The 108,986-nt window shown below is 28.2% G+C and overlaps 3 protein-coding genes across 3 annotated transcripts; 1 reads left to right on the forward strand and 2 right to left on the reverse strand.

Annotated features, from left to right (window-relative positions):
- The first annotated feature begins 5,162 nt into the window (after window positions 1-5,162).
- On the forward strand, window positions 5,163-73,326 carry LOC101234482 (BLOC-3 complex member HPS1). Its single transcript, XM_065792972.1, has 8 exons — window positions 5,163-5,537; window positions 22,962-23,601; window positions 35,461-35,576; window positions 40,373-40,534; window positions 51,878-51,990; window positions 67,683-67,937; window positions 68,031-68,318; window positions 72,975-73,326. The coding sequence occupies exons 1-8, from the start codon at window positions 5,295-5,297 to the stop codon at window positions 73,132-73,134; spliced, it is 1,977 nt and encodes a 658-aa protein (XP_065649044.1). The 5' UTR covers window positions 5,163-5,294; the 3' UTR covers window positions 73,135-73,326.
- A 4,457-nt stretch (window positions 73,327-77,783) lies between these two features.
- LOC136078629 (uncharacterized) lies at window positions 77,784-78,976 on the reverse strand. The gene is made up of 2 exons (XM_065794412.1): window positions 78,769-78,976; window positions 77,784-78,649 (listed from the first exon to the last, which is right to left on the reverse strand). Exons 1-2 carry the CDS (start codon window positions 78,974-78,976, stop codon window positions 77,784-77,786), a joined length of 1,074 nt encoding a protein of 357 aa, XP_065650484.1.
- Window positions 78,977-93,552: 14,576 nt separating this feature from the next.
- On the reverse strand, window positions 93,553-95,007 carry LOC100208353 (cathepsin Z). The gene is made up of 4 exons (XM_065792973.1): window positions 94,788-95,007; window positions 94,458-94,693; window positions 94,167-94,367; window positions 93,553-94,045 (listed from the first exon to the last, which is right to left on the reverse strand). Exons 1-4 carry the CDS (start codon window positions 94,907-94,909, stop codon window positions 93,699-93,701), a joined length of 906 nt encoding a protein of 301 aa, XP_065649045.1. The 5' UTR covers window positions 94,910-95,007; the 3' UTR covers window positions 93,553-93,698.
- Between the last annotated feature and the right edge of the window lie 13,979 nt (window positions 95,008-108,986).

Below are 108,986 nucleotides of genomic sequence, written 5' to 3' on the forward strand. Positions count from 1 at the left end.
ACTGGTTGTTAGTGGCAAACCGAGCAACTTTTTATTTATTGGTATTTAATTTATGCGAACAAAGAATTCTTAAATAATGGCAAAATAATATAAACAACCGAAGCGTCTGTTATAATAGTTTTGCAGGAGATATATCAATATAATTATAAAGATATTTATAAGTGTTTGTTTGACATAAGTTATAAACCCAATTACAATATAATACATTTGTGTTGGTTATTTTAAAAAAAATATGCTACTTTTAAAAGCATTTGGAATGAATTATGTAATATATATTTCATTTTGCGCTGTGCTAACAACAAAAAGTATTTATCTTAATAAATTACTGAAGCCATAATAGCTATTTCTATCGACTTGGTGTTCAAAGATATAGTTATTTTTATAACAATTAAGTTACTTTTAAATTATTGTTATGAAAATAAAAGAAACCAAATGTCAATTAAAATTTACTACTGATATAAAAACGAAACGAGTATGAAAATGAAAGTAACTTATTTATAAAGTTTACCGCCTCTGTTTTTTAATTGTTTACGCATTCTGAATGGAATAAGTTATTTTTTTAAGTGGCCGAATAAGTCCCAAGCGTTTCAAAAAATGATACTAAATACCAAAAACAGTTTTTTGAATGGGGCTAAAAGTTATGATTATTTATGCAAAAACAACTTTAGTAGAAAAATTAACACTACCATAGTTTATCTGAACCTAACGTGGCATTATTGTTAAACTTACTCATTTAGGTGTGGTTTTGAAAATAATTACTTCAATTTTCATAAAAAAATGGTTTTTCATGGATAATTTTCCCAAATCATGTCTGATTATAAATGTCAAGTTACATTCATCGAAAACAAACACCAATACGTGCTTTTATGAAAAAATCAAATCCATAGAATTAGGCGAGCCCCAAGGCACTTTATGTTGAAAACTACATCTTTTCTACATAAAACTACGCTTGACGACTTGATATAGCCGCATAACTTTTACCAGATTATAATAGTGATTAAAATAATCTTTCCATACATACCAAATATGTTATACTTTTTGATGAAAAAACTTACAAAAATAGTAATTAAAAAAACTTATATTTTTGTTTGGAAAAACGTGTACCATGCCTTAGCTGCATTGAGAAGTCTAAAGATATGGTTTAAGCAGAAGATAAGAGAAGTAATTACTTTATAAAAACCACTTATGAAGATTGAATGACAATTACGTAAAAAAGTTTGAATGATAATTACATTTGATATTAGTGCTATTTACAAATATAATAAGTTAAGAAAAAACAAAGAAAAATTTATTTTTATTAACCTAACTTTTCCATCAAAAAAAGTTCAGCAAAAAATAAAATAAAAAGAAAAATGATGTTATATGGGCATAAAAAAAGATATCATAAAAGAAATAAAATACAAAAAAACTTTTTTTTTTAATTATCTTGCAAGCACAAGAATATTTATTTAGACAATTTCTCACAGCAATCAATAAAAAAAATAATTACCAAATTTTTTAAAGAAAATTAAAAAAAAAAAAAAAATGATCATTTAAATATTCTAAAATGAGTAAAAAAATCTGTACATGAGCTATGTCATCTCTCATGCAATGAAAAACTAGAATCTTTGAAACAACAAAGTATACGAGGAGATCTCATGCAAATGTACAAATTATGATATAGAGAAAATAACTTGTATGCATCCTCAACATTTGTACCCTTTAAATTTTTCAGGTCTATCTTTAAATATTCAAGGTAAGAAACATTGTTTATTTACGATAAGAAATATTTAAATCGAAATGGTAAGGTTTTTTTTACTAATGGCACAGTTAAGTTCTGGAACAAATTACCAATTAAAACAGTGGAAGTTAAAAATCTCAACTTACTTACACGGAAAAAACACATACTGAAATTTTTTAGTCCCTGTGTAATAAAGTAAACTTATGATATAATATTTCACAACCAGGAGGTAATCCACTGATAAAGGTGGTAGCCCTCCTATCAAGATCAAATGGCTCTTGGATTAAACCAAAAAAAGAGGGTAAAGGAACTAATGCTTTTGCAATTAACCAAGTCAAAACAGAGTAAATGGAGAGAATTGACAATATGGAATAAATTGTCATTGATGAAGAAGTTATAATCAATGATTTGAAATTGAAACTTGAAATACTTGAGAATAAAAAAGTTTGTTTAAATGACACTAATAGTAAGTATTCAAAATACAGCGACCTGGAAGCAGCCTTAGCTAAGCTGGGATCCCAAACTAACACAGCACTCGTTAGTATCTGCAAATGATAAAGCAACTAAAAACAAAGCTAAAAAAGCTATATTTGTTGGCATGTTCCCTTCAGATACCTCAGACCAACGAGTTGCCAACGAGTCCATAATTACTGAAAAAGTGAAAGTAATAATATCATGTTTAACGCCAAAATTGTATGGACTCGTAGAATAAAGCCCAAATTCAGTTCAACCAACGATGTAACAAACGACTCTAATGTCAGAAACAGCCGAAACTCAATTATTGTGGAACTTGAAAGTGTAGAATCAAAAAATATGGTATTAGCAGCAGCATCCAATCTTTTCAAAACTGAACACAATAATGTTTTTTTTAGACCTGATTCAACAATTGCGGAACAAGCTGAGTTTAATAAGCTTAACTTTGAAAGGAAAACGGCAAACAGCAATCTTGAAAAACATGGTAATCTTGATAACCCATTTCGATTTGTCATCCACAGTGACAGGGTCCGCTACATCGATGTATCTAAGACCCTTGAAATCAACGGCCGTTCAATACATCCATTTGCTGAATAGCAAAAACCCCATATTGCACACTCAAAACTAATCAATACGCAATAACATCAACTATACTACAAAACCATCTACATCAGCCCAAAACTGTCCAAACAGCCATAGACTACTTTTATAAGCCAGGAAATCAATTTAAATCAATTATACTGTTACTACACAAATGCTTGATCACTGAGCAAAAAAATTTTCTGCTTGAAGCCACAACACAAACTTTTAAATATAATGTTGTTTATAAATGAAACTTGGGCTAATATAAACAGTTCAATACACTTGCATGGCTATAAACTATACTGCAGTAACAGGGAAGGTTGCAGAGGTGGTGTTGCAATCTATGTAAATGACAAAATAAAATCGTTTGAAGTTAATATGCACCAATTAAACTGTAAAGCTGTTGAACAAGTAAGCTGTACTGTAAAATTAAGTGAAAAGAACATTTTGCTTGGGTGTATTTATAGACTTCCTCGTAAACACAATGATGATTCTTTTACCTGCTTAAACCTTGAACAAGCACTTTTAGCATCATTAGTTTCGGCGTCGGATGTTTCAATTTTAATAGGTTAACATGAATTGAAGGTGTAGCATGTACATCGGAAGGCACCACTTTTTAACAGCTGCGGCTTGTGGGTCTACTATGTAATAGTTATATAAAAAATCAAAAAACAATTACAAAAAATTTATGACTTTTCTATCGACTTTGTACATTAAAGTATATATACTATACAACTTCAATGAAAAACGGCTAGAGCATACAGGTGTTTCTGTCCACTACTATGGGGTACAGGTGTTTATGTCCACTACTAGATCAATAGCAATTCTGCATCTTTTTTAAAGTTAGAAAAGAACTGTATAATTAAATAATTTATTTCATTGATTTACTATAGTAAAACAATCAAGTAAATTAAATTTGTTATGGTAAAAATAAGTTAAATTTACTATATTAAAAATAAACTAAATTTACTTTAGTAAATCAATCAAACAAATTATATCTTTTAAGTATTTATACAATTCTTTTTCAAATTTAAAAAAGGTGAAGAATTGTGATTGGTCTAGTAGTGGACAGAAACACCTGTACGCTCTTGCGGTTTTTCATTGAAGTTGTATAATTTGGTATAATTTTTAAAAGCAGTATATAGAAACATTCTTAAAACAACATTGACATTAGAGAATGTTGATTTAAGTTTTATTATTGAATAACCAAAAATAAATCCAGGTGGTTTAGTTTTCTGGTTTCACCGGTACCAATTTTAATCGAAGTGGTAACCAAAAAGTTGAAATGCAGAAATTTGGAAAATAAATGCTTGTATCGCTTAGGCAGTTTATAAAACTTTCGGGCGCGCAATATGATTGCAACAAAATCCAAAATTAAAAGACGGAATTTAAAACTACACAGAAGTAGAACTTAAACTTGCTTTTGCCTTTTAAATTCAGCTAAAAGTCCTCTCCCAGTGAAGTCTGATTCCTCAATAAACACCATTTTGTCTTGTTGGCGTTTGCGCGTTTTTTTTTTGTTTGTTTCGAGTCAACAGAGTACTCGTGAGTGCCCACTAATATCATAGCTTCTTTTTCAAATTTTTTAAAACTTGATATAACCTTCTGCCCGAAAAAAGACAGAGAATATACAGTTCATTCGCCACTTCAAATTCAACAGCTTGAAGCATTTTGTTCAATTTGTTGAACCTTTTATAATTGTGAGTCGGATGAAAATCATGAACGATGTTTCCAGCTAATTCCATTTTTTAAAAAATCTTACTTAAATAATTATACTACATAAACAATGCAGTATACGTATTTTATTTCTTTGACATGCATACAAAAAAGTTTATTGTTATGTTTTTATATTTTGTTTTTTCATTCAAGAAAAAATAGATTCAAAATATAAAAATAGAATATTCTGCTTTTTTATTTTAATTATTATAACTTATAAAAAAGTTTTTTTTTTAAGTTAATTAAAAAATAATAATTTCTTGTTGGCTGGCCTCTCCAAAAACCCTGGCCCTGCAGCGGTTGCCTGCGCTGGACATGTCAAAGAAACGCCTGCAAGTGTGTGTGTAAGTTTTTCGATTTCTGTGAATACCTTCTTGGAGGTATAACAATAAATTTATAATTGATATCCAGTGTTCGAATAAAGTTCTAGGCATATTTCACGTCATCGGAAATAAAGGAGGTGTGAACTTCCTAGATAAATGTTCTGCCGCTCTGCTTTGCGACCTAGAAGACCTTTAGGTCTTTAGACTTAGATCTTTAGGTCTTCTAGGGCACCAACAACAAACTGTTAAAAAAGCACCCTTATATACATAAAGATCTTTACATCATTTTGCATGCTTTTTGTTCTTTTATAGATAAATTATCTATGTTAGAGGTGTATCACTGCTTATCTTTTACTCTTGATTGCGTAATTAAGTCACGTGCTCCGTTTAATTGAAATAAATAAAATAGTGAAAGTAGAGAAAGATTTAGGTTGAAGTAGATAGTTTTAATTTAAAATCAATTAAAATTCAATTATCCAATGAAGTCCCTTGCTGTTTTCAGTGGTTTTCCGGATTTATTATACTTATGGACTGATGAAGGTTTCAGAGAACACCTTTATAACACGTTTTTGAAAAGTAAGCTTGATGAAGTATATGATATAAATAGCTTTGCACAACAACTTTACAGTCCTTTAGTTACGTCTAATAACTACATGAAACAATTTGATAGTGGATATCGTAGAATAACTTGTGAAAATGGACTTTTGTTTGTGATGAAACAAGTAAGAAATACCTTAGCTCAAATTAGTTTTACTTATATTTACATATATTAAAGCTTATATTCTAGAGTATATTATTAGAAATATAAATGTTTATATTAAAATATTTAATAACCGCACATGAATTTATGTGGTGCATTAGATAAACAAATATTTAATATTTTACTTTCATTTTTTGTCAATTTTGCATCAAAAGTGATACAAATAAAATTATAAGGTAATCATTTAACAAGTGACATTTAGGAAAAACTACATAAACAATAATGATGATAAACTGAACAGGGTTCCTAAAACTAAAGCAAGGTAGAGACAAGACATGAATCAAAAAGCCAAAAGAAGTGGTTTGGATTGTCTGAAAACTGAAAAGACAAAAAGACTTCCTGGTTAAAAGGTTAAGAATAACAAAAATCATGTTTCTAATAACTTCATCATTATACTTTTTAACCATATGCTACCACAGTTACTAAACCTACAAAATTCTCATTATGGCTTTATGGAAAGCTTTTGATATGTCTTAACATTCAACAGGTTTATCATTCAATGTTGACAGTGTCTGTTTTTAAGGTTATTATTTAATATGATGTAGCACTCAGTACAGTTGGTGTTATGTACCAGGGTCCTCAAGAGATTAGAGCCTATAAATATTAGAGTTCTATTTTTTTACAGCTTTATTTATAATAACAACATTTTTTGTTGTACTTGAATTATGCAATAGGAAATATAAAGTCTGACATTGCAAAACATATTTTTTTAGCACTGAGATCTGATTTTTGCCAAGGAAAATCCCCATGTTTTAATAAAGTTAATCTTATTCCTTAGGATTTTTTGAAAGGTTGTATAGAAAAGCACAATAAGGAAGGGAACCCAAATAGGACTCATCTCGAACATTTTTTTTCCAGGGCCCTGATTGTATTAATTTATCAAATTTGTTATTTTGTTATGTAACAGAACACAAAGAGGCAAGTTGAATAATTTATTAGCTTTAGATTTTTTTGAATGACAATTATTTTATAAATAAAAGATCATTATTAGTTGCAAAGTCACAATTACAAATTAAAGAAATAATAATAATAAAAAAGTTTAACACAATTTAATTCATTTTCATAAATGTTGAGAAAATAAAGAAATTATTTTATATTAAATATTAAAATAAGATGTAATGTTGAATTTAATTATTTAATATTAGAAGAAAAAAAACTTTCCATAATATATTTACATAATAACATTTCTACATTGTTTTTGTTAATTGAATTTTTCAACTAAAATTGTCTTAAATCTTAAACTTGTCTTAAAATTTTTGAATGTTTATTTTGTTTCGATTATTTTATTTTTTAATGTTAAATAAATAAATTTAATAAATAGATTTTTATAAATCTATTTATTAAATTTATTTATTTAATAAATTTAAAAAATAGATTTTTTATTTTCATAATTTTTTTATTAACATAATTTCTTTCTTTTCTTTACATTTGTATAAATGAATTAAAATTTGTTAATTTTTTTATCATTATTTTTATTGCGGCTTTGCAAATAATAAAGATTTTTTACTTTTAAAAAGTTAAACAAAAATAAAAAATATTACAAACAAAAAATATTACTTACTGCAAAAAAAAACACGAAAAATTAATAACTTTTATCAGCACTTTTTTTTGTGACAAACATTTAAGTTTCTGAGTACCATTTATACAAAAATATATACCGTTGTTTTTTCACTTGCCTTAAGGCAAAAAAGTTAAATGAACTCTTTATGAATATTGTTGACAAGAAATTTATTTTTTTGTAAAAATAGAAAAAGAGGAAGAAAAATTGAGTGCAAAAATCTAATTTTTTAAATTTAAATAACATATTTAATCAAAATTCTTTCTAAATTATAAAGAAATTTCTATTCCACTTTTTTTTATTTTACCATTGCGCTTTCACTTTATTTTTTACTTTGGCTTTATGACAAAAAAGTTAAACATATGCTTTATAAACATTTTTAATGCAGTTTTATAATATCTTCACAAGGAATTTATATAACTTTTTTCAATCAAAATTTTTTCTAGATTATAAGGATATTTCTGTTTTCATTTTTTTTATATTGCACGATCTGTTAATCATATAAAGCTGATATAACTATTATTTAATATTTTTTCTAAACTTCCAACTTCCACTTCTAACGCGATAAGACGTGTTTTTGAGGAGAAAAAATTTATAAATTTTTAATATTATAGTATTAAAAGCTGACTTTGAGGCTCTAGAAAAAAGAGTATCAGCTTTAGAAAAACCAATCAAAGACGACCAGTTAACTGAAAAAAACCAAAAAATAAAAGAATTAATAAAAAAGTTAGAAGATAAAAATTGTAATTATGAAAAAGGTAACGAAGAACTTTGGACTGATGTTGTAAAAGGTAAACAGAAGAGAAAATCAATAAATCAACTCAACCTGATTAATGCAGTAGCCAAAGAATCAAAAGAATGTAATTATTTTTGGTTTAGCAGCATCTACGAATAAAAATAAAGATAATGCATTTGACAAGGATAAAAAAAATGTGATAACTATTTTTAACAAAATTGATACAAATGTTAATATAGAACACATTATCAAGTTAAAAACAAGGAACGAAAATCAACCACCTTTTATCGTTGTCTTAAAAGATAAACATGAAAGAAATAAAGTTTTAAAGTCTTCAAAAGTATTAAAAGACGATGACTTGTTCTCGAAAGTATTCATAAATCCTGATCTTACAGAAGCAGAAAGACATAAAGCAAAACTCTTAAAAGAAGAATGTCACCGAATGAACACTGAAAGAAAACAAAGAAATGAAAATAATTATTATTTCAGAATCAGATATGATCGAGTAGTGAAAATCACTGTATAGCAATTACCAAAAAACTATAAGATTAACAAAATCGAATATCATAAATCAACGGACAAGAACAAAAAAACCATCAATGAAATAATTAAAAAAATAAATTACGTGTCAAAATCAATTGAGTCAATGAACATATTATCTGAAAATACAAAAAATCTAACAATTAATAATAACGACGTAACAGAAAATTTTTTATCATGTTGGTATACAAATGCTACATCATTAAATTGTAAATACAATGAATTTATTGCTGAAATAGTCACATCTTACTCACAGATACTTTTTATTAGTGAAACATGGTTTAATGAAAAGTCATTAAGTAATGTTCCCGGTTATAATATATTTTGCAAAGATCGAGTAGGTAAACACGAAGGGGGAGTATGCATATAAATCAAAGAAAATATTAAATCTGTTACAGTTTCTGATAAAATGTTAAATGATGACGACTTAGAGCAAGTTTGGACATCACTGCATATTGGCAATGAAAAGATACTTTGCGGATGCATTTATAGACCAGGCACAATTGACTATGAATCTAATCTGAAAATAATAAATTCAATTAAACGAAGTTACAATCTATTGATAAAAAGTAAGTATTCCGGCCTATTGGTATGTGGAGATTTTAACTACTTTTCGATTAAATGGAATAAAGAAAACATTGGCAAACTTATTAATAATTCAGATATTTCTGCTAAAGAGTTCTTAAAATGTTTAAATGATTGTTTTATAACACAAAACGTAATTAAACCAACTTTTCAAATTAATGAATTTAAATCAAATAATGTTCTTGACCTAATATTAACAGAGTCAAACAAAAGAATAGTTGATTTGAATCATTTTGATAATTTGGGTGCACTTAGTCTTAGTCACGGTCACGGTTTTTGTATTGCTTTAGAAATAATTAAAAAAAAACGAAAACAGTAAAAAAAAATATAACTCTGTACAAATACGGCAATTATGATGGCTTTTCCGATATGCTAAATAGCTACGACTGGCATCTTGAATTCAAAAATTTAGATGCTAATGTTTCATACAACAAATTTGTCGATATTTACAATAAAGGTCTTATATATTTCATTCCAACAATTGCAAAGAGAGTTGTTAAAACAAAAGCGCCTTGGATGAACTCTTACTTAAAAAAGTTAATTAGAAAGAAAAGAAACCTCTGGAGAAAATGTTTACATAATCGTTTTTTAAACAAAGGAAATGTATTAGAATACAAATCAATTAGAAATAAAGTAAAAAAAGAAAGTAAGAACCAAATTAAATTATATAAAACAACCATCGCCTTAAACGTCAAAAATAACCCAAAAGCAATTTATGCATATATAAACAAAAAATCAAAAGTTAAGGAAGGAATTAACGCATTAAATGTAAACGGCAAACTTGAAACAAGTTCTTTATCAATAGCGCATTCCTTAAATAACTATTTTAGCTCCGTTTTCACCAATGAAATTAGTGACAATATGCCATTCTTTAAAAATAGGACAAACATTATTTGTGATGACCCTACATTTTTACCGGACAAAGTTTATATAATCCTGAAGTCACTAAATCCAAATAAATGTACAGGAGTAGATGGAGTTCACCCATTTCCTTTAAAGTGTTGCGCAGATGCGTTCTCACTTCCTTTATCACTTATTTTTAATAAATCGTATGACACTAGAATAATTCAATAGATGTGGTTAAATGCTAATATAACACCATTATTTAAAAGTGTAGATAAATCGGAACCATCAAGTTATCGACCAGTATCACTTACTTCAGTTATAAGTAAAGTAATGGAACGTATCTTAAAAGCTACATTTATGTCGCACTTAGAAAATAACAATCTCTTGACTAAGGAACAACATGGATTTTCTAAAAAAAAAAACTGTTGTACAAACCTTATAGAATTTATGGATCTAATAACTCAAGCAATGGAAGATAATTTACCAGTAGATATCATTTTCCTAGATATGAAAAAAGCTTTCGATTCCGTGCCTCACAACAGATTGTGTCTTAAACTAAAAAATTATGGATTTAACAAAAAAGCAGTTAGATGGTGCAAAAATTTCGTAAGTAACAGAGTGCAACGTGTCGTCTGCAACGGCGGATTTTCAAATTGGTCTCCAGTTACAAGTGGAGTACCGCAAGGGTCTGTCTTGGGTCCGTTTATGTTTATTGTTTATATAAACGACTTACCGAATGAGTTATCAACGAACTGTAAAATGTATGCTGATGATATTAAACTAATTAACATAATTAGATCATCTTCTGATATAGATAAGACTCAAACAGATCTAAAAAAATTTATGACATGGTCACAATTATGGCTATTAAAATTTAATGTCAGCAAATGTAAACGCATGCATATAGGTAGCAAAAATACTAGGCATATATACACAATGTATGATTCAGTGCTAAATAGAGTTGAATTACCAGAAACAAAAACTGAAAAAGATTTAGGAATTATAATTTCAAACGACTTAAAATGGTCCAGTCAAGTTAATTATGCGTCTGGTAAAGCTAATAAAATGTTAGGAATTATAAAACATTCATTTTAAAACTTAGACATAAACGCATCTAAATTATTGTACACCTCTCTTGTAAGACCGCATCTAGACTACGCAAATTCAGTGTGGTGTCCTTACTTAGAACAAGATAAAAAAAAATTGAATCGATACAACGTAAAGCAACACGTACAAAATGTCTTCAAGGGAAAAACTATGAAAGTAGACTAACCTACTTTAAATTAACGACTCTTGAAAAAAGACGCAAATGTAATGACTTAATCCAACTTTTCAAAATAGTAAAAAAAATAGATAACTTAACATTGGAATACCCACCAGATTTAATAACTTTAAATACGAGAGGTCACAACATGAGGTTTCATAGACAATTAATTAAAAATCCAAAGAGGTACTATTTCTTAACAAACCGTGTCATTAACAGCTGGAATAATTTAGATCAAAACATTGTAGATTCTAAAACACTATATCAATTTAAATCAAAGTTGGACTTATTTTTAACATAAATTGGCTGTTAAAGCCTAGATTACCTAGGCTCCGTACATTGTCATTGTACATGTACACAGTTATTATTAAATAAATAAATAAACTGTTATTTTTGCACAAAATAAAACTTATAAATATAAACAAGAACATTGCTAAAGCAGGCTTGGTCGGGAAGCGACTTTTATTGATCGATTATAAAAACAAAATTTTTAATTTTATTTTTTAAATTATAAAAAGTTAAGTAAGTTTTAATAAAAAGTATAATAAATAATTATACAAATAATAATATAGATTAATTTTTTATTCTTTAAATGTAAGTCAAAATATTTCAGAACTTAATTTTATATGATTAAATATATATATATATATATATATATATATATATATATATATATATATATATATATATATATATATATATATATATATATATATTTAATATATAGATATATTTTATTTATACCTGTTGTAAAAATTATCATTAGATGAATTCATATTCAAAAAATCAGTTAAATTTTAACTATATTTCATTATCCAATGTCATTAAATCTAAATAGTTTACGGAAATTAAGACTTGTCTGCCATGTATTAAAACTTTATGTACATTTGCAGGCATCGGATACCAAGGATATTTTGACATATAATGTTTTGCCGTATCAAAACAATATTTTTCAAATTTATCTAAATTAATTTGATACTGGGAAGAAATGCATATAAGAATAGTTTTAAATTTTTTTATTAATTCTTTATCCACGTTAGTTATTTCGGAAAATTTTTTAACATTTTCAAATGCTCGGTGTGCAGAATTGCCGTCGTTAGTACTTCCAAAACCACCAACTTTTGGTTTATCCACGTGAAGGTGTACATTTTTAAAGAACCGTTGTTGTATTTCTTTTTTTCTACATAAAAGAATTTTCTTTTTACTAGTACCTCGAATTTGCCATTTACATAAATCATATCTGTATGATATATGGACGATGCATTCAAAAAATTGTATCCAAGCATGCAGTGGACTAATGCCATACTGTAAAGTATTAGGTTTAGGCTTAAATAATTCTGCGGTTTTGAATTCCTGCACTTTAACAAAATCATTGGGAGTAGCTCCACATATCGGACAAGCTTGGTTTGATTTTGTTCCAGTTAATATATTTAAAATTTTGCCATCAATTAGCGTCATAAATAAAGTAAAGCTGATTTGAATTTTTTTATTAGAGAAATAAATTGTTATTGGCTCTAGCTTATTTATTTACCCGTCAATATCTTGTTTTTCTTTTAAAATGTGTTCTGTGGATTCCTTTATGTATTCCACTTTTAAAGGTCTAGAAAACCGCACAGATTGAGGAGTGCGATTGTTCCATAAGATGTTATTAGTTTCTGAGTTCAAACGAAGTGGTACAACAGTTATCACAAATAAATTTGAATCAGAATGACAACCAGCTGTATCAAATTTTTGTTTATAGGCAGAATGACCAGAACTGCCATCAAAACCATAACTAAATATCATATTGGCTATAATTTCGTTAGTATTAATGGATTCCATGTGCTGAAAAATCACTTCTTATTGTAGTTGTACAATACGTTTCACTGTATGCTCTAACAAATTCTTTAATGGTACTTGTGCAATGATATTGGAAATTGATATACCATTTGGTCTACATGCTGATTTATATTTCCAGATCTCTTTGTAATCTGGATACATTTTACAATTTTTGATAACAGCTTCTTGTCTAATGTTTTGATACTGTTGTTTACTTAAATTAGAATCCAAAATTAATTCTAATACTTCTTCGGCTGTATAACGTACTGCTTCTTTATTGGGTGAAAATATAGTTTTTTTAATTTTAGTTGGCTGAGATGGGCTTGTGTTCAATTCTTTTCGAATTAATGCTAAATCATGTTTCTTTTGCTGATTTGCAGCCATACTTGCTGCTTGTAATATAAGAGATGTTTCATGCGAGTTATCCCGGCATAACTCTGATGCTTCCAATCTCTTGGCCCGATCCGATTTTTCGGTATATGATAACCTTGGTTGTCCAGAAGATGTTGATGGAATTGATTGACTTGAAGATGTTGATGGAATTGCATCATCAGTAAATGTAATTTCTCTTTTTAATCAATGTGAATTTTTACTTTTAAATCGGCATATTGTTCTTTGGCAATCTGACCATTTTTGTTTAAAAGAATTGCACAAACTACATTTTCTTTTGAATATCATTGCTAATAACTACTGTTTCATCACTTCCAATTATTTGAATGACATGCTCAAAAACATTTGACTTTTTCTCATTTATATCTTCCTTTTCCAGGCATTCATTAAATAAATCCTCGTATTTGAAAAGGAACATCACTGCAAAAAAACAGATATATTTTTAATTGGGGCAACTAGGGGCAAGTTTTGAAAATTGGAATATATTCCTGAACATTACCAAAATTTAATCGTGTAAAAATATTTTTAGGAAATACAGAGACATTACCAAAATTTAATCGTGTAAAAATATTTTTAGGAAATACATTTTTCAAAACTTTGATTTGACTTTTTTTAAAAGTCAAATCAAAGTTTTGAAAAATGTCAAGGAAGAAAAAATTCTATACACACACTTATTTCTTTTATATAATCAATATAATAATGCAGTATTTTAATTTAATTAAATATTTAAAAAAAGTATATACCTGTATAAAAATAATTTTCTTTACAGCAATCAAAAATGTTATTTATTTCAAAAGTTATGCTTTATTAAACTGACAGCTCACTTTACGCTCACTGCAAACTAAGCTGAGATTAAAAATATCCACAATTTGAGTGCATATTAAAAACAAACTAGGCAAATAATTTAAAAATAGACCACATTTATTATCACTTTGGTGGGTTTACTTTAAGGTACCAAAATAAAAAACTTTTTTAGAACTTAAAAAAATTGGGTTTTTGCCAAAAAATTGGGTCTCAAAAACCATAGTGCAGCAGTTTTGTGAAGTAAAATATATTTTACCTTTTTAGTTTAACCATTTAAGTTTGATTAATGATAATTTGATGCAATAAAAATGTGCTTCTAGTTTGCAAAAGACAAAATATAATCAAAATTTACTTAAAATGTAATATGCTTTTTATATATTAATTTATAATATATGTTATAGTTAAATAAACTGATGGATTTAGGTAAAATATAAAGTTATTAATTGCACACATAGTGTGCAGTTTGTAAACTGGTCATTATAGACTGCTATTTCAGGGGTCTGTTGCATTGTGGATTTTTTTTCAACATTATAAAGACACTGCTAAAATAAAAGGTTGTTATAATGTTTTTATAGTAACGCAACAATTTAATTATTTCTTGTGATTATCTTACTTAAGGAGAATTGTTTTAAATATTTTTAACTTATATTATATATTACAAACTATGCAAAGCATGAAATGGTTATAAAAAAATATTTACTTTTTTATTTATTATATAATTCAACCACCCTTAGTTTTATTAGAATCTTGTTGAAATAAAACATAAATACTTAAATAAATAATTATATTATATGCTTTGATAAATTGAAGAACGTTGGTTTCTTTACTAAACGGTCATTAATAGTAAGTTGTTACTTTTTATAAAAATATCTCTTAATTTTATCAAAAAAAAGTTATATAAGAGAGAAGTTTAGAAATAATTTATTCTAAATGTAATTTATTTTGTTTTAGTTGAGTTTTTTTTATTCTTTAAGAATTCATTTATCTTTTTAGTTAATTTTTTTAAAAGTTGTCTCCCGTCAAGTTTTTTTTGCGCTTTTTAAAATGTTTTAAAAGCATCTAAAAAGCCGGGGCCATGTTGTTGCAACTAAATATTATATGTGTGGTCAGATATAGAGTGTGATTGTACCTGCTTCCTGACCAAGCCTGCTAGATAAATAATAATAATAATAATATATTAAATACTGTTGAGATTTAATGCTATGTTAAATCTTTAACAGACAAAACAAGAAATTTAAATATACTGGATTAAGTCTATTTTAGCTTTAAATTAGTATTAGTATTAGTATATATTTACTGCAAGGAGATAACTCCTGGAGCAGAGCATGAATATAAGCCCTGCTAGTCATAGTGTAAGTAGGTAATTGCATTGTACATTTTATGTAATAATTAAGTTTTTAAAATCTTAAAACCTATTGTAAAGGGTTCTAAAAAGATTTACCGAAGTTTGTAAAACAACATTATTTGGAAGATTGTTCCAAGGATTTGCTACTCTGTTAGTGAAAAATTTATGGCATATTTCACAATTATTTGTTATTTCTCGACGTAAGCGTTATGATGACCGTACTTAGGTTCTGCTGTCAATGGTTTAACATGCCAGTTAATTTTATTTTCAATTTTAAAATGTTAAATGCAATCAAAACGTTGTTAAAGTGTCTAAATTAAGGAGATGCAAGCGATCTTCATAGCAGATTTTTTTAGACTGAGGTACTTTTGCAGCTCTTTTTTAAATATGTTCAATGCGTTTTACTGCTAATTTTGAATAATTATTACACAATGGAGTCACAAATTCTAAATGCAGTCTGATATAAATTGTGTATAATTTCTTCCATAGTTTTTTGTCTCTGTTGATGAATGAATTTTTCATCCATCCTAAGATGTTATTAGGTTTTGATGCAATTTTAGAAGCGTGTGTATCCCACTTGCCATTCAACGTATTCATAATGCAGAGATCATGCTTGTTTTCATATTTCAAAATGTTTATGATAGTTGAAGTTGCAGCATTAAACATGTAATTATTTTGGAGGTTGTTTTTACCCATATTCATCACTTTACATTTTTTGTAGTTCAGCTTCATGTACTATTTTTCAGACCATTCAGTGATAGCATTTAAATCAAGCTGTAGCTTGTCTGAATCTGAAGCATCTTTAATTGGAGCAATAATTTTGCAGTCATCCACATACAACTTACAAGTGAAGTAATTAATAACTGACAGTAAATAGTTTATATAAATGATGAACAAAAGTGGACCCAAAACTCTGCCCTGAGGTACACCACTAGTTATGTCTGCCCAGCTGGATTCACACTCAGTAAGAACAACTCTCTGCTTTCGATTAGCAAGAAAGTCACCAATCCAGCTAAACAGTTTTCCAGAAATCCCAAGTGCTTTTAGTTGCGGCACAGTGTCAAAAGACTTGGCAAAGTCAAGAAAAATTAAATCAACACATTGATTATATGCCAAGGATGAAGAAATAATATCCATGGACTCCAAAAGTTCGGTAACACAGAATTTATTCCTAACAAATCCGTGTTGTTGTTCTGCATAAGACCACTTGGGTCGTTGTATAAATGATTTAAAATTGTGTCTCCGATGATTTTTCCAAGACTTTGCACGGTACAGACGTGAGTGAAACTGGATGGTAGTTTTTTTAGGATTTAAATGACTTCTGGTTTTGTGCGAGGGCGTGGCATTAACAATTTTCCAAGCATTGGGGATGAAACCTTCTTGGAGTGAACTTTGAAATATTTTGTCAGAAGGTATGCTATTGTACTGGCACATTCTAAGAACCCATGGGTGCACACTGTCTACAGCTGGAGCTTTATATAGGTCAAGCTTAGGATCTAAATAAACCTTGGCCTCTGAAACTAAACTGGTGGTTTTATTCTTAAATTCCAGCAATTGAAAAACAAGATCTTCATTAACAAAAAAAAACAACAAAAAAAAGCATTGTTTAAATCCTGCGTTGATTTGCTTTTTTATTTTTTGCTTCAAGTTTACATAGCTAAATAGCAGTTTCTTGAAATTCTTATGAACTTTAGTATTTTCATAGTTTCTTAAGCATTATTTTGTTCACTTTTTAAACAGATTGCGAACTTGCTTATATTTATCAAGAACGGTATAATACGAGATCTGGTTTGCAGGACAAAAATCCATAAATGTTTTTTTTTGCAATAAGGTTACGCAGCTAATCATTCATTCAGAGTGGTTAAATTTTACGCAATAATTTCTTATTATGAGGTATCCATTTCTGGCACAAATGATTATACTCAATGAGAAAGATTTTGTAACATTGTGATGTAATTTTAATAATAATAGTTTAAATAATAAAATAAAATAATAAATAATAATAATTTTAAAAAGTGTAAAATATTTTTGTTTGTTATCAGCTCTTTTTTATTCATTTTTTTCGTGTTCATTTTTATCTCAAAAATAGGTTCTTTTACCTAAAACATCCAAAATGGTTATATTTATTTTGTTTCTATATAGGTTATTTTGTTTCCAAATGTTTTTGAGGATATTTATATACAATAATTAGCCACGTAATCTTTGTAGTAACATGTGGAGGAAGTGTTTGTTTAATAGTGAAAGGTAAAAAGAAAAATGAAGAAAAAATAAATAAAAAACATTTTGGTAATGAAAGTTTACAAAATAAGTAAATAAACAAGAATAAAGGATTTAAATAAAAAATAAAAAACAAGAAAAAAAACCCGAAACAAATAAAAACAGCGTTGAAAGAAAAAAGTCTTTGAAAATGGAAAATAATAAAAAAGAACTAAAAATTTTTTTACCACCAAAATTTTCTACCACAATATTTTATGGAAAGAATCTAAGAAACTAATCTATGTAATGCGTAATATAGGTTTTAACATTGTATGTAGTAGTGTATGTATACATTTTTTTAAATTTAAGTTTGCCTTTATTTTGCTTTTTTATATTTTTCTGGAAAAAATATTTTTCTCCCACTCTATTCTTCTGAACTTATGTGATCAAATTTTTTGTTTTCTCTTACATTTTTTTCTCACTCATCTTATCTCATCCGTTCATTCTCTCTTTTTTTTCGTTTTTCTTAGCATTACTCCTTTATATTTTAGTTCTAATTCCAACTTATTTAATACTATTGTTCCTATTACTTAATTTTTTATTACTTGTATTAAGGTAGTTTACTTTCTTTATTATTTTCTTGTTTTAATATTTTTTTATTTTGTTTATTTTATTAAGGTATCATTCCATTGACTAGTTTTTAACTATATGAGTGACACTGAACCTAACTTTGTAAATTATAATTAAATTTGTAATTTTTGATTTTATGGTTAAATAAATGGGTTAAAAAAAAAAAATACATTCTTAGAAATAAACAAAGCATCCCAATCAACTTTTTTTTATACCAAGATTCAGATTTTTGAAGTCTGCTAGTTTATGGTTCAAGTTTGACTGCACAAAAAGAGGTCTTTTTATTGTTTTGGTAGTAGCTAGATGCCATTCAATAGAGAGGTGGTATTGGTCGGAGGTATTGCAAAGTGGAGATTGAGGCTCGATATTGTATAAGCGATTAGATTTTTCGGCAAGTATTAAGTCTAAAAAAATTTTATATTTGCTGCTTGAGTTGCAGAATGATGGAAAATTAATCGCTTGAAAAATATAGTGATCTTCAAGAATATGCATAAATTGATGTCTTTTTGTCAACAACAGCTGCGGCACGTTTTCGTTGTTGTCAACAAAGACGAAAACAATTGTTTTAATAAACTTTTTGATGAATCCATAAATTTAATAGTTAAAAACATAACAAAGTTATATTTTTGTTATACTATGTAAACTTTCTAATAAAGTTTGTTTACGCTAAGCTAAACGCTTTCAAATAATGTTTTAAAATTCCATTAAATAAATATCATAGAATATTAAAAAAAACTTTTATTTATTTCAAAATATTTTTTTAATGATAAATGTAATTTTTTTTAAACAATTTGTATTCTTAATTTTATATACAATGACAACAGCGAAGGTGTTTCAATCAACTTTTTTTTTAAATACTTTTTGATAAATTAATTAAATTTAGTTTTTTATTAAAATGATAATTAAATGTAAAAAATTTTTTCATTTAAAAGAGTTCACCTATTATAAAAGCACCTATTATAAAAGCATTTGAAAAGATCAAAGTTTTGTAGTCGCGTTGCTTTGAAAAGGTTATAACTTTATTATAATACATAACCTTTAAGTAAAATTCTCCTAATATTAGGAGGATTTTTAAAAATCTTATAGTTTTTTTTTTAATTTTTTAATTAAAATTATTTATATTATTATTTTTTTATTTGTTTATGTATTCTTTTTATATTGATATATGAAAATATGCAAATGAAAAAAAAATAGTCATATCAATATTTTTATTTAGACAATAAAAAATATATATATATATATATATATATATATTTGTTATTCTCCTAATATAAAAAGAAAAATCAGCTAGAAACACGTCAAACCTATGCTCCGAGTTATTCAACCTCAACATAATTACAAAAGATAATTAAAAATAATTTTCTATTAGAGTTTAATTTTTCAGATTTATATTAGCTGATTTTTTTTTAGAGCTATAGGTGTTAATTTTTTTTTAATTTCTCTTTTGTTAAAATTTCTTTCTTTTTTATATAGTTTAGCCTGTTTATAATTTTCTAACCTTTTTTAAAAAAAAAAAAAAAATAGATAATTAACAAAGTCGCTTTTTTTAGCGCTTTTTTAATTATCTAAAAAGCCGTGGTCAAGCTTTTTAAAAAATGTTATGTTAGAATTATCAATACTATTTATAACAGATGGATTTAACTTTTTATCGAAAAATAATTTAATTTTAGTGTCAATTATTTTTGGTGGATATTAGTTATTTTTAAAACAATTTATAGATTTTTTATGTCCTTATCAAATCCAAGCCATGTGTTGTTGATTTTACATGTTCCACTAATCAAACAACATATAAGCAGAGATGTAGGGCACCTCTAGACTCATATTTAACTGTCTTAGTGTTGGTATTGGTCTTGAAGCCTAAAGTCTTGGTCTTAGTCTTGGTCTTGAAAGCCTAGAGTATTGGTCTTGGTCTCGGACCTCTACTGTCCTTTACTTTCTTGATTCTTACAAAAAATATCAACTCAATAAATGGATTAGTTATTTTTAACAAGCCATAGATTGCCGCAACTTCCCGCTTTTAATGAGAGTTCGTCACATTGGTTTGACAAAGTTCTAAACTGAAATTTTTTATGTTAGGAGAATTTTAATTTCTGGTGAACTTTGCAAAAGATAAGACTCAACAGAAGAAAATTTATTTCAAAGACCATGAATATTAGTGATTGATTAAGAGAACAGCTATTGATGGAATCGGTCTCTCTGAAAGCTACAGCAGATTTCAGAAAACCTAACTACCAGTTGGCCTCAGAACCATAAAAACAGAGACACAAGCAAAACCCATGCAATCAGTTAAGAAGATCTAGCATTCAACATTCTAAACTGGAAACAATGTATTATAAATACATTTATGCCAGCCTAATATATAAAGAAGGTATGTGAATCTGGTCAACAGATTGAACCAGTTACCAGTTTATTATCAATATATATATATATATATATATATATATATATATATATATATATATATATATATATATATATATATATATATATACATATATATATATATATATATATATATATATATATACATATATATATATATATATATATATATATACATATATATATATAAATGCATATATATATATACATATATATATGTATATATATACAAATATATATATTCAAACACGCATGTTTCATTTTTCATATTTTAGAGGATGTTTAAAGTTCCGTATTAAAGCATACAGATTAGCAATAAAAAATTTATCAGAAGCTATAAAACTAAATTCCTCCTGCTCTTTAGCTTTTTACAATAGAGCAGTGTGCTTCCATGCTAAAAAGTTTTATTTTGCGGTTGGCAATTTTAAACACATAATATAAAATAGTTTATGATTGAATTATTGTAATAATCAATTTTTATTTGACTTAATTATAAGTTTTTTATTTTTTATTTATTAGGCATTAAAAGATTACAGTATTGTTGTTTTGTCAAATTGCAAATACAGTAAAAAGGTTATTAAATAAAAAAGATGTTGCATAATACTTTTATTATTTTTATTATTTCTAACTTTGCAGTTCGTGATAATTTTGTTTTGAAATTCGATGTTTATCTCTGGATGCTATGCTGTAAGGGTGTGCATGCTAGTTGATTAATTTTATTTTTTGAGAAGCAATATACTGTTGTATAAGATAGCCTTTTTTTTTGTTTGTCCTCAAGAGTAGTTTACCTCATCATTTTTTTTAAGCTTTAGGGATATTAGTTGTGTTGTGCAGTATAAATTTTAAAAAGAATATTTTGCTTTGTTTGCTGCTATGTTGTACTGTTAAGCATATTCTGCATTCTTTGGGGTTTAAATTTCAAGATCCCTTTCAGAATTAGCCACTTCTCTATTGACTGTGTTGTCTTTCTTGATTTTATCAAATAAGTAATTGTATTTCATTATTCCAGAGTTAACATGCATAAATTTACATTTTTTTTACATTTAATTTCATTTGCCAGGTTTGATACTATTTAACAAACTCAACCAATATCAGATAACTTGTTCTGTCTTCATTATTTTTGAAAACTTTACGAAAAGTATCAACTCAATGAATGGACTAGTTATTAATAACAAACCGTAGATCACTGCTCTCAATGAGAGTTTGTCATGTTGGTTTGACAAGGTTCGAACTAAAATTTTTATGTTAGGAGAATTTAGAAAAAAAATCTTTTAAGTTTTTTACCCCTATCATGTGTGAGCATGAGTTTTATTGTGTTGGACTTCTTAGAACCTAAGTCTTGATCCCTCATCTTGTAAAAACTTTCAAAGTCTTGATCCCTCATCTTGTAAAAACTTTTAAAGTCTTGATCTTGGTCTTGGTTTGATTTTTTGATGTCTTGGTCTTAAAGCATTAAGTTTTTTTCTTGGTCTTGAGCCCAAATGTCTTGGTCTTGGCCTTTACTGCTTGACTACATCTCTGCATATGAGACTAATTATATAACAATAGGGAACAAAACTAGAAAATTTTTGTAAAAGATCTGTATATGTTTTATTGTGATAAACTAATGTGGAAAGCCAAACAGACTTATTGACACAAACATCTAAAAATGCAATTTGATTATCTTGCTTTTTTTCCATTGTAAAATTTAAGTTTTCATGTTGTTTATTAAGATGTTTAAAAAACTCCTGAGCTTCAAACTCTGAATTTAAAATAGCGATTATATCATCCTCATAAATTTTATAGAAAATCGGTGTGGAGGAAGAGCAGCTAAAAAAATTTAGTCATATCTTTAATTTTTAAAACTTGTCTAATTGTAATTCAATTTCAACTAACATAAATTAAACATAAAAGTAAAAAAAGCAGTTCACATTAAATGAGAAAATCCATCACTTAATAAACAAACTTTCCATTATGACATATACCTATCTATTTAATTGAATGACAGTTTATTTTATTTTGATTATATTGATTGGTTATTTATTGAATCATTTTGTAATTATTTTATTGGTTTATTATGTATATTTTTTGTCTGTTAATATTTCTCTGTAAAGTCTTCTGATTTTTGTTATTTATTCCAGAGTTTTTTATTCTAAAAATAATCTTTAAAAAATGTAATATAAAATTACAAAACATGTCAAGATTTAAAAATATCGTGTTATTTTTATAAGTATTTTCTTATTATATGCTATTACATCATTCAACGTAAATATATATTTTGTATAATTATCTTATACTTAAATATTTGTTTAGGTTACTGGTTTGTTTATTATTGCTATATGTGGTGATGGGGAAGAAAGTGAGTTGTTATTACAGAGGAAGATTTCCACATTTACTTATCTTTTAAATGCATTTTATGGCCCTTGTATATCTGAACAACTTAAACCATCAAATGCTGATATGATGGAAAAGACATGGAAATTTTGGGATGGAATACTCAAAACCTGGAAGATTTTATGTCAACAAGAGCATACATTTCTTGTTGAATCAGTTGAAATGCTTAATGTTAATCAGTATATAAGGAAATCATCAAGTGATTTGCTTTCTGAAGTTTGCCTGAGAGCCAATCATGATGGAAATGTTACACATTTGTTTCTTTTTGTAAATAATAAACTTCTTTCTACCTACTCTGGAAAAAGTGAAAAAGAACTTCATGCCAGTGATATTTTAACTTTAATTTTGTATGCTAAATATTATTTTCGCTATAGAGATGATACTTTATTATATAGTATTTATCGTACACCCACTCAACTCATTGAGAATTATGTTTCTCAAGTTGAAGATAAAGAACTTTTCCAAACAATAAACAAGTTAAATGATATAAATTTTATAACAAATCTTGATAAGGATGAATTATGTTTTTTTCCAGTCAGTAATGATGGAAAACAATCAGGTATTTTTCATTTGGTAAGTTCTCATTCTTTTTTCTCAATTTTTTGCATTAGTAATTACTTAAGAAAAATGTAAAATTCTCACAAAGTTAACATATCAAACATTTTCAAAAAAAAAATTTTTGTTTGAAATTAAATTTAATAATTATTTTAATATTAGTGATTTTTACTCACAAATTTACAACGTAACTCATTTTGAAAAAAAAAAGGCCTATTAAAATAAATAAAGTAATGTTATGTAAATAATTTTTTTTAATTCTAGTTTATTTACCAAAATCATATTTCATAACAAAAAACATTGTCATTTAAAAAAATCACAAGTATATATGTTCTTGTAACATCTAGCTTATTCATTGTGTCCACACTTTACAGCGCTGGACCTAAAATAACTGGTTAAAACATATTTTTGAAATTTTATAGTTAAGATCTAATAAATTCATAAACCAAGTAACATTTTCTACAACTTTTTACAATAGAATTACAAAGCTTTTCACAATAGAATTACAAAGCTTTTCATAATAGAATTACAAAGCTTTTCACAATTGAATTACAAAGCTTTTCACAATAGAATTACAAAGCTTTCCACAATGAAATTACAAAGACTGCATAATCCTTTTAATCTGACGTTTTACTACTGACGTTTTACTGAAACATTACTCTTTAGAAATGTTAATAAAAGTGAACAATGTAAAATACTGTAACAGTATGCAGCAAAATATTAGTTTTCTGAAAAAATCAACACATATTAAAATACTAAATAGTTGATGGATTCAATAATACTTCACATGTATAACATAAACCATAAAAAAATTGCCATAAAAAATTTTAAAAGCTTCATATTCCTCAAATTTTATCATCTTAAATCCATTATTTTATATCCATCATTGTCTTATATCCATCATCATCCTATATCCATTATCAGCGCTGGACTGGCAACACATTTAGATCCGGGAAGTATTGGTGATAGGCCCACCAATTAAAGTTTAAGTAAAAAAATTTAAAAAGTTGCATTAGTAATTTATAAACATTTATTAAAATAATAAAATTTTATTTTTAATAATTTAAATTTTATTTTTAATAGTTGCAACAAAAACTAAGCAATTAAAATTAATTAAACAAATATTTCACTTTTTTTCTCTCATTACAGTTCCTGGCCACAATATGTTCACCTACAATTTTTGTGTATTTTTACAAGGGTTTTTTAAAAGTATAATAAAGTTACAACTGTAATATTAGTTATATTTTACTGATAAAACATGCTTTCTTAATAATAAAATATTATTTTATAGCTAGCTGACTGGACCCGTAAAAAAATAGGTCTTTGTAAGTCTTTTCCACATCAACCATTTCTATACTTTTTCCTTATATATATCCTAGCTTTACCAAATCTACCATTTCTATACTTATCAATTCCACATCGATCATTTCTATACATTTTTATTATTTACTTTAATACTTTTTATGTAAATTAATTGATTCTGAAAAATTGCTTTAAAAGCGAAAAAATTGACATGCACCCTTTTCCACATATCAAGAGCTTATAAAAGAATAATAATTAGGTTTTTCTCCTAAATGCATATCATTGATAGCTCAGTGGTTAAGTGCGCTGTTATTAGTGTCATGGGGGGGGGGGGTTAAGACCTTCCTTTAACATGATAAATTTTGAAATTTTTTCAATCTTGCTTATATATTTATAGCAAAAAAAAAAAAAAATATATATATATATATATATATAGCAAAAAAGATTTCTAATTGTTAAAATAAAGTTTGAAGTTTTTTCATTTTACAAAGACCTATTTTTTCACTTACAAAGACCTATTTTTTTACGGGTCCAGTCAGCTAGCTATAAAATAATATTTTATTATTAAGAAAGCATGTTTTATCAGTAAAATATAACTAATATTACAGTTGTAACTTTATTATACTTTTAAAAAACCCTTGTAAAAATACACAAAAATTGTAGGTGAACATATTGTGGCCAGGAACTGTAATGAGAGAAAAAAAGTGAAATATTTGTTTAATTATTTTTAATTGCTTAGTTTTTGTTGCAACTATTAAAAATAAAAATTAAAATAAAGTTTGAAGTTTTTTCATTTTATAGATTTATACACGATTGTTCCATATACTGCCTGCAAACTCAACATATGCTAAAGACATTTACACTTACAGACGTTTGTATGTAACGCTATACAAATGGCAGAACCAAGAAGATCTTTGACCATTAAAAACTATAGACGTGGCCTTAGTTATAAAATGCTAATCTAAAAGTTAAGCCAAAAATATTTTGCACAGTGACGTCAGTCTGTGGCAAAAAAACTTTTATACTTCAAGTTTGCTTTTATCTTTTTTAATTAGTTTTAATTATCTTGCATACAATTGCACAAAAAGATATAAAACTGGTACAGATATATCATTTCACCGATAAGAGTTTGTATTTATTACAATAGTTATAAATAATTAAAAGTAATTACTATATTTTGTTTTTATTAGAATATATCCCATTATATGTGATATATTATAATATATCCCATATAAATATATTCTATATATTTTTAATAAAAGGAATTTTCCTTAAAATTTTAAACAAAATTTTATTTCTATTTAGTTTTTTGCAAAAAAACTAACTAGAAATAAAATGTCGTCACATACGCAAAAAAATTTTGGCTTCAAAGATTTACAAAAAAGCCTTGTCTATCATATTTAATGATCTAAGAAGAAGATAACGTAATTTTAGCAATCAGAAATTATCAAGAGAGGGGAAGTTTCAAATTTTCTACTTGGAGAGGCAATCTGTTTTGTGTTTTTTCAATCTTGTCAGTTTTTTTAAATATGATAACATAAATAAAAAAATTCAAAACAAAACAGGTTGAGCAAAAAAGACTTAATTATTAGAAGACGTAATTATTAGAAAAGTTTTTTTATATTACACATGATCCTGTATAAAATGTTGTATAAGTGGATTTTTTACATTAGAATATAACATATTTATATATACTGTTTATATATATGCGCAACTTTATTCCTATGCAATAAAGCTTATTTAGAGAACCCGCTTGAAATGTGTTGATTAATTGCAGTGGGTATAATAGTTTATAAAATGGTTTATTTTATAATTACATGCATAGATTTGATTAATCAGAGGTTTAATGCGCTGTCATCGGTGCCATTTTTAACATAAGTATCTCAATTTTTTTTAAGTTTTTAACATAAGTATCTCAAATATGACGCATATGCAACAAATTTCTCCAGGTGTTTTGATGCTTTTAGAATTTTTAGCTTTTTAAAAATGTTATTGTTAATAATATCTTTACATATGTTATGTATATAATATTTATAAAACTTCAAAAGTGTTTTAATTTGTAATTTAAAAAAATTTAAAAAGAGTTTAAAAAAGTTGTTATGTAGGATTTTTGTTCAGAAGCTCTGCCAGCTAACCACTCTGCCAGGCTGGCATGTCGACTAATGAAAATTTTATAACTATATAATAAATAAAAGAGTTTATAAAACAGAAATAAATGCCATAGATCAAAAATAAGGAGATGTTGCTGCAATGCAATTTTTAAGTGAAAGTAAAATTGTAAAACTTGATATATGTTTTAATATGATTTAACATTACATAATTTGAAGTTTTCTTAAGTTAGATATTTGCATACACTTTCGTTCATGTTTTCTTATAAAATAAATGCTGTGACTCTTTCTCACCATTACTTTGGTTGCAATGATTGCCAAGGGTTCCATGTCAAACACACTCAAAAGGGCACTACTAACACTACTAAGTTTGGCAATAATATATAAGATCAATTTACACACAATTTAACAAACAATTGCTTTTTTTGATAGTAAGTCATAAAAAAATATCAATATTTCTCATTCCTCCTTTTAACAAAATGACTTAAGCTAATTGGTCTGGCATACTTTTAAAACAGTTTATTGCTGCTGTCTTAATTTTTCATTGTGGTGTCAATGATAGAGTAATTTTTCAATCAAATCCCATTTGTTTGTTGAAAATTTAGAAGGTATTTCCTTTTTGAGAATGTTCCACAAGTTCTCAATTGGATTCAGGTCAGGAGAGTTCCCTGGCCAGTTTAAATGGGGTTTATTTTTTGTTTTAAGAAAGTTTGTGATGCTTTTAGCTTAATGACGTGGAGTACTATCATGCATAAACATAAATGTATTGTCGTTTGGAAACCATTCTTGCATTTAGGGGAGAACTTGGCTCTCCAGAACTTCTTGATACTGCTTTTGGTTCATCATCCCATTGACAATATATAGTCTTCCTGTGCCTCTAACACTGATAATTTACTACACCATAACTTTAGTTGGATGTTTAATAGTTTGTACAGTGCAATATAGATGATATTTTTGGTTTGGTCTTCTTTGGACAAAGGTGGCTTTGTCTAACAAGATCTCAAAAGTTGATTTGTCTGAAAAACACACCTGAAAAAATCGACAGTGTGGTTGTAAATAAGTTGTCAACATTTAAACGCTTTTTCAACAATATTTCATTTAAAATTGATAAACTTACATGTTCCCAATATTCAACAGTCATATGCTTATGATTTTTTGCCCATTGCAATCTCTTTTTTATCATTGCTGGAGTTAAAGCGTGTACACGAAATAAATGTAGAAAAACAACTAAAAAAAAGTACTCCTCAATTTTTATTTCAAACCAAGTAATAATTTTAATACAATAATATAAGAAAATCAAATATTGAAAAAAAAAATTAATTATTCCTGTGAAAATCTAATAAAATTTCAAGCTTTTACTTTAGTGGTATCCATAAGCTTGCGCACAGAATAAGAATCAAAACTATTTGATGCTTTTTTAAATGATATATTAATATCTTTAATGTTTCTGCAAAGCTTTTTTGTTTTTTTCATTTTCTTTTAATAATAGTCCAGTACTTTTCAATAAATCTCAATTTTGGGCAGTTTGGAGGATTTTCTGTTTTATTTCGCATTATTCTTTTTATACCATTCCATGACTAGTTTACATTAATGAATTAAAGCTAAATCAGGCCAGAACACAGGTCTGTTATTGTGTGATTTAATGAGAGGTAAAAGGCATTTTTGTAAACATTCTTTAACATATATTTGACCAGAAAGTATGGACTGAGAAATATAAGGTGCTGATTTTTTGCCACAACTGCAAATAACTTGCCGAATCAAAGCTTTTTTAGCGAAATTGTCATGTTTTGTGTATTTAAATTTCTTATCTGCTTTTCCTCTATATTTGGCAATGTAATAAACAGCACCAGGAACTTGTTGATGATCGTACTTGATATAAGTTTCATCGTCGTCAATAATACAGAAATTTTTAGAAATAAAATTGTCAAACAACTTTCTGTCGCGGGTTCTTGCACTTTTTTGTTGAGTCTCAGAGCGGTTGGGCACTTTTTGTGCTTTGAAAGAATGAATACCATGTTTGTTTGTAACTAAATGGTTCTTGCACTTTTTTGTTGAGTTTCAGAATGGTTTGGCACTTTTTGTGCTTTGAAAGAATGAAAACCATGTTTGTTTCTAACTTTTGCAACAAAACTATGAGAAAATCCATATATTTTTGCGCGTTCCCTTAGTGAAAGGCTAGGGTTATTCTTAAAACTGTTAACCAGTTTTCTAACTAGTTTTATATCTTTAAAACCTTCCTTTCTTCCACCACCAGATTTGCGTTTGATCCATTTTTTTTGAGAAAAACGTTGAATAACACGACTAACGATATATCGATGTATTAGCAACTATTTTGCTATCGAATTGTAGCTACTATTATGATTTTGTAAATATTTGTGCATAATTTTTTCTCTTACGTCTTCTTTATCATTTTTAAAACTAATTTCAAATTAAATCCAAAAACTAGCATATTTTTTTGAAACCACAACAAGTTGTAAACAAAATACAAAACAATTAAAAAGATTTTAATATAACCACTGAAAAAAAACAACGTGCTTATTCTTTCACATTTATTTCGTGTACATGCTTTAGCCTCTTTGTGTGATTTTAAACCATCTTCAGCCAGCCGTCTCCTCACCGTACGCTCCGAAACTTGTATTCCAGATACTTGAACAAGTTTTGTCAGGAAGAAGGATGAGTTTTTTCTATTTTCCTGACAAATATCTCTCATAATTCTGTCTGTCCTGCGAGTGGTTTTTCTGTTTTGACCCACTAGGCAATTTCCTTTTTGGAAAAAAGAGTGATGTCATTTTCCATTTTGTGTTTAATTTTATTGACAAAAGATTGCAAAACTTTACGTATTTATTATGCAATTATATGTTGCTAATGCTCTGAATGCTATAAAATATTTATTTTACCTATTACTCAAAAAATGTTAATAAAATTGTACTATATATTAATTTCCACTATTTATTGTAAATTTATAAAATATATTCAAAATAATAAAACACTTTTCACTTGAAAAAAACTTTTTAAATATTAAGAAAATGTATGTGACAGATCAGCCAGGTTCTTTTTAAAATTGACAAAAATTCACATTGCTGACTTAAAACACCTAACTTCAAATTGGTCATGGTTATAAAGAAATTTTCTTTTCTATTTTATTTAATAGACGTCAGTATTGTATAATGAGTTACTAATTATAATATACCTTAAAATTACTTTAAATAACTTTGAATACAAAATATGTGGAAAAACTGAGGCAATCATAGTATTTTTGGCCAGGGACTTTATATCACTTACTCTATTATTGTCAAAGTTATTTAAAATATCTTTTTTACGCACCATGAGCATAAATGCTTCCAAATGTATTTGATTTTTTTTTTAGTTGATTTAAAATGTATTTTAACTTTGAAAAATATCTCTCACAAGATACTTGTGTTGATGATAAAGCAATAACAAATTAAATATAAGTTTGAGTATGCTAGTGTATCCAGATGAAATTTTTGCAATTTTGATCTTATTGTATTAATCTCTTTATCATCTTCTTCATCACAAAACCATTCAATTTTTTCCATACTTTGATTATTTAAGTTATATTTAAGTAATGAAGGTTGAATGGAATTTCAAAAACCTAGTTAAATTTTTATTTGTCGATTTAAGAAAGTTGGTAATAGTCTCTACAATCTCTTCATCGCTGTGTTCTTTTCTTGATAGTCTGTTTGATTTTTATTTCTTCAAAAGAAACTTCTTCTCGCACTCTACTGCTTGGTCTTCTTGTTCTATATCTGGATTGTCTCCAGTTCCCTCCTAATCAATTAATAATGATATGTTATGTGATTGTGACTAGAGTTGCAAAAAAACGCGTTTTTTTCCTCTTGCGTTTTCTTGGTTTTTTTGACTTTTTAAACAAGTTTTTTATTTTTCTTGGTAAATAATTTGGAAGAGTTTTTGTTTTATTCTGTTTATTTATAGTATATGATCATTATAACCACAAATACAATGTATAAATTTAAAGTTAATGTTTTAATAAAAAACTTAAATGAACTATTTATTAAGTATATTTATTAGGCAATTTGATATTAAGTTAGTTATAAATCTAGGTATTTTGAATGAGAATGTTTATTTGTCATGTTTTACTTCTTTAATATTTTTGTACTGCCTAAATATTACTCTCATATACAGAAACTAAACTTGTCCTAGGACAAAATAACCATTTTTATAGTTCAAATATACTAATATACTATATCATGCTTATTTAATATCAGACTTCAAATCTTTAAAGAAATAGATTATCCTAATATTTTTTATGTAATAAATTGGTCTTACATGTTTGTTACATATGTTGAATTATTGCCAGTAACCCCTTATAAAAAAGGTTCTAACTTTATTTAATTTACATGAAATTCTAATATTTTTGAATAATCACTATGTTTTATTATTATCAATTGGTTATTAATTTAGTGCTAAGTAGTGTAGCAGTGTGTAGTGTAGTATATACACAATTAAAAAAGTATAAATATTTAAGCAAAAAAGTCAATAATTTAGTAATTTTAACATGTATTTAAACTATAAAAGATATTCTAATTGAATGTGCTTTCTGAGTCCAAATCTTCCTGCCCTTGACTACCTTCATCTAATGATTCATAAACAAAGTCACTGTCACTTTCTATATTAACACTTTCTATATTATTTATGGGTTGAGTTATTCCAACTGCAGTCCAAATAAAGGGTTTTGAAAATATGCCACCCTTTGATTGGTAATCAGCCAAGTCAAACATCATAGTTTCTTTGTTTACTTCAGGCATACTTGCAGCAATGTTGTGTATTACATGCATCAATCTGTTAAAAGATTTTTCTTTCAATAATTTTGCAATTACTCTATTATTTTGAATAGTAGTTTCAAATTTGAAAATAGTATTTAAATTAATTCAAATTTTTTTAAAAATTTTACTTTTAATGTCCAAGGCTAAAATGTATTTAGTTTTAAGAATCATATATGAATTTTGTGTAGTAAATACCTTTTGTTCGCCAGTCGAGACTCTGCCTTGAAATTTGGGATCTAGTATATTGGCAGCCAAGAGAATTTCTGTTAAACAAAGTTATTTTCTTATCTTGAAGATCTTTTTGGCTTCTTCCTTTTTTGAGAATGGGCTAAATGTTAAGTCCACAACAGTAGATAACATGGGAGTATTTGATTCAGTTTTCTTTATTGCGTCAGCTATTGGTGACAGCAATTTGAAAAAACCTTCAACCCTGTCCCAAATAACATCTGATAGAAGAATATTTTTTGTTGCTGAATTAAGTCCGCTGTTTTCGGAGATAGCCAATGTTTTTAATGGTTGCTTATTTTTCTGTATGCTATCAGTGCATTTTCTGCATGCTACAGTTGATCCCCACCTTTAAATAAAACATTAAGAAATTACGATAACTTTAATAAATTTAGAGTAAAGTAATTTACTAAATGAAATCTATTTTTATGAATGTATAATAAAATTAGTTACATAGTTCAATTTTTTTTTTCATGTGCAGTATATTTATACTTTTAATTGTATTACCTAGCTTGTACTGGTAGTTTTAAGGAAATGCATGTTACTACACCAGCTGACTTTTTTTGTATATCTCTAAATGCTGCAACAGATAAATGAGAATTTTTTATCTCTTTAACAATATCAGTTGCTTGTGATATCAAAATACTTAAAGTTGCCAATTTAAAAAAATCTGTGAACAGCAAATTTAAACCATGTGAAATGCATCCATAACAATGAAGATGGGGATAACAATCTTTTAGACGAGTCCACGCATTTTTCATATTTGCAGCATTGTCAGTCACAATGCCCAAAACTTTGTTAGGATTTATTTCTTCTAAAACTTTCTTTATTTCATTTGCCATATATTCACCAGAATGGTTCAATGTTCTACAAAACAGTTTAGGATATATTATATATACTGTACTATATAAACATTATAAATCTATTTACTGATATACTATTTCTGCATACTGAAATGGTTTTCAGTGTTATTTATTATAAGTTTAGTATCAAAGTTAATTATAAAATAGTATGCATATTTTAAAAGTCTACGAGTCTGTTAAGTAAATCCATTGTATACAGGCAATGTCTTCCACAAATTGGGTGATGAAGAAGGCAATATCATTACAAAGTTAATGATAGCTTTATTTCTGTAAAGAAGAAACAGCATATAAACAAATATGATTTGTTTATCAACTAAATAATATAGCCTCAATTGCATCAACTAATATTTTAATAAATTGTTACTGTACCTTAAATTGCACCATCCATCACACATAAATCCAAGATAATTTGCAGTTGTTACCATTTCATTAACATTTGCTGAAATCCTTGAAAATTCATTATCTAATAATACATTTGGCACTTCATGTCTTGACGGAAGCTTGTAAGCAAGACGTAACTTGTTCAACAAGATTTTCCAATAGGTATTTTCTACTATAATGGAGTGGCGATCTGCTAGCATATATTGCTCTGCCTAGGTGTGTATCAATCAATTCCTGCAAAAGATAATTTCGTACTGGTACATCAGTCAATCATTAATAAGCTAGTTGCCATATCAGTTAATTCTTCATATAAATCTTAAAATTATAAAAATACAAAACACACTTTTTCAGTTTTTGTCATGCTATCAAACATAGAACTTAGTGTTTTACTTCTACAAATTAATTCAGAAAAGGATGTTCCAAAAGAATCTGATCATGGATTTTTTGTTTTTAGTTCAGCATCTGCAAGAGAGTCTTGCTGTTTTTGACTATGACCTGATTTATTTGCATATAGACTTTTTACTTCATCAGGACATTTTTGACATTTTTCAATATGCTTAGTCATTCAAGTTCTTTTTTTAGACATAATGTCGAAGCAAAAGGAACATTTAACTTTTTCTTTTTTGCTAATTTGGTTCATAGGTATAAATAAATTGACAACTACGGTTTTATTTCTCCCCCCTGTATATCCTACTTTACTCATTTTTATAATTAAAATTTACTATGTTAAGCAAAATATCTAAAGTTTAGATATAATTAAATAGAGAACAATTTATTATTAAAAAGAGCTTTTAAAACTGTATATAACTTTTTATTTGCATCTCGCAACTTATAAGTACAGTAAATTAATAATAATAATGTGTATATATATATATATATATATATATATATATATATATATATATATATATATATATATGTATCAAATAGTAAATAAAATTAAGTAAATGTAGTTAAGTATAATAAATTTGGATAAGAAGTGTTTATTGTGTCAAGATAAGAAGTGTCTTTATTTAGTGTGTCAATATATAACAATAAAGTCAATAATAATATTTGTAAAATTAACAATACGTTTTACGTCTTGTATTTGAATAACTATTTGAACAAAAAACATAAGCATTTAATAAACGTATTTACTGTTATTTTCATTTTAAAATTTTTATTTAAATATTAGCAAATATGTTCATTTAACTTTTACTAAAGGTTGATAATTTTAAAAGTGATTTTAAGACCTTTTAAATTAAATATAATTAAAGAAGAGATGATAATTAATGGTAAACATAACATTTTAAAAACGTTATATTTTTTTGACTAAAAAATAGATATTTTTAAAAATATCTAATATTTTTTTAATCATCAAGTATAATTTAAAAAATTACGTTTAATAAGTTACATTTACTATGGGTTATTTTAAACAGATCTTAATTAAACTTTTATTAAGTTATTGTAATGTTTATTTGTAAGTTATTGTTATTTTTATTATTTTAAAAATGAAAAAGAATATGCTATAGAAACTTTCTGAAAAAGTTTATGTTTTGTTATTTCGTTTTCCTCACGTAAACTAAAATAGCAAGCTAAAGAGCAAAAGTTCATTCATTCAAAAATTAAATTTGCGCGATAGTTAATAAGACTAAATTTTTTTAATTTTGTTCATTTATTATCAAAAGCAGTTTGCTCTTAATTGCCAAAAAACAAAAGTTAACTTTACTCTGAATGGGTATTTTAAAATTGCTCTTTCTTAACGTAATGACATTCATTTTTTTTAAACTAACGTTCAGCTAGTAACCAAAGTTACGCCATGTAATCACGTAAAAAAGCAGTTTCTTTTTAATTCATTTTATTGACCTGAAGAAAAAAATGAGGTAGTTAAAACTCACTGAAAAATATTTATATACTACTGCATTAAAAACTGAGATTTTTTTTAATTTTTAATAAAAAAGCAAAAGAAAAATTAAAAGAGTCCATCACCTTCTTATATCCATGATTTTCTTATATTTGTCATCTTCTTTTTGTCAATTTTACCATGTTTCTTCATTTTATTTATTTTTTGAACCGGTTATTTAAGTTTGAATGAAATTGTTTTAAATAAATAGTTAAAGTTATTAATATTAGTTGTTATATTGATCCTGTAAAAATAAACAAAATGATCTTGCAAATAAATTAATATTGTTTTTTTTAGAAGATTCAAGTTTGGCACAACAGCTTTTATTTTTACAAACAGATTGTCACTATTCACCTTACAGCGCACACTACATTTTGCTTGATAAAAAAATTGTATTGGTTATCGTATCAAAGGTGTGCAATTTTTTATTTCAGCTTTTGATCTTGTATAATATAAATTTCTTATGTATTAAAAATACATGTGAAAAGACAAAAATATACTTTAAAATAATCTCACATGATTACTCACTAGCAGCATTTAATTAGTTTAAAAAAAAAAAATTGCTTCTAAATGAAATAATAAAAATAAAAAAAATAAAATGATTTACTTAAATTCTAAAAATAAAAATAAAAACGACAAAGTGGATCGTTTTTTTTAATTCTAAACAAAACAATTATTATAAAAATATCAACAGAAAAAAAGTTATATTTAAGTTACAAATAATAAGTTAGAATAAAAATGACAAAAAAATAAAAAAAAAAGTTTTATTTAAATTCTAAATAAAATAATTTGTATATAAAAGTGTTATCACAATTTTTCATTAAAGTGTTTAGATTTTGCTGTGTTGGCAAAGCCAGTGAGTGTGTTTTCATGCACACTTTGACAACTGTTATGCTTGATTGCTCCTCAACCAGCAATCAAGAGTGACTTTAAAATTATCAACCGATTGTGCCCTTACGACTTAATTTGGAAGTGAATTCCACAGATTCGCAATTCTATTGAAAAATAAATGTTTTCTTGATAGAAGTCTGGCAAGTTCTTTGTAATATTTAAAACAGTTACCTCTCAAGTTATTATTTATAAATGAAAAACTTTTGTTGATTTCTATATTTTCAATGCCATGAACAAATTTAAATAATTTTATCAGGTCAAGTGATTTTGATTCCAGCAGTTGAACACTATTAATAAAAAAGGGACTCTTTTTGTTACTTGAACCATAATGCATGAAAACACATTTACATTAAAACTTAAAAATCAATCTTGGTTCATTTAAAGGCTCTTTTTGTTACTTGAACCATAATGCATGAAAACACATTTACGTTAAATCTTAAAAATCAATCTTGGTCCATTTAAAGGCTCTATTTAAGTCATTTTAAATTTCTCTCTCACACACACCAGAATCCACACTTGCTAAAATCTTAGTATCATCTGCATATAACTTTGTGATGTTTCTCATTATCATAGGTAAGTCGTTAATACAAATAACAAAAAGGATAGGACCAAAAACTGAACCTTGCGGCACACCACTTAAAATGTAGACCAAGTTAGATATAATTTCACCATTAACTGTTCTTTGTCGTCTATTTGTTAGGAATGATTCAATCTATTTCAAAACAAGACCAGTGGTTCCATATGCTTTTAACTTTAATATCAGTCTTTTATGCACAACAGTATCAAAGGCTTTTGCAAAATCTGGCAAAGCAACATCAACATCGGCAGTTGACTAGTAACTAAAGATTCCTTAAAAATTAATGTAAGTGGTAGAGCAATTTTTAAGCAGTGCCGGATGAAGATTATCTGGACCACATGCTTTGTTTTAATCAAGTTTCTGAAGTCAATTTAAAATTTTTGTATGTTATTTCTTCAGGAAATTATTATATGTTATTTCTTCAGGAGAAAGATCAGTAAATCTGCTAGTGCAATTTTGTACTCCTGATTCAAATAATGGTATTTCACCTTGGTCTCCAATAACAAAAACATCCTAAAGCATTTATTTAAAATATTTCCAATTGATCTTGAGATAATTCTCTATCAGGTTTTATCAAAGTCTGTATTGACTCTTTTACATTTAACTGATTGTTAATGTATTTATAGAGCAATTTGGGATTTTTCTTAGATTTCAATACTAAATCTCTTTTGTAAGCAAGACAGGCATTTTTCACTTCTGATTTTACAAGACAACGTAATTTTTTGTAATCATTACCCAAATTCATATCTTTCCATTTACCAGCACAGTTTGTATAATGTAGATTCTTTTTTTTTCTGATAAGATCTTTTTATTCTTTATTTATCCACAGAGTTGCTTTATTTTTAAGAAGTGAAACATTAACAATTGGAATGAATAAATTGCCACGCTGGTATAATAAATCAACTCATCATACATCTCCTGGACCTGTTTATTCTCAAATAAATTGACCCAGTCAACATTTGAAATGAATTATGATATTTTATCAAGTTTTGCTTTTTTAGAAAAGAATTTACATATCTGCATATCTGACTTTTGGAAGCACTTAGTTTATTTTTTAAATGCCCCTTGTCAATATTTCATAGCACGAATTTTGTTTCTACTGCACACACGTTGCCAGATTCAGTAGTAAAAACTGCATCTAGCGTATTTGATGCAACTTCATTTGACATTTGAAATGTAGGAACATGTTGATATAGAAATGTTTCGTTTAAGCAATTTAGGAATTTTTGCTCAATCTTATTATTGTTTTTGCTTGAAGATGCAGTATCATTAGACCAACAGGTTAACAAAAAATTTAAATCTCTCATTATCAAAACATCTTTAAATCCTCTCTAATCAACAAATTTTATTTTTTCTTAAAAAAACTAAATCAAAATCATCCATATCAATAAAATCACTTGGCCTATACAGATAACCAATTATGTATTTTTCTTTACCGAAATATATGACAATCCATACTTGTTCAATTTTGCTTGAATCAAAGCAACCTTCACTAATTTCATATGAATCAATCGAATTATCAACATAAAGACATACACCGCCTCCTCTTCTACCATTGCATCAGTCTTTTCTGTAAAGATTATATCCATTTGTGTTAACAACTGAAAAACTTTTAAACCAAGTTTCACTAACACCAATAAGATTCAGACAATTAGTATAAATAACTGTTGCAAATTCATCAAATTTATTTTCTAGATGTTGCATTAAGGTACATGCAATTCAAAGTTTCTTTAGGACCCAAAGGTTTAATATGATTCAAAAACATTGAACTGTTTTGGAATTGTACTTAATTAGAAAGACTTTTTAAGTCTTTGCACTTGATTCCCATGGATGCCATATTGAAAGGGGGAATCTGGTGCCAATTCAGAATTTAATTTGTTCCTCTCCCTCTTTAATTTAAAGTCCATTTGTCTCCCGGCATTCTTTAAATCAAGGCTAATATGTACAGAATTATAAGTGTTGCTATTTTCTAATTTTTTTGCTGCTAACAAAACTGGATTTCTGATACTTAAATCAGAAAGTTCAATAAGAATTTTAATTGTCTCATATAAACAGGCTTAACATCGTCTTTTTCTATTATTGACAAAATATTGTTCATTTTCTACTGATCTTCACTTTCATCATCAACTTTCTGTTCTTTCAATAAAAGATTTGCTGATTCTGGAACACCGTAAGCAATGATATTTTTCTTTCTTCTCTCTCTTTCATTCATTTTGTTGGTTGTTGCATTTGCGACAATTAACTGATGAGAAGACTTTTTTTTTTTTTTTTTGACTACCTTTTGTTACTATTTCAACCCAGTCATTGTTGATATTTGAAGTTTTCAAGGACATGGCATTACCTAAATTACTTTTCATCTGGTTTATTTCCATCAAATTTTCTGTTTCATTATTTTCTAACTTCGAAACTCTTTCAGAAAGTGAAAACCAAAAAATGAAATTTTTCCACACCATTCATACAATATTTTAGCTCCTGCTGAATGATTGATTACCTTGTCCTAAATTGGGCCAATTTTCTTGACGTAGAAAGTCCATCTCCATGATTGAGTTTCTTTGGTTTTAGTTAAGGAGGGTTTTCACCTTGAATAACAGTGGTTACCTCCTTTTTATAATTTTTATTCTTTTATGCTATTATTCTAATTACACAGGGACTTATTACACTATATTACTGAACATTTTTAACAAAATTTTTTAGTAGCCTATTTAAAAAAAAAATTTTAAGTTTTTTAATAGATTTTTTCAAACAGAGCAATCATTATGTTCATCATCTCTCGTAATTCGTCTTAATGTTGAAAATTGGGCAATATAAAGAAAACAATTTTAGGCAAGCATCAAGTATTGTAAAAAACATTTAAAAAAGAAACTATGGTATTTTTTTATTTAATTTCTTCCGTCACTACAAAATTTATTAATCGAATAATATATTTTACAAATATGTAGAAATTTATTTCCTGATTTTCCTATTCATACATAATCTATCTTTACATAAACAAAAAAAATCAATGACGTCATGTACTTAAACTCTGAGGAATAAAACGCGTTTGAATAAATTATTAAGTCTGTAGATTGCAGCGTATATTATGCTGACCTTTTGGGCTACAACAAAACCGAGAAGGTGAGCTTTAACTGAAATAAAAAAGTTAGTTATTCTTGGTTTTTATTCTTTTATTTTAATCGAAAAAATTTAGCCCAAACATTTTTTTTATCATTCTCTTTAATATGAACACAATGTCTCAGAGGTTTGGGATCCCTTTAATGAATAAAATTCTAAATGAAAGCATCTTGAATAAATTAAACTTTGTTAAAACAAGTATTAAATCAAAACCAACAAGTGTTAAATCAAAAATTTTCCAAAATAAAGTCTAGTTGGGATGATGAATCACAAGATATGTTATGTTTTTAATCCTATTATGTTTAAAATCCTATTTTATTAACCTAATAAAATAATTGACTATTGACAAAAAATTTTAATGATTGATAATGTAATTGATTATGACGAACAACTTACTGAAATGTATGTCACTATGACTAATGACTAACTGAAATTGACTATAGCTAAAAAAGTAATTGTGGTATTACCGGTATTAGTAAAATGTACTGGTATTAGTATTTCCATTTTTTTTCAACATATTTTTTTCCTTTTATAAATAGTTATAACTATAAAGAGCATATCTGTTTTATTAAAAGTTTTTTTTAATCAATTTTTTGTTTTGTGATATATATTTATTTCTACTGTTTTTAGAGTTTATTTTTTGAGTTAGCTCCCTTGGTGCAATCTTTATTAGAAAAGTTATATGTTATTTTGGAAAACAAGGATATTGATGTATCATCAAGGTGTCTTTCTTTTGAAGAATCCAAAAAATATGTTGTCAAGATTTCTAACTTTTTGAGTAAATATGTTCAGGTATTTTTTATTTTATTTGATGAATTTAAATACAAAATGTTGTTAATACAATGTATCAAAGAGAAATGTAGTTATAATGTTTTGGGTATGATCATGATCTGAGTCAAGATTTAAATTTATAGCTATCATTTTGCAGTTATTTTATGTTGGTATACCAAGACATCGAATAATCAACTTTTTTATGCCTAATAAAAATTGAGTTTTTTGGTTTTTGAAAGGCAGGTAGAGATAAAAATACTTGTTTTAAATATGTTGAAAATTACTTGGCAAAAAAAAGCCTAGAATCTCTTTCTATTATAAGTAAAAAAAGTTCTTTTAACTTTGCTTACACATATATTACTCAGTTCAGCTTCTATATATATATATATATATATATATATATATATATATATATATATATATATATATATATATATATCAAGCTTTTCCTGGAAGTGCAAGCGGTCGCACGCCTTGTTTGTCTACGCTTAAAGTAAGTTTTTAGACAACTTGACCACTTTTTTATATTGTAATATTATATTTATATATTTTATATTTTAAGAATTTGCAGCAAAATAAAGCTATAAGAAACTAGAGAGAATAAAACAGCAATACGAAGAAGAAAAAAAATACTAAAAACTATACGAAATAAAAAGTCTAAATAAAATAATCTAAAAAAATGAAATATTAAAAGAAGAAAATTGTTGTGAAAAAATTGCTGTGGTCAGTTTGTTTAAAAAAATTACTTAAAACAGGGATGAACAAGGCATTAAACCGCACGCACTTTCCAGGAAAACTTGATAGGAATATACATATTATATTATATATTAAATATTATATATTAGGCCTTGTCTTAAATTGTTATGCAGTTCGCAATTTAGGCATATGTTAATTAATAATGTTATGCAATGTTATGTTAATAATAATGTTATGCAATTATGTTCAATATAAGCGCTACTTACAAATGAAACAAATTCAGATAAAATTAAAAACAAAGAAAATTCTATCTATATTTCGATTTTATTTAAAAATATTACTAAGTAATGTTTAATGATAAAATATTACTTTAAAAAAAAATTAGCTTTTTTTACTACAGTTCTTTTTTAATTTTTTTACTAAAAATTAAATTCCTTGTTTGAAGTGTACTTTAAACTTTTTTTAAACATACATTACATTTTTTCATAAGGCTAGTGAAAACACAGCTATATATATTTTTAATTGGTACTTAGAAACCTAAAATATTTGCTGGTGAAGTAATTAAATACAGTTTTTAATTTTGCAATAAGTTGTATTTTTTATTTGTTACTCACTAACTTTTAAAAAAATAAAAAAACATAGTTGCAAAGCCCCTATTACAAATTTAGGAAACAAAAAAATAAAAAAATGAACATATTTTAATTTATTTATAAGAATATCAAGAAAAGAAAGAAATTAATTTTTTGTTCTGTACCTCAGAAGTCAAAGGTCGGTTGTCGCATTTTAGAAATTGTTCAGGAGAGAGGAAATAGTAAAATAATTAGTCTTTATTGGCTTATTCTTGATGGTTAAATTTATGTAATTTTTTTCGTGTTTTATTTAATTTGTTTTAAGGCACATGAAATATAATTTTGTCAAAAAAAAGTTATACAGTTTCTGCACAACAGACGTTTTTCCTTTGAACATTATGGGGATTCCAGACCTTTTATATTGACCTAACTTTGTTTCACATTGTCGTAGGACAACAGTCTTTATACCTCTGTGTAGATAATAAAAAAACTAAAAAGGTCTCATACATAACTCATTTTAACAAAAAACTGGACAACCGACCTTTGTCTTTTTAATTTATTATATTGCAGTAATTTAAATGAAGCAAAAAAAAAAAAATATTTTTTTTGTTTAAAACAAAGCCTGACAAATATATATATATATATATATATATATATATATATATATATATATATATATATATATATATATATATATATATATATATATATATATATGTATATATATATATATATATTATATATATATATATATATATATATATATATATATATATATATATATATATATATATATATATATATATATATATATATATATATATATATATATAGTTTGTTGCATTTGGGAGGAACAGAAGGAAAAAAGTGATTCTTACGCCAACACATACGTCACTTTTAATTACTTTTGACTTTCGTCCAACATTTGCGTGTTGTCAGAAAGTTAAAACCATTAATTTAATTACAAATTAACCGTTTTTTAAAAAACCCACAAAAACGCAAATTTAATTGACCAGAATGTTTTTAAAAACATTCTGAATGTTTTTAACAATGTAAACAATGTTTTTATTTTTATTTTTTTTAATAAAATGTTTTTATTTTTAATTTTTTTAATAAAATGTTTTTATTTTTATTTTTTTTACTGTAAATCATGTAAATCAGGGGAGTGTTGCTGCATCGACTATCTTATAGCCTGACTCGCTAGGGAGTGCTGCTACATCGACTGACAAATAGCCTGACTCGCAACAGAGTGCTGCTATATCGACTGACAAATAGCCTGACTTGCAAAGGAGTGCTGCTACATCTACTATCTTTTAGCCTGACCCGCAAGGGAGTGCTGCTACATTGGCTGAGGGTTTGGTTGGGCAGGCAGTCTATCAATTAATAAAAAAAAAATTCCGGTCTTGCATTTTAATTTTTACTTTTTGTCAACAAAATATGGAAAAAACTTTCTGTCAACATATAAGAGTTCTATATATATATATATATATATATAAAATTTGCGTTTTTGCGGGGTTTTTTTTGCGGTTGTAATTAAATTAATGGTTTTTACTTTTTGACAACACGCAAATGTTGCACGAAAGTCAAAAGTAATTAAAAGTGACATATTTGTTGGCATAAGAATCATTTTTTTCCTTCCATACTCCCAAATGCAACAAACTATATATATATATATATATATATATATATATATATATATATATATATATATATATATATATATATATATATATATATATATATATATATATATATATATATATATATATATATATATATTATATATATATATATATATGTATGTATATATATATTCCTATAGTTTAACATCTAAACTTACCCATTGTGGTGAAAAAAGACTCTTTATGTTAAAGAAGATAAAATTAAGTACAATTTATGTAAAAACCATTAAATTTAATTGAGGAAACTAATTGAATTTTTTAAAAAAAACTGCAAAAGTAAAAATAATAGACAAGAATGATTTATAAACATACATAATGTTTTTAAAAAAATATTTATTCCTTTTTTTTTTTTTAATTTATTTGCATTTAAATAAAAATACAAAAAGGTGATGCAGGTAGTTTCAGAATATCTCTTATGTAACACCAAGTTTAAAACAGTAAACAGTGTTTCTGAATATTGTATGTTTTTAAATTCGATTTAAGTAGAGGCAATGAAGAAGAATGCACCATATAATTAGGTAAAGAATTCCACATCTTAATAACTCTTTCACAGAAAAAAAATCTCCTCATATCATTGATGTATCTGTTATGTGATGTTAATTTTTGGGTATGATATCTAGTTGGGTAATGAGTAGGAGCGAGAGTAAAAAACTCAGAAAAAGGCAAATCAACCAAGTTGTGCATAATTTTAAAAGTCGTATCGTAGGTGAAAGCATTTTTTGGTAGATATTTTGAGTTGACAATTGTTTGACCATTGTGAAATTCTCTTTAAAGTTTTGACAAGGTTGATAATATTTTCGTCTTTTCTCGCTTGGTACAACTTGCTATCGTCTGCAAAATGCTTGATTCCACAATCCCCCTCAATACACAAGGTTATATTGTTTATAAAAATTAAAAATAAAATGGGTCCCAAAACAGTTCCTTGAAGTATTCCACTTTTTACATGAATGTTGTTTGAGTATGAATCATTGATACAAACACGTTGAGAAAGATTTGTCAAGAAGTTTGTAACCCAATTTAGCAACTTATACTTGATACCGTAACAATGCAGTTTAAATAGTAACTTAGGGTGAGGTGCAGTATCGAAGGCTTTTTCAAAGTCTATATAGATGATATCAACTATCTTTTTATTATTAACAGCAGTGGTCCACTCATTTAATGTTGTCAACATCTGTGTACATGTGGATCTACGCTTTAAGAAACCGCATTGATGCGCAGAAATTAAATTATTCAGGAGTAAATAACTTGTAACGCTTTCAGCAATTATTGGTTCCATAATTTTACAAACAATACATGTCATGGAAATAGGTCCATAATTTGTGGGTAACGACGGGTTTCCTTTTTTAAATATCGGACATATTATTGCAGTTTTCCAGATCCTAGGTATAACAATTTTGGACATTGACATTTCAAACAGAATAGAAAAGGAATAGCAATAACATTTGCAATTGACTGCAAAAATATGGCAGGATATCCATCAGGGAATTTGGAAGATTTGGATGGAAGCTTTTGTAGATAAGAAACAACAGAATTGTAAGGATACATAATATTATTTAAAGAATTTTTGTGTTTTGGTAAATCTAAGACTGGTGCAATACCATTGTCAGTAACAAACACATAGCCAAAAAAATTGTTCAAAAGTTGCGATTTTTCACAATCATCTGTAATAAGAGAACCATCAGTTTGAAGTAATGGCGCAACAGAGTTACAGCATTTGGATTTTTTGTTTACGAAAGAGTAAAACTTAGTGATATTGGATTTGACAACTAAATCTTTCTCTTTGGAAATGCAATTTTTTTAAACTTCTGCATTATACAAATGAGAGTAGTTCTTGAATTTAACATGGATTACGAAAAGATGGATTACCTGTTCTTTTGTAATCTCTATAGAGAATACGTTTTTTGGAGGCTAATTTTCGGATGGCTAGAGGTTGGATATTGTTTTTTCTATTAAAAGTTAACGGTACATGCAATGAAATAGATGAACTTAAAAAATTACAGATAGTTTGCCAGAAAGTTTCAACATCCTGATTTTGTTTGGCTAGTAAATACCAGTTTACATTTTGTAAGTCAGTATTTATAGAGTTGTAATCAGCTTTGAAAAAATTATAATTGGTTGTTTTTTTATATGGTATATATTTCTCCAAAATACAATTGAAAATAATCATGCAGTGGTCGCAGGTACTTGTGAATGGGGCAATAGTTTCTATATTAAAAATGTTTTTAGAGTTGTTGGTTAGTATCAGATTTAGAAGGTTGTTAAGTCTCGTATTGTTGGATAAAAGTTGTGTTAAAGCATTTGCGGAACATATTTCTACAAAAAGGTCATGAGATGAGTCACCGAAACTAGTTGGGATTGACCAGTTTATAAGTGGCAAATTAAAGTCACCGGCTATGATGCATGTAGAATCGCAAGCAGCGGTAATTTTATAAATTATTTTGTACAAAGCTTTAGTGTTTGAAATACTGATGGCTGCACATGGAGGGTGATAAATACATGCAATTCGTATTTTTTACTCAATGGATGAGACAAACACGTCAACACATGTAATTTCAGTATTTAGTAGTTCCATTGGAATATTAAGATGCGTTTGAAGTGAGTGGATATTATTGCACACTAATATAAGTGAACCCCACCTTAACTGTTTTGATCATATCAAAATACTGTGAAATTATTGCCATTCAACAATAATGAATCAGGTGTATTTTTATTTAACCAAGTTTTGGTAATAAGTATGATATCAAAATTGCTGTTTTCAAGGAGATTGTGTAGGTATTGTAATTTATTGTTAATTGATCTAGCAATGAAGTAAGCACACCTAGTGGTTTTGAAAGGATGTTGTTTAACTTTTGTTTTGTTGTTATTGTTAGCATGGTTTATATGGAGTTTAGGATTAATGTGGCAGTTGCATTTACTGGTGTTATTATTACTTTTTTAAATTCTGTTTGGTAAGCTTTGAGACATCGATTTTAATGATGGTGTTGCTTCTAATGTAATATCTGAGTGTATTATTTTTATTTTGTTTCTTGTTTACATGCATCAACTGAAAAATTGGTAGAACATGCAAGAAGTGTTGCTACATCAACTGACTAATAGGTAGAACATTCAAGGAGTGTTGCTACATCGATAAGGGTTTGGTTTGGGCAGGCAGTCTATCAATTTAAGTAACAGTAAAAGGATAAGAATTTGCTGAATGATAAGTCAAGCAAGAATGAGTGTTAGATTTAATCAGAGATTTGTAGAGGTAAAGAATGGTATCTGGAGTAAGAAAATGGCAAACACAATAAAGAGAAATAACCTTGCTAAGATGCTAACTTACAATCAATTGTATATACGGTTTCCATGATAGGTCATATGAATAGAACCACTTTAGATGTAAGTTTGTCAAGAAGATCATTGATGTAGATAAGAAACAAAACAGGACTAACGATAGAACCTTAAGGTACCCCAAAAGTTACTGGAAATTGAGAATGGATGACTTTTATAAATCAGTGAGAAATAAATGATTTGATAATCTCAAAAATTTTACTAAATACACCATATGAAACAAGCTTATGGAGAAGCGTGCCAAACTTTATCAAAAGCTTTAGTTATGTCAAGAACAATAGATCTTGCCTCCATGTCTATATCTAATGAACGAAAAAATATTTTAGTCTCATCAGTTAGCAAGTCAGCCATAGAATGAGAAGATCAAAAACTCTATCAATTGTCTGACAGAAAGTTATAACTCAATATGGGAAATTGAATAAAGACTCAAACACTTTGCTAATAACAGATAGAAGACCAATTGGACTATAGTTGTAAGGGTCAGAATGTTCTCCAAAGTCTTTAAAAATTGGAACCATAAATGCCATTTTCCAGCAGGCAGGAAAACAAGATTCAGTCAAACACTTATTAAATAGTTTAGAGAGAATTGAAGAGTTTTCTGGAGAACACTTTTGTAAGACTATGCTAGAAACATCATTTTTAATTAAAAATATTTTTATTCAGACCTATTTTTAGTTTGAAAATAATCATTTAATATTGGCCGCTAAAACTTTGATTTGTGTCCTATTTTAAAATGCTTTTAGTTCGTATAAAAGTAAAAAAATAATTTTGATGTATATTATTCTAACCAAATCAGAGTTTTAAGGTTGAAAGAGTTGTAATATGCTCTGTAATTTTAACAATTACAGAGCATATTACAATTTGAAATGGGCTGTGCAAGCCATTAATCAAAACATTTATATTTTAAATAAAAACTTTGTTTTACTTCTAAATTAACTGGTATAAACAAAGTATTTTGCTTTAAGGATAGTCAATAAAGTTTGTGCTCTCATAAGGAGAGGGATTCTGCAAATAGTATGCCTAAATATATGTGGAGTGGGAGGTAGGCCTTATATAAAAGTATGTATGCACAAGTAAAAATTCATGTTTTTTTTTCAAAACTATAACATTTATTTCTTTAAAGGGTATAAAAAAGTTATTTAAGAAACATACATACTATTTAGGGTAGGGGTTCTCATTAGCAACAGGGAAAAATTGTTCCGAATTTCTAAAATCTTGAGAACTTTTAGGTGTTTGAGCACTCAATATGTGTCCATTTTGATTGTAAAAAATATTTCTGATAGTTGTAAATTGTAAAATGTAAAGTACTAATAGTGTCATGTTGCGCATGGATGGTGTCCCTATTCGTACTTTTAGTGTGCATTGTTGGGGCCACATTTTAAGCCCTTTGTTACAGCTTAGGGCTTATTAATAGTAATGAGACAATTGCTTGGACCATTAGATAGTGTGCTGAGTACTATCTGTGCTTTGAATCAATTTCTTTGAAAAATCCAAAAATGTCTAAAGTACCAAAAACTGTAAAGCACAAAAAACCATCAAGTCATGAATATTAGAGAATGATTGATTTAAAGAACGTTGTCATCAAGCTCTTTAAACCAATCATTCTCTAATATTCATCGTCTACGAAGATCACCAGGCCTACTTGCTCTTTGTGAGACTAATTTGATGGTTATCTTTCTTTAATTTGTAAAGACTCCAATAGTCACATGCTTCACCTGGGCATTTAAACTCATAAGAATTCACCCATTTGTTGAGAAACTAAGTTAGAATCCACAGACTATTTTTTTATGTGCTTTCGTTTAGCACCACTTCACTCTATCACATTTCTCTTTGTTCAATATTGCTCTCCTTCATCTCAAGACTGCACTCTTTGTTATTTCTGATCAAATTGACCAAGCCCTTTCTTTTTATCCTTCAGCTAATATTGTTGTTGTTGGTGACTTTATTTCTCATCACACTAAATGGGTTGTTCTAGTGTCAGTGACTCTGCTGCCATTAAAGTCCACAACTTTTGCTTTTCTCAATCTCTAAGACAAGTAGTCAAATTTCCAGACAATCCAAATCGTTTGCCCTCTCTACTTGACTTATGTTTTGTTTTTGATCCTAGTCAGTGCTCACTTTCTCCACATTCACACTTCACCCTCTGATCGCAGTTTGATCTCTCTAAAACTATTATCTCATTCTACTTCGTCATCAGAATCCCCCTATTGTTGTACCTCTTACCTTAAAGCTGAGTGGGACCCTTTCCGTGATTTTCTTTATAATGACCCTTGGTAAGAAATCTTTCCTCCTCCGCTGAAAAATGGGCTTCTAATGTAACTTCTTGGATTCAGGCTAGCATGGAATCCTTTTATTCCCTCTCAATGATTTCAAGTCAAGCCTCACTCTTCTCCATGGTTTTCCTCTCATTGAATTGCTGCAAATAATAACGCCTCTCTTACATAATTCAGATTTTCATCAATCTCATCTCTTGATTCCAATAATCACATCCTACCTGATATAATGGACAAACAGGTTCTTATACAGCTTGTTGTCCGGACAAAATATCACTTGCAAAAGTGTTCTCCAGAGCTGTCATTTATACTTTTATAACAATTTAAAAAGTGTTTATCAGAGTCTTGTTTTCCAGCTTACTAGAAAGCAGCATCTATTATCCCTACTTTCAAAAATCGTGGAAAGTGATTTCACTTATCTAACTACCATCCCATTAGTCTTCTTCCTATCATAAGCAAGTTTTTTAATAAACTAATGCTTAATTTTTCATTTTAAATATGATAATTTACTTGCTGATCATTGATATGGATTTCAATCTTCTTGTTCTACTGCTGATGCGTTAATGGTAATAACTGATAGACTTTATTATGCATTAGATAGACATCTATCTAATGCACAATAAGAGAGACTAAGGTTTGACATTTCTAAAGCCTTTGATAAGGTTTGGCATGCTGGTCTTCTCCATAAGCTCTCTTCTAAGGGTGAATCAAATAATATTTTTAAGATTATTGAATTCTTCCTTAACAATCATAGTATAAAAGTTGTCCTCAATGGACAGCGCTCTTCTTCATTTCCTGTAACTTTAGGGATTCCTCAAGGTTCTATCCTTGGCCTTATAATTTTTTAAATTTACATTAACAATCTCCAGAAATTCTCCCATCTAAGGTGGCATTGTTTGCTGATGATATACCATTTATTCTTGTCTTGATAAGAAGCCAACTTTTTCCAGCAAATTGTTATCACAATAATCTAGATCTTTCTATATTTTCTTAATGTTTATGTACCTGATGAGTCATTTACCCTTTGCATTTTAGGATTAACTTTTACTTCTGATCTTTTTTTGAAACCATATGTCAAATCCATTGTAAAATTAGCATCTGCTAAGGTTGCATCTCTTTATTGTGCTCGCCACTTTCTTACTCCGGATTTTATTCTTTATTTCTATAAATCTCTAATCTGTCTTTGTATGGAATACTGTTACCATGTCTGGGGTGGATCTTCCAATGATGCCCTTTCTTTTTTAGACAAGGTGTAAAAATGCATTGTAAACATAGTTGGACCTGCTCTTGCCTCCAACCATTGTCACATTGCCCAAATGTTGCTTCTCTTTCTCTTTCATATAAATACTATAATGGGTGCTGTTCTGAATAGCTACTGTCTCTTGTGCCATCTACAAAAATTCATTCTTGTGTTACTCGTCATTCAATTAAGTATCATCCTTTTACTGTGACTGTTAGTAAGTGCTCCACAAACTCTCTTTTGTCTAGTTTTTTTCTGCAGACATCAGTTCTTTGGAATTCGCTACCATCATCTTGTTTTTCTGAATCATATAATTTGCAATCTCTCAAGTTGTCTGTTAATTGTTTTCTTTTACTGTTAAGTTTATTAACTTCATCTTTTCTCTTCTAAATCTAATAGTGGTTTTTTGTAGCCTTGTTGGATGTGAATATATTTGAAAAAAAACTATTCTATTATTTAAAAAACAATAAATGTTTACAATATTAAATTTAGGTGCAAAAGAGTTGAAGAAATTTTAAGGTTATTCTTGAAAAAAGTAGCAAAGACTTGCTAGAAAAGAAAGACAATAAGGAAAATAGTGTGAAAAAGTGTAAATTGACATTTGATTTTAGTGTTTCAATCATAGCAATTACTTGTGTTTTTATTATGATAACGCTGCCTTTTATTTGTTTTTGCAATCATGAAGTTTAATAAGTGGACATTGATGGTGTTTCACGAGTCGTCAATAATCAAGGATAAGAAAATTAAATTATACCTTTATTTAATGCTGGAGTTGTAGAACATCAAATTTAGAAAATATACTTCTAAATCTAAATTCCAGTTTATCTTAGAATCAAATAAATGCATAGAATTCACAAATTCATAGCAATTTTCTGCAAAAGAAGCATTGTTATGAGGAAAATATTTTTAGAATTTTTTAATCTAATAATAATTGCTAATCTAATAAAAACAGCAGTTCCCCAAACAAGTTTAAAATAAAATTTCCCCAATCAACCATTTTAAAATTTAAATTAATTTTTTTGTTTTGCTGATATTTGTTTTTAACTTTTTAGTTCTATCTTTAAAATAAACAAGCTTGTTGTTTAATAATTTTAATAATATGATTTTTTTTTTTAATTTTTTGCATAAATTATTTGCATGTAAAGTTGAAATCAATGCTAAAACTTGCTTAAATATATATAATATAAAATTATATAAAATATAAAAAATAATTATAAAATGTTTATATAATTTCTTTTTGTTTAATTTAATTCTATTACAAACTAATACGATTTGATGAGATAAATGAAATAATACAATTGGGTAAAACAAATAAATAATTACAGTTTGTTGAAATAAATGAATGAATTCAATTTGGTGGGATAAATGAATGAAGACAATTTAGCAAGATAAATGAATGAAAGAAACTTGTATCTTAATATTGTATTCAGATTGAAATGATAATAAACTGGTCCAGATGCCAGAAGTGAATATTTGTTACTGGTGAAGGGAATTTTTTTACAATTGATTAGTATGATATATTATGTTAATATATTAATAAAATTTTTGTAAATGTTTTGTTTAACATATTTTTTTAGCATCAACCAAAATCATTGAAGAATTCATTGCGCAAGTTTGTTATCAAATGGAAACATCTTGAAGAAGTTTTTAATGAATATCTAAATAACACAAAAGGAGATTTAACAACAAAGTAAAAGTTTGTATATTTTAGTAGTTAACAACCATCTGAAGTCACATACAATATTATACAAAAGTCATATCACATACAATATTATACAAAAGTCATATCACATACAATATTACACAAAAGTTTTATCACATACAATATTATTCAAAAGTCTTATCACATACAACATTATACAAAGATCTTATCACATACAATATTATACAAAAGTCTTATCACAGGTTTGGACAGGAATGCCATGCAATTGAATGCTTTTGCTGACCACACAAATGTTGTTTTTTTTTGACAACTTGACCACAACTGTTGAGATGTTTTCATGATTTAAACATTTCAGAAATGCACTGAAAAAAAAAAGCTAAACTAAACTAAAACTAGGATATAAATTAAAAAAATAAAAAATAAAAAACTAAAGAAAAAAGAAAACAATTTCTTATGAAAAAGAAAATATATAAGCACTAAAATAAAAATAAAAAACTTTTTGTTTTTAATTGCGTTTGAAATAAATTATTTTGAAACTTATTTTTTTAAACGCTTTATTAAAGTTATGCAAAACGCTTTTAAATTAGTAACAAATTACTTCTAATGAATGATTAATAAAATGAATAAATTTTTAATAATTTTATTTAAATTATTAAAAAGTGTTGTATATAATATTTTTAAATTGTATAAACATTTATTTTTTCAAAAAATTTGCCAAAAAAAAATTGTTTAAAAAAATAAGGTAGTCTTTTTAAAATAGTAATTTTTGATCATTTCATGCTCTGATTAGTAAGTCAAGTTTAAAAAAGGTTTTAAACTTTTTTATTTGTAAAAATAGAAAAAAAATAAAAAAAATTATTCCATTATTATGGGAAGATTTAATTGTTCATTTTTGTTGCCAGACTTTGCCTGTAAATTTTGAAATAATTCAGTGGCAGCTAGATTGCTGAATCACCGATCTAAAGTTATCAGAATCCAGCCTGCAGCCTTGTTATGGCAAAATTAACTACGAAAAGGAAGCGGAACAGCTTCACAATACCCACAAAAATAATATTTTGTGCGTGGGTTTTTTAATTTTGTTTCAGATTAGTTTTTAAAAGAGGAAATTAAAGAAGTAGTGGTTTATTCTTTAAATGTGTTTACAGAAACAATTTCAAACAACTTTAAATGTGTTTACAGGGAAACTAGTGTAGTAATTAAATATCAGATACGATTAGTTTTTGTAGTTTATTTAAATTGTAATTTCAGGAAATACTTTAAACTATTTTCACTTAAAAAAATTGTTTGAACATTTTTTCAGAGGTAACATAAGTTTTACTTTATATATTTGGTATTATTTTTTTAGTATAATAGATTTTCTTCTTTTATGTCTTAAATTTTGATCTTAAATTTCTGAAAACGCACGTCATTTACGATATCATTGCAGATCATATCTCCCAAAAATTTCAGTATTATCAAATATCAAGTAATGATAAAATCCAGGGATAAATATGTGTAAATGAAAAATTAATTTACTTTTAATGAACAAATATCTCTAGAGTTTGCAATTTAAGCTAGTAATGCAGTGCTTAGAAATTGTTTTTTTCTTCGTGTTTTTTTGTCGTTGTTTTATGTTTTTTGTCGTATCACACTTTAGCGAATCACCTCTCTCCTATTTGATAATTGGTGCACTTTTCATATACATTCCCCACCTATATCAGTCACATGTTATTTGAACAGCCCCTAACAGAGTTAATAAAAATCAAATCGCATTTGATTTACTTTTTGCATGTCAATTTATCTCATGCATTGCCAATACCATTAAAGAAAAAATTTCTAAAATCGTTATCGAGAAAAACTTTTTCTCCATTCTCTCTGATGGTTCTCAAGCTAGGAAAACAAAATACAAGAAAGAGTTGATTCTTGTGCATATAGTCAGTATCCCTACTTACCTTGTAGTATCTTTACTAGAGATAAACAATATTGGTGGTATGGACTCTAATGCCTTTAAAAAGGCCATTGACATTTTTAATGCATTAGGAAACATTCCCACAAATGCATACCAAAGCAAACTTGTCAGTGCTAATTCAGATGAAGCTAGCGTCAATTTCCGTATATATTATGGGGTTTTAACTCATATGAAAAACAAAAGAAATTAATTTGTAAAAATTCACTGCGTGAACCATCGTTTGAAATTAGCAATTAAAGGTGGTGTAAAAGTTATTGTTCAGTTTAGAGATTACAAACAATTTTATTTATTTTGTATTATATACTAATATATTATATTATTACTATAATCCATTTATTTTGCGATTCAGGCAAATTACAAGTGGCAGTTAAAAAAGCAGCCAAGCCACCTAATATTACATTCAAGACATTGCCTAAAATGTCAGGAACGCGTCAATCACAGAAAACATGGTTTTACAAGGTTCATAACTGCCTTCACTTATTAAGGGTTTTGATAATGTTACTACTGATTGTGACACTAAAACTGAACTGTGTGCTAAGCTTTATGGGATATCTAAACGGTTGCACGATTACAGACTTTTATGCATGGAGTTATTTGGATGTCTTAGAGAAGTTGAGTCCATTATCATTAGTTTTCAAAGAAAAAAATGCTTATTTTATATGAGGTAAAACCAGCAATGGATCTAACTAAGGCTAGCTCAATTGAGTTGAGTAATGAATCTTATTGATTCATATTTACTAAAGTTTAGAATCAATGACAAGGATGGTTCAACCACTCTTGTTTCGTATGATTTAAAATAATACAAAATATTGTGCAATCCAAGTAAGAAAATCTGCAAGTCAACATCGTTTTACCATTGATTGATGATAGATTTAGCTCTTTTTCAAACAAAGTTTGTTAGATCCCCAAATTTGGATGGAAGATAGTAGATATGGCGATGACAGCATATCTTTATTAATGTGTGCATTTAAAATTCCTCTTGAAGCTACGGGATTAAGTTAAAATGGTTCTCTTTGAATGGAATGCATCTAAAGTAATAAAAAAGCAGATTATAAAGTCACAACAGCGCAGAAATTTTTTTTAATCATAGAAAAATGTTCCCTAACCTGCTTCTTCTTATTGAAATAGTAATGTTCATGTCATGCATGTCATGTAGAATGAATTTTCATGTTTAAAGATGAACTACAAGACAATGGAAGGTCCAGTATTAATAGTCAGGAATGATCCTAATTTTAGTGTACAAGAACGAGATGAGATTTTAATTAGTGCTGTCAATATATCTAAATAAACGCAGAGGGGTCTGCCTCGAATCGATGGATAGGGCTGATGCTTTAATTGAAACAAATAATAATACTGACAAAAACCTCAGTACCAACGCGAGTTCCAGTACCATTGAAAGCTCCAATAAAGATCATAGTTTAACATCCGAATTGAACTATTACCATTTTATATTTATACTACTTTTTGTTTACGTTTTTTGCACCTAAGAAATAACTATATATTAGAATATAATAACTGAATAGTTCCTATTGAAGACGCAATCGTAGATGTCGTCTTCATTTATCAAATCATCATAGAAAATGTTATATTAATAAAAAAATGTTGCATAATTTTTTTGATAAATTAAATAAAATGCACCTGCAATTTAAATAAAATAAACTGCCAACATACAACTTAATTTAATTTTAGTTTGAGCATTACAAGCAATATGTTACTTTATTAATAAGTGTTTCACATAACAAATTTAAAAATTATTATAAAAGATTTAATCTTATTCACTCCTATCATAATTGAAAAAAAAAAAAAAAAAATATTTCAAATAATAAATTATTTGTTTAAAAGATTAATTATAAAAATTAATTGTAAGAACATTACAAAATGCTTCAAAACTTTTCCATTAATCAACAAAATACATGCTCCTTTAAGTATTTAAAGCCTTCGAGTAAAATAAAAACAGAAAAGATCAATGATTAAAAGTTATTTACAACATACTTTTTTGTATTGCATTTCAGTTAAAACATTAAAACAACCATGGTCAAATTGTAAAGAAAAAAAACTATTAGTGTGGTTAGTTACAGAGTGCAATAGAAAGCCATTCCTGTCCAAGCCTGTTATCGCATATAGTATTATACAAAAGTCTTATCACATACAATATTATACAAAAGCTTTATCACATACAGTATTATACAAAAGTCTTATCGCATACAATATACTAAAGTCTTATCACATATAATATTATATAAAAGTTATCACATAGGGTAGACCGGGGATAGTTCCAACAAAATTTAAAAAACCACTTATCTCCTACAACTTTGATATTTTTTTAGATCTTATTGACATATTAAACCAAAATTGGTTTATATAAAACTTAGTTGTTCCTCAGTAGTGAAACAAAAATAAAAATAAAAAATGACCTGCACTGTTGCAACTTGACCTGCACCAGGGCAAGTTGCAACAGTGAACGGAGTAAGTTGCAACACAATACTTAAAAAGTATAAGCCTTGCAGAGTCCAAAGAAAAACTACAAATTAATCTCTAATTGCTATTTGGCGACAAAAATTGTAAAAATAGTTCAAAGAAAGTTGTATTTTCATTGAGCTGCAATACCTGACTTTTTTAGTAAATTGATAATTATATTCGACTTCAAAAACTGAAGCAGTTAAACAAAAAGAATTATTATTTTAACTCCAAAGTGTTTCTGAAAAAAAAAAGTATTTTCTCAGTCAATAAACATTAAGTTTGTTTAGAAAAATGCAAGAGAAATTTTTAAGATATTTAAGTTCTGTTTTTAGAAAATAGAACACAACATTTTATTTAAAAAAAATTAGAATGCAAAATAATAAAACAAGTGTTGAATAAGTTTTCATAAAAACAAACTAAAGTCAAACTTTGATAACAACAAAAAAAGAATTTCCTAGCAATAAACATTCATTAAAAAACAAACAAAAGAAACTAAAGAGTTAATTACATTTCAATTCAACAATTAGATTTCTTTTCTCTTTTTTTTGATTAAAAAATATTACCAGATTTTTGTTTTCTAGAACTAATTTTTTTTGTTAAAAAATTACTTTAGGAACGTGTGTAAAATCAATAAAACAATCAATCAATTAATTCATATATTCTGAAATTGTTGTTACATTAACAGAAGTTTACAAATTGTACATGTACTAATCTTAAGTAAAAACCTTGCAAATAAAAGCTAATAAATATATTGTTAATGCTAATAGTAATATTATTCAACCACAGCAGTAACAAAACGAACATTAAACAAACATTAAAGGAGTAAAAATACTAATTATGATAATAATAAAAGTGGTAATAGTAACAATAATAACAATACAATTTTTACTCCCAACAAGGCTGCTTGCAACCACTGCTTGCAACCACTATCAAGCAACAAGGCTGCTTGCAACCACTGCTTGCAACCACTATCAAGCAACAAGGCTGCTTGCAACCACTGCTTGCAACCACTATCAAGCAACAAGGCTGCTTGCAACCACTGCTTGCAACCACTATCAAGCAACAAGGCTGCTTGCAACCACTGCTTGCAACCACTATCAAGCAACAAGGCTGCTTGCAACCACTGCTTGCAACCACTATCAAGTTGCAACCACTGCTTGCAACCACTGCTTGCAACCACTATCAAGTTGCAACCACTGCTTGCAACCACTGCTTGCAACCACTATCAAGTTGGGAGTAGCTAGAAAAAAAGAGTTATAGAGCAAGAAAATGGTTGACAGAAGACTTAAAAAGTTAAAGGTTGTATGAGTCACGAAAACATAAATATGGGACAGAGTTCCAAAAGGTCGAAGTGTGGGGAAAAAAGCTAGATGAATATAAGTTTTTGGAGCATACACAGACAGATACAGTAAAAGAATGAGACTTTGATGAATGGTGAATCAAGCAAGAATGAGTTTTGGTTGATGGAACTAGAGATGAAGGCTCCTTTGAGCAGCGACCATGATAATATTTGTAGAAAAGAGAAAGAGATGCAACTTTAGGACGATGGGAAAGAGGCTCAAGCTTAGCAGATAGACCAGGTCCAACTCTGTTTGCAATGCGTTTTTGAACCTTGTCTAGAAGAGAAAGAGCATTATTAGAAGAACCAGCTCAAATATGACAACAGTATTCCATACAGGGACAAATAAAAAAATTTTAGAGGTAGAGAATGGAATCAGAACAGATACAAGCCACTGTAAACCCCATTCAGTTACAGAAGTGAGATCAAATTCAAAACCAAATGTCTGTTCTAAGAGAAAGAAAAGAGAAAACTTTTTGGCAAGACATAAGTATTAAGTTGAGTCATCAGTAAAAAAAGCCTACTTTAGATATAAGGTTGTCATCAGTAAAAAGAACCTACTTTAGATATATCATTAATGTAGATAAGAAATAAATTAGGACCAAGAATATAACCTTGAGGTACTGAGAATTTACTGGAAATAAAGAAGACTGTTGACCTTCAAGGATGACTTTAATAATGCGGTTAGAAAGAAACGATTTGATTATCTCAAAAACTTTCCTAGATAGACCATATGAAACAAGCTTATGGACAAGACCAACATGCCAAACCGTCAAAAGCCTTAGATATGTCAAGAGCAATAGCTCTAGCTTCTCCGCCTCCATATAATACCCAATAAAATTATTCAGTCACAACAGTTTGCAAGTCAGGCGTTGAGCGAGAGGATCGAAAACCATATTGATTGTCTGACAGAATGTTATTTGACTCAAGATTTTGTTTTTATTTTTTTGAAAGTTTTTCTTCTATAGTTGAAAAAAAAAAATGTATATATATATATATTTTTTTTAAATATGTTTTGAAATTATTGTTTGGGTCTGATTTGGGTTCAAGTATTTGTTAACCAGTACTGATTCCATAAAAAAATTTACCTGACTTAAAGCTGTATGGTTTTATATTTCCGAAATTTTAATAGTTAGTTAATTCATTGGTATCAGCATTGGTATCAGCCTTTTCCCGCCCATCGGCATCGGCCAAAAAAGTGGTATCAGTACATCACTAATACATACACACATATATAGAAACATACAAATACATACATACAAACATACATACACATTTACATTCACAAATACATATTAACACGTATACTTATACATACATACATACATACATACATACATACATACATACATACATACATACATACATACATACATACATAAATACATAAATACATATGCACACATTTAATAATATGATATATATGTATATATTATATACACATACAGATATATACACACAGATATATATATATATATATATATATATATATATATATATATATATATATATATATATATATATATATATATATATATATATATACATACACATATACACACATACACATACACACACAAACTTATATACACATACATACTTATATACACATACACACACAAACTTATATACACACACATACTTATATACACATACACACTTATATACACATACACACACACACACACACACACACACACACACACACACACACACACACACACACACACACACACACACACACACACACACACACACACACACACACATATATATATATATATATATACACACACACACACACACACATATAAATATATACACACATACACACATACACATCCATGCATACATATGCACATACATATACATTCACACTTATTCACATGCGCTTATCACAAACACTTATACACAGATACACATACTTATTAACTGTATTTGATTAGGAAGAAATGGAATAGGTTACTCTTAAAATCGTAGATTGAATGGAGAGCTTTTAGGTTATAGGGAAGGTTATTCTAAGATTTTATACTTTGGTTTTTTATAGACTTATATCCATAACAGAACAATGTTTTAAGACTGCAAGATTCAGATTATCATTATGAAGATAGTATCGGTTATTTGCATTTTTGGGGAAGAAATTGTTGAAGGTAAGAGAGTAGGTTTTTGTGTTGGTGATTCCAGACAAACTGGCGATTCAAGAATTGAACAAGGTAACATAGTTTAAGGATCTTAGATGTAAGGCAAAGCACATTAGGATTGAATTTGTAATTTTGAAAATGCGTTATTTTTAAAACTTTGTTTTGAAGATGGGATATTCTTAAAACTGCTTGCTGTTGAGATTGTCTCCATATTTGACAAGCATATCTTATATGTAAGCCAAAAATGGCATGATATATGTTTAATAGTGTTTCCAGATTGACATAATGGTGAACTTTAGCTTTTTCCATTTAATCTGCTTAATTTTATGGCTAAGTCTTTAAGATAGGATACAAATGATAGGTTGGAATCAATTATAATCATTCCCATAAACTCAATTAAATAAGATATTTGATTGAGTTTACGGCAATGATTTTCTGGCCACTTAATCTAAAGTTTAAATTTTTATTGATTTTTGTTTTATTAGATTTGAATATGATTAGTTCAGTTTTGCTACAGTTGAGAGAAAGCTTATTTGAGCGAAGCCATTGAACTAAATTGGCAAGATCATCATTAATATATTTGTTAATTTTTTTTAAAGATTTGTTGATAATGAACAAAATAGTCAGCAAAATCATCAACAAAGTGGTAAGGAGTTGCAAACTTAATTGAGTTATTAAGGTCATTAATATAAAGAAGAAAAAGCGTGACCCTAATACTGAGCCTTGAGGGACACCATTGGAACAATTTATTTAAGTAGATTTTGAATCATTGACTGAGACAAACTGAGATCTGAGGTATTCCTCTGATTCCATAATATTCTAATTTCTTGAGTAGGATAGAATACTCTACTGTATCATAAGCTTTTTGTAGATTTACAAAGACACCACATGCAAAGTTTTTTATCATCAATAGCTTTTCTAATTGACTCAGTAATTTTAATAAGTGAGTTGTGGAATGATTAGCACAAAACCCGTACTGGTGTTTGTAAAGGCAATTAAAAGTATTCAAAAATGCATAGAGCCTCTTATGCATAAGGGAATTTGTTATTATATTTAAATTTGGAAATGAGTTATTTTTAATAATACTGAAAGGTTTAGAAATTATGTTTGGAATAAGTTTAAGAAGGAATGTAGGAAGGCTATTAGAACCAAAGCTTTTTCCAGTTCTAAGAGTGGTTTTAATAAGATTAGAGATTTCAGAGAGTTGAGATTATAAAATCAGTAAATCATCAGTAAATTTGGATGTTGAAGGTATAATTTTGTTTTGAAGTTTGTTTTGGATAGTAACAAAAACGTTATTTAATGTATTTGATACAGTAGTTTGATCTGTGATGATATTTTCTTTCAATTTAAGTTTGAGAGTTGAACTATAGTAGGAATGTTTTATATTAATGATCTTTTATCCCTTTCCAAGTATTCTTAATATTGTTTAAGTTTTTACTAAAATAGGTTGTGTAATAGGATTTTTTACTAATTTTTAGTAGATTGCTAATTCTGTTTCTATAAAGTTTAAGTTTAGAAAACAGTTTATTTTTAGTACTAATATCTTTACATTTTGTGCATTTTTTATATAGTCTGTTTTTAATGGAAATAGATTTAAGTATGCCATTGGTGATCCATGGTTTTTATTTAAGTTTAATTTGCTACTTAGTTTTTTGTATGGAAATATCATGGAAGTAATAATATATATGAATATAAAGGTATTACACTTAATATAAATACACTTATAATTATCCAGAATAATAATTACTTAAGTAGTTAAAATGTTAGAAAGAAAAATAAATAAAAGTTAAAATAAAATAAAATATCAGTAAACAAATAATCACTTTCAAAAAACAAGTCTCAAATAACAAATAAATACTCTGAGATAGCAAGTAAAAAAATCTTCTTGATATTTTAATTTCTCTTGTGTTTCTTGCTTCTTTTCTGCTTATCTGGTTCAATCTTTTCGTTCAATAAATTGCATCTATTTATCACCCTAGTAGTCTTCTCTAGTTTCCAACTTTTAAATGCTTGAATTTTGAGTTTAAATTTTTAAATGATTGAATTCCAAGTTTTAAAGTTATGAATTTCAAGTTTTTATGAAATTGAATTCCAACTTTTGAATGATTGGATTTCAAGCTTCCAAACTATAAGAACTAATGGTAATAATTTAAATTCGCAATTATATTTGTCTTTTAAATTTAAAAGTTGATAATTTTTTTGTCTTTTTTGAAAATATTTTTTGTTAATAATTTTTTTATTTACTTCCAAGTTAATTATTTTTTATTAAATATCAGATTAGCGCTTTGTAGAGCTTCTTCTGATAGTAGGTATTTATAAAAGAAATTACTGACACTTCTCTATTTATTCAAGGATTATTAAATCAATGATTTTAACTTTTCAAACACATCTGCCATTTTTATTTTTTCCTGATTCCTGCAGCTATTTTATGATTCAACTTACCCCAAGCAATTTGTTGCAACTTATATTAAATAAATTTAATTTTTTTCATCTTTTTGTGTTTGAAATTACCATTATTTTATTATGGTTATATATCACTAGGTTTACAGTTAAACCAAGAAAAAACACCTTGAAAACAAAAATTAGAATTTTATATATATAAAAAAAAAAAAAATTCTCAATATTTATTGAAATTTTTAGTTTATAACTATAAGATTTATAAGATATATAATTAATTTTACAGTTGATGTGTTTTGATTATAGTTGCATAATGTAAAAAATGTTTAGGAATAATATATAAAAACCATTCTTTAAAACGCTTTGTTGCAACTTATACCTGTTGCAACTAGCCCCGGTCTCTCCCCTACAATATTATACAAAAGTCTTATCACATACAATATTATACAAAAGTCTTATCACATACAATATTATACAAAAGTCTTATCACATACAATATTATACAAAAGTCTTATCACATACAATATTATACAAAAGTCTTATCACATACAATATTATACAAAAGTCTTATCACATACAATATTATACAAAAGTCTTATCACATACAATATTATAACAAAAATGTAAATAAATGTTTTAGAGCAATTAAAATCAAAAAAGTTGTTTTTTAATAAAAAAGTAACAATTATTTTGTAATTCATTGTCATTAGTATTAATATAATTAATATAATATAATACATAATTAATAATATAAACATAAAAACAACTCAGTAAAAATAGTTCAGATAACTTTTAGTATAACAATAACTTAGTAAAAATAGTTTAGATAACTTTTAACATAAGAGCTGTGTATTTTATTGAATTTGAGTAAATTTTAACAGTTTATGGAATTTTTGTTAACAGTAATCAGTAGGTTAGTTCTTTCTTTGTTCCCATGTTGGTCTTCATAATCTTCCTGTTAAGCTTGCCTCTAAAATTCTATATAAATCAGTCAATGTATGTAAATTTTGCTGTATGTGGAAATAGAAAATAATTAAAAAAAAAAAAAATTTTAAAAACAAACTCTGTTTATAAATTTCAATTTCAACAGCTATGCTAGTCTTAAAAATTTTGGGAAAATACAGCAAAATAATTGTGACATTATTTACATATTTTTAATCTTTTTGAGCAGTGCTAAAAGATGCAAAAAACACTAACTGCTGATATTATATATATGAGTTAGCCGTGAGTGCATAAAAACCAGAAATAACCTGAAAGTTGATGAACTCCATTACTTTTTAGTATATGTCAAGCTGTACTGAACAAGTGGCACCTTGTTCTACCAATCTGGAGAAGTGCAGCGTTGGAAGACTGTCTCATTCTAGGTTCATCACGCCAACAGGATTATATGTTTCTATCAGCAAGCCCTAGTTTTTTTCGTATTTATGTAAAAGAATATTGTTGACATCCATGTTTATTCATTTACGCTTATATATCGGTTATATTTTGCACCTTTTATATGCAGAAAACAGACAATCATAAAAATATTTACTCAAATAAATCAGTATTTTTTAAAAGATTTAAAACTTCTTGAACAAATTCGCCCTTTTAAAAAGCACTAATTCAAATGTTATCTTGCTAAATTAAATAAAATATGCTGATCTAACTAGACATAGTTCAGTGATTTGCAAAGGAAAATAAGTAACTTGTAGAAAATAAAAAATAAAGCTTTCTCTGACTGAGTTGAGTTTTTCTTTTTATAAAAAAAATTGTTGCTAAAAATTTTATATTTGTTTTGTTAAATTGGTCAAAATGGTAAAGCGTTTGCTTTAGAAGCTAGAGGTATGAGTTCAAACTCACCAGGTTCCTGGCTCAATTTTTTTTGTTGTGCAACAGACTGGTTTGTCAAGTTTCTTGTTTCAAAGTTAAGCCTAATATAAAGAAAAGTCAACACACTCTATTAGTTTAAACTGTTTCTATTTGCACAGTAAAGCTGTTGCTTCTATTTGCTCAGTAAAGCTGTTGTTTCTATTTGCACAGTAAAGCTGTTGTTTCTATTTACACAGTAAAGCTGTTGCTTTTCTCAGTCTATTAGTTTGAAAGATTGCTCTTAAAAAAAAAAATTTTTCCAACTTTTTTGACTGCTAACAAAGAGATAAGATGTGTTTTTATTTTGGTTGCTGGGTATATACAAGAACTCTTAAAGTGGTGAAAATTTTGTTTTACCGTTTTGGTTTGCCAAGAATATAGATTTGTTTTAAAATTACATTTTTTAAATTTGTTTTTTTGGCGGTGGAAACAATAAAAAATTCTTATTTATTAAGTGAAAACTAAAAGTTAACAAAAATGTCCATTATTGAAATTAAAACCTTTTATTTACATCAGCATCATTAAAAAGTTTAACGAGTTAGCATCATTATAATCATTTGTTAAGATCATCAATCAATGTCATCAACAAATTTTGACAACAATACAAAAATTAAAAGGAAATTTACTAATTTTAAAAACTATTGATCTAACCGTAATAATGCATGCACCAAAAGACATAATAAAAAAATTATTAAAAAAAATTGAGGCATTCCATGCAAAAACAACATCAACTCCCTCACGGGCAGATGTTGATGTTCGTGGAAAAAAAAACACAATGGTTGTTTTTAGCTTGATTAGTTGTGAAACACAACTAATCAACCTAAATCCATCAATAATCAAACAAAATGAACAAAAAAGTAAAGAAGCTAGTATAATAATACTTGTTGTAACAGAATCTGATGCAATAACAGTATCAGAAAAACAAGCTAATGATTTTAAAGTCGTTAAAAAGATATTTAATAAGATCGGAAATCCATGTTCACCTGTCCTTGTATGAAGATTTCAAAAAAAAATATTATTACTCAAAAACCTGCTCTAATTTTGATATACTTCATGGACAACACACACAGGAATACTGTACTTACTGCAGCAAAGGAATTACGCTCACATGAAAATTTAACAAATATATTCATTAACCCAGATAAAACATTAGCCAAAAGAGACTTTTGTTTACGCCTTGAGACAATGTATTTTTTCTGTTTTCGAAAAAAAAGGTCCTTTAACTTTTGAAATTAACTCTATTTAATTATGTTATCTATTTATTGAAAAAATATGCTGTAGACTCAAAAGACTTCAAACTCTGCAAATAATTCAAGCCTTAGTAAATCGATTCTGGCTGCAAAACATATTCTTGATAACAATGTTTTTACAGGTTTTTTGTTGGTCGGTGATTTTAATTTTTCCAAATATAAAATGGATCAATGATAATTCTGAATTTAATTTTTTAGAAACTAAAAATGACTACTTTTTGTCATATTTGTCATTTGTATTCTTTCCAACATTTCAAAAGTCTGACAAGAAATCTACTAACATACTTGATCTTATATTTACAGAAAACTCAAATCGTGTTTCTGAACTTGCGTCAAACCTTTTTATAAGGTCCTTTTGTAAATTTAAGGAACTTTTTTTAGTCTTGGTATCAACATCACCCCAAAGTTTATTGCATCAGGTAAAAATAATCACAAATTATTAACAAAATACAAACTAGTTAAAACTAAGACATTCAAAACTATTGATATGACCTCGAAACAATTTGCTTATGAATTAGCTAAAAGTTCTAAATCCGATTCTAAGAAATTTTATCCATACGTGAACAGCAAACAAAAATATAAGGATGGAATTTGCACTTTAAGGTTTCCAAATGGTACAATAAGTGATAACCTTTTAGATATTTCTAATTTGTTGAATATCTTTTTTCTGTATTTACTTGAGATGATAACAAAGCCGAAATTTCTGTTACTCAAATTTACTGTGAAAATGATAAAAATATTCAGCTTATAAAAAAATTATTTTACAATTTAAATAAATGGATAAATACGAGGCCTGTGGGAACGATGAAGTCCATCTGTATGTATTGAGTATACAATGCTCTGAGCATTCCTATTGAACATATTTTTAAGCTATTCCCTGCATCGGGAGAGTTACCAAAAGTGTGGAAAAGTTCAGATATAAAGCAGTTTTCAAAAATAGTTCCAACTTTTAAAAATCACAATAAGCTTGATCCTTCCAACTATAGACCTGTTCTGTTATCCCTTTCAACTATAGACCTGTTCTGTTCTCCCTTCCAACTATAGACCTGTTTCTCTTTTGTCCATTGTATGTAAAATTTTAGAAAAGCTAATATAAAAATTCTACCATTTGGCGTCTTTTAGACAATAATTTGATAAATAAGAATCAGCATAGTTTTTCACCAGGTAAATCTTGCATTACAAATTTACTTGAAAGCCAATATATTTAACTCTGGCAATGGATCAAGATTGCCCTATCAACATCCTCTTTACTGGTTTTCCTAAAGCATTTGAAAGATTTCACCATAGAAAACTTATATTTAAAATTTAAATGTTTGGTATAAATAGGGTTGCCAGATGTCCAGCCGTTACAAAGGAGAACACAGTAAAAATTTTAATTCTTATAGGTTTGGCACTGTATTCTCCTATGTAAAAGCCGGACATCTGGCAACCCTAGGTATAAAGAGGTTAGTTCTTAAATGGATTGAGTCCTTTTTATCAAATAGAAGGTAAAGAGTAGTTGTTGAAGACATTTCTGTGGCTTAGTGTTTCAAGTGGTGTACCACAAGGCTCTGTTCTGGGACCAATTTCGTTTTTAATTTATATTAATGATCTTCCAGATAAACTAAAATATAAATGCAAGTTTTATGTTGATGATTACAAAGTTTACCAGATAATCTCTAATAACAGTAATAATCTACAGGATGACAAATTTTATTTTTAATTGGTGCAATAACTGGAGTATGCAATTAAATATAGAAAAATGCAAAATTATGCATGTCACTAAAAGAACAAAATTTAACTAAAATATAAAAAAATGCTACATTTTCAATTATCATTTTTGATTAGTACTGTAGAATGTGAAAACGACTTTGGTGTCATAATTAAAAACGATCTGAAATATTAGCATATACCTGCATGTGTTTCTAAAGCTAATAGAATTTTAGGTTTTATCCAACACACATTTTTATTTTTAAATGTTGATATAGTTAAATTGTTATCGTTTTGCTAGTATGCCCTCATTTTGAAAATGCGTCTTCTATGTGGAATCCATTTTTAAATAAAGATAATAATCTTATTGAAAAAGTACAACATAAAGCAACAAGACTAATTCCAGGATACTCAGAACTACTTAAAGATGCCAAAGGCTGAACTTAACAATTAAAAAAAAAAAAAAAAAACTTGACTAACTTTATTATGTGACTTAGTATTTTAAATTGTAGTTCTTAAACTTGCTGCTAAACTGCGATTTTACTACTCAGTGAGCATATGCTCACTGAGTAGTAAAACCGCAAAATAATAAAAATACATTGAACTGGTATGGATAACACAATATTTTAATTCATTTATTTTAGAATGGAAACTGCAACTAAAGAGTTCGTTAAATCTGCCAAAATCCTTTTTTGGTATCTTTTCATTCAAAATGACACACAAGGAAAGCTATCAAGAACAGAAGATCAAGGTTTTGTTATTAATGCAATCAAAGATATTGCAACTGAACATTTAAAGACTTATTTTGCATACCTCAGCAGTAAAAGTACAAGAAATGTCATTATGGAAACTTATCAAAATGAATTTCCTGGCCTTGTGCACTTTATCTATACCAATAGGTAATATTTAGTACTAAAGAATTTATGTTATGCTAAAATAATTAAAGTTGTTTTAAAGATATAAAAATGTAATTTAATATAATTTTTTTTTAGAGTAGCAAATTGTTTTATTGCACCCACAATTAATATTAAAACAGATCCGATATTGAATCAGCTACGTCGATATATTATTATTAAACAGAGAATATGGGATTTTTGGCAATATGCTGAAACAATGTTGACAAAAGGTTACTCATCCATAATGATAAATGATGGAGATTTTAGTTATTCATATTTTATTTGGTTTGAAGATTTTGATGGTAAATGTTTGTATTCCGAGAATTCTTTGCGAGATATAAATATAGACCAACCAACTGGAGTGCTTTCAGGTTCATTTTACAGGTTAGTTAAATATATGTATGAGTTTTACACAATTTTTTTTTTAAAATGTTAAATGTTTTATTTAGTGTTACTCTGTGTTTCATTTAGTACACTATAATATTTAACTTTTAGTGTTGTGTTACCATGTTATCTTGCGGTCACTATAAGCACGACTTTAAACATATCTTGTGGTCACAACAAACACGACTTTAAACATAATAGTAGGGGGGTCCAAAAATTTTTGTTTAACTCTTAATTTTTTTAGAAGAGTTCAAAAAACAATTTAGTTTTAGTTATTTTTTTGTAATTGACCTTCTACTTCTATTTTTAACATTTTTAAACATTTTTGATATTAAAAAACTTATAAAAAAAAAATATTTGCAGCGCATTCTTTGCGAGTAAAGTTATGCAATGTGCAATTTAAATTTTGATTGGATAACTTTGAATTAAAATAAATGAAAAATTGCGTTTAAACAAAAATAAGTCTTATCTTAAGTCTAACACTAGTGTAAAAATTTTATTTATTTCGCTAGAGTTTGCTATTAATTTTGTTAACTAAATTTAGATACCGAATAAAATGAAAAATATTGCAACAAGAAGTAACAAACTAGTAAATAAATAAATCATAAACTAGTAAACAAATAAATTAAAATTAATAAATTTTTTTTAGAAATCTCCCAGTTGACGAATTTTATCATGCAAAGTTGCCTTTACTCAGGGTTGCTTTTGTACTTGTCTTTAACAATAAATTATCTTTTGGAAATTTTTTATTAAATAAGAATGATTGTTCAGGAGTCTTAGAAGCAGTTCATATGTACGCATCAAAAAACTTAGATGATCATTCTTGCAAATAAAGTTTTTCAAAACTTAGCTATATTTTTTCAACAGGGGCCGTATTCTCATCTCTCCGTTAAGCTTAACCCTTAAAGGACGGGAGAAAAAAAGTTACGCTAAGGACGGCTGGGGTATTAAACTACCCCACCTAAAAATATAGGTTTTTATACAAAATATGTTTAACTTTTTAAATTAAAATGTGTGCTTTTAACAAAAATATCAATTTTCTCAATGTTTTTTTAATAAAAGTGATATTTGATACAATTTATTCAAATAAAAACAAAATATATCTTCTAAATATTGCAGCTATTGCAAACAATCTTGCTATAAGCCTTGCAAACAGAATGGCTATATGATGCACATTGCAGGCAGGTTTTTCTGTCATGAACACAAGAACGCATATAGCATCTTTTTATGTGCTGCTCTTGAATTGGTTTGTAAATACTTGTCGAAGATTATTATTTGCAACTATTTGTGGAACATTGTCATTTGCATCAAATTTTTCAATAAGACTTTTTGATAATTCTTTTAAAAATTCTTTTCTTCTATGAGAAACCCCATTTTTATAGTTCAAGTGAATTGACAAGAATAAAATTAAAGCTTTGTATGCTGGAATATCCAAAATATTATAAAACATTGTAAATGGCCATCGGTTACTCATTCGGTAGCACCTGAAAACCTGGTCTAACGTGTCAACTCCACCTTTATATTTGTTTTAATCTAGAATAATATGTGGTTTTTTATTATGGTTAATAACAATGTCACTACTGTGATGGAAGGTTGATAATAATATTACTGCTTTGTTTTTCTTAGGTACATAAGAAACTATAGTAGAGTCATTTTGAAAACCAAAAAAGCTAGAGTAAACTGGTCAATGTAAGGCTGGCAATAAGTTTTTTGGTATTTCTCCTTTATTTTTTCAATGGTGCCAGTGTATGTTATTTTACGTCCTAGCAATGTACATGCAAGATGAATGTTTGTAAAAAATTATCAGCTGTTATGTCTACCACATCCATTTAAGTGATCAGTTAGTTCAAGAACTACTCGTGTACGTTATCCAACATCACGTACTCCATTTACTCTACCAATATACGGGTACAATTTATGCAGTAAGAGGTTTCAGGATCGCATAATATCCATATTTTCGTTCCATACTTTCCTGGCTTAATAGTTTTATACATCTTAAATGTCCCCTAAAAGTAACTAGTTGCTCATTGACAGTAAGGATTGAAGTTGCTCTTACATTTAGTGATAAACATTTCCCTTCTAATCTACTCCAAAGTTCTTTAATACTTTGGTTTTTAGAATGGAACAATCCAGCTAGGAGAAGAACTCCAATAAACTCATTTACTGTAGTGTCAACCCATCCTTCTAGTCTTATTCTACGAGCTTCAGCATTAGTGCAGTTTACAATAATTCTAATCATTTCTGGTGTTATAAAGAGTTTAAAGGCAGTATTTACACTTTGGCCGCAAATCTAAGCTGCAAACCTTGTTGGGCCAGTTGGTTGTTGAATAATATTGCGTGTACGTGGCTGAGCCGCATCTATACATGGAAGTTTACTCCAAATTTTCTCACCATTCCTTGAAATAATGTTTTTATCTAAAATGTAATTTTCCTGAACAACTTCTTCATCACTTTTATCAGAGATGATAGCCGCTGATTCATCCTCAGTTGTAATAATACCTTCTTCATCATCTGTAAGTAATTTGTCAGCTGAGTCATCACTTGAAGATAATTCATTTAAAGCAAAAATAATATTATTAGCCTCGACTGCAGCATTTTTTTCTTGGGCGACTCATTATATTAATTATATCTATTCTAAAAAATAGTTTCAGTGTTTATCAAACAAAATATGTGAGAAATATATACTACAAATATTTCAGGCATTGTTATTTTGTATCAATAATATAAATATTTTTGACATAAAAATAAAATGTATGCGACATGAGCACACTACTGTTGTTACAGTGATTGTATATATATAATGCATATATGGTATAATTTACTCATAAAAAAGATAAGTTATACCCCATACCTATTAAAAAATAACTAAAACACAAGCAAGTGTTAAACTATACATGATTCATAGAAATATTTATTGATTCACTAACTAAAAAATGAGAAAACTTTCATGGGGTATAAAATACCCATTATTAATGTAATTTAAAAGATATTTTTGACTAACGCTCTGTTAAGATTAACGGAGAGATGAGAATACGGCCCTAGAAAATAAGAAAGTATTATGAGTTAGGAAAAAGATACAATAATGGAATAACTGATGTATTACGTTTTTAATAAAGTTTTTATCAATTTATTAAACAATTAAAAATAACATTGAACTTAAATAATACAAGAACTTATACGCTCATTGCAATCAGCTTCGGAAATACCGTTGATTACAAAAATTCCTCGTGGTAATATACTAAATATCCAAATTATTGTGAAATCAAGATTCAGGTAACTTAAAAATATTACAGGAAATGTCTCATTGTTAAAACAATTGAAAATATAAAATACAGTCGCTAACAGTGACAGAATCAGCTGAGACAGAGCAAAAAAAAGAATTGTAAGTTTTTCATTAGGTGTCCAAAAGAAATTATATCTTAGCTTGTTTTAAATTACAAGGCAGCCCATTTATTTGTGAATCAGATGTCAATAGATACATTGAAAAAAGAAAAAGATCTGTTAAATTTAAAAACGATTGATAAATGGAATGTTTATTTTAGTAATACAGTAGATAATTGCAGCGAAGATTTATTTTATTTAATATCATAAAGGTTAATAAAAATAATAATTCAGTCCAGTGCTCAATTTAACGGTCGGACATCGCCGCCCCTCAGACCATTCTTGAGGTCTGCTAGAGGAGGACGACAAACTGTTGTTGATTTTTTTAGTAAAAATGAACAATGGTTGATTGCCCCCATAAATCAGATCTCAAAAAAGTCCGGGGGGCGTCGATGTCCTACCGTTTAATTGAGTCTTGTAGTCTAATTTTTTTGTTGTATTTATAAAGTACACATGATTACGTATTTTATTGATAAAATTAAAAGAAAAATATTTACTGTGGATTCTATTTTGACAATAATAATGATATCATTTAATATATCAATTGATTGTTTTGTCAAAATAATCACTTTTATTGAAATGGTAGTAGAAGGCCAAATGTTTATAATGAAAATAATTATTAAGTAATTCGAAATAAGCATAAAAAAATAATTTAGAAAAAGTGGTTAAACTAAACAAAATACGGAAAAAAAGTTAATTTTAGACCCCAATAATTATAGTTGATGTGACAAAGATTACACATTTTTTACACAAAGATTACACAGCCTTAATTAGCCCGTTTAATCAAAGTTTTTAACAGAAATTTGAAAAAAAAATTAAAATATAGCTACAATTGCTCATACATGTCAAAAAAAATTATTAAAGTCTATGCTACAAAACTATGTTGCAAATCTTAAGTTTATCTTTATCAAAGCCATCACCAGGCGAAATAAATAAAGCAATTATACTTCAATTCTTTATATAAAGAAATAGAAAAATTCTTGATATAAATAAATTAAACGAGGTTCAATTGTATGACAATTCCAGCTATAAATATAAAATATGTTAAACTATTATTTTTGTTCAAGAAACGTAAAGTTTTAAATATAAAATTTTTGAATATGAAATGTCTCATTTTACTCAAACGTGAATGAGATACGAGTAAGTGACATGCCTTTTTATAAAATTTATTGAGCGTGCATTATTATTTAAGGATATTTTTTTACAATCATGCAGAAAGTTAAAAACAAGTTCTTTTGAAACTACCGTTGAAACTACATTTGATTTATATTTTAGAAATATGATCCAACATCTATTTCCGTCAAAATGTTCTGAAAACGTGTATTGTTATGAACTTGTATGCATGTATCTTGCCGGTGTCAGCAATGATTTTATATCTAACTCATGTAAAGAACTTGTGAAAACTTTAAGAAAGACTGACAAACCAAGCAACTAGTTATGGTTATATCTGTGGAAATTGATTTTTAGTCGATACTTACTTAAATCGATACTTTGTCAGAAAAAATATTTTGAAACAATGTTATTTTCTTATTTGATTTTATAATTAAATTTGTTTTATAATAAACTTTAGAATTGTAAAAAATAAATACATTTTATTTTCTATTAATTAAAAATAAACTTCTGAAAATATTTCTTTGTTGAAAAGCATTCATCAATTATACATGGTACTGAAGTGGGTGGCTCTTAGTACATTTTTGACTGGTTCTATTCAGGTCTATGCTATAGATTCTATAACTGATCCTTATTATAAACACATATCGCGTTTATAAACAAAAGTAACTTTTATCATTTCCGACCAGACCGATAAAGATTAGAATTACTTTTGGGAAAAAAGTATCAGTGGGGAGGTGCGAGGGAGTTATAAAATTATCGTAATAAAATTTTCATTGATTAAAATAGATTTCAAGCTACTTTTTTGAACCAAAAATTTATGATAATATATGGCTTGTTAAATATAAAGTTGAATATTATTTTATTTATCAGTATTTATTTAATATTGAATAGCTTATAAATGAGCTTTACAATTTTTTCTTCATAATATATCTGGAGTATTATTCTCTCAGGTTAAAAATGATAAGTGGGAGATGTACCGATAGTAAACTACATACGATGGTATAGATTTTCGATACTATCTCGAAGTATAAGTAAATATTTCTGAACAAACGTTTTTTGATACAATGTAGTGTTAGCAGTATTAGTTTTATATAATAATCTGTCAGGGATTCTGCTTGCGGTTTGAGATGTTGTTGCATGTGTTGGGTTAGATAGAATTTTTTTAAGTAATTTTATATTTTTTTTATCAATAAGCTCTTCGACAGATATTGAATTGATATGAATTTATTCCATCTTAATAACAATAAATTGTTTGTGGAATAGTTGTAGCTCTTTTTTTTTGCAACAGTGCTGCAAGAGTATAGGCGCGCTGTACAGAATTTGAGAGTGCGTAGGATCTATAAATTTGAAGTAGGTTTAAGTGTGACCAATCTTTTTACGGCGCTTTAGTAAGTAGGGTACTGACTTAATAGTATCCCAGTTAAGATTTTTGTTTATTAGGATTCCTTGGTACTTGTAGCTATCAACTGATTCGAGTTAAGAGTTTAAAAAGAATTGGTGATGGAATTGCAACTTGATTAGGGTGACGGCTCTCTATCGATAATGTTTTGTACTTTAAATGATTTAGTTTTATGTCATTAACAGTAGCCTAGTTCGCAACGCCATCCACAATAGATTGAGGTCGGTTTTTTGCATCTTGGTGAATCATAGGTGATGTTAATTAATATATCATAGGCGTATTTTTGTAGGTTTGTCTCAGGAGGTAAAAAATCATTCATATCATGTATGAATAATATAAATAAAATAGGTCCAAAAACGCTACCTTGAATGATTCCAGCTTTAATACATTCTCATTCGATTACATATGCTCAATTGCTCAATTGTTATTATTCTTTGGCAACGGTTGTGTAGGTAGCTAGCAATCCATGATGTAAGCCAGCTAAAAAGCAAGTTTTGAAGTTTTATGAGCAATTTGTTATAAGCAACCATATCAAAAGCTTTTAAGAAATCAAAAAAGATGGCGAATATTGACATTTATTGTCATTTGCGTAGCTAAAGTCTTCTTTTACTTGAATTATAGCATCCATTGTGCTATGTCTAAGGAACCTAAATTGTTTATTTGTGGTCAAGATACGCTTCGTATGATTAACAACAAATATGCACAAGGTACGTTCATAGATTTGCACAGAACAGATGTAATAGTTATTGGTCGGTAATCTTCCATAGAAAGTGGGTTCGCTAATTTAGGTATAGGTAATAACTGAGTTAATTTCCATTAATCTGGCATATGATTGCATTCAATTAGTCGATTAAATAGAATAATGATGAAGATATTTTGAAACGGGATGATAATAATAGAATTGGAGACAGATTATCAGGGCCTGGTGATCCAGACTTTAGTTTGCTTAGTTGGGTTAAAATGTTATTGTAAGTAAAGATAGGATTTGCAGGTTGATCTGCATATATATTAATAAAGATTGCGATATCAGGAACTTTTTTATCTTTCCAAACATTATGATACTGATCGTTTAGTTTATTTGCTAGATTTTTAAAAATTGATGGTTTGTTTACAGACTTATTACATTGTTTTGCTTCTTTCCAAAAATCAGTGTTGCCTGATACGTAGCGTTTGTCATAAAATGTTTTCTTTTGATGATTAGTTTATTTATCTTTGCAGCTATCTTCCTCCATTCAATGTACGAACCAACTTTGAAATATTTTTGACGTAATTTTATTAAGCTTTAAATATTGGGGATCATCCAAGGTTTGGAATTAATAAGAGTTGAAGTTTTTAGAGGTTGCCACAAATCTTGAGCAGCTAATACTGCATATGAGAAATTGGTGCATACGGTTTGGATATCATGATGCGACTTAACTAAGTTTTTGAGGTCAGTGCCTCTAATTAATGCTACTGTATATCCTATTTTACCGGAGTGGTCGGTAATTTTTTTGAGCCAATAACTTTTTTGAGGAAATTGATTACTTTTTAATACAAAAGAAAGATTCTTGATCAATTTTCGATCAATCAAATAACGTGTTAGACTAAATTTGTAGCAAGAGAAAACAAAACTAAAAATTTTGTAAAAGATCTGTTTAAATATTTTTTAAACAGATCTATATTATTAATAAAATAATGTCGAAAGCGAATTCGATTTTTTAATAAGTACATCTTAAAAGACGATTTGGTTTGATCAAAATCAAATCAAATGTATTCTGAAATAGATTTTACATTTCATGGAATATTTACATATAGTACAAGTACTAATTTTAAGTCAACACCTTAATAAGAAACTGAAGAAAAAAAAAAAAAAAAAAAAACGCATTAAAAAAACGATCTTTTTCTAAAAAAAATTTTTAATGTTTATTTTGTTTAGTAAGATGATTAAAAAATTAAAATAAATGAGCAAATTAAAGTTGACAAACAATCCCGTGTATATAAGCATTGAAATGCATCAAATATTTTTGTAATTGGTTGTAGCAGTATCAAAGATTTTTGATACTGCTACAACCAAACACAAATTAGAGGTAAAAGAAGTGCTCCACATTAAATGAGAAAATTCCTCACTTAATAAGCAAACTTCTATCAACTTTTCAATTTGATTTAACTGCTTATTTTACGTGGATTTTGGTTATATTGATTAGTTATTTACCAAGTGATATTTGTAACCATTTTTAATGCTTTGTTTTGTATATTTTTCTGCGTTAATATTTCTCTGTAAGGTTTTCAATTTTTAATATTTTTCCAGAGTTTTTTCTTTTAAAATGTAAAAATAAATTTAGAGAACACGTCAATAAAAAAATTACGAGTTATTTTTATAAATATTTAATCATTTTAAGCAATTACGACATTCAACATTACCTTTTCCTAAAAAAAATACAAGACATTAAAAAAACTTTGATCTATTTTATAAATAATATCTATAAGCCATTATCAACTTTTATAAATTTGCATATTGTACGTGCATCCCAGAGCAACAATTCAAAATATGATTGCAGTGTTGCATTCTTGTATTCGTTTATATACATATACTAAAGACAACTATCTAAGCGTTTTTCAACCTTCCGTTTTATTACAAAAAATCGTATATAAATACAAAGTTAAATTCCCATAACAATTATAAAACAACAATAGTCATTAAAAACCATAAATGAATGCGTGACTTTCATCACGTTTATCTACGTGACTTTTACCACGTATACGTAATAATTTTAATTCACCAACTTTAATAGAACATGCCCTCTTGGTGAATTAACTCATAAGTCTAATCGTTGTGGGGCTCTTATTATTTGTCCGGAGCGCGTTATTGTTTGTTCGTTGCAATCATTTCGAACTTGAACGGCATTCTCGTTATATCTTCCTTTACCGTTACCAACTTCATCTTTTGGTATATCATCTTTTGGTATATCAAGTTAAACGAGTCTTTTTTATTATGAGTCCGGAATACGGCGACGCAAGTGTGAGATATGTCGTGGGAATACCCTATTTGCGGTTTCGACGTCAAACGACCAGGCATTTTGCTTCCGTACGATACCAGGTATCCGAGATCGATCACATTTTGTCTCTTGAGCTGGTTTTACCCAAACATTGTCACCTTCCTTGAATATGTTGTCTGCTTCATATTTTTCGACTTTCTTACGTGTATCGACACCTGGAATAAACGACGTTGGTTTTCGCTTAAATTACTGCGATGGACTTTTACTACAATTTGATGAGATCGTCTCATTGTACAGTAATACTGCCAGAGCGATTGAGCAACGTGAGCGGGCGACTGTTCTTTTGATTGTTCTGTGTATGCGTTCAACGATACCATTGCCTTTAGCTCAATGAGCTGCTCGATATTCTAAATCAACGTCCGATTCGTCAGCAAACCTTGTTAGCGTGTGTGAACGAAATTCATTATCCATTAGAAGGCAAACTGGCGGTCCAAATAAGGAAAATATTTCTTCCAGCTTTCCAATAATTTCAGCCGCTGTTTTGGTTACCAGTTTGCGCCACACTGTATACCGTGATTGGCCGCAGTCAATCATTGATTAGTATAGTTCTGCACCTACATGCGTCACATCGAGAGCAACCCGATTCCAATTCTGCTTTACACTCAGCTGACCATGCTTCCATTTTACGGAATAAGGATCGATGGAGTTGCACTGGTTACAACTTGCAATTACTGCTGAAACCTCCTTACGTGATACATTCTGGTTGTTTCGTAAACAAAGTTGCAATGTTCGATCGACACCAAAATGACCAATTGAGTGAACTTTCCATATGTCTTTCTGTTGGATTATTCCGGTTGCACACACTGTTCTGCACCATTTTTGAGGGATTCGTGAAAGTCGATCGGCCAGATTTAGTTCAGATGGAATCCATTGTACAATAATCTTAATATCTTTTGCTATTTTCTTTATCGTATTCAGCCGTCGTTGTACTAGCAGTTGAGAAATTCCCTGAGTCTTTACGCGATATTCTTCTTTTAAAACTGCGTTTAACCATCCCACGGTGCTCTTGCTATCGCTGTATACTGTGAGTTCTTTTATATCCCATTTACTGGCTAAATTTAACCCTCGAAGTATCGAATCTAGTTCACTTATATTAGTATGGTGCGTATCACTCGTTGGTCGTAGCCATGCTGCATCTTCAATAACAATTCCTCCAATTAGAATAACTACACCCAGTCCTATAGACGATGCATCACAGTAAATCTCAGCTTTTCCATTCACTGGTACCAGCCATTTCCCACCAACCGAGTCCTCTTTTTCCAAACGGTGAAGCAACTCATTCATTTTTTCTTTGCAATCTTCAGAAACATACTCATTCCATGGAATAATTCCAGCTAATCGTTTGATGTATGAAGCTTGTAAACGCAAACTTCCTGCCACCGGGTAATGTCCAATAAGTTTACCTAAATTGCTAAAAAGCTGTGATTGTGTGACTGCATTTGACGATTCGAATTGTACTACATTGTCCCGCTTCCATATCAATTCCCCATTTTTTTTCGTTCCACTCTCAATCCTAAAACACGTCCTTTTTCTAGCTCTTCTGGAGGTTTACACTGCAACCCAAATTTCTCATAATGCTTTGCTACATTTTCAGCTGTTTCTACACTTTCATCGACAAATATATCATCAATGTAATTATCACATGCTTTCTTCACAGTCGAATTCATATTGAGCACGTGACGAAGAACTGTAGTCATTATTGTTGGAGCCACGTTGATGCCAAAACACATTCTGGTGAAACAATACCGTTCCCCATTTATAATCACAGTTTGATATGGCCACAGTTTTTTGTCAATGTGAATTTGAAGGTAGGCTTTCTTAAGATCAAGGATTTTTGCACTTTTAATTTTCCTCCAACGACGCAGTTTCTCTTGACAAACGTCGGCATTTGCTGTGTGACAATTTACAAATTCGTTGAGAGCTCGGAAGTGAGCGGTATCAATATTTTAGGTGGTCCCAATGCTTGCTCGTTATACAGCACAAGAATGCCAGAGTTGATCCATTCATTTATTTCTTTTCGGTAACTACTTTCATGCTTTTCGCTTATCTTGTATTCGCGGATCGTATGATGTTTTATTTCGTTGTTTTTGTTTATTTCTTTTTCTTCATTTATTTCGTTATCTTCGTTTATTTTGTTTTCTTCGTTTACTTCGTTCTTTTCGTTTACTTCGTTCTCTTCGTTTATTTCGTTTTTTTCGTTTATTTCGTTCTCTTTACTTCTTATATAATTTGCCCCACATTTTGCCGTGTTTATTTCTTTCTCATCGTTTATTTCGTTCTCTTCGTTTACTTCGTTCTCTTCGTTTACTTCGTTCTCTTCGTTTACTTCGTTCTCTTCGTTTATTTCGTTCTTTTCGTTTTTTTCGTTTTCTTTACTTATACAATTTGCGCCATATTTTTCCGTGTCACATGCTAATATTCGGGCAGTACGGTTTTTATCACCATAGATTACGACTCCTCCGAATTTTTCAATAGCATCCATTCCAAAAATCAAATCAAACTTGAATGGTTTGTCCTTTACAATTAACGAATTAACCATCCGATATATTCCATCAATTTCCAATTTGATTACCATTTCACCTAGTACTTGTACAGTTCCTCCCAAAGTTGTGATGCATTTTTCACTTTTTGAAACAAGTCCACGTGTAGATTCAGCATGAACCACTGTAATTGAGCATCCAGAATCAATTAATGCTGTTCGGAACATTTCGTTTATTTTAACTTTTAATGATGGCAACGCTGTTTCAGGGAAAATACTGGATGCCATTATTTCCAAATTCTCCCTTTTCCTTTTAAACCTTGCAATCGTTTGATGCAGTCTTTGGCTCGATGATTGTGTGAACAGTTCTTGCATTTTGCCTCACAGTCCCGTGCATAATGTCCAAATTTCCCACAATTAAAACATGTTATTTTATTTGTTCCGGCAAAGCCAGTTGTTTGGGGAAGTAGCGATGCTGCTGCAACCATTACATTATCGGAACCATCCAACTGTCGGGCTTCTTGAGTCACTCGTTCCAAAGTAACAGCAACCTCAACAGCCTTTGCAAATGCAAGTTCTTCAGATTCCAGTAATAGCCGTTTGATCGTAGCTCCATCGTTAAAGCCAGTGATAAATTGGTCGCGCATCCTGTCATCTCTGTTCGTAAATTTGCATCCTTCAGCAACTCTTGCAATCCGTCGTGAAAATTGCGTCACACTCTCGTTACTTGCTTTTTTAATTGTTGTAAATTCAAAGCGTAGTATTAACGATGACTTTGGTTTAAAAAGCTTCATAATATTTTCCTCGATCTCTTCGCATGTCACTGAATCGTCTTCTGGATATGCCGGCAAGCATAGATCTTCTAATGCAGAATAAATCTGTGGTGGCAAACATGTTAACGTTATCGTTTTTCTCTTTGCTTCGTCAATGTCCATTGCTGCAACATATGTTCGCAGTTGACGGATAAACCGTTGATGGTTGCCATCAAATACTGGTGGCATAATGGCCGAAATAGCTTGTTGCATTCTTGTATTCGTTTATATACATATATTAAAAACAACTATCTAAGCGTTTTTCAACCTTCCGTTTTATTACAAAAAATCGTATATAAATACAAAGTTAAATTCCTATGACAATTATAAAACAACAAAAGTCATTAACTATAGTCATTAACAATAGTCAATAAACAATAGTCATTAACATTAACAATAGTCATTAACAATAGGCATCAACAATAGTCAAAAACCATAAATGAATGCGTGACTTTCATCACGTTTATCTACGTGACTTTTACCACGTATACGTAATAATTGTAATTCGCCAACTTTAATAGAACATGCAGTGGTAATGAACTGGTTGCAGTGATTTATGCAAACTATGGTAGACCATCTTCTATTATTTGTCTTTGTGCACAATATACAAACACTAAACGTAATAAACAAGTAAAATCACTTCATTTTTTTTTTTAATTTAGTTCTTCGTAAGTGCTATTCGGGGTGGTCTGTTTGTGTCATCAAAGCATCCAATGTTGTAGCAGTGTTTGGAGATTGTTGGAACATGAGAGTATCTTGAAGCTTGATATCAACGTAAATTAAAAAGCCACATTGAGGAATTTTTAATTCTAATTAGCAAATGTTTATGATTATTAGTAATATATATATAACATTTAGTAATAATTAAATTATTTTTCGGTATTCCACAAGTGCAAATTGCACAATCATGTGAAGGATACAATCTAAATATTTATTGACACGGTATAGGAGAAATTAAATTTATTTAAGTAAACTACGGTAAAACATTATCTCATAGGTAGAACATTATCTCAAGTGGTTTTTTTGGTTATAACATAAACTTTATAATCAAGTAAAACTACTTGCAGTTGATAGTAACGTTTGATAAGTTAGGTCATATTGCGTCGTCAGAGCATTTAACATCAGCGTTTGAGGATCCAAGTGTCAGAACAAACAAATGTTTTGAAGTAAAATATTTGCATAGCTGAAGATAATTTATTATTTTTGTGTACAAATGTTTTTTTTTTTGTTTTTTTTTAACTCAGATCATTGTTCACAAATTAATGAAATATTTAACAAATTTTTTAATATAATAAGGTTTCTTAAGGCATTTAAACGTCTCATTAGTTTTTCAAGTAACTCCAACCTTTGAAAATTTGGCCTTCAACCCTTGGTATATTGGCTCTTTTGGGGTTTTTAGATCAGTTTTTAACTAATCAATTTTTCTAATACCAAGTGAAAACAAATCAATGGTTTGAAAATCCAGAAATTACTGTGTTTTTGTAAAATGCGTTACCGGAGCCAAAAAGCTTTTATTTGGTTATAGTTGAATTACACTATTTTTTCTAAAATTGTTCGGTAAGTAATATGCGCCGATCTTGTTTTACGTGAAAATATACATCTGCCTCACAGTTAAAGTATGTAAAATATGCAAAAACTTTGAAAGTCACATTTGTTACTTTTGTTGTTGTTATAGCAACATCGAAAGTAACGTGTGTGATTAACCTTCAAGACTAAAAAATTAATACTTACAATTGAAAAATTTAACTGATTAAACCACTCAACTCAAGTAGACCAAATTAATTAACAAGAATCTATTCAATCCCTCGAATGAATATTTTATCCATTGAAAATATTGTTTCTCTTTTATCCAACGCGAAATAGATATTGTAAATACGGTATTTGTTAATCCCTTACATATCGTTTTTGTATAGACGAGATTGATTTGTAAATTTTAAATAATAGCAGAATGACCAGCACCATTGACACAGTTACTGACTGTGAGATTAGCTTTTTCACCATTATCAACCAATTTTAAAGAGTCTTTAGCACCACGCCTGCATATTTTATAGTGTTTGCCTCGATCATATGAAAAATTTCTTTTGGTCAAAATTCCAAAAACTAAAATTGTTTTTGTTGATATTTACTTCATGAAATGTTTTTTGAAGTGTATCGAAATATCTTGTCATTTCATTTTCGGTACAAGAAGAAGCCCTTAGAGAAGAAGTATTTCTTGCTACTCTGATGCTCAAGTTATAAATTGATCGTTTTGTGAAACCTTGTTACCATTCTCTGCTTGTATACCGTTTGATGGAAACAATTGACAAAAGTTGTTAGCTCTTTACAACTTTAAGTAAAAGTTACTTTTGTTTTAAAATTTTTTAGATGGATAATAAAGGTTATTGTATTAATTAATGTTTTAATTAATTACTATTATTTAATTTAGTCGCGGTGATCTTAATGTATAAATTATCCAAGTAACAGAAAAAAGTTTGTCATAACGAAGGAGTTAAGAATTCTTTATATGGTGTGGGTTCTTGATATTGATGTGGGGGCTTGATATTAGTTGATTCTTGATTTGGAGTCCCTCAGGGATCAATTCTAGGACAGTTATTATTTTTAATTGAATCAATGATATGTCCATTCTTCCTTGCTTCTCTAAAATACTGGAACGAATAATGTATAATAGACTGTTCTCTTTTCTAGAAACAAATAATATTTTATACAACAAACAATTTGGGTTCAAAAAAGGTCATTCAACTGATCATGCTATTCTTAAACTTGTTCATGATATTTTTCGAGCCTTTGATAAAAAAGAGTATACATTAGGTATTTTTATAGACCTTAGCAAAGCCTTTGACACAGTTGACCACCATATCTTAGTAAAAAAACTAGTAAATTATAGAGTTACAAATGCAAAAATAGTTTGGTTTAAAAACTACTTGTCTAATAGAAAGCAGTATGTTTCTTATGATGGTGGTAAAACTGATAATAGGACAATCACTTGTGGAGTTCCTCAAGGATCCATTTTAGGACCGCTTTTGTTTTTAATTTACATTAACGACTTAAGCAGAGCTTCGAATATTTTAGACTCTGTTTTGTGTGCTGACGATACCAATTTATTTTATTCCCATAGTAACATAAAAACTCTATTTAAAACAGTCAACGAAGAGCTGTTAAAAGTAACTGAATGGTTTAATACAAATAAATTTTCATTAAACTTAACCAAAACTAAGTATATTTTTTTTCATCGCTTTTATCAAAGAAACAAAATTCCTCTAAAGCTCCCAAATATTAGCATCGGGAATCAATTTATAAAAAGAGAACATTCAATGAAGTTTCTAGGTGTTCTTCTTGACGAAAATATCACATGGATAAACCACTTAAAATTAATCGAAAATAAAATTTCTAAAAATATTGGCATACTTTATAAAGTAAAACCTTATCTAAATCAAACTTGCTTAAAATCTACTTCTCGTTTATTCATTGTTATCTCAATTACTTGGTTACTCCATTTATTAGTCAATTTATTAATCAATTATCTCAATTACTTGGTTACTCAATTACTATCTCAATTACTCAATTACTCAATTCATTGTTATCTCATTGCTTGGTGCAGCACCAATAAAAAAAAACTAAACAAACTGTTTAACTAACAAAAACATGCCATAAGAATGATTATCCAACGCAGACCGTCTCTCTCATTCACAACCACTATTTATTAATTTAAAAATCTTAAATGTTTACCAAATAAATATATATCATTATTTAATTTTTATGTATAAAATCAATAACGATACGATGCCAAATATTTTTAAAACGCTATTTAAAAAAATACAGCACAAATACCTTACTAGACATGCAAACAATAATAATTTTCAAGCTAAAAATCACTTTGAAGCCACTAAGTTTTCTATCACAGCTAGAGGCCCACAACTTTGGAGTAAAGTAATTAGAAATGACATCAAAACGCTTGCAAACATAAATATTTTTAAATCAAAACTAAAAGAAATAATTTTAATTAATCAAAACATGAAGGACTTCTTCTAGAGCTATATTTATTTATTGGCCTTTAAAGTATTGTATAGTATATTTTCATTTTATTTGCAAAGGTTTAAAAACTTAGTTCACTAAAAAACTTATTTACTTTTTATTTTCTTTTTATGAAAAACTAAAGTTCTTGCTATAGAAGTTTAAATTCTTTACATTATATTTCCTAATTAAGAATTCTTAATCGTAATAATTAAAAAAATATTAAAAAGAAGAAACAAAGTGTTTATTTAGAATACTTAATATTTGAACTCAAAAAAACTACTATGAAAAAGGCACAATTTTAAAAAGCCGGTAGGTGTCAAAAGCTAAAGTTCTTCATTAGAAGACATCTCTGTTTGCTCTGATGATTCGCTATCTGAGTCAGCAATACCAGGAAGGTTTAAAGGTTCAGCTGGAAGTAGCGTCTCCAAGGTTTACATTGGAGACGCTACTTTCACTAAATGGTTTAGTGTTTTTTCTTGGTAGTTTTCTCATGCAAGTTAAGACAGGATCTGAGCTAAGTAGTAATCTATTAAGCACGTCAAGGTTGCAAGACTCTCTGGAATACCTTCTTGCACTGTTTTGGCGGTAAAGACGAAAATATTTATTTCGCGCTTCAGCTGCTTCTTCAGATAGTTGACCAATAGAAAGTATGCTCTATTACAATAAAATCATGAATAAGGATTTTATGTATTGCAGGGGTCATCAGAAAGCACGGATATAACTCGACATATAATTCCGCAGTTTTTACATGATATTTCCTAAACTTTTCGACATCAATTATATGTTCGAATGATATTGTTTCCAATATCACTATAAGACGATATATTAGGTTATAATTAATACATAATACTTCAGCTGCCAACTTTGGGTCGGCAAAAAATCGTCGGCTAGTGTTGCCATCACTTGAGTTACCTAACCCAAGCTTCGGTACGTCTAAATTTAACCTTTTTTTTTAAATTCAATTGTATTTCTAGTTTTCTCTGCTTGACTATGCCTTTTTCGTTTTCTGATTTCACTTGTCATTTTCTACTAGGCAATTTGTAGGATAGATGCAATAAATTTTCAAATATTCGGATCATGGCATGCAAAATTGATAACCCAAACTTTAGTGTATCTGATTTAACTTCTTTTTATATTGTCAAATTATTAAAATCTTTTGTTGTTGCACCACAAATATAGCATCTCATAGTTGAAGTTGTTTGAGTGGCTGCATTACACACCTTAGCATGAACCATAGTGAGCATCATATTATGTTTAACTGAAAAGAAATTCTCACCCACTGTCAGTTTTGTATCATGCAATAAAACAATTGAATTTTCAATAAAATTTATCTCTTTATTTGTTACATCATTAGGTTCTTTGACAAATCTAAATCTCATAGAGTGACAATAACGTGGTGAATTGGATTTTGCTAGATCAATTTTTTGTCTTCCGTACAAGTTAATTGAAGCGGTACAAAAGAACTCTGAAATATACTTGCATCAGAATCAGCATCATTCAGAAATTTTTGTTTATATTGATTTTGCTGTGATCCGTCATAACCGCATTTTCAACTTAATAGTAATAAATTTTTTTCTTTTTCGTTTAAAATTTGCACCACTGCTTTTAAATACATTAACAATCGTGTAACCGTATGGTCCAATAAATCTTGTAAATTGACTACGATACAAGTTACAGTGACATTATAAGATTCTTTATTTGGACAATAATCCATTTTTGCCATTTGCATGCTACTGTAGCAAGGATATTGTATTTTACAAGAATTTCTAACAGTTTCATATTGTCTTCTAAAAAGATGAGCATCAACAAACATGGCCAGTGCAGTTAATACCGATAGTTGCGCTTTGTTTTCCTGTAAAACGTTAGAATATCTTATATCTTATAATCTTATACATATTTTCCCGCTTTGGAGAGTCAATAATTTCTTTTAGAATTTTCGAAGCAGTTCTATTTCCTTTAACACCTAATTCCACCTGAGCAGGACAAACCAATGTCTCTGAATCTGTGATATTATGTATGTCTTCTGTTTTCCTTCTTTTATTTCTCCCGCTTAATTCTTTAAAACTCTTCGTTGGCCTACCCCTCGATGCAGTACTGCAGGTATCGTAATAATTCCTTCGAGCCAATTACTATTTTTTAATACAATTTTTTTCATCCTTGTTTTCTATTGCCCATCGTTGTTTTTAAAAATTATTTAAAATTAAAAAAAAACTGAACAAAAGTTTAAGTTTATTTTAATTAAAAACTAAAAAAATATTTTATTATTTATTGATAATGGTAAGTTTTTATCAAAATACAGAAAGAAGCAAAAAAATAATAATAAGGCAGACATATCAACCCACGCTTAAAAATACGAAAAAATAAATAAACTAATACTTTGCAAATAACTTCGAAATATATTTTAATTAAACTATAATCGTTTCTGATAATTGCTTAAAAATAAAGAGCGACCAAAATGTTTAAACCATTTGCGGTTACTTAACGATTTTAATATTCATTGACTATTCAGCATTGCTAAAATAATTTTTCTTTTTTTATTGGTAAACTTCAAACTGATATCTACAACATAGCCGAATAGTGTTAAACCTGGGAAATAAAACTTAATCTCGATAAATGTAAAACCACGCACATAGGTAAAACAATTTTTATGTCTACTCATGCCAGCTAATAACAATAATAGTGTTGAACTAGCATAACAATTCAACTTGTATGCCAAACCGTGTATTAGGCACGTTGTATCGTACTTTCAGTCACATGACTCCGCAACTACCTAAAATTTTATACACAGTTTTGTACGGCCTTGTCCGGAATTCGAGGTAGCAGCCAGCAATCGATCGTCAAGAATAGATATTAATAAAACCGAGAAAGTACAAAGAAAAGCTACCCGTTTAATACCTTCGTACCGTTTTATGTCATACAAAGATCGTCTGAGTATACTGAACTTAACTTCCTTAGAAATCCGTCGCATTAGGGTAGATCTGATACAGGCCTTTAAAATTATTAACAATATAGATATTTTCTCATGGAGTGAAATCAATGTCCTTTGTGTTGGGGTGTCAAATATGACTAAAAATCTAAAATGACTAGACCATTTTTTCAAAATTGCAAGCAAAGGCACCAGTTTTTTCCTAATTGAATAATGAATCATTGAAATGCATTGCCGTCAGAACTTCTATGCGCTTCATCTGTTAACAGTTTCAAGGCTCAGCTCGATAATCCGCATTAGTAATGAGATTATAACAAAACAAAAACAAAAAAAAAAGGGAAAAAGAATAAAGTACAAACTTATACTTCATGTCTATGTAAATTTTTATATATTGATATAAATAGAGTATGAAGTAGATAAGGCTGCCATAACGTATAGGTTAAACAGGGAAACCTGTTGCGGCATTTTTCTACTACTACTACTACTACTACTACTACTACTACTACTACTACTACTACTACTACTACTACTACTACTACTACTACTACTACTACTACTACTACTACTACTACTACTACTACTACTACTACTACTACTACTACTACTACTACTACTACTGCTAATACTACTACTACTTGGAATGTCTGGTTACCGTTCATTTTGCATTGTTATTAACTTAAGAAATTTTCTTAAAACAAAAAGTTATTAAAATATCACTGCTAGATTAAATCGTTTTTTTTTTTTTTTGCTTTAACTTTTTCTTCTAAAAATACTGATTAGTGGATCTGATTAGCAAAGAAGTCTTCCTAAAACATATATGTTAGTTTTTTTTTGGTTCATTTGCCTGAAAAATAATCTCGAAAAATACCCTTTTTCTTAAAAACTTTGTTGCGAGACTGAGCTTTTTCAGAATGCATTCTTATAAGTTTTGAGAATTGTCGCACAACTTCACGTCCATGTAATAAAATAAGACGTATCTTTGCGGCATATAATACCATGAATACAATTATGCAATACACTTGGAAAGCATCTGAATCGATTTGCAATCCTGAAGATAATGTTTGCATAATCATTTTCATTAAGCATAAATCAAATTCAGTAATGATATATAGGGGAGAGTGAGGAGAAGTGGGACGCGGGAGAAGTGGGACAAAATTTCTTTCCCTCTATTTAGCAGAAATTGCTTTGTTTCCCTGCGTACTCTAGAAGCCCTAGTTTTGAAATGTACCTTAAAAAAGTGTTTACATTGGGGTGAAAAAGGACAGAAAAAAGAAATATTTATGCCCCGCTTTTTCCCATTGCCATTTGATTATTTCGGTTGGTGAAAGCTCATGAAAATTTTTATGTCGGTTAGGTGATTTTATGATTTTAACAGTTTCTATTTAAATATTTGTGTTAAACTGTTGTTTAAATTTATTTTTCCCACTTCTTCTTACACTTATCCCCCCTTTACCCCAATGACACGGTTTCTCTAAAAGCAAAAATTAATATATTAGTCATAATTGGCTTGAAACCTGGAAGGGGATTGGTGCATAAAAAGAAACTTTATTTGTAAAAACTTGTTTGAATCAGTTTATACATCAAGTAAAAAAGATATTGCAATTACCATTAAAAAAATTACGTGTCCCACTTCTCCCCACTGTCCCCTATTATTTGAACATTCTCAAAAACCTTCTTTCAGTATTTCTATCATTCGATGTACTTGAATATTATATATATCGTATATAATATTCAAGTATATAATTATATACAACGTATATAATAAATTATATACGATGTATATAATTGATTATAAACTTTTTATGTCAGGCTTCTAATGTAACCAGTCTGATTGTTTGCCTAATTAGTCTACAAACAGACTGGTAAAATGAAATTTAGAGATTTTGCGTATCTTTGTCAAAGAAGCTTTATAAAACTAGTTATTATTCACAGTTAAGCTGATGCAAATTACAACTGCAACCAAAATATAAGGATCAATTAACTTCAATTTTTCTCGTATTATATATGAATAAATATCAATATACTTCATGTTTTAACTACACTATCTAAAAATATAAATTACACATACACATTTACAAAATAATTTAAATAGGTATTTAAAGATGTATAAATATTGAAACAAGTTCGTAACACTAATCGAGTCTTATTGAGACCGAATTATTACTTAAGCACTTAGAATAAAATACATATAATGTATTTTCATTTTAACAATAAAAAGAGAGGTTTTAAAATTAACAACTATTTTATGCTTATTACTAACACAAATAACATTATCAAATTAAAAAAAAAAATTCGAAAAAAAAAGTTAAAAAAAAGTACTTTTTATTCAACAGTTTACGGCATGATAATTAAACAAAAATATATACTTTTTATAAAATTCGAATGCTTAAGCTATAAAATGATATATAATAATAAACCAATTTTTTTAAATGTATATATATATTTTTTTTTTTACATCAGAAGATAGTATTGCTTAGTATAGTATTTTTTTACATCAGAAGATAGTATTATTATATATTAAGTGAGGTTTTTTAGCTTTCAAAAAAGCAGACCAGATAATATATTGATGTATTGAGAACATAAAAAGGAGAGCTGCTATATCGACTGATTTAGGTAGAATATGCAAGGGAATGCAACTATATCAACTCAGGGTTTGGGTTGAGGCAGGTATAAATCGGTAAATTTAGTAGCACTCTTACATTTCTCACGAAAACAGTATGATATCTGGTCTGCGTTTTTTTAAAAACTCAAAACCTCATTTTGAGCCATACTATCTTCTGCTTACCCACTGTGTATTGTTTTAAATGCAAACAAAATTTATTTTTAATTCTTTAAAAAAAAGCTCTAGGAAATAAAAATATAATAATAACAATAAAATAAAAAATCACACACACAAAAATACAATTCCAGTGGTGTACACTGGATTTTTAGATGTTTGAGTTTTGACACTTACAGGCATTGTGCAAACTCCAAACTTTTGTATGTTTATGCTTATATCAAAAAATAATGTTTTGCAAAGAATTGGGGTGATTGGAGCTTGGGAACAAAAAACCTTAATTTTTGGGCTCACCCATCCCTTAATGTGGGAGCAACGAGTTTGTAAAATATTTTCTATTTTTATCTAAATTCGTATTCATTAACAAATTTCAAGTTTCATGCAATAATCTCTTAGTGTTCAGTTTTTATGACCCTGCAATGTTTACAGTCCCCTTAGCCTCCCTGAAGTTTTTGAAAAATAAGAGATTATTGCATGAAATTTGAAATTTATTAATGAATATAAATTTAGATAAAAATAGTAAAGAAAATATTTTATAAACTTGTTGCTCCCACCTTAAGGGCCGGGTGAGCCCAAAAATTAAGGTTTTTTTGTTCCCAAGCTTCGATCACCCCAATTCTTTGCAAAACATTATTTTTTGATATAAGCATAAACATACAAAAGTTTGGAGTTTGCACAATGCCTGTAAGTGTCAAAACTCAAACATCTAAAGATCCAGTGTACACCACTGAACTCATAAATTAAATCTAACTTGAAAGTAATATTGCACAAACTTGGAAATCTACATATAGATTTTTTTTGGAGCTACCAAAAAATGATAAACCATTTTTGGTTTCCTTTTTTTAGGTATAATCACAATTGGATGCTTTTGAAAAAAATAAATATTGCATTGCCATAAGAGAATCTTGATTGTTATAATAGAATCTTGGTTGTCATAACAGAATGTTAATTGTCATAAGAGAATCTTGATTGTCATAAGAGAACCTTGATCGCCATAAGAGAATCATAAAATGTTGTTGTCATAAAATCTTTATTAATTAGACTTTAAATTTAGTGAAATTTTTTCCAGTTAATTTTGTTGTTGTTGTTTTTTAAGAGGTTAAAGTTAGGTTTAGGTTAAAGTTAGGTTTAGGTTAAAGTTAGGTTTAGGTTAAAGTTAGGTTTAGGTTAAAGTTAGGTTTAGGTTAAAGCTAGGTTTAGGTTAAAGTTAGGTTTAGGTTAAAGTCAGGTTTAGGTTAAAGTTAAAGTTAAATTTTCTTTGAAATATCCTTTTTTTATCTTAAATAAAAAATTTTGTTAAATGGTTAAATATTTTTAAATAGGTGTCACACCTTTTTAAAAATATTTTGTTTTCACTGTTTAATGCAAAAAAAAAAATTTTTAATTATGGGGAAGGCGGAAGGGAAAATGAGATGGGGTTTGTGGGAGAGGTTTTACTCATTCCTAAGTTTAACACAGTTAACTTTATATTGTTAAGACTTTGCTTATAAAAGATTTACGATTAATAATACTTGGTAATTGAGTTAATACGTGCGAATGGCATCAGATTTGTTTACTTTATATTGTTAAGACTTTGCTTATTAAAGATTTAAGATTAATAATACTTGGTTATTGAGTTAATAAGTGCAAATGGCTTTAGATTTGTTTATATTCAAATAAATCCGTTTAATTTATTTCAAAAGTAAATAATATTAAAAATAAAATTAAACGTCTTGACGTTTGGTGTTGTACCGAACAAATTAAAAATAGCTAAAATTGTTCCGATATTTAAAAGCGGTAATTATACTTATTATATAAATAGAGACCTATCTCTGTACTTTCTACTTTCTCCTAGCTTCCTAAACGAATAATTTATTACAGATTATACGAATATTTAACTAAGAATAAAATCCTAAATAAGAAACAAATCGGCTTCCAAAAGCAATATTCAATTGAACACGCTATTTTAGATCTAATTAATAATATAAGTGATTCTTTTGATAAAAAATTGTATTAGGAATTTTTATAGACCTGTCACAAGCGTTTGACACTGTAAACCGTAACATTTTACGTAGAAAAATGGAAAACTATGGGATAAAAAACATCACGCTTGATTGGTTTAAAAACTTTGTAACAGACAGCAAAGTATTATTTCAGATAGATTTAACATTCAAAATTAAAATTAAAATGTGCTATCCCTTAAGTTGGACCCTTAATGTTTTTGTTATATATTAATGATTTTGTTAAAACTTTGAAAAAACTTGTGTAATAATGTTTGCGGACGATACTAACTTCAACGTCAACTACGCAACGTCAATTAAAGAATTTTTTCGAATGAATAACAAGCTCGGAAATCTGAACATCTAGTTGAAATTAAATAAACTTAAAAATCACTTAATACTTAAAAAACTTAATGTATATTGTTTCACTCTAAAAAACGAAAAAGTAATATACAACCATACATCCCTCACTAAAAAAAGATCATAATAACCGAAACAACAAAATTTCGAGGAGTAATAATTAACGAAAACATATCCCTGAAAACCCAAATAAATACTTTAAACATTAAAACTTCAAAAAATATAAGGATACAAGATAAAATTTATGTTGCCTCAAAATAATCTAAAACCTCTTTATTTTTCCTATATCCATTGTTGTCTTACGTCTGGTAATATTATTACATGGGCAAATGATAAAAAAATGCAGGGGGAGTTATGTGTCAAGATAAAAGCGTACGTACTTTATGGACAACCCCTTACGGTAATATTGTAACAAAATAGTTATGCAGCAATGATGTTGAATAATTCAAATAGAATCGAACCAATCAACCACTGGGGTTTCCCATGAAATCCGTCAACAAAATAGGGGAGAGGGTTCTGAGTTTTTTTGACAAGATGGAGATAAAGGTGAGAAGAATGGGGGGGGGGGGGGAAAGGGAGGGGAGGGGGAGGTCGAGACAAGTTAATGTTTTTTATTTTCTAAATAAATTTAATAACTTAAATATATGAAAATTAGGCACCATTTGCAGCCCTGTGTTTAACCTTCCGTATTTTAATAAAGCTATTTATACTTCTACTTTTTAAAAACCGTGTTGTACTTTAAAAAGAACCTACACATACACGAACTAAATATGCACACACGAGATATTTACTCATAAAACTATTATTTTTTTAAAGTTTTGGCTCTTCCGTTTAAAGGTCTAAAGTCAAAGTGAGGAGGATTGGCACATTGAAGTGTTGTATTATTTTGAAGCAATTGGAAAAGTTGCTTAGTATAGTTTTATATAATCATTTGTTTATTATAATTTAAATCTAATTAAGTCTAATTTAAAAATCTAATAAAAATAAAATACTTAAAAATAAGCTATGAAGAAAGGTCTAAATATAGGAATACAAAGCGTGTATCAAGTAATAATAAGCGTGTATCAAGTAATCATTGATATGTACCAAAAAGTATATTCAATTTACTACCATCCGGATGGTAGAATAGGAACACCAAATGCGCAGTCATCTTCTATACCTAAATTATAAAAGCCACCTTTTCCATCTTTGTACAACGAGGTAACCATACGAAACCATCCTCTCTCTCCCCACGGCTCTCCCCATGAGTTTCTTCCAATCCAGAATTCAACACCGTTTTCATCTACCCCATAACCATGGACAGATATAGCGTGGTTGGCTATAGAAACTTCGTTATATTCACTATATATTCCACCTGCATATTTGTCAAAAAGAGGAGTAGCCATTATCACGCAAGCAATTGGTCCACGTTTAAATATCTCCGCCATCATTTTTTCACGCCCAGACACTCGTCCTAAAAATAGTAGTCACGTTTATCAAAATATAAACTTCAAGTAAATAAAAGCTGGGAAAAAAAAAGATAATGAAACGAGAACAAAAATGATGGAAATACCCATACAAAATATAAAACTTACCATATTCTGAAACCATGAATTTTGTGTAGTTTTGCACAGCAAAGCATTTGCCAAAAGTCAAACATGTTCCGCATTGGTTAAATGAAGTACATTCTTGATCAATGGCTTGGTAGTTATTACAGGTTTCATCTGGAATTCCGTTTTTGTGTGCATATTCATAAACTGCTAGATTACCACCACCGTGGCATGTACCAGCATCAGCTATAACAAAATGAGAGATTATCAGTTGTGCGCCTAATATTTTGTACTTCAGAACAAAATTTTATTGCATCACAATTAAACATGTTGTACCGCAATCTAATACATGCTGAACAGATAAAAATGCAGATGGAAATGCACCCCCACGAAGAATATTTATTCTATCAGCGAGTGCGCTTGTTGTCGCATGTGCCCAGCATGATCCACAATATTGAGGAATATGTTGGTTGCGAGTAGTACTTGCATAGTTAGTTCCATTGAAGTTTCGCCAATCCACATTTGTTGGCAAACTTGGTAAGTGAAGATATTCATGAGGTCGCGGGGTTTTACTAAATATTCATTAAACATTATGTAAATACTTCGTCAAAATGTATTTACTAATTTAACTAAAAAAATCCTCTAAAATACAAAATTTCATCTTACATGACTTCAACAATGTCAGCGTCGAATTCTGAGATATAGCATTTTCTGTCTTTACTTGGATGGAACGGACTTGCTCCAATAGAAACTGAGATAAGTAGAAAAAAAAAGCCGTTTGAAATCATTTCTTGTATATAAAAAGAATTTACTTTTGATTATAAAAGTTTCAAGCTATAGTCATATGATTATTGTTAAACATAACGTAATGTTTGTTTAATGTATTTGAATGGTGACATTTTGTAATTCTTGTCACTCCATCCTGTTTATAGTGCACTCCATCACAATACGAAGCACTATTTGCTTCGTAAAGCGATGGAGTCAAAGTACTCTAATCCAATCAAATATTTTAAATTGATAAGATAGACCCTGCAATGTCTTTGATGAATACTTTTAACATTTATGTTTTTCTTCATATATCTGTGGCTGATTCTAAATATGCTAGTACCGACTAAAAAATTAATAACTTTTTTTGAAACATCGAGTAAAACTTTCCTGAATCGTCAAGTAAAAAATTTTCTTGAAATATCGAGTGAGTGTTTTCATGAAACAAAGTAAAATGGCGTCAAATTAAATAGTAAAAATTTTAATGATTTTTTTTTACAAATGATTGAAAAAATTTTAAATAAACATAAAGCAAATTAATTTTTATTTAAGAAATTTTATTTATTTGAAAAATTTATTTCATTCTACACTTACATTTAGGAAGAATAAAAATGTAATTTAAAAAAAATGTAATATTTAAAAAAATCAACCAATAACAACAATTTAAAAAGCAACCGATTATTAAACAATTTTTTTATATTCTTGTGATGATGCTGAGTCACTAAAAAGTTTTGGAGGTTAAGTTTTTACATGTGTTACATTTTTTTAGGCAACAAAACTTGTAGCCTCTTACAAATCGCTTTGGTAAGCATTTTTGACGGAGCCAAATTGCGCACTAATAAAACATTCATCGTTTTGACTTTTTGAAGTTTCGGCAACAACTTTACGGCTACTTAACGATTTGGCTTCTTGCTGTAATTGTTGTTAGAGTTGCTTTTGTTTTTAAAGTTACTGTTGTTGCAGTTGGAGTTGCTGATTGCATCTTTCAATTGCTCGAGTACTTAAGGTTTATTGAGACCTTCTTGTTTAAATCTTGCTTCACTTTTTTTTGTCAACTTGTTAAATGCAAAATATTTATTGCAAAGCTGCGGTGAGCGATTAGATAAATTTACAGTTGTTTTTTAACTTCTTTTTAAATCTCCATTTTAATGACTACAATGTTGAAGGTTGGTTGCAAGCAAGTTGAGATGGCTGATATGGTGTAGTTACTGTTGATAGTGGTGATGGAAATGGCATAGATTTTGGTGATTAAGATGTTGAAAACTTAGGTTAATGATGGTGTTACAAACGTACTAGTAACTTGACTGATAGATTTCATCGATGACGAACAGGTTTTTCAAAATCCACTAACTATTTACATGTAAAAACTTCACCAAAAAATTTTGCTTATAGTTGATTGAAACATTTTTTTGATAAATTGCTGAAGTTTCTCTCTTGATAAAGTTGTTCAACTAAAAAACGAACGCCTTTCGATAACTGTGGTTAAATTTATTTAATTTTTTAATTGGTTAAAGTAAAGATTAACCTAATTTACTGGAAGTTTTTTATTTAAAAACTTTTCTTTAATGGCGGAGAATGAGCTAGCGAATAAATATTTTAAAAGTGTTTTAGATGATGTTTCCAATGCAAATCATCTGAAACTCCTAAATCCATTTTCATACTAGTGTAAACTATATATTGTGTATAGTTCATTAAAAATTAGTGTTAGTTATTTCATATTATCATTATCTTACATATTATCTGGTTAAATTTTATCAACCACTCATTAGACTTTGCATTATTAAGTCTATATTTTGTCAAAGGTTGATAATGTCATTATCATTTTTTATTTCTAACGATTTTTATACCGTCTGCAAATGCTGGGTCTAATTTGTAATCATTTTTAAACAGTGGAATTATATTAGCGCACCATCATAACTTTTGGGAGTTCACTTGTTTCAAATGATTTATTAAACATTAACGGTAGTTGTTTGGCTAGGGAGGATTTGCACTCCTTTAGAACTTTTAAATGAACTTTGTTCCTCCTATTTGTCTTATTAATGTCTAACTTGCTTAAGTATTCTTCCACAATAGAGGCATTAAAATCTACACTTTTACATACGGATTTCTACAGACTGTTTGTGTTTCTATATTTATGATTCGAGTTGATGGCGCTTGTGGTTTATTGAATACCAATGCAAAATATTCAAAATAATCTTTGTATTTTGCAAGTAAATGAGTATCCCTGAATTTCTTTATTTGACCCAATAAAGAGTTTACATTCTTCTTTATAAAGACTTCATAATAATAACGCCAGTTTTTGTAACATTCTTTATTTTAAAAGCTTTGAACTGATTGCCCCAGTATAGAAGTTTAAAATAATTATTTTATTCATCAAGTTTCCCTCGATTGTAATTAAACATGTCATTTGTAAAAACAATGTTGTCATTATACTCCTAATGACTATAGCTAAGTTTAATAATATGATTACTATGGTCAATACCTCCCAATAATGGAAGGTGTGCCATTTTATAATCTCTGTTTTTGTTCTCAGTAACAAAAAAAAGTTCAGCACACTCCAATGTTATTTTAAAACGTTGATTCAATCACATTTTGATTCATGAAGCAATGGTTTAAATACTCTAAAAAATTTTTGGCAGGTTTTCATTTGAGCGCTTGTTTGTGTGATTTTTAATGTAACTGGAATCATTGTTTGTGGTAATTTTAAAAATCCCCACAAACAATGATTCCAGTATATTTATTTGATAAATTCATTGAATGAGCAAAATTAATAAACTTTGTAATGTTAATACAGTTATTTTTGTTGCTAATTTCAGTTTTATAGTTATTACCACATAACATTTTATCACATTCTTATTCAATAACACACCAGATATTACTATACTAGGGTCATTTTAACATTTTTCTGAAGTTTCATAAGCTTTTATATTGTTTTGTTTATAAATAAAAACTCCTCCACCTCTACCAACACCTATGTCTCTTCTAAATAAGGTGCATCCATTAAAACCAGTTACTGACTCCTTATTCCACCAATTTCACAAATCATTAAAATATTAGTTTGTTTAAGTTAATAACTTCAATTAGATTGTCGGAATTCAAAGTTAATGTTTAACAAAGTTGCATTCAAGTATTAACACATTACTGAGTTTAGACATTAAACTTGAAGGTGCATTAGTTTCTTAAGTGTTTTTTAATTTCAATTTTCTGAAATAATTCGTTTCTGATAACAAATTGAAATGTCAAAATTTTATCTTCTACTATTTTATTTAACCGATTTATTTCAACAAGTAGCAATTTAAGACTAGAACTTTGCGAAAAACGTTTAAATCTTTAGCAACACTTAAAACTTGTTTTTGATATCAAAAATCAAGTTCAATGACTAGTGGTCCTGGCTTGTTTTGACTTTACTTTTTTAACCTGAAATGTTTAAATATACTTGATTTTTCTAATCCAATAGCATTGAACACTTCACTAATTCTTTTATCGTCATCTTTTTTAACTTCCTCCTTGCTTTTTTGTATTCATTTGTCCAAACACTAATAGATTTTTTAACTTCCTCCTTGCTTTTTTGTATTCATTTGTCCAAACACTAATAAATTTTTTCTTTTTTTACAATTTATTTTTGCTCAGGTGAACTGCATTCAATAGTCTAGTTTTTGATTCACAGATAGGAGGCGCTCCTTTGCATTTTTTCTTAACAAGAATACTAAATGGCACTTTATTTGTTATTTTATTTATTTTGTTCAGGTATTTTAGATTGTTTTTTTAAACTTTTATTTTCGGTATTTAATCTTTCTATTTCCTTCTCCACTTTAATGATAAGTTCAGTTAATTCCTGCCTTACTAACTCAATAGCAGTATTAACTGTTGAGTCAGGAGAAAAGCATGATTTTTTTTGGGTGAGACCTATCAGTGCAAACCCTCTAGCCAGTAGAGAAGAGTTGAGGAGCAGGGTGAGAAGGTTAACACAATTTCTTACCGCCATTAGGGCAAAAGAGTCTGCCTACTTATTGATTTCAGTTACAGAATTATTACCTTCAGTTACCAAAATAAACTTATTTAAAATGAACAAAAAAGCTTGACTTTTTTTTCACTGGTTAAAAATTTAACTTACTTAAAAAAATGCTTACTTAAATGAATTTTAATCTAACTCACCTAAAAAATTGCATCAACGAGAAGGTATATCATAGGATTTAGCACTCCTTCTGATATTTGTTATGTTGGCTAAGGTCAGCCCTCTATTTCTGAATTTTTTCCTTTGTTTGATAAGCAATATTTTCTCAATATTAAAAATCTGCCTTCAAAATCAAGGAAAGAAATCCAGAAATGTAGATGAGAAATCATCTACATTTCTGGATTTCTTTCCTTGATTTTGAAGGCAGATTTTTCCCAAATTGTTTTGTTTTTTACACACTTTTTAAAGGCAAATTTATAATATACTCTAAAATATACAATGAAGTATAATGCAATAGTAAAGATATAATACAGTCAAGTAAAAAATAAAAAAACAATTTAAAATTCATTCAACATCAGGAATTTTTCAATTATCAATTATTTATTCAGTTTAAAAATTTCATGCTTTATTTGAAACTTAATATATTTTATTAGAAAATTATACTTTATTAAAAAATTTTTTGAAATCAAACTAAAGAATTAAACCTTGACTCTGTCATGCAACTATGTGTATCAGTTTTAGTATCAATAGATTTCAAAATGTCTTCTTTAAATCTTATAATAAAAATGCAAAAACTCCGAAAAATCTAACTTTTACAAAAGTTGCAGAAAACTCATTAATTAAATGATCTACAAAAAGAGATGTAATGGAATGTTTTAATCTGAAACATCTTGATCTAGCTAAAACAAAAGTTTTAGCTAGATCAAGAGCAATCAGTCGTGATTATAGACATCAATATTTATTTCAGGTCCCTAATTTGTGTATTTAAACACTTAATTTCCACTGTTGTTACCAAAGAAAAGTTTGCATAAAATTAAAAAAAACATTCGAAACATTCGAAATTGAAGACTTCGAAACATACTGTATCTCTTATTTAATAAGTTGTATATGTATGGAACATATATATGTAAAGATATATATAGTCCTTATCTTCATTGTGCACAGTGGGACAGAGTGTGCCAAAATACCAAAAAATCAATGTCGGCATTGCACGGTGAAAATTTGGCGTAATGGTGAAGACATGTTCATTAGAGGATATATCTAGTTAAAAAAAATTAAATATCAATTTAAGCGTTATTTTTATGCGGTTATTTACACGTTAATTTGACATTTGTTCCAAAACGCTATTTTGCATTTTTTATTTATCAACTTTTTTACGCTACTATTGTACTATTGATTATTCTTACGTTAAAACAATTTAACGTAAGTGTAATCATTAGTTTTTATGCATCGAAAACAGACAATTTTTGATATTTTTTTGCTACTATTAGGTATCAGATAAACTATCCTCCAATATCCTCCAAACATTTGAATATGGAAATCTCATGCTAAATGTATGTAAATAGCCACGCATCATAAATATTTTGCTACTTTTTGCAATAAAAAAAGTTATAACAAAAGATTGGTCTTCGGTTAATGGTCAGTTGATGAGAAATACTGAACATGTAAAAAAGATGTTTTGTACGAAAGAATACCTATAAAATCTTTCATTACTGTACTGCGAGGTAAATATTCAACACATGATATATTGTAAATATTCAACACATGATTTATATATTATCATTAAGAATCTTACACCAACAAATTTTGACCAAAAGTTTCAAAAAAAATTTTGATTTATGTTAAAAGAACCTTTATAATTTCTAAAGAGTAAACAAAATTATTTCTAAAGAGTTGCAGATTGCTTTGAGATTATTGCAGAGCGTTGTGAAACAATTTAAGGACACTGGTACAATCAAAAGAAAATCAGGAAGTGGAAAAAAAAAGTTTTGTTAGATGAGATCTTGGTAAAAAAGTGAAAGATGCCTTAGACAAAAAACCGGAGATTTCTGTTCAAACTTTAGCGAACAAATTAAACACAAGTGCTTCCACTATACAAAGATTGAAGAGAAATTGTGGCTATAAATCTAATAAAAAGAAAAAAGTTCCTCGTCGTGAAGAAAAGCAAGAAAATGTAGCAATTCGTTGTTCAAAGCTGCTCTATAACAAATTATGTGCCAAAAAATCTTGCTTGATTATTGACGATGAAACTTATTGTGCTGCATATTTCCGATCTCTTCCAGAACACCAATATTATTCAGCAATTAATTGCAAGAAACTGAATTCCAATTATAAGTGCATTGGAATGCAAAAATTTGCAAAAAAAATTCTTAGTTTGGCAAGCAATTTGTGAATGTGGTGAAAGAAGCTCTTGTTTTGTGACTACGGGAACAATTAACACCAAAATAATCATAAAAGAATGCCTCAAGAAACGCCTTTTGCCGTTTTTAAGAACACACACGGGTAATCCGTTATTTTGGCCCAATTTAGCATTACGTCATTAACTGGGACAACTTTAAACTGGCTTAGAGAACATAAAGTAGATTTCGCTGAAAAACACTGCAATACACCAAATTGTCTCAAACTACGTCCTATTGAATGATATAGGGCTCTTGTCAAAAGAAAATAAGATTCAATATAAAAGAAGCCAAAAACATTAAAGACTTCAAAAATAAATGAATTAGAGCTACCAAGAAATTCCAGCCGAAGATTGTGCAAAAGCTGATGTCGAGTGTAAAACGCAAAGTGCGTGCGTTCTCATGTACAAAACTTCACAAACTTTCTTAAGTTAAATTTAAGAATATTAATATATGTAGGGGAGAACGGGGTGAGATGGGACAAAAAAGTTTGCTTGCGTGCTGCGCTTTAAATTTTCTACAAAAACCATACAAATCGGTTTAAAACTATAGTCCAATGAATTGTCATGTTAAATTATTGCAAAACCCATAATTTTACCATCAAATTAAGTTCAAGGGCTTGGTTTTTTAAAGTGACACTGTTTGTCCCATGTCACCCCATGTTGGGGTGAAATGGGACAAAAATAGAAACAAATAATTTTAAGCATTATTTTATTGTTTATTCTACTCCTTATAAAACATAACAATACACAAAATTTATTTATGTTTAACAAAAATAAAATACCATTCAAAATGCATTTGAAACTTTGTTCAACAGGTTGCTTGATGTATAAATTGAGTCAAAATTATGTTGATGTCTGAGGGGCAGGGATGCGGAGTCCTAAAAGGACTCCGAATTTGAAAGTCACAAAAAGATTACTTTATCCTAGTTTTTGGTATCCAGGAGCTCTAAAAATATAAATAAGTTTATGGACTACTAATAGGAAGAAAATTAAGACTTTTAGGTTAGAGGTACAATCATTTTTGGAACCCGGAGTCCTTAAGTATAATGGCAGCAAGGACTCCAGGACTCCGGGCTTAAAAACAGACAGTTTCAAGTCATTAAATCTCATGAAGTTTTTTGCTATAGCAGATCATAAGTCAACAAACATGTTTAGAGCTTCTGGACATCACAGACTTGGAAAAAGTAGAGATATAAAGCCAGAGAAAAGAAAAAAGTTACCCCCTCAGTGAGGGGGTAACTTTTTTTCTTTTTCTTATCTTTATCTTCTTTTTTTCTTTTACATTCTGATAAACTTTCAACTAGTTTATTTCTTGTTGGTGTGTCAGTCAATACCAGAGACCTAGAACATTTTCTTTTTGCACTTTTTCTCTTTGCCACCCTTTCACCCGCTTTTGGAAATGGCCTTATATCTTCTGCTGTCCAATGGTAGGCAGAAGTGCTGATTTGCTGTTTCTTTTCATTAATAACTTCAGATACAATACACAGTGATGTGGGGATTGTTTGTTTGTCAGAATTTTCATTTGCTGGAATTGGTCGATCAGATACATAAGAACATAAAAAGTCGACATCACTGAAAACATATGGATCGTACGGGAAAATGCCAGCTGCTTTAAAACCATTTTGAATGTTTTGGGAAGTAAAGGCTCTCGTATAAGCTATTCCTAAATTTTCAGAAAAGTCATATATCATCATAGGAGTATTTGGATGTGCCTTTAACCATGAATCACATGCTGAATTGTAAAATTTCTTTAATGGCCCAAATACTGATCTGTCAAGTGGTTGGAGTTTGTGGCTGCAATGGGGTGGCAATGTCAAGAGCACAACATTGCTTTCCTTAGCTTTATCCATCAGTTCAATTGATATATAAGTTTTGTGGTTGCCCATTATTAAAAGTAATGGATGATCCTTGCTAGGATGTCCATACTCCACAAAATGATCAAACCATTTCAAAAAGATTTCTGTATTTATTTGTAGGATTAGCATCACCTTTTGTACCTGTTGGTGCACCTTTAAGCATATGGCTACGGAAGTGGACACGAGGAAATATCAAAAACGGTGGAATAAAATTTCCAATGGCATTAATGCAACCCACCATTGTAACTAGGGTTCAGCAGAAGTTACTTGTCCTACTTACTTTACTCCTTTGCCGGCAATCACTTTCACTGGCTTATGAACAGTTGTCAGACCTGTTTCATCAATATTGTAAATGCAATCAGCAGAAAAGTTATAGCGCTTCTGCACACTGTCAAGGTTTTTGAAGAAAGTATCTATATTTGTGATTGAAACTAGTTGTTCGACTGAGGCTGGTAGCTTCTGGCGTACAAATAGATAATTTTGTACAATTTAAGAATAAATAAAACCATTCAGTTCCAGCTGTTTAACTCTTTTTCTAGTTTTCTGGTATTTTAATGTCATTTTTAATTGCATATTGATATGCAAGTTGCTTTGTTTCTCTATCATCAAGTCCATAATGAATATTAGATGCTTGACGAAGATATATTAAAAGTTCATCTTATTGTGTCTTATTAAAAATATATTTATGTTGTTCATCAAAATATAAGTTACTGTAAGAAGTTTTATTTATTAACCTTTATTTTCCGCTATAAACTTGATTTTGAAATTGTATACTCTTGTGCAGCTGCTCGTAGTGATAAACTGCCAGATTCGACAGCCATCACAGCAGCTTTTATTGTATGAGCATCAGGCTTTAACCGACTTGTCGCTCGTTTGGACTTTCTTGGCATCTGAAAAATTATTACTCATATTACTCACTCCATTATTTAAAAAAATTATGCTCTTTTAAATTGCATTAACCAAAATCCAGATTAGGCTATAAATTTTAAATTTATTTTAATGAAAATAAAATAGTATCACAACCCTATAAAACTTATATTTCATAATGTGATTAAATTTAATAAGGCTAATAGTGAAGAACTTTATTTAAACTGAATTTAAAGTACAAAAATGATTGGCATTAAAACAATACTTACTGTGAAAGATGTCTTCAGGACAAAGTAACAAAGAAATCCAATATAATTATTATTGTTTTCTATGATAAAAAACACTTTACTATAAAGTAAACATTGAAATCTCATCATAAACATAAACATAATTTTCTGTTCACTTGCTTTTTTACAAAAATATTGATTATAAAAGTTAAAGTACAGTAAATTAAAAAAATGATAAAATTGAACAGTGTCCCATTTCACCCCAATTCTCCTGTCCCAAGTCACCTTATCAATAGTAGGTGTGAGAAAACCTTTATTTTATATAGTTCTCGTAGCCATATGCTAATCATATTTCTTCAGTAGTTAAATAAAACAATAGTGAATAATTAAATTTCAACAATAGTGAATAATTAAAAACCATAAACATAAAAATATATGCAAAAAACACATAAATATTTAATATTAATGATGTCTTCAAAATCCAGGAAAAATTGTTAGATTTTTACATATTCGCAAATAATCCGAAAAAAAAAATACTTCTGAAACTTAAAAAACACAACAATATGAAGAAGCTATTGCAAACTTATAACATATATAAAAAACTTTTGCTTTATTAAATTTTTCACTGAGATATTGCCAAGTCCCATCTCACCCCATGTCCCATCTCACCCCGTATTTTCAAAATATATATAACATTCCAAATCGAAATGCAATAGTTAAATAAATATCCTTTAAAATGTCCGCGCAGATTTTTTCTGGTACATGTTTTACATATATATATATATATATATATATATATATATATATATATATATATATATATATATATATATATATATATATATATATATATATATATATATATATATATATATATACTTATATATATATATATATATGTATATATATATATATATGTAAATATATATATATATAAGTATATATATATATATATATATATATATATATATATATATATATATATATATATATATATATATATATATATATATATATATATATATATATATATATATATATATATATATATATATAATATATGTATATATATAAATATATATATATATATATATATATATATATATATATATATATATATATATATATATATATATATATATATATATATATATATATATATATATATACTGCGGCGTAGGAAGGTTTTTAAATGTTTGAAATAACCCACTTTTAAACAAAAAGAACATTCCAAATTTTTTTACATTCATATGTATGACGAAAAGATTCTTCAAAAAAAAATTTTATTGTGGTAGGAGAATAGGAACAAGAAATCCTAAAATTTACCCCCCCCCTGCCCCTAACGTGAGAGTAACAAGTTTATGAAATATTTTCTGTACTATTTTTAAATAGACTTATATTTATCAATACATTTTAAACTTCGTAGTAAAACATTTTAGTGTTTTAAAAAACATTTTAGTGTTATATATTTATATATATTTATATATATATATATATATATATATATATATATATATATATATATATATATATATATATATATATATATATATATATATATATATATGTATATACATATATGCGTATATATATATATATATATATTATATATATATATATATATGTATATATACATATATATACATATGTATATATATATAAATATATATATATATATATATATATATATATATATATATATATATATATATATATATATATTTATATATATTTATATATATACAGCGCCGGTTTTAGCAATACCAGCGCCCTGGGCGAGATTTCTACGGCGCCCCAAGCTCTATTTAATCCCATACAAAAAAAAGGTGAAGGGTAAAATAACCAATTAGTAATAACCAATTAAATAACCAATTAGTAATATAAATAACTATTTATCAAAAAAAAAAACTAATAAAATTTAGTTTTTCTTGCCTTTCTATCGGCAAACTTTATTTATGAGTTTATCAAAGTCAATTTTTTCAGCAATTTCATTCTTGACTGACTAAGTTGCTAAGTTTATCAACTTGGATTGGGATATTTTTGATCTTAGATAGGTTTTTATCAACTTAAGCTTTGAAAAATTCCTCTTCCCACTAGCAACCGTAACAGGTATAATCAATAATATTTGCAATGCTATCCATACATTTGGATATAGCTTTTGTAAGCAGCGATCTTTAATAAAATTTAAAACAAAAACGAGAGTAACCACATTCTTATCATAAAAAAAAGCTTTTAGAGTTCATCGCACAACATACTACCGTCAATATCTGACTTAGAGTCCACAGTTAATTTCAATTGGAGATTACTAAAAAGTTTGATAAGGTCAGGTTTTTCCGGAATCTGTTTTATATTGTACAAAAAAGACCATGATTCTGAATACTTACTTAACTGATCAAATCTTTCATTGAATGAAGTTAATGTAGAGTCCAGAAGACAGTTAAAAAATTCGACTCAAATTTTTTTTCTGGGGAAGTTATAGGCTCATTGCAGACAGTTTCTCCAGCTTGATGCTTAACACATCGAACTCTTGATGTGGCTTTAAACACAGGCTCAATTTCTAGTTCTCCGGCCAATTCCTTTGCCGTTAAAATGGCGGATTTGAATCCTGTATTTCTATATTCCTCCAATAAAAAGTGCAGCATTTTTTCAACATTTCTGTGCATTTACCAAAATCCATGTCTGTTGGTTGTAGAGATTTACTAACGACATTAACTTGAAAAGTCATACCAAACAACCAACGAAACTATGAAACTGAAATATTTTAACTGTTCAGCTAGAGTAGAAGCCTCGTGAGAGACTTGAACATCAGTTTTTTGATTTTCAATAGCCAAAGTAATTAAAGCATCATGGATGGCACTAATTTGATTACGGACTGCTTTAACACTGTTTATTCTTGCTTCCCAACGTGTATAACTTAGCTTTTTAATGGTATATATTCCCAAGTGATTGGTTAGAATTTTTCAACGATAAACAGAAGCTGAAAACAATGTAAACAACCTCTAAAGTACCCCAAATAAAGTAACTGATTTTACAGAAGACTTAGCGGTATCACATAGTACGAGATTGTAGCTATGACAGGCACACGGTACATAAACAGCTAAGGGATTTATTTCCAAAATTCTTCTTTGAACCCCAACATTCTTTCCTTTCATGTTTGCCCCGTTGTCATAACCGTGACCCCTACAATTGTTCTATTCCAGATAGGGCTGAAAAATCCTGGCTCGTGTTCGTGAATGGCTCGGTGATCGGCTCGACAAGAGCTCGTTTATGTTCGGCTCGAATGGTAAACGAGCCAGGCTTGAACAAAAAATTAGGCTCGTTTATTAAACGAGCCGAGCTTGAACATCATAGGCTCGTTCATATAGGCTCGATTAAAGCTCGAATATATATATATATATATATATATATATATATATATATATATATATATATATATATATATATATATATATATATATATATATATGTATATATATATATATATATTTATATTATAATAATATATATGTAATAAATAAATTTGTGATATTATATATATATTAGTATATAATAAAAATATAGTGTTAGTGTAACCATATGAGATATGACCCATATAACTCTTATTACACTAAATAATTGATTAATATAAAAAATTTAATTACGTGAGGATACTATTGACTAAATAGTCAATAGCAGCCTGTTGGCAAATGACAATATTGTCATTTGCCAACAGGCCGAATATGTTTTAGACCATTTTTAATGGATTTAAGAGTGTACAAATTATGCAAAACAGAAAAGTAAATATATAAAACTTTTTTTACAAACTCTTTCCACAATGATTTTGTTGAAGGAGCCATTTTTTAACTTGTAGAGAGGTATTTTTTCAAGTTGCACAACTAAATGTTTTGTGATAATATATTGAATGTTTGTTTATTTACTCTGCTATTTAATCAAGTAAAGTCGTGAATTATTGTTTTTGTTAAAAACTTGTATTTACTAAATCTAGAACTATAAATTAATGCTCAACAGACATTTTTTTAATAGGAATTATTATGTTTGTGAGAGTTTACATTATGTTTGAACTTTGAACATTAAGTTTAAACATTGAACTATTAGTTTTAACTTTTATTTTGAACTATTAGATTTGTGGGATCTTATTTCATTATGTTGTTTATTTGCATGTTTAATAGCCTGTAGGATTGTTTATGTTGTTAGTTGATTTGGACTTGCATTATTTACAGACGAGCCTTTAACGAACAATTTTTTTTTACTAAACGAGCTTTAAACTAACAGGTTACAATAATTATTTCGAGTTTTAAACCAGTCGAGCTCGAGCAACATGTAAAACGAGCCGAGCCCAAAAAATATTATTCCTTAACGAGCCGAGCTCGAACAAAGAATCTCATGTTCAAAACGAGCTCGAGCCGAGCCTGAACACTCTGAATATGTAAACGAGCCAAGCCGAGCCCTGGCAAGCTTGGCTCGTTTGGCTCGATTTACAGGCCTAATTCCAGACCGTATTTATTTAAAACATCTATAATAACTTTAGTGAGTTTTTTTACCAGTCGACTTATTGACAGACAAAAATTCTATGAAATGTTCTTTCACTGATATTTTATCGTCATTTGATAATAAATCAACAAATCGTATTGTCAGTGAAAGTTGCTCTAAATGAGTAATGTCCTGAGTACAGCCAGCTATAATGGAATAATAATTCGATTTCTTTGCGCGCGATATAATTTCTGACTTCACTTTTGTACCTATCAACTCTATTAATTCATTTTGTATATCTTTTCCGCAGTACTGGTCTGAGACATC

This window comes from Hydra vulgaris, chromosome 03, assembly GCF_038396675.1.
Source record: "Hydra vulgaris chromosome 03, alternate assembly HydraT2T_AEP".
NCBI lineage: Eukaryota > Metazoa > Cnidaria > Hydrozoa > Anthoathecata > Hydridae > Hydra > Hydra vulgaris.

Coding starts and splice junctions, on each gene's coding strand:
- LOC101234482 (XM_065792972.1), top strand. CDS start 5,295: ATGAAGTCCCTTGCTGTTTTCAGTGGTTTTCCGGATTTATTATACTTA. Junction 51,991..67,682: donor AAAGGAGATTTAACAACAAA/GTAAAAGTTTGT, acceptor CATTTATTTTAG/AATGGAAACTGCAACTAAAG. Junction 68,319..72,974: donor CTTTCAGGTTCATTTTACAG/GTTAGTTAAATA, acceptor TTTATATTTTAG/AAATATGATCCAACATCTAT.
- LOC136078629 (XM_065794412.1), bottom strand. CDS start 78,976: ATGTGTTTTGGCATCAACGTGGCTCCAACAATAATGACTACAGTTCTT. Junction 78,650..78,768: donor AGAAGAGCTAGAAAAAGGAC/GTGTTTTAGGAT, acceptor TTAGCAATTTAG/GTAAACTTATTGGACATTAC.
- LOC100208353 (XM_065792973.1), bottom strand. CDS start 94,909: ATGATTTCAAACGGCTTTTTTTTTCTACTTATCTCAGTTTCTATTGGA. Junction 94,694..94,787: donor GCTGACATTGTTGAAGTCAT/GTAAGATGAAAT, acceptor ATGAATATTTAG/TAAAACCCCGCGACCTCATG. Junction 94,368..94,457: donor TCAGCATGTATTAGATTGCG/GTACAACATGTT, acceptor ATTTTGTTATAG/CTGATGCTGGTACATGCCAC.